Source organism: Bos grunniens, chromosome 9, assembly GCF_055505025.1.
Source record: "Bos grunniens cultivar Pamir isolate PY7600 chromosome 9, Bosgru_T2T1.0, whole genome shotgun sequence".
In the NCBI taxonomy this organism is placed as follows: Eukaryota; Metazoa; Chordata; class Mammalia; order Artiodactyla; family Bovidae; genus Bos; species Bos grunniens.
In genome coordinates, this window is record NC_141173.1 from 23,349,898 (window position 1) to 23,480,336 (window position 130,439).

Genomic DNA, 130,439 nt, shown 5'->3' on the forward strand with positions numbered 1-130,439 from the left:
AACTCAGTAAAGGTATGCATGTACATACAAACATATAATTTGATTATTTCTAAAGGTCCGTCTAGTCAAAGCTATGGTTTTTCCAGTAGTCATGTATGGATGTGAGAGTTGGACTATAAAAAAAGCTGAGCACCGAAGAATTGATGCTTTTGAACTATGGTGTTGGAGAAGACTCTTGAGGGTCTTGGACAACAAGGAGATCCAAACAGTCCACTCCAAAGGAAATCAGTCCTGAATATTCATTGGAAGGACTGATGCTGAAGCTGAAACTCCAGTACTTTGGCCATCTGAAGCGAAGAACTGACACATTGGAAAAGACCCTGATGCTGGGAAAGAATGAAGGTGGCAGGAGAAGGGGACGACAGAGGATGAGATGGCAGGATGGCATCACTGACTCAATGGACATGAGTTTGAGGAAGCTCTGGAAGTTGGTGATGGACAGGGAGGCCTGGTGTGCTGCAGTCCATGGGGTCACAAAGAGTCAGACACGACTGAGCAACTGAACTGAACTGATGCAGTCTTTGCATTCTTGGTTTGAGAAAACTGGAAAAAAAATATTCCATTTAAAAATTAACTCAATCAATTCCTCAAGTATATTCCTATGGTGACATCAGATTGAGACCATTTGATACCTGGACTTGGTGTCCTGGATGAGCTTTAGGTAATAATATGAGTTTGTTAAGGGCTTCTTAAATCATCAAAGAACTACTGTACTGTTAAGTATATTTTACTACATTTCTACTCAATGTAAGTATTGCTTTCTTTATAGTACAAAAGGCAATTTTTTTAACTAAAAAAAGACTCCATTAACCAGAATATTCTGTTAAAAAAAGACTCCCTTAACCAGAATATTATGTTTTTCAGGAATTTTGGATAAAGAAAAAATATAGCTTAATAGAATGTTAAAAATATAAACACTATTATTAATGACAGCTTACTGAGGCTGCAAAATGAAACCAGTATCTATCTTTACTAAGGGCTTCAGCTGGAAACTTTGTGCCTTGAACTGTGATCCTCGCAGCTCTCTCTTGCTGAGCAAGCTTTCTGCATGAGAGCCTGCCTCCAAGTAAGCCATCAGAGTGGTTCAGGAACTGGTGGTGATGAATCACCCACCACTGACCATCTTCCAAAAGATCCCCACTCTAGTGGCTTTGCCTTCTCTGTCTCTCAGCTGCCCTTCCCTTCAAGTGACATCCCCCCCAATTCAGGTCCCTGCTCATATTTAATGGGCCACAGGTGAGTTCATGACTGTCTTTGAAATTAAGGGAAAGTATCACTTGGTGATACAATTCCATTATTTCTTCTGCGTTTGCAGATAGCACTGCCCAGAACAGCTGTGGGTTCATCAAGAACTGCCATGTATGTGACCAGTCTCCTTTTCATCCTGCTGCCTGTATAAGCATCTGAGGCTTCACAGGCCCAAAGCAAAGTATGTGTGCATAGGGTCAGCCACCTGGGAGACAGACTTGATGCCTCGCCCTTCTTGGGAACCCTTTCTTCCTGATTCCGAGGCAGCCAGTAACTTCAGGAAGAGTCTCTTGTGGATTTCCAAATGTCTTAGTGCAGTGTGCCACCGCGTCTGCCCTCTTTTAAACCATCCCTTGAAATAATCTCTCTTCTTCCTGTCACATACTGATTTCAATCAAGGTCCTAGGTCCTGAGCATAATTAACTATGTAAATCCTTGTAATGTAGAATGATTGTTAGGCTCAGACTTCACAGAACTACTTATGAAAACTGAACCCTAGTTAGTAGGAAAGTGTCAAGAGTAAGGTACATATTCCTTAGCACAAGCCACTTGTTCTATGCCTATTTTGGAGCTCATCTAATGAGTTGCCCCAGTTTTGACCCCATTCTGTTGACTCACCAAGAGAGTAAGGTTCAGTGATAAAAGCCCATTTAGAAACTTGCCAATAAATATTACAAGGGATTCAGAGTTGGTGTTTGGGTGGAAAATGGGTGGTTTAAGGACATTTTAATTTGTTTGCATGATACTGTTGTTGAGTTCTAGATAAGTAGGGACACTGTTTGCATTGGTTCAGCCTTCTACCTTTTAAAATATCAAAAACTTCGTATTTATAAAGTCATTTTCCCAAGGTCCTTCAAGGACTTCCTATTTTCCCCAGAACCTGTCCCAGCCCCCTTCCCAAACTCCCAGCAATTGAAAGGTTAATGCCCAGGCTGTCACAGTAGGGAGATTCAGAGGCCTCGCTCCAGCACTAGGATGGGTGTCTATTCTAACTGGTCCGTGCCTACAGGGTACCAGTTTATCATAATGTCAGCTGATATGATCTTATATGCATATCCTTTTTTTCCTATGCCGCAAATATAGAATCAGCTCTGAGTTAGCTATATCAATGGCCAACTAATAATTTAAAATACAGGAAATCACATAAAATGCTTTCCCAGTTTACTTTGGAACACATCTTGTGATTTCCAGCAAGTTCAAAGTCTTAATTATACTTTTATGCTCATAACAAAAGTAATAATATAAACTAAGTTATTATTTCCCAAATATTCAAGATAACCAGCATCCAAAGAAAGGGGAGAGAAAAGAAAAGTATTGGGCAGTTTTCTAGGCCTGGCTTTCTTATCTCATTACATTCTCATGAAATCCCTCCAAGTATCACTCTTCCCATTGTACAGATGCAACTGAATGCTCAAAGTCATATGATGACACAGATCTCAGCACTAGTACAAAGATGATCTACTTCACGGTCTCCAAAAAAAAAAAAAGTGAGAAATAATGAGTGTGTCCATTTATTTTAGGAAACTTTGATTGAGAAAGGTTAAGTAGCTTGCTTAGGACTACACACTAATAGGGAACAGATATTAAGGGATAACTGAGGTTTTCAAATTCCGTATCTTGGGAATATGATCTTTGCAGTATCAAAATTGTACTACTTGAAAAATATATTCTTCTCAGACTGTCTGCCCTACTTTAAGACACCTCTTGGCTGCAGCAGGGCTCCTGTGTGCTTCCTCCTACTCTCCATCACCCTGGCATCAGTCACCACACCAGAGCTCATCAGAGCCTTACTTTATGTGTCCATTTCAGAGACTGGCCACCCAGCAGGGTGGTGGGTCAACACACACACACACACACACACACACACACACACACACACACACACACACACACACACACCTTTCCTTCACTTCAGCAGGATTTTGATTAGCTGGGATGTTAGAAGATCTCAGAATCTTGCCTTTCATCTTAAAATGAGGTATCATCTTTTGTTGCTCACAGCCTCCCCTGGGCAGAGTGGAGAGTTTAATGTTTGCAGCTCTGAACGAGGAAGCCTGTTTTCACCAGTATGCAAACTCTCATTCTTCCCCTTTTCCGGGTAAACAAATTAACCTAATCACGAAAGGACACGCTGAGAAGAGAAGGTGGGGGTAGAGAAAGAGTTGAGGAGGGATAGAGGCAAAGAGAAAGACTCCAAACAGAAGAAAGAATGGATACTTCTTTCAGAAGCAAACTACTTCTGGCTGCATAATAAACCACCCACTGTTAGACTATTTAACTCTGTCCAGTCTCCAGGGCTCCCATCCAAATTAATTTCTTTCTCTCCTTCTATCGTCAGAGTCTTCCCCTCTCTAGCTACCCATCTCCATCCGTCCTCTTTCAAAGACTGCTAGGCGCTGCAGCATCAATATCTTTCTTCCCGGCTGCCTTGGGTTCTTAAGACCAATCTCTCTCTCATAGAAGCAGCTCATCCAGGGACTCCGGGAGTGAGAACTAATTGGCAAGGGCCATCCTCATTACCACCGAGAAAGCTCCAAACAAATGAAAATGCCAAGCTTGTTTTAAAATAAAAAGCTGTTCCTGTAACTGTTTGTTCCACAATTACCATGTTATGCAGCTTTGGCAATGAATCTCCCTACTTCTATTTTTCTCTAGAAAAATCTGCTTTTTAGGAAGCAGTTACACATGTCATGATTTAGTAAATACAATTTGTCTGAGATGCAAACCAGTTATGCAGCTAGCATCCCCAAAAGAGAAGCATCTAGAATATTAACTCCAAAGGGGACATAATTGAGATTATCCTGTCAACCTTTGCCTTTTTAGGAGAGAGACTGAGGCACCAAAGGACTGAAGTACTCTCCCTGCTGCATGACACCGTTCAGTTGCTCAGGGATGTCCAGCTCTTTGTGACCCCATGGACTGCAGCATGCCAGGCTTCCCTGTCCATCACCAATTCCTGGAGCTTGCTCAAACTCACATCCATCGAGTCGGTGATGCCATCCAACCATCTCATCCTCTGTGTCCCCTTCTCCTCCTGCCTTCAATCTTTCCCAGCATCAGGGTCTTTTCCAATGAGTCAGTTCTTCGCATCAGGTGGCCAAAGTTAATTACTGGTGATGCAAAGAGTAGAAATCTGATGTGCATTCTGGTCCAACGATCTGATCTCTCTCATTGTAAAATTTGAAGATAGATAAAGTCAGAAAAGGTTTAATATTTAGAACAATGTGAAGCAGTCTTATATTTAAAATAAGCTCACAAGTATAAATATGTGACCACTTTTCAAATTCTGCTTTTCTTTCCCTTCTACCACACAGGCTTTGTATTAAGAAATAAAAGCTATTTTTCATGTAAATTTAGCAAACATTGAAAAGGAAATGTGCTGCCTCAGAAATCACATACAAAGTGTTGTAGTCAAGTCTGCGTGTCCGGAGTTATCCATTCTTCTAACTTATCTTGCCATTTTTTCTCTTTCATTACTATGGATAATTGTGTGTTGGCTAAATTAAAAAAAAAAAAACTTATGACAATGTTTAAAAGATGTTTTTACAGTTTCCCCAAAATATCCATCAGCACTTAACCATGGCCCCAAACATATGCTACTTAATTTTCTTCATTCTAGACTTGAACTTGGCTGTAACCAGATACTATCTTACTTCTACCTCGTTCACATTTCACCCCCTTAGATTTTACTGACTTTTTTCTGCCACATACTTCCTAAACGTGAGTGCTCCCCACGGCTGTGCTCTTAACCCCTCTGGACAACAGAAATTTCATCTTGTTTCTTAGCTTTGCCTCTTTGAAAATAAATCATCAGCTTCATGTATTCCTCTTCCCCAAATTCAGTTCTTCATAATTACCCGTGATTCCTTCTCCTTTTTCACATATATGGTTAGTCATATAATCTGAACACTCTGCCTTCCATTTAATTTCAATTTAAGTCACCTTAAACATTTACTGCCCCATAGTTTGTGTAAAAAACTGTGCTAAGCTCTAAGTGGCATAAAAAATGAGCAAGTTATACTCTTTCCACAAGTAGTTGGTTGTCAAGCAGGCATGCCCTCTCCAAAAAGGTAAACTGGAGTTGATAAAGTGTCTCCAGACATATGAGGAATAAGTGAATGAGTGTATATAGGCCTTAGTGTATAATTCCTGATAGTACACAACATTTAATATTATTGACAAATCATTTCTTTGATCCTCTCCAGTCCTAAAACACTATGACAAAAATATAGAGAATACAAGGCTAAATGTGTTAAGAGCAATAGGAAACCTAGCAGACACCATTTTAAACTCGTGAGTAAACATCACTAGTGAGACTTCATTTACCTCTTGATATGATGCATTGAGAAGGGCACATCACTTTTGTGATATTCTTGCCATAAATACATAACCTGAATCAAATCAGGAGAAAATATCAGAAAAAAGCAGAAAAAAATTCTATAAAATAACTACTCAAAGTCTTCAAAGGCATCAAGGTCATGAAAAACAAAGACTGGCAAGCTATGCCTGGCTGGAGAAGATTAAAGAAGCATTCCAGATGAAGACCAGATAAAGGACATTGGTGGGACAATTGTTGGAATCTCAGTAAAGTCTGTAGATTAGTTAATGGTATTGGATCAGTGCTAATATCAGTGCTAGCATCATTATGCTCTGGCTATTTAAGTTATGATGTGGGGAAGTTGGATGAAGAGCGAATAAAATTCTTTGCACTATTTTTGCAACTTTGTTCCAAGTCTGAAATGATTTCAAAATGAAAGGCTTTTCCCTAAAAAAAACAGGAGCAATAGAAAATACAGATGTAAGATAAAGGGTAGAATTCTTCCTCAATTTATGGGTCAACAGGAGGGGAAGCAGATAGCAGAAGGATTCTGGAAGACAGAAACATCTCAGCTGAGATTTGAGACCACGGATACAGGGGAATGATATTCTAGGCAATGAAGGGTAGGAAAAACAACCACCAAAAAAAAAGCAAAAAGCAAGGCATATATCGGATATAAATAATCATGCTCCTTCAGAATTCAGCAAGAAGGGAACAGTGCAACAACTGCTGCCAAACTAGAATGTTCTTGTGTCTCTGTGGTCAGCTGAATAATGTGACTCCCCGCAAAAATGTTCATATGTCAATCCCCAGACCTGTGACTATGTTACATGGTATAAAAGACTTGGCACATGTGATCAAGGTAAAGATCTTGAGATGGGGAGGTGAACCTGGATTAGCCAGGTGGGCTCAATATAATCACAAGGGGCCTTACAAGGAGGAGACAAGAAGACTAAGGCAGGAGGAGGAGTTGGGACAAAGGAAGCAGGGGTTGGAGTGAGACGCTTTGAAGATGGAGGAAGAGGCCGTGAGCCCCTGAGGGCAGATGGCCTCTTGAAACTGGAAAAGACAAGTAACAGATTTCCCCTGATTCTTCCAGAAGGAATGTAGCCCTCCAGCATCTTTATTTTAGATTCCTGACCTCTAGAACTGCACGAAAATAATCTCTGCTGGTTTAGCCACTAAGTTTGTGCTCCTTTGTCAAAGTGGCAGTAGGAAACCAAGACCATCTCTATTGCCTTACTTTGGGCCACTCCAGTTTCCTTTCCATCTCAACTCCCATTATGGTCTCCTACTTGTTTCCATGCTTCTGTCCTCCATTCTTCCCTTCTATAAAATGTCAGATTTATTTTTTTTTTCAAGCCCTGGATTGATTACATCATTCCTCAGAGGACGCACTCAAGGATCCCCACTACCTTCTAAAAAAACACCCATACTTACTATCCTGACATTTATGAATTTGGCCCCAACATACATTTTCAACCTTGTATTTCTCTGCGACATAAAGTTTTCACACCAGCAAGCAGATTTAGTCACAGTCTCTAGAGCTCTCCTCCTATGGAGAATGCCAGTTTTGAAGGTCCAAGTGATATTTCCATTCTCCATATCCTAGCCCACATTGACTTCTCACCCACTGAACTTCTACAATCTTTATTGACTGTACCCTGAGACCCTCATGCCATCAGTTCTTAGTGTCCAGACCTGATGCAAAAGGCCCCCAGCACTCACAAACGGCCTCAATGCCTAAGAACTGAAGCATGGAAAAATCCCAGTGAATGGGATTGCTTGCCATTTGAAGACATGATTTAGGATTTTATAAATATGTGCAAATCTAGGAGGCAGATTTAGTAAAGAGTCAAGTCAATGAAGGTGTATAAAAGAGAATTCTGGAAGCAAGACTCAAGCTGACAAAAAATAATGTTCCAGACAATGTGCTCTATATGTTGACGTAGGCCTGTGGTCATGTTTTCCAGGTTCAAATCCTGGATCTATTGCTGGGCAGTTTTATTCTCACTGCTGAGACCGCTATTGGTTAAAATGACTGACTGTCCTTGCTCAGGATGTTATCATAAGCAAACCTTCTAATTATAGAATTCGGTTTCACACATAGGTCTTCCTACCAAGACAAACTTTACTAGCATGAACAATGGTTCCCATTGTAAATTTCTAAATCAGAATTCAGGTTCATCATACATCATCTCTTATGAATCTATTAATAGTTATTAAGTCAGTCACTTAGCCTAAGTCCAAAAAAATACATAAATCAGGTGGAGGAGCTAAAGCAATTTGCTGTACTACTCTGACCAATGATAATAACTTTATTCGATTTGCATCCAAGTTGTTTAGGCTGGTTGTCTGTAATGATCAAAGGCACCAGATTATTGCTCAACTTTTAACTAGTATTTGCATAGATAGCCTCCTGGTGCACCTGGCATTGTCCCTGGAAGTGCTGGGCAGCTGCTCCAGGGAAAACAATGACAGCTGCGAAGCTTAAATCATTTTATGTTTTAGTAAGATGACAACAACACGATGTGCAAGTAGCAGACGGGAAATTCCTTTTGCACAGTGCTTATTGAAAAGGCAGAATAGCAAAGAACCATGCAATACAGTTGCGTGCTTTAAACAGCGGAGATAGAAGCTAGAGACACCCTCAGAAGAACTTGGTGATTCCCAGTTTCACAGCATTGCCAAGAGTATGCTACCTTAGCACATACCTTGAATCCCCTAAATCTTGTGCCTAAATGGAACAGAAGAGAATTAAGAAGCACTTTAGTCTGACGATGGCTCCCTTCCCATTAACAGTCATGTTAATTAATGTGCCTATGAACACATCTTGATGGAGCTCCTCTATTCCTTTCATTGAAATTCTCTCTTTGATAAATGATGATAGAATCACAGAAAATCCCCAAACAAAACACATGTACCTAGCAAAAAAAAAAAAAAATCTCAGGAAGAGGGAACCATGCCATGGTTACATAATTTTCCTTACACTATAAGTAGTATGCCTCTGCAAATTAATCTAACCAATCCTGAAATCAAACTCATAAAAAGTCTTTAGAGGGGAGGCTACTCAATTCAGAAACCTCTCAGATTTCTAGAAATTCAGACACAGTGGAGGTTAACAAATGTTACAAGCTCTGAATCTGACCTTTAAATGATTTTGATGAAGAAAAGGGCACTTGGCTTGAGTAGGAGAAAGAAGTGTTCACTTTCATCAAGATATTTGGCAAGCTCTGGGCAAGCTCCTGTCAGAGGGCCTCCACTCCTGGATTTAAAAGCAAAGGTCTCTGTTTAAATCCAAAAACCCCAGGCCACAGTGATACCTCTCCACAAATCAGCTAGATCGTTCCAAAAACCCCATCTAAAACTCTCTGATCAAACAGACTGTTATTTACTTGCTTAAAAAACACCAACAGATTCCCATGATCAGGATTCTAACATGGAATCCTAACACTTTCTTAGAGAGGTCTTTCATCTTTTGACCTTTTGACTCTCCCCTCTTCTTTTTTAAAAAGCTTTCCTTAATAACATTTTTCCAATTATAAGGACTTTCCTGGTGGCTCAGATAGTAAAGAATCTGCCTGCAATGTGGGAGACCTGGGATCAATCCCTGGGTCGGAAGAGAAGGGAATGGCTACCCACTCCAGTATTCTTGCCTGGAGAATCCCATGGACAGAGGAGGGTGGGCTACAGGCCATGAGGTCACAGACAGTGATTACCACTTTCACTTTCCAATTATAAAAATAATATATGGTAATTATGTGTGCATGCTCAGTCTCTCAGTTATGTCTAACTCTGCAACCACAAAGACTGTAGGCCACCAGGCTCCTCTGTCTTTGGGGTTTTGTTGGCAAGAATATAGGAGTGGGTTGCCATTTCCCTCTCCAGAGGATCTTCCTGACCCAGGGATCAAAGCTCATGTCTCTTGCATTGACAGGCGGATTCTTTACCACTGAGTCACCATGGAAGCATGTGGCTATTATAGACACTATGAGATACAAAGAAGTATAAATATTAAAATAAAAATCAATAACCAAAAATAACCATTATTTTTCATGTTTCATTTTATTTCCTCACAGTTGCTTTTTACTTTGTGATTACATATTCTTCCCAGGCCCTTCTCTTTCTCCTTTTGTTCTTTTCTATATTAGACCTTTATTCTAAGTATATTTTCATGAACATTTTCACCCCCACTACTTAGGAATTCATTAGAAAGAGATCATAATAAAACCGTTTTAGGCTATAATTTATTAAAGCTGAAAGAGAATAATATTTTTTTTATGTTAGCCAACATTCCCTACTGTTTTCTTATCTTTCTTCTTCTCCCATTTATGCAAGAACATCTATTTCCTGGCAATATAGTTATTAGATCAAAATCCAGGGAGGGGGGAAGTCAACTTCTTGACTTTTGAGCTTCAAACACCCTGATCTTTGAGGACCTCATTACATAAGCTTATACCATAAAGTCTGAATCTAGAAAATTAGTAGGACAACCAACCTGTCTTGGTTTGCCCAAGACTATTCTGGTTTAAAAAATGAAAGTCTCATGTCCTAAGAATACCTTCCAGTCCCAGGCAAATCAGACAGCTGGTCACCCTAGCAAGAGCCAGCTTTATTGCCTCTTATTTAGCTACATATTTCATAGCACTGGAGTGAAAGAGTCTCAAGAGTCCCTGAAGCAGGACCCTGTGACTTTCCAAGAGTCAAGCCCTAGAAGTGATAGGATGGCAGGGGGGTTAGGGAATTTGAGCGGAGAATCTGTCTTCTCTTTGTTCATTCATCATGACCAGAAAGCAGCCTGTGGGCCAAGAAATAGAAAGTGAAAACATTCTCATTGTTTGTACTTTTTTCCCTTGAGAAGTAGGAAATGAGAAAGTTAGGAAATATAAAGATAACTACAGAGAAAGTGACAGCTGAGGGAAATGGGAGAGGGCGCTGAGCAGGAACAGTAACCACAGCACAGCTAGTATCCCTGATGAAGGCAGGCAACCAGGCCAGTCAACCAACAATACCTTTGCCTCCAATTATATCCAGCAGCCTCCACCAGCAGCTAATGAGAGGGCCCTTGAAACGACTGATCATGGGTACCCCAGAGCACACTTGAAAAACCACTCATCTAGTTGCACCCCTGCATTTTACAGATAACGAGACAGAGTCCCAGAGGAATACAAACATACTCAAGATCATTCAGTAGTAGATTCAGAACTAAATCAGCAGTAGATTCAGAACTAAAAACCAACATTCTAAATTCGTCATGGTCATTAATTATCTGAAATAATATAACCCTTCTAGGACCTATTTATGAGTATAAAGAGAAATATTTCCAAAGTGTCAGGAACTATGTAGGGTCTTGAGACTTTCAGTTCAGGTCAGTTCAGTTCAGTCACTCACTCTAGTCCAACTCTTTGTGACCCCATGGACTGCAGCACGCCAGGCCTCCCTGTCCATCACCAATTCCCAGAGTTTACTCAAACTCATGTCCATTGAGTCGGTGATGCCATCCAACCATCTCATCCTCCGTCGTCCCCCTCTGCTCCTGCCTTCAATCCTTCCCAGCATTAGAGTCTTTTCAAAGGAGTCAGTTCTTCACATCAGGTGGCCAAAGTATTGGAGTGTCAGCTTCAGCATCAGTCCTTCCAATGAATATTCAGGACTGATTTCCTTTAGGATGGACTGGTTGGATCTCCTTGCAGTCCAAGGGACTCTCAAGAGTCTTCTCCAACACCACAGTTCAAAAGCATCAATTCTTCTGTGGTCAGCTTTCTTTATAGCCCAACACTCACATCCATACATGACTACTGGAGAAACCATAGCCTTGACTAGACAGACCTTTGTTGGCAAAGTGATGTCTCTGCTTTTTAATAAGCTGTCTAGGTTGGTCATAACTTTTCTTCCAAGGAGCAAGTGTCTTTTAATTTCATGGCTGCAGTCACCATCTGCAGTGATTTTGGAGCCCAAAAAATAAAGTCTGCCACTGTTTCTATTGTTTCCCCATCTATTTGCCATGAAGTGATAGACCAGATGCCATGATCTTAGTTTTCTGAAAGTTGAGTTTTACACCAATGTTTCACTCTCCTCTTTCACTTTCATCAAGAGGCTCTTTAGGTCTTCTTCTCTTTCTGCCATAAGGGTGGTGTTATCTGCATATCTGAGGTTATTGATATTTCTCCCAGAAATCTTGAGTCCAGCTTGTGCTCCATCCAGTATGGCATTTTGCATGGTGTACTCTGCATATAAGTTAAATAAGCAGGGTGACAATATACAGCCTTGCTGTACTCCTTTCTCGATTATGAACCAGTCTGTTGTTCCATGTCCAGTGCTAACTGTTGCTTCTTGACCTGCATACAGATTTCTCAGAAGGCAGATCAGGTGGTCTGGTATTCCCATCTCTTGAAGAATTTTCCACAGTTTTTTGTGATCCACACAGTCAAATGCTTTAGCATAATCAATAAAGCAGAAGTAGATGTTTTTCTGGAACTCTCTTACTTTTCCCAAGATAATCCAGTGATCCAATGGATGTTGGCAATTTGATCTCTGCTTCCTCTGCCTTTTCTAAATTCAGCCTGAACATCTGGGAGTTCACCATTCATGTACTGCTGAAGCCTGGCTTGGAGAATTTTTAAGCATTACTTTGCTAGCATGTGAGATGAGTGCAATTGTGTGGTAGTTTGAGCATTCTTTGGCATTGCCTTTCTTTGGGATTGGAATGAAAACTGACCTTTTCCAGTCCTGTGGCCACTGCTGAGTTTTCCAAATTTGCTGGTATATTTAGTGCTGCACTTTCACAGCATCATCTTTTAGGATTTGAAAGAGCTCAATTTGAATTTCATCACCTCCACTAGCTTTGTTCATAGTGATGCTTCCTAAGTCCCACTTGACTTCACATTTCAAGATGTCTGGCTCTAGGTGGGTGATCACACCCTTGTGGTTATCTGGGTCGTGAAGATCTTTTTTGTATAGTTTGTCTATGTATTTTTCCCACCTCTTAATATCTTCTGCTTCTGTTAGGTCCATACCATTTCTGTCCTTTTTTGTGCCTGTGTTTGCATGAAATGTTCCTTTGGTATCTCTAATTTGGTATCTCACGATGGATGCCTGCAAACAAAATGGGCTGCATTTAGAGGACAGAAGCGCTGAGCTTGGGGACTCACTGACTTTGTAGTAAGCAGAAGCAAATCTAGCCTTGCTTCTAGGGAAGACAGTACCGGATAGTTCAAGACTGCTTGTAGCAACCACAAGTCTGATAAATGGTCTAGTAAAGAGTAGAAAGGGCCTTGCATTCTTGGTGTACCCAGCAAGAATGTGCAGGGACACTCGGGGCTCATGACAGACTGGCCCTCCCAGCAGCTATCCTTTAAACCAGAAGGAAGAACTTCCCTGGTGGTCCGGTGGCTAGGACACCATGCTCCCAATGCAGGGGGCCCAGGTCCCTGGTCAGGGAACTAGATTCCATGTGCCACAACTAAAGATTCTGTGTGCCTCAATGAAGACGGAAGATTCTCTGTGCCATAACTAAGACTGGCACAGCCAAATAAATAGATATTTAAAAAAAATAAACCAGATGGAGAAACAAACTGAATTGGTTATATGATATCATACTGCCCATCAGTTTTCCCAGTCCTTCAATGCCTGAGATGTGACTCCCCACATTATAGGAAATAAAATGCTTTCCAAACACTGCAATAGTTTCTAAACACTTTATGTACTTCTATAACCACTTATTCTATGTATCAGCATTAAAGTATGGTTGTTACATGAGTGATATTCCAAATATGTGACATGGGCACCAATCAGAACAAAAGCAGGCTATGTACAAGTACCACGCCATCTCACCAGCTGCTAAAGTCTACTGAGAACCCACACTCATGCTTGACTTAGAGTACAGGAAGATGAACACCAAGAATTTGCCAGAGTACATAAAAAAATGGACAGCATATGCCAAGGGATGAGGCAGACATGTGAATATATGTTAGTGATCACAGTCCTGGTCTGTTTGATGTAATTCAATTGGAACTCAGCCCAGAAAATAGTTTCATGACTCTCCCCAAATCCAGCTATTATTCTCCCCATTTTCAAATGAATGTGAGGAAACCTGTTTGCATAGAAATGAGCTCGTTTGGGAGGCCAAGGTGAAGTATAGCTTTCAACTGAAAGGAATTTTCTAGGGAGCAGCTGTTTGAGAAAGGTCAAAGAATTCTTTCAATTAAAAGAAAAAGGAAAAATAATTTTAGAGGATGTTTTTATAGTCTTGAGGAAGTATTATGAGAGACTAAAGCTCTGGAGACAACACGGTGGCACTTAAGATGCTTCTTTTACATATTGTCAATGGAGTCTGTCTCTCCAGGAGGTAAGATATAATTGACAGTGTGAAAAATTTCCCAAAGAAATTATGTAATTTTCACTCTCATTTGGGAGAGACACTAAGGCTCATGCATGGTTCACAGCCACTCAATCAGCTGCTTGCAATCCCAGAAAATCTCAAGGAGAAAGTTCTTGCTTACTTTTCTCTCATTCCATAAAGGAAAATTATTTTATAATTTGTTTCTTGGGAGTTATGTTCAACAGCGTTTTCCTTGTGCCTTTAGAACATCCCAATGAGAAAGGCACAAATGACTTGGCCTGGTGAATAGAAAAAACAAGGTACAAAAATGAAGTGCTGTGAGAATTCACCAAGTTGTGTGGGAGAATGATATCTGAACCCTGATCTGCCAAGCTATGTTAATTTCAATTATCTGGACAATCATCTCCTGTCTACTTCACAGACCTGGAACCACTTAGTCAGTAGAGAGAGAGCCAAGAAATAAAGTATGTCTCAAATCTTCATTATACCCTTGCCACCAACCCATCATCAGCCCTAAAATTAAAAAAAAAAAAAAAAAAGCAGTGACATTGGGGTGCATGTATCCTTTTGAATTTTGAATGGATAAAGAAGATGTGGTGCATATATACAATAAAATGTTACTCAGCCATTAAAAAGAATGAAATAATGCCATCTGAGGCAACATGTGTGCACCTGGAGGTTATCATACTAAGTGAAGTAAGTAGGACAGGGAAACATAAATATCATATGATAATGTTTATATGCAGAATCTTAAGAAAATAATGTTGTTTAGCCACTAAGCTGTGTCCAGCGTTTTTGTGACGCTATGGATGATGGTAGCCTGCCAGTCTCCTCTGTCAATGAGATTTCCCAGGCAAGAATACTGGAGTGAGTTGCCATTTATTTCGCCAGGGGATCTTCCCAACTGAAGGACTGAACTTGTGTCTCTGGCAGGTGAATTCATTATCAGTGAGCCAGTTGGGAAGCCCCTCAAAATAATACAAATGAATTTATTTAAGAAACAGACTCACAGACTTAGAGAATAAACTTTTGGTTACTAGGGGGAAGGGTATGGGGGATAGATTGGGGTTTGAGATTGACGTGTACACACTGCTATACTTAAGACAGATAATCAACAAAGACCTACTGCATAGCACAGGGAACTCTACACAATACTGTCTAATAACCTAAATGGGAAAATAATTTGAAAAAGTATAGATATATGTATGAAAGTGAAAGTGTACACCCATGGCTGATTCATGTCAATGTATGGCAAAAACCACTACAATAGTGTAAAGTAATTAGCCTCAAATTAAAATAAATAAATAAAGAAAGAAAGTGAAAGTGTTAAGTCACTTGGTCATGTCCACTCTTTGCGACCCCATGGACTGTAGCCCACCAGACCCCTCTGACCATGGAATTCTCTAGGCAAGAACACTGGAGTGGGAAGCCATTTCCTTCTCCAGGGAATCTTCCCAACCCAGGGATTGAACATGGGTCTCCCGCATCACAGGTAGATTCTTTTTTTTTAATTGAAGGATAATTGCTTTACAGAATTCTGTTGTTTTCTGTCAAACCTCAACATGAATCAGCCATAGGTATCCATGAATTCTCCTTCCTCCTGAACCCATCTCCCTTCCCATCCCACCCCTCCAGGTTGACATAGAGCCCCTGTTTGAGTTTCCTGAGCCAAACAGCAAATTCCTATCAGCCATTTATTTTACACATGGTAGTGTAAGTTTCAATGCTACTCTTTCCATACATCTCACCCTCTCCTCCCCTCTCTCCATGTCCAAAAGTTTATCTTCTATGTCTGTTTCTCCACTGCTGCCCTGTGAATAAATTCTTCAGTACCATTTTTCTAGATTCTGTATATATACATTAGAATATGATGTTTATCTTTCTCTTTCTGACACACTTCACTGTGTATAATAGGTGCTAGGATCATCCACCTCATTAGAACGGACTCAAAGGTGTTCCTTTTTGTGGCTGAGTAATATTCCATTGTGTATATGTACCAAAACTTCCTTATTGATTCATCTGTTGATGTACATCTAGGTTGCTTCCATGTTCTAGCTGTTGTAAACAGTGCTGCAATGAACAATGGGATACATGTGTCTTTTTCAAGTTTGGTTTCCTCAGGGTATATGCCTAGGAGTGGGATTGCTGGGTCATATGGTGGTTTTAATCCTGGTTTTTTAAGGAATCTCCATACTGTCTTCCATAGTGGCTGTGTCAATTTACATTCCCACCAACAGTGCAAAAGCATTCCCTTTTATCCTCACCCTCTTCAGCATTTATTGTTTGTAGACTTTTTGATGATGGCCATTCTGACCAGTGTGAGGTGATATCTCATTGTATGTGCATTTCTCTAATAATGAGCGATGTTGAGCATCTTTTTATGTATTTGTTAGCCATCATATGTCTTTGGAGAAATGTCTGTTTAGGTCTTTTTCCCACTTTTTGATTGGGTTGTTTGTTTTTCTGGTATTGAGTTGTATAAGCTGCTTGTATATTTTACTTTGACTTATGTGATCGAGTCTTCTGCCTATGTTTTCCTTTAAGAGTTTTATAGTTTCTGGTCATACATTTAGGTCTTTAACCCATTTTGAGTTTATCTTTGTGTATGGTGTTAGGAAGTGTTCTAATTTTGTTCATTCTTTTACATGTAGCTGTCCAGTTTTCCCAGCACCATTACTGAAGAGGCTGTCTTTGCCCCATTGTATATTCTTGCCTCCTTTGTCAAAAATAAGGTACCCATAGGTGCATGGTTTATTTCTGGGCTTTCTATCTTGTTCTATTGGTCTATATTTCTTTTTTTGTGCCAGTACCATACTGTCTTGATGACAATAGCTTTGTAGTATAATCTGAAGTCAGGACGGTTGATTCCTCCAGCTCCATTCTTCCTTCTCAAGACTGCTTTGGCCATTAAGGGTATTTTGTGTTTCCATATGAATTGTGAAAATTTTTGTTCTAATTCTGTGAAAAATGCCATTGATAATTTGGTAGGGTTACCATTGAATCTATAAATTGCATTTGGTAATATGGTCATTTTCACAATATTGATTCTTCCTACCCAGGAACATGGAATATCTCTCCATCTGTTTATGGCGTCTTTGATTTTTTTCATTAGTGTCTTATAATTTTCTGTGTACAGTTCTTTTGTCTCCTTAGGTAAGTTTATTCCTAGATATTTAATTCTTTTTGTTGTAATGGTTAATGGGATTGATTCCTTAATTTCTCTTTCTGGATTTTCATTGTTAGTATATAGAAATGCAAGTGATTTCTGTGTATTGATTTTGTATCTTGCACCTCTGGTAAATTCACTGGTTAGCTCTAGTAATTTTCTGATACTATCTTTAAGGTTTTCTATATACAGTATTATGTTATCTGCAAACAGAGGTTTACTTCTTCTTTTCTGGTCTGGATTCCTTTTTTCTTTTTCCTCTTTGATTGCCATAGCTAGGACTTCCAGAACTATGTTGAATAATAGTGGGGAAAGTGGACACACTTGTATTGTTCCTGATCTTAGGGGGAATGTTTTCAGTTTTTCACCATTGAGAATAATGTTTGCTGTAGGCTTATCATATGTGGTCTTTACTATGTTGAGGTAGGTTCCTTCCATGCCCCTTTTCTGAAGAGTTTTAATTATAAATGGGTGTTGAATTTTGGCAAAAGCTTTTTCTACATCTATTGAGATGATCCTATGGTTTTTATCTTTCGTTAATATGGTATATCACATTGATTGACTTGCATATATTGAAGAATCCCTGCATCCCTAGAATAAACCCAACTTGATCATAGTGTATGAGCTTTTTGATTTGTTGCTGAACTCTGTTTGCTAAAATTTTGTTGAGGATTTTTCATCTATGTTTATCAGTGATATTGGCCTATAGTTTTCTTTTTGTGTGTTGTCTTTGTCTGGTTTTGGTATCAGGGTGATGGTGGCCCTGTAGAATGAGTTTGAAAGTGTTCCTTCCTCTGCAATTTTTTGAAAGAGTTTTAGAAGGATAGGCATTAGCTCTTTTCTAAATGTTTGATAGAATTCTCCTGTGAAGCCATCTGGTCCTGGGCTTTTGTTTTTGGGGAGATTTTTGATCACAGCTTCAATTTCAGTGCTTGTAACTGGGTTATTCATAATTTCTGTTTCTCCCCGGTTCAGTCTTGGAAGATCAAACTTTTTTAAGAATCTGTCCATTTCTTCCAGGTTATCTATTTTATTGCCATATAGTTGTTCATAATAGTCTCTTATAATCCTTTATATTTCTGCATTGTCTGTTGTAACCTTTTCTTCATTTCTAATTTTGTTGATTTGATTCTTCTTTTTTTATTGATGAGTCTGGCCAAAGGTTTGTCAATTTATCATCTCAAAGAACCAGCTTTTAGTTTTATTAATCTTTGCTTTTCTTTCTTTCATTTCTTTTTAATTTATTTCTGCTTGTATCTTTATTATATCTTTCCTTCTACTAATGTTGGGTTTTTTTTTTTTGTTCTTCTTTTTCCAGTTGTTTTAGGTGTAAAGTTATGTTGTCTATTCATTGTTTTCCTCATTTCCTGAGGCAGGATTATATTGCTAAAAACTTCCCTCTTAGAACCGCTTTTGCTGCATCCCATAGGTTTTGAGTTGTCGTGTTTTCATTGTCATTTTTTTCTAGAAACTTTTTGATTTCCCTTTTGATTTCTCTAGTAACCAGTGGGTTATTTAGAAATGTATTGTTTAATCTCTATGTGTTTGTGTTTCTTACAGCTTTTTCCTTGTAATGGTTATCTAGTCTCATAGCATTGTGGTCAGAGAAGATGCTTGATACTATTTCAATATTCTTAAATTTACTGAGATTTGACTTGTGACCCAAGATGTGGTATCCTGGAGAATGTTTCTTGTGCACTTAAGAAGAAGATATTCTGCATTTGGATGGACTGTCCTGAAGACATCAATGAAATCCATCTCATCTAGTGCATCATTTAAGATGTGTTTCCTTATTAATTTTTTGTTTTGATGATCTGTCCATTGGTGTGAGTGGGGTGTTAAAGTCTCCTACTATTATTGTGTTACTGTCAATTTCTCCTTTTATGTCTGTTAGTGTTTGTCGTATGCATTGAGGTGCTCCTATGTTGGGTGCATAGATATTTACAATTGTTATGTCTTCCTTTGGATTGATCATTATGTAGTGTCCCTCCTTATCTCTTGTAATCTTCTTTAAGGTTTATTTTGTCTGATATGAGGATTGCTACTCCAGCTTTCATTTGCTTCCCATTTTCATGAAATATATTTTTCCATCCTCTCAATCTATATGTGTCTTTAGGTCTGAAGTGCGTTTCTTGTAGACAGCATACATGTGGGTCTTCCTTTTGTATCCATTCAGCCAGTCTGTGTCTTTTGGTTGGAGCATTTAATCCATTTACATTTAAAGTAATTGTTGCTATATATGTTCCTATTGCCATTTCTTAATTGTTTGGGGTTGATTTTGTAGATCTTTTTTCTTCTCTTGTATTTCTTGACTATATAAGTCCCTTTAACATTTGTTGTAAAGCTGGCTTGGTGGTACTGAATTCTCTTAACTTTTGCTTGTCTGAAAAGCTTTTTATTTCTCCATCAATTCTGAATGAGATCCTTGCTGGGCACAGTAATCTTGGTTGTAGATTTTTCTCTTTCAGTATTTTAAATATATCCTGCCATTCCCTTCTGGCCTGTAGAGTTTCTGCTGAAAGATCAGCTGTTAAACATATGGGGTTTCCCTTGTATGCTACTTGTTGCTTTTCCCTTGCTGCTTTTAGTATTCTTTCTTTGTGTTTAGTCTTTGTTAGTTTGATTAGTATGTGTCTTGGCATGTTTCTCCTTGGGTTTATCCTGTATGGGACTCTTTGAGCCTCTTGGATTTGACTATTTCCTTTTCCATGTTGGGGAAATTTTCAACTATAATCTCTTCAAAATTTTTCTTATACCCTTACTTTTTCTCTTCTGCTGCTGTTGATGCTGCTAAGTCACTCCAGTCATGTCCAACTCTGTGCGACCCCATAGACGGCAGCCCACCAGGGTCCTGTGTCCCTGGAATTCTCCAGGAAGAATACTGGAGAGGGTTGCCATTTCCTTCTCCACTTCTTCTTCTGGGACCCCTATAATTTGAATGTTGGTGCATTTGATATTATCCCAGAGGTCTCTGAGACTATCCTCAGTTCTTTTCATTCTTTTTACTTTATTCTGCTCTTCATAAGTTATTTCCACCACTTTATCTTCCAGCACACTGGTTCATTTTTCTGTTTCAGATATTGTTATTGATTCCTTACAGAGTATTTTTAATTTCAGCAATTGTATTCTTTGTCTCTCCCTGTTTTTATTTTAATTCTTCTAGGTCTTTGTTAATTGATTCTTGCATTTTCTCCATTTTGTTTTCAAGGTTTTTGATCATCTTTACTATCATTATTCTGAATTCTTTTTCAGGTAGTTTGCCTATTTCCTCTTCATTTATTTGGGCATCTGTGTTTCTCATTTGTTCCTTCATTTGTGTAGTATTTCTCTGCCTTTTCTTCTTTTTTTTTTTTTTTACCTTATTGTGTTTGAGGTCTCCTTTTCCCAAGTTTCAAGGTTGAATTCTTTCTTCCTTTTGGTTTCTGCCCTCCTAAGATTGGTCCAGTGGTTTGTGTAAGCTTCGTACAGGGTGAGATTTGTGCTGGGTTTTTTGTTTGTCTGTTTTTCCTCTGATAGGCAAGGCTGAGTGAAGTGGTAATCCTGTCTGCTGATGATTGGGTTTGTATTTTTGTTTTGTTTGTTGTTTAGATGAGCCTTCCTGCATAGGGTGCTACTGGTGGTTGGGTGATGCTGGGTCTTATATTCAAGTGGTTTCCTTTGTGGAAGTTATCAGTATCTGATACTCCCTAGGGTTAGTTCTCTGGTAGTCTAGGGTCTTGGAGTCAATGCTTTCACTCCAAAAGCTCAGGGCTTGATCTCTGGTCAGGAACAAAGATTCCACAAGTGGTTTGTTATGGCATTAAGTGAGATAAAAACAAATACGCGAATGTGAGAAACCAAAGATGAACCCCAGGCAAATGGCAGTTATAAAATCAGGCAAATAATAATTAAAATAATAGAATATACATGTATACATATACACCCATAAGCAAAGTCAAAACAGTCCAACTAAAATAGAGTAGATTGACCTGGCAAACAAAGGAAATTAAAAATTATATTTACCAGTCAAGAACAAAACTAACTAAAGCACAAATTGGAAAACAAAATTAAAGCAAGGTGCCAACTGGGGAATAAAGCAATGAAAAAGAAAAAAAAAAAAAACAAACATATGTTGAGATGAAAGGAAAGAAAGAAAAGAAGGAAAGAACAGATGTGCAAAGTTAGATGTAGATAAAGAAGATTTATATACATTAAATATTAACTGCAAGGGGAAAATAACAGTAGGAAAAGCAAACAAAGGAATAAATGTAGGAAAATAATAATAGGTTTAAAAAATTAAAGTTAAAAAAAGATAGAAAAAAAAAAAAAAAGGAAAACCACAGAACTGCAAAAGCCTAATGTTGAGGCAGAGGTTTATAAAAACAATTTAAAAAAATGTGACTGAGAAAAAAAAAAAACAAAACTCAAAAGCTTAATTAGATTTCATAGTGCCAATAAAATTGACAACTACAACAGAGGTGGTGGGGGGCGGTGGTGTGGGGAGGGAAAAAAAGAAAAAAATTCAAAAGAATCCATAGAACAAGTCAAAACATACGAATAATAATAAATATTTTTCTTGAGTCACTGCTGTCAGAGTCCTTTCCCTCACTGGGAGTCACAGTCCACCTCATTTCTCTAGGATGCCCTCCAACACTGTGCTGATCTCTAGACCTGGTAGGCAGGCAGCTCAGATTCTAATCTGGTCCTACTCCTGTGTGTTCTTGCTTCCAATGTCCATAGCTATCAGAAATAGTGTGTTTTCTTTTGTGGGAGCTCTCAATGTCCTTTTATATATTCCATAGACACAGAATCTACCTACTTGATCATTTGGATTTAATCTGCAGCTTGTACAGCTGGTGGGAAGGTTTTGGGTCTTCTTCCTTAGCCACACTGCCCCTGGGTTTCAATTATGGTTTTATTTCCACCTTTAAATGTGGGTCATTCACTGGGGTTTAGCTTCTGAAGTTGCCCTGGAGGATTTTGGTTTGCCCCTATGAGGGCCAGGTGTGAAGGTGGTGCAACTGCTTGGGTCTCAGGGGTTCCGGCAGCACCAGGTACTCAGGGGGTGTTGGCGACTAGGGCAGCAGGAAATACAGTGCTCTAGAAGGGTATGGCAACCAGTAATGGCCAATATGCTTCAATATTCTTGCCTGGAGAACCCCCCTGACAGAGAAGCCTGGCAGGCCACAGTCTACAGGGTTGCAAAGAGCTGCACACGACTGAAGCGACCCTGTGTGCATAGACGCAAGACTTTTTTTTGCCTGTGGCAGTTCTGCCCCAGTGACAGTTGAGAATGAAGGTGATGCAGCTGCTTGACTTGCAGGGACCCAAGTGTGCAGGTACATGGACTGCCTCCACCGCAGGAGTTATGGCCCTCTCAGAATCTTTTTCTGCACCTCTTGTAGCTGGCGATCAGAAGGCCTCTTTGACCAGTCTTTCTCTGTAGCTCCACCTTTTCAGGCACTTGGAGGGCTCCCTCACCTGGAGTCCTTCTCTGTTGTTTGGCAGGTCAGGCACATAGATGGGCCCCCCCTAGCTGGGATCCTACTCTGTAGATTGGCACATCAGGCACTTAAAAGGGCACCCTGGGTGGGGTCCTACTCTGTAGTTCAGTGCATCAGGCATTTGATGGGTCATCCTCTCTATTGTTCAGGTGTGGAGAGAGAGAGGCTGTGGTGATGGCTCCAGCCCCCAAGCATGACTCAGCAGTATCACCTTGCTTCGTGGCTGCCTGGGTTTCCTCCACAGGCATTTCCCACCATAATCTCCTCCCTCACATCCCCTTGATCCGTCTCTCTGCAGTCCACAGCAGCCCTCACCCTGGGATTACTCCAGAATCCCTAAACTCCAGTTCCCAGCTTCTGTACCTTCCAGGGGACCTGTGTCCCTGTCCAGAGTATGTATAGCTGCAACAAGGACTGTCTGATTCTCATTCCGTTTAGGCTGCCACAGATCAGCTGTTTCACTCTCAGCCTTAAATGTTTCTCCTCTGACTCAGACAATTGCCCTGATGTGGGGATCGGACCCCTGCTTCAGTTCCCCCACTGGTCAAGGGTAGGTCCAGTCTTACTAACACTCCTGTTTTTCCCCCTAGTTCCCTCGTCCTACCGAGTTTTGCATGGTTCTGTATGTTCTTTTCCACTGGCCAGGTACTCCTGTCTGCTCTCAGCTGGTGTTCTGCAAGCACTTCTGTGTCTGAAGGTATATTCCTGATGTATCCATGGAGAGAGATATACTCTACATCCACCTACTCCCTTGCCATCTTTAAATCAGCAGGCAGATTATTTATCATCTGAGCCATCAGGGAAGCCCAAATACATGTATATGTATAACTGAATCACTTTGCTGTACACCTGAAACTAACAGCATTTTAATCAATTATACTCCAATATAAAATAAAAAATTTTAAAAAGGGATAGGCACCATGTGAGGCATTTTCACACACTGTATCATTTTATTCCTATAATAGCCCTATGGGATGGCATTTAATTTCTGTCCTACAGTTGAAAAACCAAAAGAACCTACCATACTTTATGAACTCATCTGAATTGTTCAGTCAGAAAAGCTGAAAGGAAACTACTAATTTCAGAATGCATATTTGCACTTTTCAGTTTAGAACTGGTTTTTATATTAAATTACATATAGCACCAGAAGTGAGACTATAATCTTATTAGTATGGATGAGTTCTAAAGCTCTTAACTAGCCCTGGTCAATTGCAGAGTATGGTGATATTTCAGTGTCTGTGGCCGCCATAACAAATTATCACCAATTTGAGGAGCCTAAAACCACAGACACTTATTCCAAAGCAGTTCTGGAGGCCAGAAGTCTGAAATCATTGTGTCAGAAGGGCTGACTCTTCTGAAGGTCCAGGAGAGAGCCCTTCCCTGCCTCTTCCAGGAAGTGCTAGTGGCTCCAGGTGTTCCTTGGCTTGTGGTTGCATTGCTCTCATCTCTGTGGTTGCATTGCATCTCATCTCATCTTCACACAGGCTTCTGCTCTTTGTCTGCATCTTCTTTTCCATCTCTTATAAGGACACTTTTCACTGACCCAGGTAGTCCAGAATGATCTCATCGCGAGATCCTTAATAAGGTTACTGTCAGCTTCTACGGGCTAGGACGTGGACGCATCTTTTGGAGATCTATCATTCATCCCACTACACAGAGGGTTAGACAAGATAATTTAAAAGTCTCCTGTTTTTGGATTAATAGCATTTACAAATAACTAACAAAAACAATCTAAAAATGCAATAAGTCAGGTAAACAAAAACTCCTTGAGGACAAAGATTTGTGTTTCTTGTTTTGATTTTCACTGCCTTGCACATACTATGTGCTCAACAAACAAAGCTGAATGGAGTTTCTCACAGATCATATATCAATGTGTGGTGGGGTAGGGGTCATTACAGAAAAGGAAGCATTTGAGCTAGCCTTCATTGATTAATTGTTTATTGCTTCTGAACAAAGCAATGAAGCAAGCAAGATAGGATTCTCAATTCTCAGTGCCCAGACTAAGAGACTAATTAGAAAGGACCAGGATAAGTGGAGAAATTGGCTTGGTTGTAAAGTTTGTTCCCAAAAGATGATGCCAGAAGTCAAGATCTTAAAGTCCAGAGAGGCATGGCGGAAATCAGCCTTGTTTTCACTCCTGTGCGTCAACTGTAGTATGATTCTTTCAAGTGAAAGTACCAAGATAAGTTAGGAGTGATACTGTACACAGGTTAATTTTTGCAGATTTAGACTTCAACCAGAGGTTGTGAGAGCCCTTTAGAGAAGAACCTCTCAAGAATTAGGAAGCATCAAGATCCCAGTCAAGAGGACTGGAACCCAGGGCTAGGATACATTCATAACCTGGTAATAACTACAGTGCTATAAAGAAACGCATGTGGAGTCCCAGTTTTGCATACTGGAGAAATTCAGTATGATTAAGAAAAGTCTGTGCTTTAGTGGGCATGCATACCTACAAGTTACCACAATATACCACTCAGGTGGGGTTATATTATTTTACAGCCCGTCCTGCCCAAGATCTTAACTTAGGCTGTGAATGGGCTGAGCTCTCAGAAGATGGCCCTCCATGTCTTCTGAAAGTACATGCCAGTCAGAGAGAACACAGAATAAAATGCACAGAACCAGGGAAAAACAAAACTTGTTTGAAAAGTGGTAGATACCGCATGGACAGTAGTTTGGAAAACGAAATCATAAAGTTCGACAGGGGTCCAGTTGTGGACAGGGAAATGAGAACATTTACTTGCATACTTCAAGTCATTTAATTTCATTGCAACCTTTGAGACTCCCCTCAGAGAATAAGAAACTAAAGATTAGTTAGGTTGGGTAACTTGTTAGGATTAATCAATGGAGCAGATGTGATTCCAGTTGACTTCAAAGAACAAACACTTTCCATGGGATGTGAGACTAGACCTGTGTTTTCCCTTCAGAAAGTGAAAAAAAAAACTCCCTAGATAAATACAATGAGCAGTACAATACTGCACTTGTATATGCTTTGATATACAAAAGTCAAATGATATACAGATATCAGTATGTTTTGATAATTGCAAAGATCCCAGTACAAGAAGATAAGTCCTGCACATGGATGATAACCACAGGAGTAACATACAAAGTTATACTGGCTGAAGTCAATACTGTACTTCCAGAGGTCCAAGTGATATATTTAAGCACATAGACTTAAAAAAAAAAATTACTGTAATGGACTTAGGAGATAACATGGAAGAGGAGACACTTAAAAGGACTCAAGACATTTAAGCCTCATTCTTGTCTTGGAAAAAATCACAGTTTGATTTTATTCCATCTTAACAAACAGAGAAAGACTTTAACATATCAGAGAATTCAACATTTTAAATTTCAAACTGCATAAGCATCATTTATTAATTCTCCTGCTTATCAAAATGGTTTTATGATCTATGAATGACCTAGAGATAGTAGAATTTTCAAGTAAAAGCTGCCATATCAATTGAAAATACTCAAAATGCCTTCATCTATTGAAATAAAGCATAGCAGTGAGGTATTCTATAGTACAGAAATGTGGATTTTAATTTAAAAATTGAAACCTATTTTTATAGCTTTATTTTTCTAATGTCAGCTGTAGAGAGAGAAAGATGGCAGCTAGTAAGCAGCTTGCAGTTCAGTTGATTCATATATTTTAATCATTAACATACAGAATTATCACAGAGCCTGAAATATATCAAACACCATTTTCCAGATTCCAAGAAATCTCACCGAGTAAAGCACAAGCATGGACCTGATCTAGAAGAGGAAAGTCCAATAAGAAGCAAGAAAATGCTGGTTGGAAGGATAAGTAGTACTGGAGTCAGACTTTCCTGAGTATGAATTTCAGCTCTGCTACTTATTAGTGTCTTTAATTTCCCTAAGTCTTATATTCCCTAATCTGTAAATTGAGGACAGTTACTCCTATCCCAGAGAGTTGCTTTAATATATCAGGACTACTGGTGGTCCACTGGTTAAGACTTCACATTCCAGTGCAGGGGGAGTGGGTTCAATCCCTGGTCGGGGAGCTAGGATCCCACGTGCCTCATGGCCAAAAAACCAGAACATAAAAAACAAAAACAATATTACAACAAATTCAATAAGGACTTTAAAGATGGTCCACCTCAAAAAAGACCTTTAAAATAATAATAAGATATCATTATACACAAAATCTTAGTAAAGTGCTGGGTTATTTAAAGAGACTAATAATGGGCACTGTTATGGTTACATGAGGTTTTTTCTCTCTCTTTCATTGTGTTTCTGACTTTGGAGATGCAGGGTATTTGCAGAAGCTGCCAATCACACTCTTACTGGGATACCTGTAAGCAGGTTTTCTTTGTTCTAAAGCAATCAATACAACATCCTCTATCCCATGCATCAGTAACTTTCTCTTTTTTCATTTGTTTTATGGACTAAAACTTCAAGTGACTCATTGCAGCTGGGAGTAAAAATTAGCAGGTACATAGGTGGCACCTGGGATGTATTGACCGCAGGAAGGAGGAGCAAACAAGATGGCAAGAGCCATGGGAATGGTACATTCTGGAGGTTTTCCATGCATCCGATTTGACAGGAGCAAAGCCAGGGATGGAGTCAAATTAACAGGAGCAATTTCTCTCCACATATCACAGAGTAAGGCAGAAGCAGCAGGAACCAGTTCTTCACCAGCCCAGCAGATCCACAGTAGGTAAATGATGAGCAGATGTGCAGGTCACAAGCCCTCTCACAGCCAAGGAGATTCCTCCGAGTCACAGCTGAATGGCGAGGGGAGCCAAGGGAAGCCTCCACTGGTGTTGGAATGAAACTACCAGGCCTGTTTGTAATCTCCTCACTCAAAGAATGCAGAGAAAGAACAAGCTGAGGTCCATAAAGGAATCTTCAAGATATATATATATATATATATGCACTGCCCAATCGAAAAATGAGCCGAAGATTCGGACATTTCACCAAAGAAGATATACAGACTGCAAATAAGCACTGGAAAAGATGCTCAACATCACATGTCATTAGGGAAATGAAAATGAAAACAAATGAAATACACTACAGAGCTCTGAGAATGGCTAAAAATTTTTTTAAAATAAATAAACCAACAATACTAATAGCTGGTGAGGATTGGAGCAAGGAACATTCATTCATTGCTGGTGGGAATTCAAAAATGTTACAGGCACTTTGGAGGAGAGTTTAGCGGTTTCTTACAAGGCTAAATATCATCTTACCATACAGTATGGCAATCACACTTCTAGGTATCCTAGGTAATCATATTCCCAACTGATGTGAGAACTTATGTCTACATGTAAACCTGTATGTGAATGATAGCAGCTTTATTCAAATTGCCAAAAACTAGATGCAACCAAGATATACTTCCATAGGTAAATGGACAAATTGTGGTACAATTATTCAGTGGAATATTATTCAGTGATACAAAAAATGAGCTATCAAGCCATTCAAAGACATAGAATGTCTTAAGTGCATATTGCTAAGTCAAAGAAACCATTCTGAAGAGGCTCTATACTAAATGATTGCATTTATATGACAATAATCATAGAAATTATAAACAGATTAGCAGTTGTCAAGAATTCAAGGGCTTGAGGAAATGTTGAATAGATGAAGCACAGGGGATTTTTAATGTGGTAGAAGTAATCTGTATAATATTGTAATGGTGGATATGTGGCCTCATGCATTTGTCAAAACTCATAGAATTTTACAGTGCAAAGAGTGGACCTTAGAATACACAATTTAAAAAATCTTTTAGAAGGTTGTGGGATCCCTGGATGAAACTTAGACTGTGCAAAAGAATCTAACTGCATTACAAATTTATGAAAAACCTCATTGAAGGGAGTAGGGGAAAATATGCTGGCTAAGTAACTTTGAAAATGAATGGTTTCTGTAAGACTAAAGGCAAAAGCTGATAAAACCGCTTCCCATGAGAGTTCTGGTGAACAATTCTGAAACCACTAGAATGTCAACCAAAATTGAACAATCAAGTAAATAAATTAAGTAAAAGCAGATGGTGGGACTCAGGTATTTCACTGTTGGAATAAGAGATTATAGATAAACAAGGGGAGAAGTCTAGAATGATTCAAGACATAAGAGATTAAAATTAAAGTCATCAGTACAAACTCATGTCTAGATTAATATAGATATGCATGAATATATAGTTATATATATATAGTTTTAGATACAGGTATGAATGGGTTAGTATGCACCCATGCATTTCTCTCAGTTGAGAGGGCCTAGAAGCAATAACCTTCTTGGAGAAGGCAATGGCACCCCACTCCAGTACTCTTGCCTGGAAAATCCCATGGACGGAGGAGCCTGGTGGGCTTCAGTCCATGGGGTTGCGAAGAGTCGGACACAACTGAGTGACTTCCCTTTCACTTTTCACTTTCATGCATCGGAGAAGGAAATGGCAACCCACTCCAGTGTTCTTGCCTGGAGAATCCCAGGGACGGTGGAGCTTGGTGGGCTGCCATCTATAGGATCACACAGAGTCGGACACAACTGAAGTGACTTAGCAGCAGCAGTAGCAGAAGCAATAACACCTCAATAACAACAACCTAGTGCTAAATCTTGTTTTCTCTCACCATTTTTGAGAAATGACGGATTACAGGACTGAGACAAGAAATAAACAAAATGAGTTTGCAGTATTTTGCAGTGCCAGAAAGCAAAGAACTGCTCATCCATTCCCCTACCCACCACCCCCTCACACACACAATAATAGAGGAATGTCAAAAAGACACAGGAGCCAAGTGGAAGAACTCCCAATGGTGGAAAATCTGAGCAACAAAATAAGTAAAGTAGTACTGAATTATAACCCAAAGTATAAAACAGTCATGAGTCCTATTGATGCAAATAAGTGATGGACTGATTGAGTGAATGAATAATGAATGGAGGAGAACAAATTTCCCGCACAGAGGAATTCCATATAATCTACATAAATGCTCCTCCCTCCAAGAGGGACAGTGTAACTCCCCACTCCTTAAGTGTGGGCTGTGCATAGTGATGTCCTTCTGAAGAAGACATTTTGGAAAGGGGAAGGAGAATAATTTCAGTGGAAAAATTTGACAGATGTTACCTCAGCCAAGTTATCAAGGTTAATATCAATAGGAACAAGCCATGATGATAGTGTGTGTCCTTGATACATTATAATCAGAATGGCACTTCCTCTGTAAAACCCCTAAACCCAGTCTAATCATGTGAAATGTATCAGACAAATCTCAACGGAGGGACATTCTACAAAATATCTGACCAGAACTCTTCAAATCTGCCAAAACCATCAAAAACCTTAAAAAAGTCTGAGAAGCTGGTACGGCCAACTAAAGAGTCTAAGGAGACACAATGATCTGTGGTACCCTGGACAGGGTCCTGACTTGAGCTAGGCATGTAACCCCTCCTACATTTCTAATCATTGGAGTCTGGTTTCAGGGAACCTTCCATAGTCCACAAAACACTCAACCCTTATGCCTCAGGCTCTGTGGGCTGCAACTCTGGAGAACTCTACACTTTGCACTCTCTGCCTGGGATCTGGAGAAACAAAGTTCATCTGGTGGCATCACCCTGACTCCCCTGCACACACCAAACACTCTGGTCCAGTGTTTACTACATTCAGCCCCTTGTATTTGTCAAATCAAAGCTTGGAGTACTCCCTAATTTCCAAGACAAGTCTGCTATTTCCTCTGCTATTTGCTTGTTTGTTTGTTTTTTAAGTTGGTTTTTACATAGAAATGAGGCGAGATCTTTATTCTAACGTCTTTAACCAGCAAGTTCAGTATTACTGTAATTTCAGAGAAGAGGAAGCATTAAAGAAAAGTTAACTGCAGTGCTCAGCACTCTTTCCCCTCCTTTCCATGATCTTGTATTACTTTCACATTTTAAGGCCAAGTAAACTGCAATGGTATTTTGTGGCATCTTTTTGAACTTTAAGGCAGTCATAAAAGTAACAGACATTTTAGTATAACAGCAACTGCTGAAACATAAGAAAAAAATCAATCCATGTTCCCTGTAATATTCTGTCAAACTTCTGTGAACAGCAAGAAACTTTAACAGACTGATATGTGATTTCATCAAGATTTTACCTAGACTTTGAAGATTTTGTACTAATATTTCTCATATTTAAGTGTTTGTATTGCTTCAAATAGTACTTTTCCATTTATTTGTTTATACCTACTGTGTGTGAGAGGTATTAAGCTTCAGAAATCAGTGAAATCTAACTTTCAAAATTTTGTTGAAAAGAGCACACAAGCTTGATATCACCATCAAATTCCGCCCCCCCCAAGTTGTTTTTATTTTACATTTATAGGAATTATCTACTAAAGATGCTTTGGAAAATAAAAACAGGAATCAAGGTAATTAAAAAAAAAAAAAAGGTGTACAGGCTTAAGGTTCAAATATCTCAATCCTCTGTAAAAAAGATTCAGCTGGAAAGAGAAGATGTGAGATTTTCCTATCTTTTTCTACCTATCCCCAAATCTTCTATCACCTTAAATAAGTTAGACAGTCCTGTGTTAGCCTCCCTCACAGTATTTGGACAGCTCACACTGTCGCTAGAGCGCTGGGTACAGAAACCTCCGGAGGTGAAGGGAGAGCACGTCCTGTGTAGACAGCGCAAGGCCTCACGCTCTCCTTCAGGGAGGACAGAACATCCGGCAGAGCAGCTTTTACTAGCGCCCTTGTCTTGGTCTCTGTGCTCCTTCTCCTTCTCACTGGAATCTTATTTTAAATACAACTTCAGAGGGAGTTTTATTTTAGCAGTATTTTTCTTTAAGATTTCCATTCGATCTATACTAGATCACAGTATGTATGGCCAAACGGTCAGGAAAATGCCAGGGTCTGGAGGCAGGTGATCTGAGTTCAAGCCCCAGAGCCATCCCTTCCCAACAGGTACCTGCAGGGGAACTTCTCACCTGTGTGCCTTGCTTTCCCCTTGCTTCTGGGGAACAGGAGGGTAACAGCATGGACCTCACAGTGTGAGAGGATCCACGTGAATTAATATCAAGTCCTTGGCATCCAATAAACTTCCAATAAAAGTTGGATACCACAATTCTAACTATTACATGTGTTTCTCCTCAATTGTCTTATACTTTCAATTTTTAAGCATCCCGGATTTTACCATTTTATCTTCTTCTAAATAGTTTTAATGTTTCCTTATTTATTGTTTTGTGGTACTGTACTCCTTTATACTATCCTTTCAAAGTTTTAGGGTTTTTTCCTGAGTTGTTTTGAGTTTTCTTAGTTTTCTTTTTGTTCATTTAAAAAGCTTCATCAATATCATTTATCTTATTTCTTTTCATGGTTGCATTTATTCCTGAGTCTTTATCATTTTTTTCCTTTTATATTTTTGCCTCTCTCCTTTTTGAACTCTTTTAATTTCTAAGCTTCTGGGGGTCCTAACTTGTTTTTGTTTTGTTTAGTCATTTATAGTGCACTTTTTAAAATATTCTTTTATCTTTTGTTTTGTAAAATTTTTATTGGAGTATAGTTGCTTTACAATGTTGTATTAGTTTCTGCTGTACTGCAAAGTGAATCAGCTATAACTCTACATATAAACCCTCTTTTTTAGATTTCCCTCTCCTTTAGGTCACCACAGAGCACTAAGTATAATTCCCTGTGCTATCCAGTAGGTTCTCCTTGGTTATCTATTTTATACGTGGTATCAAGAGTTTAGGGCCTTCCCTGGTGGCTCAGTGGTAAAGAATCTGCCTGCCAATGCATGAGACATGGGTTTAGTCCCTAAATCGAGGAGCAGCTAAGCCATGCACCACAACTATTGAGTTTGTGCTCTAGAGCCTGGGAGCTGCGCCTATTGAGCCCACAAGCCACAACTACTGAACCCGTGTGCCCTGGAACCCGTGCTCCGCAAGACGGCCACTGCAGTGAGAAGCCCACACCCACAAGTAGAGAGCAGCCCCTACTCTCTGCAACTAGAGAAAAGCCCATGCAGCAACAAAGACCCAGCAAAGCCAAAAATAAATAAAATTATAAAAAATAACCTTGGGGAAAGAAAAGAGTGTACATATGTTAACCCCAACCTCCCAATTCATCCCACCCCCACTTTCCTCCTTGATATCCATACATCCGTTCTCTACTTCTGTGTCCCTATTTCTGCTTTGTAAATAAGATCATTTATACCATTTTTTTTCAGACTCCGTATATATGCATTAGTATGTGATATTTGATATTTGTTTTTCTCTTTCTGACTTACTTCATTCTGTATGACAGCCTCTAGATCAATCCTTTATTTTTATTTTATTCTTTCTATTCTTATCCCTTTAGTCTCAATTTCTGCCCTTCTCAACCTTCTGCCTCTGTGAGCCCATCAGTCCCTAATGCTTTCAGTGTATGATGTGGGTTCTATAACTTCCTTCAACTGTTAGTTTCACACAGGCCCAGGAACATAGGGTAGGGAGGGTCATGGGGCAGACACCCAATAGTGGGAATGATTAGTACTTATTTCCTTTCAGCCATCCCCCAGCTGTCCCCGGGGCGCTCATTAATGGAGCTCAAGTTCCCTTCAATGTTGTTAAAAAAAATTGTACAGTGGGTACTTTGGGAGACCCACAGGCTTAAAATCCTCCCTAGGACCATAATAAATTTTATAGAAATGGTCCATTTAGATTGCTGGAGACAGATAATTCTGTTTCCTCTATTTTAAAAAATTACTTTTATTATAAAGGGAATAGATACTCAAGAGATTTTTGGAAGATTCAGAGTGTATTAAAAAACAATGACAGCAAATTATCCACAATCCCACTGACCAGAGATTATCACCTTTATACATCAATGCATTTCCTTCCTCAAGACTTTCCTGGGGGGCGGGGGTGTGTGTGTGTGTACACATATTTATATTTTTCCTTTAGAATTATAGATACATTTGGTAGCTCAGCTGGTAAAAAATCTGCCCGTAATGCAGGAGACCCTGGTTCAATTTCTGGGACAGGAAGATCCCTGGGAGAAGGAATAGGTTACTCACTCCAGTATTCTTGGGCTTCCCTGGTGGCTCAGACGGTAAAGAATCTGCCTGCAATGTGGGAGACCTGGGTTCGATCCCTAGGTTGGGAAGATCCCCTGGAGGAGGGCATGGCAACCCATTCCAAGATTCTGGCCTGGAGAATCCCCATGGACAAAGGAGCCTGGCAGGCTACAGTCCACGAGATCACAGTTGGACACAACTAAGCGCTAAGCACACATATATGTAATAATGTAGTCTTAATTTTTCCACTATCAAGATATGATTGTTTTGCAAAAAATCATTTTAATGGCTCCTACATGTCACCAAATAGACACCATATTTAAGCATGCCTCCAAGTTTGTGTTTCTTCATACACGATCAAGTCTCTCTATGAGAAGCTAAGTACTCTTGGCCCATAGTCTGTCACATGTACAATATAGGGGAAGTAGCCTACATGCATTTTTTAGAGCCATATCACATACCATTTGACTCGAGAAAATTAGAAACTAGATTCTCTTGGATCTCTGGACTTGGGATCATAAACTTGAGTGGTCACAAGGAACCAGCAGGTGCTATAAATACATCGCCTGGTCTGGGCATAGTGGCAACAACTGGGAGTTAAAAGGACTGTGCCCTAAAATCTGGCTCTGGTCTTCTCGTTTTTTTTTTTTTTCAAGAGAAGCTAGAAATCCAAAATTTTAAACATATATTATCTGATTGTGAAGAAGTGACAGCTCATGGAAAGTTTACACCAGTGTAGGTCAATGCTGTACAGCAAAACCAAACTGAGAGTTCAGCTCAGTCTCTGGGCCACAAGTCTGGGGCCTCCACACAAGCTGGGTTCTCACATCTATGTCTGCATGTGCTCAGTTCTGTCTCACTCTTTGCAACCCCATAGACTGTAGCCCACTAGGCTTCTCCTGTCCATGGAATTTTCCACAGGCAAGAAAATTGGAGTGGGTTGCCGTTTCCTTAACCAGGGAATCTTCCCGACTCAGGGATCAAACCTGAGTCTCTTGAGTCTTCTGCATTGGCATGTGGGTTCTTTACCACTAGCGCTACCTGGGAAGGTCCCCTACTCCAGGGGATCTTCCCAAGTCAGGGATCGAACCCACATCTCTTATGCCTCTCCTGCACTGCAGGCAGATTCTTTACCCTCTGAGCCACCAGGGAAGCCTTGGATTCTTTGGAAGGAGCCAAATTAAGGACTGGAAAGTTGGATAGTTTCTAAATCACAAAATCTGACTGAGATTCAGTGCACACTGATAATTTTAGTCTCATCCAAACATCTGTTTCAATGAGACATGTACAAAGGATGGTTTCCACCCTTACTGAACAGAGCCAGGAACACATCTATGCATACACACACACACACACACACACACATATATATATCTCCACGTGGTGAGCCCAAGAGCATTTGTGAGTATGTGACCCACACGTGCCTTGGAAAAAAAATTATATTAAGGGCATTGGGGGTAGGAGGAGAGAGTCTCCTTTCTTTTGTTCTAATATCAGTGAAAACTGCTACTTCTGACACAGGTGAGAAGTGAGGAAATGGTGGCTTTCAGAGAGGTCTGAGTTTGCCTAAAGATATGACTGCATAGCTCCTTAGAAGAAGAGTTGGAGGGGAAGAGTTTCAAAGGAATCACGGGATACAGGAGAGATGCTATGAACTAAGGTTCACATTCCCATATACCTCCTCCAGCCCTGGTCAGCACAGCTTTGGGACTATGTCAAAATTCTACTATTTCCAACTGGCAAGAGGGCCTCGCTATGATTCAGGGCCTAGATAAGACAGGGTCATGGAGAAGTAAAAATGGTTTACAGAGTGGTTTCTTCAAGGCAGCTGAAGCATGTACAACTCAGACTTGGTACAACAAGTTTTTAATTAAGTGCTTATAAAATGTCAGACCCTTCACTAAGCACAGGAATTCAGCTGAGTGTTACAGATGTGCATGTGTGTTCAGGCACTCAGCCCTGTCTCACTGTGATCCCATGGACTGTAGCCTACAAGGCTCTTCTGTCCATGGGATTACCCTGGCAAGAATATTGGAGTGCATTGCAACTTTTCCTACTCCAGAGTATCTTCCTGACCCAGGGATCAAACCCGAGTCTCCTGCACTGGCAGGCAGATTCTTTACTACTGAACCACCTGGAATATTATAGATACAATTGCTCATAATCTGGAGATGGAGGAAACAGAGAAGCAAGCAGGCAATTATAATTGAGTGTAATAATGCTACAATAGGGAAAGCACAAAGTGTGATCAAAATACATGGAAAAACACCTAACCCAAACTGGATCGTCTCGGAAGGATCACCTGAAGGACATGTAGAGTTAGTTTGGATTGTGTGCATTTGGTTGGAGGGAGTAGAAAACTGCTCCATACAGACGAAAATGCGCATGAAAATACTCAGACACCAAAGAGAGCATGATGCCCGAAAAAAAGCTGAAAAAAATGGCTGGCTGGATAATTGAGTTCCAGGGGTCAAGCAATGAGAGATGAGCTATCTAAGGAAATTCAACATGGTTGGGCACATGGCGAGGGATCTTGGTAATAGTTAAGGATTTAAGTGATTGTTCAAACACAGCTATTCTCTGACTAGTGGAAGTGCAGGGAGATGGGCTCTACCTTCAGAAAAGGGAAAAGGCTAGAGCTTGGCAGAATACCAAGAGCCACCCAGGTGGGCTTGGGTTGGGGATGGTGAGGAGGGGTTGAGGCAAGAGTTGTGTTGTGTGAATTGGTCAGAACAGCTATTGAGGGCTCGCTACAAGTACAGGATACGACAGGGACAAGAGTGATATGACTAACTCCCATCCCACTAGTCCACGTGACTGCATAATTAGGATTAGTTCATGGCTGAGCTTTCAGGGAGGATAGGGCCTGATTGGAAAACATTAATTAGTGGTGCTCCTGTGGGGAAGAAACAAGAATTAACAACTCAGTTGCTAATCTATAAATGTCCTCCCCTCTGAGGCCTTAGTTGAACTTGCTTTTAAAATACTTTTAATAAATTTAAAAAGAGTCTCAGGTTCTAGAAGAGGACCTCTTTGAAATTAGTTACACTTTAACAAGGCCCATATACACTGAGTAAGTGATACTTCAGAAATTCTATTATGGAAAAAATATTAGTTCAGCTAGGGCATTATGGGAAATAAAATCTCCATGTGGCAAAAGACCTTAAATAAACAGACAAAAAGGCACACACAATTTCAGGCCTCACTTCTTCATGATGAAAGGGGAGGTTTTTCAGTGCTTCCATTACACATTCATTAATTAGAAGCACATCAGTAGCTGAGAATTGAAGTGAGCTTATACTAGACAGATGATGTAAGCCCAATAGCGTGAACTCATGCTACAGAAATAAAAATGTATCTTTGTAAACACATTAAGCATTAATCCCAAACTGCACAAACCAGCAATACAACGTGGAACTTTTTTATGTAAACCAAGTAAAACAGTGAAATCAGGATTCACCTCTTCTCTAAACAAAAATGAAAAAGTGAATTGTGTGCCAGAGGCTGTTCTTTTTTGTATACACATGCTCAGAGAGTATTTTTAGAAGCTATCTGTGAACGAATATGTGATGTCATCATACTCTCACCCATAATGAAGATTTAAATGGAAATATTTAATAGTATCTGTAAAACATCATTATCTCACTGTATTCCTTAAATGATTCCATTAGGTAAGTATTATTTAAAGCTTAGAGAAGATACGTAAACTGTCCAAGATGATGGAGCGACAACTCATGTCCAGATCTTATAACTCTAAATACAATATTATTTTCAGACTACATACTGATATGTTCTTTTTTAATTATTATTTATGTTTGGCTGTGCACAGGCTTTCTCTATTCGCAGGGAGCAGGGGCTACTGTTTACTTGTGGTGCACGGGCTTCTCATTGCCACGGCTTCCCTTATTGTGGAGCACAGGCTCTAGGCACATGGGCTTCAGCAGTTGCAGCTCCTGGGCTTTAGAGTGTGAGCTCAGTAATTCTGACGCACAGATTTAGCTGCCCTGAGACATGTGGCATCTCCCTGGACCAGGGATTGAACCCATGTCCCCTGCACTGGCAAGCAGATTCTTAACCACTGGACCACCAGGGAAGCCCTGACGTATTCTCTTTTTTAGAGTGAGTAGGAATTTTGATTCCAAAGAACTGTTTCCTTTCTTTTTTCTTTTTAAAAATTTTCGCCTTTGGTCTTTATTTTTTCAAACTCAAACATTAGACCACAAGATCTCTTCCTCCAGCTATACACTAATGTGCTCATTTGACTCTTGGACAAACATGCAATACAAGTCAACCGTGCTACTGGCACTGGGTAGGGACCAATAAACAGGACACCTGCCCCTTTTGATAATGTTAGAAGAACATATTAAGGGAATTCCCCGGTGGTCCAGTGGTTAGGACTAGTTCTTCCACTGCAGGGGGCACGAGCTTCACCCCTGGTCAGGGAATTAAGATCCTGCATGCTGCGTGGTGTGGCCAAAACAAAAAAAAAAGAAGAATGGACTGAGATGAATATGCACTGTCACACAATATGCCTACAAAAGCTTGCCATACAGTGATGCTGCTGCTACTGCTGCTAAGTTGCTTCAGTCATGTCTGACTCTGTGCGACCCCATAGACGGCAGCCCACCAGGCTCCCCCATCCCTGGGATTCTCCAGGCAAGAACACTGGAGTGGGTTGCCATTTTCTTCTCCAATGCAGGAAAGTGAAAAGTGAAAGTGAAGTCGCTCAGTCGTGTCCGACGCTTAGCGACCCCATGGACTGCAGCCCACCAGGCTCCTCCATCCATGGGATTTTCCAGGCAAGAGTACTGGAGTGGGGTGCCATTGCCTTCTCCGCATGCAGTGATGAGGATGAATTAATTCAAGTAACACAACCAATTATCCCTTCCCAACAGGTAGGATCTGGGAACATCAAGGTGAGTCAGCACATCAGGTCTGAACTTGTCTTGGTCACGTGTGTCAACAGGATAGCAGAATATTATGTGAAACTGTGAAACAGATGAGCAGAATATTTGACTGAGTCATGCTGTTAAAAGGATGTTGAGAAGCAAATTAGGCATACTTTAACAAAACAGATGAGCAGAAATAAGGCAAAAACTGATAGAATTGCAAGGAGAAATAACTGAAATATTACCACTATTGTAGTTGGAGATGTCAATACCCTTCTATCAGTAACGGACAAATACAGCAGGCAGGAAATAAGTAAGGACATAGTTTAAATCAATAGCATGTAACTGACTAGATATAATTGACAACTATAGAATATACCATCCAATACCACCAGGATATATACTCTTCTCAAGCTCACATGGAACACTAAGATAGACCACATTCTGACCCATAAGACACATCTTAACAAATTAAAAGAATAAAAATCAAACAGTGTATGTATGCTCTTAGACTGCAATGGAATTAAACTAGAAATCAATAACAAAAAGACAGCTGAAAAATCCTCAAATAGTTAGAGATCATACAACACATTTTAAAATCTCAAAATAAATTTAAGAAAAATGTTTAACAGTAAATAAAAATGCTGCTGCTGTTTAGTTGCTTTAGTCATGTATTACTCTTTGAGACCCCATGGTCTATAGCCCTCCAGGCTCCTCTGTACATAGAATTTTCCAGGCAAGAAAACTGGAGTGGGTTGCCATTTCCTTCTCCAGGGATACTTATGCATAAATGTAACAAAATTTGTATGAGATCAATATAAGGAAAACTACAAAATTCTGAAGAAAGAAGGAAGAAATAAATAAATGGAAAAATATTCCATGTTCACGAACACAAAGACTCAATATTGTGAAGATGTCAATTCCTCCCAACTTTATCTACAGATTCAATATAATCCTAATCAAAATCCCAGAGAGTTATTTTGTGGATGTTAACAAACTGATTCTAAAGTTTATAAGAAACAAAAGAGTTAGAATAGCCAACACAATACTGAAGATGAACAGAATCAGAGGACTGTCATTACCTAAAATCAAAACTTACTGTAAACCTATAGTAATCATCATAGTACAGTATTGGTAAATAGAAAAATCAGTAGAACAGAGTAGAGAGCCCAGGGGGAAAAAAAACCTACAAAACATACTCAATTGATCTTTGACAAAGGATCAAAAGCAATTCAATGGAGAAAGAAGTCTTTTCAACAAATGATGTTGAACCAACTGGACTTCCATGTGCAAAAAGAAAAATTAATCTATAGACACAAACTTTACACCCTTAAGAAAAATTAATTCAAAATGTATTGCAGACCTAAATGTAAAATGTAAAACTATAAAACTTCTAGCAGATAACATAGGAGAAAATCCTTATGACCTTCAGTTTGTAACTTTTTAGATATAATACCAAAGGCATGGGCTTCCCTAGTGGCTCAGCAGTAAAGAATCCACCTGCAATGCAGAAGATGCGGGAGGCCCCAGGTTCAGTCACTGGGTTGGGAAGATCCTCTGGGGGAGGGCATGGTAGCCCACTCCAGTATTCTTGCCTGGAGAATCCCATGGACAGAGAAGCCTGGCAGGCTATGGTCCATAGGGTCACAAAGAGTCGGACCTGACTGGAGCAACTGAGCATGCACGCACCAAAGGCATGATCCATGAAAGATAGTAAAACTTAGCTGGACTTCTGTAAAACTGTTCTGTGAAAGGAGACAAGGGATAGACTGGGCAAATACCACTGCAAAGACATTTCTGATAAAGGACTGTTATTCAATGTGTACAAAAAACTTTAAAAATTCAACAATAAGAAAATTAGCAACCTTATTTTTTAATAGGCAGAACATATGAACATACCAACAGATAACAAATATGCACATGAAAAGATGCTCAAAATCATGTATCATTAGGTAATTTTAAATTAAAGCAACAATGAGATACGTCTATTAGAATGGTTAAAATTCAAAACACATACCAAATGCAGACAAGAAAATGGAGCAACGGGTACTCTCTCACTCACTGCTGATGGGAATGCAAAATGGAAGAGCCACTTTGGAGAACAATTTGAAGTTTCTTACAAAACTCAACATACTCTTCCAATATGATCCAAAAATTGCACTCCTTGGTATTCACTCAAATGAGTTGAAAACATATACCCACACACAAAAACCTGCACATGGATGTTTATAACACCTTTATATATAATTTTCAAAATGTGGAAGCAACCAAGACATCCTTTAGTAGGTAAATGGATCAACGGCGGTACCCCCATACAGTGGTATATAGTTCAGCCATGAAAAAGAAAACAAAAACAAAAACATAAAATGAGGTATCAAGTCATGATGAAACGTGGAGGAACCCTAAATGCTTAATACTAAGATCCCCTGGAGAAGGAAATGGCAACACACTCCAGTATTCTTGCCTGGGAAATTCCATCAAAAGAGGAGCTTGGCAGGCTGTATACTCCACAGGGTCACCAAAGAGTCTGACGGGGACTAAACAACAAGTGAAAGAAGTCAATCTGAGAGGGCGACATACTTGTAGGACTCTTAACTATATGAGATTCTAGAAGAGGCAAAAACTATGCGGACAGTAAAAAGATCAGGAGTTGCCAGGGATAATCAGGGAAGTGAAAATAAATACATTGAGCACAAAGGACCTTTAGGACAGTGCACTATCCTGTTTGATACTACAGTGGTATATCCAGGTCACTATACATTTGTCGAGACCTACAGAATGTACAACACCAAGAATGAACCCTAATGTTCAATGGACTTCAGGTAATTAGGATGTTTCAATGTTGGTTCATGGACTGTAGCTATGGTACCACTTTGGTGGAGGATGTTGATGGTTAGGGAGTCTAAATGTATATGAAGGGAAAATTCTGTGTACCCTCTACTTAATTTTACTGTGAATCTAAAACTCTCTTAAAAATAAAACTATTAAATGAGAGAGAGAAAGATGAATAAAGTGACAGGTCCTGGAGGATTCCTTGACACCCAACACACAGTTACAACTTTAGTACACAGTTCATCTCCTGCCTGCAGAGGCAGAGAGTTGGGGAGGAGATGTCAAGGAACACTGACCAGACCCTAAGCGAAATGATATGAAAAGACACTATTAAAAAGAGCAGTAGATTTGAAGCCAAGAGACCTAGTCTACCACTACTTATCTGTGACCTTGATGAGTCACTGAGTTTTGGTTTTCCTTGTCCCTTATAAGGATCATTATGAGGATCAAGTGGATTAGCAGGTGTGAAAGTCCTCAAAAATACAAATTATCATTCTTATGGAAGACTGAAACCATAAACAGATACAGTGGAAACCTGGGTGAAGCAACCCAAGTGCGCCAGGAAAAGAGGCTGAAATGCTCAGATTGCAGGATAGGATATTGGGAGTAAGTCAGTAACAACTAGCTCTGATGAGTGATTGCTTATGGAGAAGTTGGAAACAGGAAGAAGTCAATAGTGACCTGAGGATTTCTTACTGGCAATACAAGAATAACAACAACACAGGGTATCCCTCAGACACAGGACATGTTAGGAGGGGAAGAGTTTTTCATGGAAGGCGGCTAAGTCTTCAAATGGGAACATCCACTCAGTAATGAAAACTGTGCAACAGAGACTCAGAAGAGAGACTGAGGCCAGAGACACAGAGGCGGGAGCCACCTGCTTCCAGCTGATGGGTGAAGACACAATCCTCGGGGAAAACTGGAGGCAGGAGACAGGGAGGACAGCAGAGGGCTGGGAATGAATGCCTTGATGGCCGACTCTGCCTAAAGGGCTCCGTCTCCAAGAGAGCTCATGGGCTATAAAATGAAGTCACCGGATATCCATGCCTCCAAGCGCTGCCCTTGGGAATCCTCCTCCAATTCAAACCTGAGCTAATTAATCAAAGGAGACAGAAACTTCCACAGATTTATTCTTTTATGTACTAACCATCTCTCTTCTCCACGCTGTTCTCCAAAGTCTTCACAGAATTGTTCAATAAGCCTGTTTGGGACTTTTACTAGCTGTCACCTCCATATGCATCTGCCAAGGAAAGTCTTCCAGTGTGTGGTATCTAACAAGCCTGACGCTGTAGCAGGTATTGAAATAGGGCTCATGGACATGACAGTTGGTGATAACTGCTCTGGAACTCTTACAGGCTAACATCCCAAGGCTTTTTAAATTTTTGTTAGCTATTTTTCTTTTGAAGTCCTGGACCACTGGCCTCATTAACTCCAAGGCTCTCACCATCGTGTGAGCGCCATTCCTTTTCCTTCATTGTCACAGCCAACAATAGCCTTGTCTCCTCTGTGGTCCAATTGTGTCTTAGGTTTCCTGTCATGGCTACATTCACAATCACAATCCTTTACATTTCAAGGACAAGGCAGATTCCAAAATCTGACCATTCAGAGAGAAGTTTGGATTTTCTTTTATTACTGATTCTTGTTCCTTATAACTCTAATGATTTATAGTCTTTCTTTGAGCTATCACGGCTATGGGGTTTGGTTTGGTGTTTTGGACCCTTGGCCTGAGCAAACGCAATGCATCTCATGCATGTGCTTCTCCTCATGTGGCCAGGCTCGCATCTCAATGTCAGCTGCCCTGTGCCTTTTGAGAGAAGATCGCCACAGGACCAGGATGCTGAGAAATTGGAATCAAGCACCCCTGAAACCCTAGAAGGCCATCAACATGGGGCCGTAGTTCAATGTAGGTCCAAGTGTATCAAGTTGGGAAACATGCTCCCAACCACAGAAATAAACACCAGTTCTCCAGTGACACCCCTAATTTTGTGTATTGTATGCTCAGTTGCTCAATCATGTCTGACTCTTCAAGACCCGTTGGACTGTAGCTCACCAGGCTCTTCTATCCATGGGATTTTTCAGGCAAGAACAATGGAATGGGTTGCCATTTCTTGCTCCAGAGGATATTCCTGACTCAGGGATTGAACCCACATCTCCTGCATTGCAGGTGGATTCTTTACCTGCTGAGCCATTCGTTGTGGAATCCACTTCCTGTCAACTCAAAAGAGATCCTGCTGCTGCTGCTGCTAAGTCGCTTCAGTCGTGTCCGACTCTGTGCGACCCCATAGACAGAAGCCCACCAGGCTTCCCTGTCCTTGGGATTCTCCAGGCAAGAACACTGGAGTGGGTTGCCATTTCCTTCTCCAATGCAGGAAAGTGAAAAGTGAAAGTGAAGTCCCTCAGTCATGTCCGACTCTTAGCAACCCCATGGACTGCAGCCTACTGGCTCCTCCATCCATGGGATTTTCCAGGCAAGAGTACTGGAGTGGGGTGCCATTCATTGCCTTCTCCAAAAAAGAGATCCTAAAAGGCGCCAAAAAGCATCATGTAAAATATGACCTTTAAGTGACTCAGAGATCTTTTCCACTTTTCAAGCATCAGCTCATTATCTTAGCACATTTAATAATTTCCTGCATAAATAGCTGTAGGAGGCATTTCACAAAGCTAATCAAACATACGTGGTACCTAAGTTCTAGGCCTTTATAATTTAAAGATGCTGATGCCAGTGAAGTTGAAGGAACTAATTCAGGACTGAATGAATTTACAACCACACAACGGGGGCTTCCCAGTTGGTACCATGGCAAAGAATCTGCCACAATGCAGGAGCTGCAGGAGACTCAGGTTTGAACCCTGGGTCGGGAAGACACCCTAGAGAAGGGAATGGCTACCCATTCCAGTAGTCTTGCCTGGAAAATTCCATGGATAGAGGAGCCTTGTGAACTCCAGTCCATGGGGTCACCAAGAGTCAGCCACGACTGGGGATGCACAACCACACACACGGTAGATGAACTGCAAAAGTCAATATGACATCCCTTATATGCAGAATCTAAAAAGAATTATACAAATAGAATTACTTACGAAATAGAGACTCAAGACTTAGAGCACAAATTTATGGTTGCGGAGAGAAGGATGGGGGCAGGGATAGTTAGGGAGTTAGGAATAGGCATGTACACACTGCTTTATTTAAAATGGATAACCAATAAGGACTTACTGTATAGCACAGGGAACCCTTCTCAATGCTAGATGGCAGCCTGGATGGGAGAGAATTTTGGGGAGAAAGGATACATGTATATGTATGACTGAGTCACTTCACTGTTCACCTGAAACTATCACAATATTGTTAATCACTTATACCCCAATAGAAAATAAGTTTAATTTAAAAAAAGTTCCTTAAGACTATTATTTCTCTTTTCAATCCTGTATATTCACTAGCTAAGCCAACAAAAGTGGGTAACAGACAATGTATTCCTGTCTGGCTCTGTAACGCAAGCTCCCTGGAACTCAGGCCCACCCCTTCCTTAACTCAAGCCTGTGTCTTTGCTGACTCAGTGCTGCTCTGTTCTGATGATTTCAACCAGGGGTCCTTCCTGTCTTCTCCAGACCCTCTTTCCAAAATCATCTGCTCACAGAGGACAAGGCCCAGCTTTTCCCACCTTATTCCCAATCAGGCTATTTCAGACAGGTAATTAATGACTGGGCATAGTCAGTAAAATTAATGAAAGGACTGGATTCACTTTTTCACAAGCCCCCAGGGACCCAAGAATTGTATTTTGACAGAGCAAGTTTGAATAACTTTGCCAAGGAAGTTAAGAAATGCATTAGACCCAGGGTCTGACCAAGAGTTTAAGAGCCCAGGGTAAAACTTTTCTTACAGCTTGTAGGAAAGCAGAGTTCCGTTTTCCATAACAGTCATCAGCTCTGTTGTGAGGATGTCAGTCCCATCAAAGTGGCAAACAGAGTAGTGTCTGAAGCCACTAGGAGTAAGCAATGGAGTCAGGCAAAGGGATCTACATGGGACCAAAGCGTCGGGAGGCCCCTGTTGTCACCAGTTCGCAGTTAGCCCTGATCGGCAGGAACACACGCACAGTAAAGTCTGCGGCTGGTCTGGGACCCTCAGCAGAGTTCAGCCCTAGTCCTGCCCTTGGAGCAATACCAACACCTCAGGCGCTGCAACTGAGCAAAATGCAAGTCCCTGCTCTTTCTGGGACCTCTGTGCAGAACCCACCAGCTCTCTTCTACCCTCCTTTTTCGCAACTTCTCAAAGACCCAATCCTCTCTAAGCTGTAGACCTCCCACACACCTTGCGAATCAGTGGGTTTTGGCTTTCCAAAAATCCACAAGTTGTGTATCTTGCAGGAAACTTTGGCTTTTGGTCCAGAAGTAGAAACCATCCTGAAGATAAGAAGGCAAAAGAGTTCTGGCTACTTGCTTAAAATGGAGAGAGGGAAAAATACAGAAAGAAGAATTGTCTTACCAAAGAGGTGACCGTGGGCATCACAGATACAAAGAGCAAGGCCTTTGCGGAAGGCCTAGAGATGGGGCAGAGAAGTGATTTTAAGATAAGCCTTCAGGTATATAAATTTACACATGCTCTTCAAGAATATATAGTTTGCAAGTTAGGGAAAACCTGCACAAATTATTTTTAACTGACATAAATTTCACTGAAGATGGTCCAGGAATGCAGCTAAAACCACATTTCTTACTACATGGTAGATTTCCTAGTGATGACAATAACCATGACAATTACAATGAAAACACAGGATGGCATGAACTCCTAAAATTTTTCTGACATCCAAATACATATATTTTTTAAGTTTGCCTGGAGGGATTTGGAGATCAAGTTAGTCCTCCTTAATTTCCCCTCACCTTACTCCTCATGCCTAATTGGAACGTGCATGGAGACTGACATTAGTTTGCCTGATTGAGTGAAATCAGACACGTTGAACTTTCAGGTCCAGTAATTAATACCTTGTCAGATAGGAAGACAGTGGTGCACTCAAGGGGAAAAGCCCAGGAGTAATTACACAGTGGCCAGGTTAGGGCTCAGTAAGTGACACTGACTTATTGGCCCTGAGCTTCTGACATTACCTGTCAAGACTGATTTATAGCAGAGATGACTCATCTACCCTTCTCATTCTCAGATCAAGTGTATGTCCTCCACTCAGGGAAGTCTAACTTTCTTCGGCAGATGGATGGAGTCAAAAGTCTAATTAACATGATGATAAATCACATGGACGCCATTGCCTATTACCTGATTCTCAGATAAGCCATTCCACATTTAAGACTGTCATTTGCCCAGTCCCCATGCCTTTATAGAGGATCAGTACAAAGACTGCCCTGAACTAAATTAGAATATTTCTGGAAGGTGGGGGGAAACAGTGTTACTTGTAAACAGAACATTGGAAAAAAAGGGAAAAATGGAGGAAGGAAGGAAACATATATTGAGCATCTTTAAGATACAACTAGGCTCTTTCTTTTATCAGCTATGTGTGTTTTTCACAAGTCTGCATAAGTCAGGCCACCAAATATAATCTGCCTTTGACAGAATTATCCAGAATGAGAGTATCCAAGGCCTAGCCAAAAGGGGGTGATTTCAAACATCTGGGAGTCTGTGGGGATCCCCTGCCACAGGAAAACAAGAAACTGAAATCCAGTAAATACTGCAAAGTTGGAAAAAAACAAGGTTTGTGTAGCCAATCTACGCATCCTTGCTTTACTATGTCCCAGCTGGCAGACCTAAGATCAAGTCTTAACCTCTCTAAGCTTCCATTTCCTCACCTCAAAAACAGAATTACATGGAATAATGTGAAGATCAAAAAGACAAAAACCCAATTAAAAATGGGCAAAGGTTTTGAATACACATTTCTACAAAGAAGATATACAAATGGCCAACAAGCACATGCAAAGATGCTCAACATTAAACACTGAGGAAATGAAAATCAAAATCAGAGCAAGATATTACTTGATACCCACTAAGATGACTATAATATAGAAGTCAGACAGCAACAAGTGTTTATAAGAACATGTAGAAATGGGAAGCTCCATCCAATGCTAGTGAGAATGTAAAATAGTATAAACACTGTGGAAAAGTCTGCAGTTCTTCAAAGGGGTAAAAATAGTTACCATATAACCCAGCAATCCCCCTCCTTGATATACAACAAAAAGAAATGAAAATGTGTGTGTGTGTGTATATGTGCTCAGTCGCTCAGTCATGTCTGACTCTTTGTGACCCCATGAAAATATATGCCCACTCAAAAATAAGTACATAAATATTCATAGCAGCACTCTTCATACTTGTTAAGAAGTAGAAATAACCCAGATGTCCACCAATTAATGAATCAGTTCAGTTCAGTTACTCAGTCACGTCCGACTCTTTGCAACCCCATGAACCGCAGCATGCCAGGCCTCCCTGTCCATCACCAACTCCCGGAGTTTACTCAGACTCATGTCTATTGAGTTGGTGATACCATCCAACCATCTCATCCTCTGTTGTCCCCTTCTCCTCCTGCCCTCAATCTTTCCCAGCATCAGGGTTTTTTCAAATGAGTCAGCTCTTCGCATCAGGTGGCCAAAGTATTGGAGTTTCAGCTTCAACATCAGTCCTTCCAATGAACACCCAGGACTGATTTCCTTTAGGATGGACTGGTTGGGTCTCCTTGCAGTCCAAGGCACTCTCAAGAGTCTTCTCCAACACCACAGTTCAAAAGCATCAATTCTTTGGTGCTCAGCCTTCTTCACAGTCCAACTCTCGCATACATACATGACTACTGGAAAAACTATAGCCTTGACTAGACGGACCTTTGTTGGCAAAGTAATGTCTCTGCTTTTGAATATGCTGTCTAGGTTGATCATAACTTTCCTTCCAAGGAGTAAGCGTCTTTTAATTTCATGGCTGCAATCACCATATGCGGTGATTTTGGAGCCCCCCAAAATAAAATCTGCTACTGTTTCCACTGTTTCCCCATCTATTTGCCATGAAGTGATGGGACTGGATGCCATGATCTTACTTTTCTAAATGCTGAGCTTTAAGCCAACTTTTTTATTCTCCTCTTTCACTTTTCATCAAGAGGCTCTTTAGTTCTTCTTCGCTTTCTGGTATAAGGGTGGTGTCATCTGCATATCTGAGGTGATTGATATTTCTCCCAGAAATCTTGATTCCAGCTTGTGCTTCTTCCAGCCCAGCATTAATTAATTAATAGATAAAACAAAAAATGTGTATATTCTTATAGTAAGATAGTATTAAGCAAAAAAAATTTTTTTAATCAATAAATAAATGGCATAATGTGTGTAAAGTCTCAACTACAGTGCTAGATAGATAATGGTTGCTTAGAAGCCAAGAAGTCACCCAACTACGAAGTTAAGTGGTTTAAAAACTAAAACACATTTTTCATTATATTTTCTAGGGCCAAAGAGATTTATACCTTATATAACATTAAGATTAATTTCATTTTTCAAAAATTTAATTACACATCCTCAAACTGTATAAATTTCATGAAACCAGTGGTTATGAAATATACTGGGTAAATAATACTTTATTTCCTGGTATTTTAAACAGGATTCGTGACTTTTTACTATGCTTTCTGCATGGTGTTTCATTTTTATTATTTTTTTAAGAGATAAAGAAGTCAGAACTTTATATATCAAAGTTGAGCTTATAAAAAATAGCTTAGTCTTCAAACACAGGATGAGACTTAATCCAATTTTCTCCAGGTAGCATCCCATCAGTAAATCACTTCCCAGAACAAAATGCAGAAACAGTGGAATAGAGCGCTATCACTGACATGAATTTCTGAAATACTCTCTTGAGCCAGTCAAGATCTCAGAAGCATCCCTCGGTGAAAACAGTAATTTCCCTGATCATGGAGTTACTGAGTTTCAGAATATTTGTACAGTCTAAAGGATGAAAAGTAATTATCGAAACCAAAGAATTACCCAGGTTAGGGTACCGATGATAACTGCCCAACAGTGGAGGCAATAAATCTCTCAATTCTTTTATCTGGTCTCAAAAGCCTAAAATAGAGGGAGGGAAACATTTGGGTCTGCTAGGATTACCTTTCTATTTGCATGAAAACATAATTTAAAGAAATCTCTACCCTGTCCATACCTTCTTGGGTGTTTTCACATCTCCAACAGCCAGGACATTTAGGGTAGGGTGATGAGAGGATGAAGAACCGGAAGAATACAGGAGGGTTACTCTGAGGTCCTAGACTCCTTAGAAGCAGAGAATTTGGAATGACTCTTCAAAAGAGGATGTGTTTAGAGTTGTGTTAGCCCACTGTTTCTGAATAGAATCTGAAACACCAGGGATTTAGTGTTGGTGCAGGATTTTCTAGATAAGCTAGAAAGGAATAACCCAGATAGACCATTGGGCTTACACTCAGCCAGGTGACTGTCACCACAGCCACTGTCCTTGGGGCTGTTACCATGAGACCAGAAAGTACGGTTTCCAGGTGCTCAGCGTGCACACCAGGAGGCCACGCTCTCCAAATCTCCTAGCTGCAGCGTGATGAGGACCCTGGCCTCCAAGGCCAGGAAGGCAATTACATTTCCCCAAGGTAAGAACTGGAGAAGGGAATGGCAACCCACTCCAGTATTCTTGCCTGGAGAATCCCATGGACAGAGGAGCCTGGCGGGCTATAGTCCGTGGGGTTGCAAAGAGTCGGATATGACTGAGTGACTAACACATCTAAGGTAAGAACAGAGGCAAACATCTGCCTGAAGTACAGAATTCAGTTCCCCCCGTCCTACGAGTGAGGAGAAAGGTTTTAGGCGTGACTTAATTTAGTGTCTCACTTAATTCTCTCTCACAAACGTCCTTCTTTGCTCACTCTGTGGGATCCCCACATGAAATACACATTTACAGTCAGCAGCTCTGGAGTCTCCCCTTGGTTCTTTCTCTACACTTTTTCCTATACATTTTAAAAAGTCATTTAACTAATAAGCTATAGCTCAGTTTCCACATCTGCCATCAGGGTACATCAGTTCATTGACATTTATGAGAAAAAGATGTCTAATCTAGAAATAAGTTACTAAAATTAGTTCTCAAATTATACTTTGCATCTGTAATCAACCAGTTGATCTAAAATGATCTCATTAATTTAAAAATTCAACATAATATTATTCTATAATTTAAAGCACTTTAAAATACACATATGATGTGACTATCACATGTATATGATACATGTACATGTATACACATGTACCCAGTATAAGCTCAGCCTAGGTTTCAAAAAAAGAATGCAAAGACCAGGGTGATCTGCCGGTGTTTTAGTCAGAAAGTCTGCTGCTGAAAGCTGCAACTTAAGCCATCCACATCTCAGTCAATAACCAACACTGCTAATTAGCTTAGTCAGTATCAGCAATTGGTTTTCATTGATAAAAACAGTGGCCTCACAGGTTTCGCTGGTGGTCCAGTGGTTAAGATTCTGCCCTGCAGTGCGGCAGACACCAGTTTGATCCCTGTTCCAGGAAGATCCCACACGTGGCCCGTGTGCCACAAATGCTGAGTCCAAGCTCGAGAGCCGTAGTGCTGCAACTACTGAACCCATGAGCTGCAGCTACCAAAGCCTTAGCGTCCAGAGCCTGTGCTCCACAACAAAAGAAGCCACCTCGATGAGAAACCTGCACACTGCAACGAAGAGAAGCCCCTGCTTGCTGCAACTAGAGAAAGCCCACGTGCAGCAACAAAGACCCACTACAGCCAAAACATAGATAAATCTTAAAAAACAACAACAGTGGCCTCGTGAATAGCATGATAACATTTTAGAAAGGACTCTTGTTGATTAAATTAAAGGTATTCTAGGTATGGACTGGTTTAAGATATTTTAGAGACACTCAACTCCTTTGCATGAATAGGGTATAAAATCCAGTGAGGCCTAAGCGTTCATCTTTAAGGACAGCACCCAACTAAGTGTTGAATAGCTTTGTGTTGGTTGGCCATTGGTTTAGGATGAAGTTTAGTTGCCTGATAATATGGCTGTATGTGCTATTTTGTGCTGGCTTTCTAACTAACGTTTAATAAATGTTAGCATTTAATAAATCTTTATTATGGCAGAATTTGATCCAAAATCAGTTCTTTTGGGTATATACCCACCAGCTGAACTGCTGAATCATATGGTAATTCTAGTTTTAATTTTTTAAGGAGCCACCTTACTGCTTTCCATAGTTTGCTGTGTCTCTTGCCTCAGGCCCTTCCTCTGCAGCCCCAAATCACCATCCTCTTTCTACCTCACTGTCTCTCCCTGCATAACAGCAAAAGTCTCCAAACGCATCTCCTGCTCCCATTCATTAGGACTGCCAGCTTTGTGTGCTTGTTTGTGTGCTAAGTTACTTCAGTGGCATCCAACTCTTTGCAACCCTATGCCCTGTAGTCCTCCAGGCCCTTCTGTCCATGGGATTCTCCAGGCAAGAATGCTGGAGTGGGTTGCCATGCCCTCCTCCAGGAGATCTTCGCAACCTAGGGATCGACCCCACGGTTCTTAGGTCTCCTGCATTGGGAAGTACATTCTTTACCACTAGCACCACCTGGGAAGCCCCACTGCCAGCTTTATTTTCTTCTGCAGTTCCAATGTCATTTCTCTGCTAAAAACAGCAACAAACTTCAGTGGCCCTGTTATTTGCCAAATGAAGCACTAACTGATCAGATCTTCAAGGGTGGTCAAAATACACGTTCCATCCATGATCCTAGGACGTCGTGCTCAAGTATGACCTTTCCTCTTTCACTGCCTATGTGCTCTGCCTTCCTAGCCATATTTGCTCCACCTGCTGAAACACCCTCACCCCTTAGGAGTGATTTTACTCGGCACTTGAACTAAACGGTTAAAACTTCTCCTAAATCTAAAAGTTAATCAGCCTAGGATGCATCTTTGTATGAGAAACTCACTACACTCATCATTTCATATGCAGCGTCTTTTCCACCACACTGAAAACCTTAAGGTTAAGGAAGGGATCAATTTTATTTGTTGCAAAAACCCCAGTGTTTTACACTGTGGGGCATTTGATAAACAGAGAAGAATAGATTGTTGTTTCCTAAGTATGAATTCTCTCTCTCTTGAAATTTCAAAACTTTTTAGAATTGAATCAGGTTTATAAATGAGCCCTCTGGAGATCCTCTGAGGGCTCTTTATCTAGGGCCTAAATTACCAAGTTTTGACTGACTGTATTGATCAGACCAAAGAGATAATAGCTAAATGTCTGCTTCCCTTGAGCAATACAGAATCAGTCATCACTGGATTTCATATTGGACTTTCCGCAATTAGTTCTTTTTCCCTTAATGATGATCATTGTCTTCCAAATGCTCTATGCTCAGAAGTAAATTATGATTACCTAATATTCCAAGAGTCTCATGGAAATAGATTTGAGGAATATTATTCAGTAGGCACAGTATTATTATCTCGGTGAGAAGTTTATAACTTATCTCCTTTTTAATTGGTTTGTTATATTATTCTTTTCCTGCTCTATTGGACAGAGTATAATAAAAAGAACCACGACTTTTGCCAGGGAAAGACAACATAAAAATAAGTTAAAGTAGGAGACAACACAACATGCATGGTGCAGTTTTAAACTAAAATGATAATACATAATAAAACTCAAAATGAGTTGCAGCTGGGGTTTAAAAACTTCATTATATCATTGAAGAGAAAATTGAGTAATAAACAATCCTCCCCCTGCCCCCGCTAACAAATCAATGCACATATGCAAATAAAATTAACCCACGCTATAAAAGGCTAAAAAGAAATCCATAAAATGTGCAGTAAGCTGCCATTTTCCAGAACAATTGGAGGAGAGATTCAGAGGAGGGCAACTCCTGTTGCCCTCAACTCCTGTTGAGCTTGGGGAGGGAGGGCTAGGAGAGAAGGATGAGGTGAGCAAGCCAGGGAAAGGAAGGCAGAGGCAAAGACAGGAAGCAAGACCAAATGAGCAACTGGGAGAAACCTGCAAGAGACTGGATGGAAGATGAGAACAAAGGTAGTTCAGAGAACACAGTGAGGAGAGAGGCTCGGGCTACAGTGTCAGAGCATGTAGCTCTTTGGTCTGGGAATTCTGGGTTTCTCTGATGGCGCCTCACACATCGTAACAGGCCAGAAGAAGCATCTTAAAGGAGCCAAACCAGGCTGTACAGACATGTCTATTCATATTTGACTGTAAACTCCTTGAAGCCAGAATATGTCCATGACCGGTGTTTGTATACACCACAAATCTGCAAGCATCTGCACACTATAAGGCACTTATTGCATGGTTAAGACATTAATTTGTGAAGCACTACAATATTCCTGAGCTCAATGGAGTCACTGAATTATTAATTCAGATTACTCTGTGATCTATAACCTAGGTCTTCATATATTCCAACTTGCTTGGGATACTGCCAGCTAACACCTGCTATCCCCACAGAGTACTCCCTTTCATTCTCAAAAATGTCCAGGTTTGGAAGGTAAATTTGATGGTAATTCTAGTTATGACATAGTCTTGCAAGTTGATTTCCAGAATTCCCTGCCAACTTGTTTACTGGCATTATGTCTTTCTGATCAACACAAAAAATGGACCATGAAATTTAACATTGCAAACACTGTGACTCTGGACTACAGGTAAATAAGTTTAGTTACTGTTATTCTGACATTAGCAATGTTTTCTAGAGAAATAATTTTCTAAACTCAATTAATAGGTATAGATACCTAGTGATTTCTATAATCAATTTTCTCCAGTTTGAATACATAATGGAAATGTTACTACCATCACCTTCTGGGATATAAGTAAAATAAATCATTAAGTATGGAGCCACAGGGACTTCCCTTGTGGCTCAGCTGGTAAAGAATCCACCCGCAATGTGGGAGACCTGGGTTCGATCCCTGGGTTGGGAAGATCCCCTGCAGAAGGGAAAGGCTACCTACTCCAGTATTCTGGCCTGGAGAATTACATGGACTGTATAGTCCATGGAGTCACAAAGTGTCAGACAGGACTGAGTGACTTTCACTTTCATGGAGCCACCAACATATTCCCTTTGTTTCTGTGTGTACACATATGTATATTCTTGGAAGTAGAAACACATTTTGATGATCCTGGAAACTTAAGAGACTTTGTAGCATGGTTGTTTTATTTGGCAATGATGGTATAAATAACAATCGTGTGTGAATCACTCACTGTACTGTACACTTGAAAGTAACATGACACTGTAAATAACTATACTTCAATAAAAAATAAAAAAGATAAATAAGGGGTAATTTTTATGGTTTTAAAAACTTTGTAAAATTGCCTTTAAAAGCCTCTTTTTCAGGGCTGATGCTAGCACATGCCATGTGATTTGTAAGAACTAGGAAAAAATTATCTCTCTGGATGGATCAAGTGGGAAAAGGACCTGCTTCCCCCAGTGGCATGGGGGGCTGGATCACAGGCTAGATTTCACCAGTAGCTCACTCCTACACAGAGAGTGGTGGCCCTGACTGTAAAGCTAATTTTCCCCATTTTGGCAAAACAGATACAGTCACATAAAGGCTGCCTGTGAAGTAAATCTCCATATTGTACATCCAACTTCTTTTCACCAAAACATTTTAAAGGTGTCCATGTGAGAGAGAAAAAAAAAAGAGCTAGCATCATAAGGTGTGTATGTATGCAGAAATCGCTGGGGGGATTCCACTTTACAATGCAGGAAAGTGAAATCTCCAAGTTTAAAGAAATGTAACAAACATTCGATAAGATCTTAAATCTACAATTCAAATGAGCAAAAAACTATGAATTAAAAATAGCTAGCATGCTTTGATTTTCAGGATTCTCTGCCAAAGACCGAAAGAGAATAGACCAAACCGAGCTTATAAGTCTCTGGTTTTTAATTAAACCTCTAAAATACTAGAAAGTGCAAACATGCTGTTCTCTTCTATGAATCTCAGATCTAGCTTCTCAGCAGTTGTTAAAGGAAGGCGCTTAAAACCACCACCATCATCATCATGATAAAGGCTAGTTGATTGCAAGACTAAAGAGAGAAAACAAATACATGAGACACTGTGATTTAGAATGCAGCAGAAAGGAGTGAAGGAAAGAGACACAGCACATTGCCTATGGGCCACACCACGGTCCCAGATGTAACGGAGCTGAATGATTACCAAAAATCCATGGCTGAGGAGACCGTAAAACTCTAAGAGCAAGTCTTGGTAAACTACAGCAAATCGCTTGCCTGATTTACAACCTATGTAGGAGTCCATTTCTGTGCATCCAATGTCTGGGTAAGGAGACATCCTGGTAACTTTCCATTTTCCCTCACGCTGTAATTGCAACATAAAAATAAAACTGCCAGACGGGCTTCAGCATAGATGTTGTAGCTGGGATGGTGCTGTGTCAACGGTATTTTTATATGTTCTGAATGAATCTGTCTGCTCTTTATTTTCACTGTCACAATGTCCTCCAAATCTAAATAAATGTCTAAAAATGGTGTTATTTTATCAGAAGACTTGCAGTTTCCTAGAATAAGAGAAAACCATTCCAGATCTTGATGCACCATTTTTACTGACTGGAAAACCAAATAATATCGCTACACTTTTTTTTTGAGCAACTGATTCCAGAGAATGCAACCCTTCAAGAGACGTTACTGGATGAATTAGAAAGATATCACAACACTAATTGTTCTTATTATGGGGTTTTCTTTTGCTATCAGACTTTTCTATGTATATTCAACCTGAGAATTATTTATTCAACAGTATTTTTAATAGATTTGTGAAAGTTGCTCAGTTGTGTCTGACTCTTTGCAACCCCATAGACTATACAGTTCATGGAACTCTGAATACTGGAGTGGGTAGCCTTTCCCTTCTCCAGGGGATCTTCCCAACCCAGGGATTGAAACCAGGTCTCCAGCATTGCAGCCCCTTTAATGGATTTAAGAAAAAAATAAATAGGCATATTGTTTATACTAGTAAGCCCCAATCATTGTTCATTAAAGATTCTTTTAACTTAGGTAGAGGGGGGTTATTCTTTTAAAAAATTGAAGCATAGTTGTTACAATGTTGTGTTAATTTCAGCTGTACAGCAAAGTGATTCAGTTACCCAAGATTCTTTTAACATGTTAATATATCTTACAGTTGATATTTACACTTTGTAGATTCCATTTTCTTTGGTGTCTCTTCAATGTGGTACTTTGAGACCTTACAACACATTGAAATGTCACGTTCCTTCCCCAACCCCACATCTCCCATTCTTTGAACAGCCACTAAAATACCAGACCACCTGATCTGCCTCTTGAGAAATTTGTATGCAGGTCAGGAAGCAACAGTTAAAACTGGACATGGAACGACAGACTGGTTCCAAATAGGAAAAGGAGTACGTCAAGGCTGTATATTGTCACCCTGTTTATTTAACTTACATGCAGAGTACATCATGACAAATGCTAGGCTGGAAGAAACACAAGCTGGAATCAAGATTGCCGGGAGAAATATCAATAACCTCAGATATGCAGATGACACCACCCTTATGGCAGAAAGTGAAGAGGAACTCAAAAGCCTCTTGATGAAAGTGAAAGAGGAGAGTGAAAAAGTTCGCTTAAAGCTCAACATTCAGAAAACGAAGATCATGGCATCCGGCCCTATCACTTCATGGGAAATAGATGGGGAAACAGTGGAAACAGTGTCAGACTTTATTTTTCTGGGCTCCAAAATCACTGCAGATGGTGACTGCAGCCATGAAATTAAAAGACGCTTACTCCTTGGAAGCAAAGTTATGACCAACCTAGAGAGCATATTCAAAAGCAGAGACATTACTTTGCCAACAAAGGTTTGTCTAGTCAAGGCTATGGTTTTTCCTGTGGTCATGTATGGATGTGAGAGTTGGACTGTGAAGAAGGCTGAGCGCTGAAGAATTGATGCTTTTGAACTGTGGTGTTGGAGAACTCTTGAGAGTCTGTTGGACTGCAAGGAGATCCAACCAGTCCATTCTGAAGGAGATCAGCCCTGGGATTTCTTTGAAAGGAATGATGCTAAAGCTGAAACTCCAATACTTCGGCCACCTCATGCGAAGAGTTGACTCATTGGAAAAGACTCTGATGCTGGGAGGGATTGGGGGCAAGAGGAGAAGGGGATGACAGAGGATGAGATGGCTGGATGGCATCACTGACTCGATGGACGTGAGTCTCAGTGAACTCCGGGAGTTGGTGATGGACAGGGAGGTCTGGTGTGCTGTGATTCATGGAGTCGCAAAGAGTTGGACATGACTGAGTGACTGATCTGATGTGATCTGATTGATTCATGTGCCTTTTCCCCCCAAACCATTTCAGTTCAAATCATAAAGTTTCAAGTCAAAACTAAGCTCCCAGTTCTTCAGGCCACACAATGGCTCAGCACCCAGGCCCGGTGCTGGCTCTGTTCCTTGTGATGTTCTAGACACACTCTCAGTGGCTTGGACCTGTTCCCATAGTGACTGAAAAGTGCATGTCCTCAGAAACACTGGTACCAACAACTAGAGGCAATCAAGAGTGCCTTTCAGAGAATGAGAAAGGGAAGTTTTAACACAAAAAATAAAATACTAAAATAAATTTCACTGGGAAACCTATCATCTCTGTGAGAAGGCTTGGGCACAGAGTGGGGCCAACGAGTAGAAAGGGAACAGGAGTCATGCAAACACTGTTCTGTGCTCAGAACCTGTGAGTGAAGCCCTTTACTGCTCACACAGACTGGGTCTAGAGCAGCACAACCCACTGAAGGGAAACACCTTCCTAACAAAGGAGACTGTTAACACAAAAATCAAACAAAGATAACATTATTTATGAAACATAATCTTGGCTTTCATCTTTGGGCCCAGGCTGTACACCTTGTCAGGATGAATGTGCAAAACCAAAATGTCACTCACTGAGTTCACAATCGATGTTTGAAGCTGAATTCTCAATAACGATAATAAAGTGGATGTGTTCAGTTGCTCATTAAACCAAAAACTCTTTAAGGAGGGTAACTAGGTGTTCATGATTACAACCGGGTATGCTGGTCAAATGAACGAAGGCATGAAAGACCTTTTCCAAAACCTAGGGTGATTGACACACGACGGCCAAAAGGAAAAACTGGTAATAAAACACCACCACTCACAGAGTGCATACTCTGAAATAATGCTGTGCTAAATGTTCAATGGGCTTCTCAGGTGGCAAAGGGGTAAAGAATCCACCTGACAATGCAGGAGATACAGGTTCAATCCCTGGGTCAGGAGGATTCCCTGGACCGGAAATGGTAACCCATTCCAATATTCTTGCCTGGGAAATCCCATGGACAGAGGAGCCTGGTGGGCTACAGTCCATGGAGTCGCAAAGAGTTGGACATGACTGAGCATGCACACATGCAAAGGTTCAACACAAGAGTTCATGGAATCCCCACAACAACCCTGTGTGGTAGCACTGTGGCCAGCCCTGTTTTTTCAGGTAAGATCATTAAGGCTCAAAGAAGTTAATTATCTGCCCATTTTATATCGTCAGTAAGGGCAGAGCCATGACAACTGAGGTCTGTCAGATGTCAGAGCCTGAGTCATGCGCCTCACAAAACTAGAAATGAACCTCCTCCCTCAAAGAGTAATCATACAAGGATGCTTAGAAAACTCTGGACATTTGCATGTCATCATTTAATTGTTATTTAATTGGAGGCAAATCCCTGAGTACAGATACACAGATACATGTAGGTTTACTTGTAATCACAGCTGTCAGTTTCAACAGTGAATGGATGAGAAACAAAGCTGAGGAGGACAGAGGTCTTGCTAGAGAGTGGTCCCGGACAAGAAGTGATGGCAAATGACACAGACTCCTTAGTGTTGACCCAATCGTCCTTGTCGCCCACAACGCAGTGAAGTATGACATAGCACGAAAACACCAAGCTGGGGGCCAATTCAATTGGGTCCAAATCTGTGTAGTTTAAGGCCAGTTTTTTAGCTCTCCCAGTCTTAATTTCTTCATGTTTCAAACAATGAAAATAATCATAGTACTTTCCTCAAAGAGTTGTAAATGAAAGAATCCTATAAATAGATTTCCTGGCACAGTCCTAGTACATAGGCACTCAAAGGAAGGAGTACTGATAGCAAGAAAGGCTATGAATATAATCACCGAGTAAAACCAAGAAGATGTGTTTTCCTATACCTACTCCCTCAAAAGCAAATGCTCAAATCATAAAAGCTCAATCCAAGGAATGCTTCTTGACGTGCTGAAATCTTGCCTTAGGGCTCTCGGAGAATCTACTACAACCACCAGAAGCAGAAGGGCAAGGAAACAGTGAAAGGTTCCTGCAATAATAATGTCATTGATGCTGATGGAGAGTTAAGGCACTTATTAGGTGTTCCTTTGGAAGATGTTAGGAAAGATTATTAAGAATAACAACAGCAATGAAGGATGACCAGAGTCACTGTCTTCTCTGAGCAATAGCTCCAGGCACTTCCTGAGCCTATTAGAAAGGCTGAGACAGTCAGGTCAACAGAGGGTCAATTTGTATCCAGAAGCCAATAAGTAGATAATGAAATAACTATATGGTTTATGTTTGCTATCATGTTCTGGGGTTTCTTGGTAAATGTGGTTTATTAGTACAAGGATAAACAATATTTAAGGAAACTGAGGTTTACTGACAAACTGTGTACAACTTGCAAAAGGATCCCAGGAGAAAATGTTCATCTCCTCTCCTGATCCATGGGTTTGTGTGATGGTTTTGTTTGTTTGCTTTTTTACTAGGAATGCTCTTTTAGTGAATAACATGTCATTTGTTATCTCAGAGTCACATGCTTTACAAGCAGTCTGTTCCCTTTCCTTTCAGTTCAGTTCATTTCAGTCGCTCAGTCATATCCGACTCTTTGCAACCCCATGAATCGCAGCACGCCAGGCCTCCCTCTCCATCAACAACTCCCGGAATTCACTGAGACTCACGTCCATCGAGTCAGTGATGCCATCCAGCCATCTCATTCTCTGTCGTCCCCTTCTCCTCCTGCCCCGAACCCCTCCCTTTCCAATGAGTCAACTATTCACATGAGGTGGAAAGTACTCCAAAGTACTGGAGTTTCAGCTTTAGCATCATTCCTTCCAAAGAAATTCCAGGGCTGATCTCCTTCAGAATGGACTGGTTGGATCTCCTTGCAGTCCAAGGGACTCTCAAGAGTCTTCTCCAACACCACAGTTCAAAAGCATCAATTCTTTGGCGTTCAGCTTTCTTCACAGTCCAACTCTCACATCCATACATGACCACAGGAAAAGCCATAGCCTTGACTAGACAGACCTTTGTTGGCAAATTAATGTCTCTGCTTTTCAATTAGTCTCTTAATAATATTCTCTTATTGTGGCGACTTTGGCATTGAACTGTATCGGAAAACTGTTCTCTGTCCGAGCATCATGGGTTCGGCTCAGTTCAGTCCAATGGCTCAGTTGTGTCTGACTCCTTGTGACCCCATTGACTGCAGCACGCCAGGCTTCCCTGTCCATCACCAACTCCCAGAGGTTACTCACTCATATCCATTGAGTCGGTGATGCCATCTAACCATCTCATCCTCTGTCATCCCCTTCTCCTCCTGCCTTCAATCTTTCCCAGCATCAGGGTCTTTTCAAATGAGTCAACTCTTCACATGAGGTGGCCAAAGTACTGGAGTTTCAGCTTCAGCATCAGTCCTTCCAATGAATATTCAGGACTAATTTCCTTTAGGATGGACTGGTTGGATCTCCTTGCAGTCCAAAGGACTCTCAAGAATCTTCTCCAACACCACAGACTTAAATTGAAGAAAGTAGGGAAAACCACTAGACCATTCAGGTATGACTTAAATCAGATCCTCTATGATTATACAGTGGAAGTGACAAATAGATTCACGGCATTAGATCTGATAAACAGAGTGCCCGAAGAACTATGAATGGAGGTTCATGACACTGTCCAGGAGGCAGAGATCAAGACCATCCCCAAGAAAAAGAAATGCAAAAAAGGCAAAATGGCTGTCTGAGGAGGTCTGACAAATAGCTATGAAAAAAAGAGAAGCGAAAAGCAAAGGGGAAAAGGAAACATATACCTATCTGAATGCAGAGTTCCAAAGAATAGTAAGGAGAGATAAGAAAGCCTTCTTCAGCGATCAATGCAAAGAAATAGATGAAAACAAAAGAGTGGGAAAAACTAGAGATCTCCAGAAGAAAATTAGAGATACCAAGGGAACATTTCATGCAAAAATGGCACAATAAAGGAGAGAATTGGTATGGACTTAACAGAAGAAGAAGATATTAAGAAGAGGTGGCAAGAACACAACCAAAGAACTATACAAAAAAGATCTTCATGACCCAGATAATCACGATGGTGTGATCACTCACCTAGAACCAGACATCCTGGAATGCGAAGTCAAGTGGGCCTTAGGAAGCCTCACTACAAACAAAGCTAGTGGAGGTGATGGAATTCCAGTTGAGCTATTTCAAATCCTAAAAGAACATCACAGGAGGTGAGCTTAACTCCACTTCAAAATGATTGCTCTGGACAGCCCAAGACATGAAACACAACTAGAAGCATATTTGATGTCACTAACCTTTGAGAAATGCAAGAACTTTATAGATGCAGTGTTAGAAAGCACTTGCATTGAAGTTAAAACTGTACAAACAGGGAGACAAAATCTTTTGTAAGGGGAAGAGAAATACCTAACATTTACTATGTGCCAGGTGTCATTCTGTTTAATCCAACTAGGTTTGTAATGAAATTCTGATAGAATTCCTATTTTCTAACATATAAGTGAACAGGTAGAATTAGCTTTTGACATGTTACATAAAAGGGCTTACCCGATGGCTCAAGAGGTAAAGAATTTGCCTGCAAAGCAAAAGACGTACGTTTGATCCCTGTGTCAGGAGGATCCCCTGGAGGAGGAAGTGACAACCCACACTAGTATTCTTGCTTGGAAAATCCCATTGATAGAGGAGGGCTACAGTCCATGGGGTCATGAAGAGTCAGACACAACTGAGGACACACACACACAACCTTAGAGACAGGGTATCTAATATAATTCATTCAGCATAATTGAAATAGAAATTCTACAATGAGAATGTAATGGGAAACATTGTGTAAACTGACTTTTTGAAGTGTATCTTTCCCCCAGTTCACATATTTGATTCCCATTCATTTTTATGAACATAACTTGCTCATTTATCAGCTGAACAATTTCACCCACATCTGTGTAAAACTGGCTGCCTAAGGAAAAAGTGCCCACAAAGAAAAAAGTGAGGCAGCTGCTAACGACTGCCTGGATAATAAACTCCAAAGGCATTACAGTTAACCAAATATAAGATTTTTTTTTTAAAGAAAGTACCTAGGAAAATAAAGCTGAGGTCAAGGCATATGTATCATTGACTGCCTTCCCCCTCAAAATCTAGTGCTCCCACCCACACAAAGTGTGAGCTAAAGGTAAAGAATGTGTCTTATTCCCCAGCGCTGTTCACAGCATGAATCAACCACACAAAATGTACTTGGCAGGTACTCATCCAATTGAAATGAATTTTCCATTGCTTCCTAAATACTGTCCAGACTTCCACACATCTGGGCCTCAGCTCACATGGATCTCTCTGCCTGGAATATTTCCTCACACAATCAGCCCAATTCTTTAATTGCTAAAATCCCAGCCAGTTCTTAAAGACCCTATGAAATGCTAGGAAGTTCCTGTGAATGCTCAGTGATCCATCGGTTTAATCTCTGAATTCCATTTTAGTCTTAAAACCTATTGAAGACCTCAAAGGGGTTTTGTTTAAATGAATTATATCTATCGATATTAACCACATTAGAAATTAGAACTGAAATAACTTCTAAAAAATTTGCTAATTCATTAAAGATAATAAACTCATCACATATTGGCATAAGTAATACACTAATGAAAAATAAAACTGTTTTCCCCTCAGATTGTGAATAAACTAGCCTTGTTTTACATTTTGCAAATCTCTTTAATGTCTGGTTTAATAGGAGATGGACAGCTGGATTCTTACATCTGCTTACAATAATATATTATCTTGATGGAAACATTTGAAGAAAAAAAAAGCCTCACGTAACATGTAGTTGGGAAAGGGAGCAGTACTTTGGCAGCCTTTGCAGATATTATGGATATCATTTTTTGATACCACACCAAAACTCTACAAGTCATCTTTCTTAAATGTTAGTTGTGATGTGGAATCTGAAGCTACACTAACAAACTCTTCATACTCTTACATTATTGTTCTATTTTGCACTTTGAACGAATCTTCTTACTCATGGATGATTTTTTTTTTTTAACATCATGCATTGGTTATTTGGAAAATACTGATTCATTGAGTTATACAGATCTTCCAAATGTTGTATTTCATTACACGGTATTTTTAAAAATCACAGTAATATCCCTTTCAATTCCATCATGAAAGCTTTAAACTATTGATAAGCTGTCAAGCTCATGGTAGAAAATAAACTTCTCCAAAATTCCAATTTTCACTTGAAAGCTTAAGTTTTATCATTGGCAACAAATACTGTCAGTTGTTTTCTTTGAATCGATAAGCTTGCTTAATTCATTTTGAAAAAGTGGCTGCCAAGTACCCATGTCTGAATAATCAGTTTAGCTGTCAATCATCCCTTCTAGTAAAACTGCTGTGCCACAGGAAAAGTAACTGACTCAGCTCACAGCAAAAACAACTGCTTTTCCTCAAGATGACCCCTGCAGTTCAGTATTCCATAGAAACTCCCATTTCATCATGTTGGATATGAAAAGCGCATGTATCCAAGGATCAAGACTTCATACAATTAATCATTTTTACTGCTTATTCAAGGATGGTCTGAAAACTAGCATTTTGTTTTACTGTGAGTGTGTGGCAGTCCAGTTGAGGAATACAGTGACCTGTGGCATGGTTGGGAGCTCTGTCTTGAGTTCTACTAAGGTGCAGTGGTTTTATCCACTACTGCTTTTGTTCCATCAACTGGTTGAAATGGAAATACAGTGAAAGAGGCAAAGAACACTTGATATTATTTTGAAAGAGTTTTAACCACACAAATCTCCTGAAAGTCTTGGGGAACCCTGGGAGCCTGTGGCCACATTTTAAGAAACACTGTGATAGAGCGAAACGGACTTCAGTAACTGGCCTTACGCAAATTACTTAACCTTCCCTGTAAATTGAGGATAATAAATCCTGGCACAATGAGTTATTGTGAGAATGATATACTGTAATGTATGTAAAGCACCCTATGGTGCCTGTCACACAGTCATCACTGTATTAAGTTTATTCTCCCTTCAGGTCCCTGGTATGTACTTTGTCCTCCCTAATACTTACTATGACTACATTTAGATAATGGCTTAACAAAACGCCATCTTTTACTTACCTACTAGATTGTGAACTCCTTACTGGTCCCTATTCACATTTTCTGTCTATATAGTGGGTAATTGGCCCTTTTGAGAATCTGATGTACTGGTAAGGCCTCTCTATCCCTAACCCCCGCCCCCCGCAAATGTACATAGACACAAATATGCAAACCGCATACAACTGCAAACTTGAAGACCCTTTGAAGTGGGTCTATGGTTCCCCTAAAAAATAGTTTTCTAAAGCTGATCCTTATCTGCTTCAAAATCAACCTATAACATTATTAAAATAATGATCCTATGCCCCTCCCAGAGCTACAAAATCTGCCTCTCTGGTAGTCAAGCTAAGAATTTGTATTTTAATCTTTAGGTGTTTCCTAAAGATTAAATCGATAAGCTTTAAATTGATAATCCAAGCCTTTCTGGTTGGATCTCTAAGGGAATCCATGAGATTCCCTGGAACAGGAAACCCTACTCCACAGTATCTAACTACATACTCAGTAAATACAAATTAATCTAAGTATACTCTGGATAAGTCAATGAAATGGCTAGAAGATCACTAAAATTTTAAAAAATGTACTTAATCCTCATTGATCACCACAATTACTTGGGCATTGTTTTGTTTTAAAAGAAAAAAACAAGCTTTTGCTCAGGCATGAAGCAGGGTCAGAGCATTTATAGTTGTTTAAAGAGTTTCCTCCAGTGATTCTAATCATCATACCAGGTTTAAGAATCACTTTAACCCTCGGAATGAGAGAAAATATTTGCAAACAAAGCAACTGACAAAGGATTAATCACCAAAATATACAAGCAGCTCTTGCAGCTCAATATCAGAAAAACAAACAACCCAATCAAAAATGAGTGGAAACCTAAACACACGTCTGTCCAAAGAAGATATTCAGATGGTCAACAAGCACATGAAAAGATGCTCAACATCACTCATTATTAAAGAAATGCAAATCAAACCCACAATGAGGTATCACCTTGTATCAGTCAGGTGGCCACCATCAAAAAAAAAAAAAAATCTACAAATAGTAAATGCTGGAGAGGAAGTAGAGAAAAGGAACCCTCTTGTAGTGTTGGCAGACTGTAAATTGATAGAGCCACTAAAAAAACAGTAGGAAATTTCCTTTAAAAAAAAAAAAAAAAACTAGAAATAAAACTATTATTATGACCCAGCAAGGGGCTTCCCTGGTGGCTCAGACAATAAAGAATCTGCCTGCAATGTGGGAGACCTGGGTTCCATCTCTGGGTAGGGAAGAGCCTCTGAAGGAGGAAATGGCAACCTACTCCAGTATTCTTGCCTGGGAAATCCCATGTACAGAGAAGCCTGTGAACTATAGTCCATGGGTCACAAACAGTTGGATGTGACTGAGCAACTAACTAACACAGACAGACAGACAGACACACACACACCCATACCAACAATTCCACAAATGGGCATAGATGCTGAGAAAATCATAACTGAAACAAACATATTACCTCAATATTCACTGCAGCACTATTTACAATAACCAGGACATGGAAGCAACCTAGATGTCAATCAACAGATGAATGGATAAAGATGCTGTGGTACATATATACAATGGAACATTACTCAGCCATAAAAAAGAATGAATTTGAGTCAGCTGAACTCAGGTGCAGGAACCTAGAGCCTACTGTACACAGTGAAGTTCAGTAAGAGAAAAAAAATATTGTATATTAACGCATATATACGGGATCTAGAAAAATTGTACTGATGAACCTATTTGCACAGCAAGAATAGAAACATACATGTAGAGAACGGATTTGTGGACACAGTGGGGTAAGAAGAGGTTGGAATGAATTGAGAGAGCAGCATTGAAATATATACATAACCAATGTAAAATAGACAGCCAGTGAGAAGTTGCTATATCACACAGGGAGTCCAGCCCAGGGCTCTGTGATGACCTAGAGGAGAGGGATAGGGGACGGTGGGAGGAAGGTTCAGGAGGGACAGGATATATGTATACTTATGGCTGATTCACGCTGTTGTATGGCAGAAACCCACACAACATTGTAAAGCAATTATCTTCCAATTAAAAGTAAATCTTAAAAATATATTTTTAAAAACAATCGCTTCATCCTCCTCTGAATATACAAAGTTTGCTTTGCTAAAAAACACAAGAGATATCTACATTCACAGGTTTATTTGATCTATGAGTTAAATGTTTAATAAATCCAAGTCTGAATTTCCTTGTCAAAATTCTTTCTTTGCATTTATGAATCATAAGGTCATTCTAGAGTAGTAGCACTCAAACTTTTCTGCACATTGCAACAACCTGGTGAGCTTTTAAATCCCCAGACCAGACCCCAATCCATTAAACCACAATCTCTAGGGATGGATGCAGGCATCAGTATTTATTTAAAACTCCTTGAATGAGCCTGTGCAGCCAAGTTTGAAAACTATTGCTCTAGAATTTACAATCACAGCCAGAAGGAATCAAAATGTGTTTCTGTCACCTCCTCCCACCAACCCTGGCCATAAGTCCTTCTTCCTGTTATTTTGGATATAAAACAGAAAAAAGGGAGTTCAAGATTAGGAAAAGCGAGGGGAGGTAAAGCTAGGCAAAATAAGATGAACCACTACTAATATTTACTACTTTGTGAATGCATGTACACAGATTTTTTTTCTGATGTAAGATTATATTGCAATGCCTCTTTATGTGCAAATACATTAAGTATGTTTCTTTAAAGCAAGGGCTACACACCTATCACAATGTCCAAAGTCCAAAACATTGACAATACCAAATAAGGATGTAGAGGAACAAAAACTTCTCTTATTTCTGGTGGGAATGCAAAATGGTCACTTTTGAAGACAGTCTCTTACAAAACAAGTATAGTCTCACACAAATCTATACAGCATGATTCCAACTATATGACATTCTGGAAAAGGAAAAACTATGGGTAAAATAAAAATAACACACCACCAAGAACAGATCCTAATGTACATCATCAACTTTGGGGGGAAATAAAGTTTAAATGTAGATTCATTAATTGTAACAAACGGACCATGGTGGTGTGGATTGTCTATAGAAGAGAAAGTTACACATGTGTGGGGACAGGAAGTATAAGGGAACTCTGTTTCCTTGTGCTTTCTGTTCAGTTTTTCTGTGAATCTGAAATCATTCTTAAAAAAGACATCAATTTTTTAAAAAAGATTAAGAGCATTATTTATTTAAACATAGGTCAGTTATCAAAAGCAAGGTCTTGGGATTCTCCTGATGGTCCAATGGTGAAGAATCTGCCTTCCATTGCAGGGGATGTGGGTTCGATCCCTGATTGAAGAACTAAGATCCGCATGCTGCAGGGCAACTAAACCCATACACTGCAACTACTAAAGTCTGTGCACCACAACCTAAGAGCCCACCCCCTGCAACACAACAAAAGAGATCCTGCATGGCCGCAACTAAGACCTCACTCAACCAAAAACAAATATTTTAAAAAAAAATTTTTTTAAAAAACAAGATCTTATTCACACAAATCTATTATTAATCTACAGAATTTAGTCAAATTTCACTAATTATTCTACTAATGTCCTTGATAGCAAAAGAAAAAAAAAAATTTTTTTTCCCATCCAGGATCATATATTACATTAAGCTGTCATGTATCTTTATCTACTTAGAGTTGTTCAGTCTTTCTTTACCCTCCCGGACCTTGGCATTCAAGAAGTATACTGGTCCTGAATGTAGTTTGCCTGGTGTTTCCTCGTGATTAGATTTAAGTTATGCAATTTTTTGAGAAGGGTTATGTTCGTCTCAGTACATGGTGATGAGAAGCACATGACATAAATATGCCTCATTATTAGTGATATTCACTTTGGTCACCTAGTTGAAGGGGTTCCTGTCAGTGTAAATATATTTTTCTCTTTGTAATTAATAAAGATCTTCTAGGGACTACTTTGAAACAACATAAATATCCTGTTTCTCATCAAATTTACACTCACTAGTTTTGGGTTTCTTTCTTGATTCTTGCCTGAAAATATTATTACTGTGGTAGTTGACAAATGATGATGTGCCTACTTTTTAACGCCTTTTAAGTTTTCTCTTTTCTTTCAGCAACATCAAATATTTCTGTTATTCTGGGAGTGACATAATATTAACAAAGCAGTGGCATTGCTTAATTGCATTCTCAGAGCTGATCAGATTCTAATCAGTCTAACTGGGTTGGTGTCATTCAGTACATTCTAGGCCTTCTCTAATAGAGCTGCCATCAAACAGATACCTGGGAAATTCCTGGTTGGCATGTCTCTTCTGAGTTCACTAAAGATTTTCAACTGCTGTTTGACAGAATTAGGAACTTTGGGAACTTCTTGAATTTTCCTGAGTTTCAAAGTCCTTATCTCGGAAAAATAGTGAATTCCTAAGGTCCTTGAAGTGGTAATTGACCCCCAGAAAGTCTACTCACAGCTGTCATTTCTGAGGTTCAATTTATTGCACTTCATTTTATTATACTTTTGCAGATACTGCTTTTAAAACAAAACAAAACAAAATGAAGGTTGGTGGCAACCCTGCATGGAGTAAATTAATTTATTGGTGCCATTTTTCCAACAGCAATTGCTCAGTTCCTGTCTCTGTGTCAATTTTGGCAATTCTTACAATATTTCAAACTTTTTCGTCATTATTACATTTGTTGTGATGTGTGATCTTTGATATTACTATTGTAATTATTTTGGGGCATCACAAACTACACCCATGTAAGACGGTGAACTTACTCAGTAAACGTGTGCATTCTGACTGTGCCACTGTTCCCTTGTCTCCCTCCCTCTCCTTGGGCCTCCCTATTCCCGGAGACACAATACTGAAAATCAGGCCAATTAATAATTCTATAATGACCGCTAAGTTTTCAAGTGAAGGGAAGATCACATGTCTCGCCCTTTAAATCAAAAGCGAGAAATGATTAAGCTTAATGAGGAAGGTGTAATGAAAGCTAAGATATGCAGAAAGCTAATTCTCCTGCGCCAAAAAGTTAGCCAAATAGTGAACTTCTTGGAGGAAATGAGAAATGCTGCTCCAGTGAACACATGAGTGATAAGAAAGTAAAACAGCCTTATTGCTGATGTGGAGGAAACTTTAGTGAATTGAACAGAGAATCAAACCAACCACAACAGTCCCTTAAGCCAAAGCCTATTCTAGGCTTCCAGCACAAGATGATGGAGTAGAAGGATGTGTGCTAATCTCCTCCTGTGAGAGCATCAAAATTGCAACTCGATGTTGAAGGACCATTGACAAGAGGACACTGAAACCTATCAAAAAAAAGATACTCCCAAAGCCAAAGATGACGCTGCAATGAGATGGCAGGAGGGGGCGCAATCATGATCAAATCAAACCCCATACCCACCAGGTGGGCAACCCACAAACTGCAGAAGTTCTCCCACTATTGTGATGGTTCTGAGCCTCATGTCAGGCTTCCCAGCCTGGGGATCTGACAAACGGACTGGGAATCCCCAGGGAATCTGATCTTGAAGGCCAGCAAGATTTGATTATAGGACTTCCACAGGACTGGGAGAAACAGAGATTCTACTGTTGGAGGGCACAAACAAAATCTTGCATGCACCAAGACCTGGGGGAAAGGCGCAGTGATCCTATAGGAGACTGAACCAGACCTAACTGCTAGTGTTGGAGGGTTTCCTGTGGAGGTAAGGGTTGGAAGGGCTTCGCCACAGGGATGGGGCCGCTGGCACCAGCAATCCTGAAAGGTACCTCTTGTTGTAAGTCTTTTTGGAGGTCACCATTAACCCTACAATAGAGCCCCCAGACCCCAAGGCTGGGTCATCTCAGGCCAAACAACTAACAGGGAGGGAGCACAACCCCACCCATCAGCAAGTAATTGGATTAAACCTTTACTGATAAAGGCCCTGCCCACCAGAGCAAGAATCAGTTTTTCCCACCTAGGCCCTCCCCTTCAGGAACCTTACACAAGACTCTCAGCCTCATCTACCAGAAGGCAGACAGAAGAAGCAAGAAGAACCACAATCCCATAGTGGCTAGCACAAAAACCACATTATAGAAATTTAATCAGGATGAAAAAGCAGAGGGTTTATTTTCCAGATGAAGGGACAACATAAAACCCCAGAAAAAAACAACTAAGTGAAGTGGAGATAGGCAACCTTCCAGAAAAATAATTCAGAATAATGATAGTGAAGATCCAGGATCTCAAAAAAAGAATGGAGAAGATGCAAGAAATGTTTCTCAAAGACCTAGATGAACTAAAGAACAAACAGATGAAACAATACACTAGAAGGAATCCATAGCAGAATAATTGATAGAAGAATGGATGTGACCTACAGGAAAGAATGGTGTAAATCACTGCTTCGGAACAGGATATAGAAAAAAAGAATGAAAAAAAAAAAAAATGAGGACAGCTTAAGAGACTTTGGAACAACATTAAATGCACTAACATTCAAATTGTAGGGGTCCCAGAAGGAGAAGAGAGAAAGGACCAGAGAAAATGTTTAAAGAGATAATTGCTGAAAACTTCCCTAACGTGGTAAAAAAAAAAAAAAGTCAACCAAGTCCAGGAAGCATGGAGAATCCCAAGTAGGATAACTCAAGGAGAAACACAGCAGGATACATAGTAATCAAACTGATAAGAATTAAAGACAAAGGTAAAATATTAAAAGCAACAAGAAAATGACAAATAACATACAAGGGAACTCTCATAAGGTTATCAGCTAATTTCTCAACAGAAACTCTATAAGCCAGATCTTTATACATTTAAAGTGATGAAAGGGAAGAACCTACAACTGAGAATACTATATTCAGCAAGACTTTCATTTAGATTTAATGGAGAAATCAAAAGCGTTCTAGAAAAGCAAAAGTTAAGAGAACTCAGCACTATCAAACCAGCTTTACAACAAATGCTAAAGAAACTTCTCTAGGCAGGAAACACAAAAGAAGAAAAAGACTTACACAAAATTAACCCAAAACAATTTAAAAAATGGCAATAGGATAATACATATTGATAACTACCTTAAATATAAATGGATTAAATGCACCAATCAAAGGACATAGACTGGCTGGGTGGATGAAAACATATGTATGCACTTCCACTTATCACATCACTCTACGTAATCCCCCAAATTGTATATAATTATTTTATATTGTTTGGTTAATCATGTTTCCATTATGGCTTGCAACTGTAATTATCTTTTATTTTTTGTCTAGGTATTGATTGTGAAAACTGATAAACATCTTCTACTACTGTCATTATATAACTACTATTTGTTTATTACCATTGTATCATGATTGGTCAACAGAAAATAACAGAATTCTACATCACCAAAACTACCATTTTATAGAAAAACCTGTAATCATTTTGTAAAATCCAGATGCATATCAGAATTATTTTGGAATTCTTTGAAAAAAACAAATGCCCAGGTATTGCTTTTTTTCTCCAGTTTCAGTTGTGTTTCTGATGAACAACCATGATTAAAAACAACTGGACTATATGGTGATCTTCTACTTTTATCTACTTTGTTTCACTTTTTCTATTTCATAATCAGTGCTCCGGTCCATATATTTGTTTTCCATTTTCTCCATCTTTTTTTTTTTAAATGTTCTTTCTCAAGTCTTTGGGCTTACCTGGTGTCTCAGTGGTAAAGAATCCACCTGCAATCTTGGAAATGAGGATTCAATCCCTTGGTTGGGAATATATCCTGGAGAAGGAAATGGCAACCGCCTCCAACATTCTTGCCTTGAAAATCCCATGGACAGAGGAGCCTGGTGGGCTACAGTCCATGGGGTCGCAGAGAGTGGGACACGACTTAGCAACTAAACCACTACCATCACTATCACTGAAGCCTCTATCAAGCATCGTAGAAAAGCCTTTGCATACATACATACATATATAGTGTGTATAATATATACATATTTTAGAATACTTATGAATTTTTGCCTAGCTAAAAATCTTATGACAGTATGACTCCATTTGTTTGACTTAGTAGGAACAGAATGCTAGATTTCTAATTAAAAAAATAGATATGCAACAAGCAACAAAGGTTTACTGTATAACACAGGGAATTATAGTCAACATCTTGTAATAACCTAAAATCTAAAATAATATGAAAAATACTATATGTGTGTGGTGGTGGTGGTTTAGTTGCTAAGTCATGTCCGACTCGTGTGACCCCATGGATTGTAACCTGCCAGGCTCCTCTGTCCATGGGATTCTCCAGGCAAGAATATTGGAGTGGGTTGCCATTTCTTTCTCCAGGGGATCTTCCTGACCCAGGAATCAAACCCAGGTCTTCTGCACTGATGGAAGATTCTTTAAGTATAACTAAATCACCTTGCTGTACACCTGAAATATTGTAAACCAACTATATGTTTATATATATATATATATATATATATATATATATAAAGAGAAAAAAAAAGCCTAATCTAGAGCAAGGTACTAACTTTCTTCAGTTCTATAAAGGCAGAGAAAGGTGACGAAGCTGTCGGAAAAATATTTAAAGCTAGCAGAGGTTGTTTCATGAGCTTAAAGAGATGCCTAACATAAGGTTTCATAACATAAAAGTGCCAGGTGAAACAGCAAGCACTCACACAAAAACTTCAGCAAGTTATCCACAAAATCTAGCTAAAATAGTTGACAAAGACGGCTACCCTAGACAGATTTTTCAATGTAGACAAGATAGCCTTACATTGGAAGAAAATGTCATCTCAGATTTTCATAGCTAGAGAGGAAAAGTCAATGCTTGGCTTCAAACCTTCAAAACACAGTCTGACTCTATTTTTAAGGGTTAATGCAGCTAACTTTAGGTTGAACCCAATGTTCATTTACCATTCAAAAAATCCCAAGGTCCTTAAGAATTATGCTAAATCTACTCCACCTGTGCTTCATAAATTGAACAAAACCTGGATGACAACACATATGTTTACAACATGGTTTACTGAATATTTCAAACCCGCTGTTGATACCTACTACTCAGAAAAAAGATTGCTTTCAAAATGACTATTTATTGCCAATGTACCTGGCCAAACAAGAGCTCTGATGGTGATGTACAGTAAGATTCATGTTGTTTTCTTGCCTGCTAAAACAATATCCATTCCATAATTCACTGACCAAAGAGTCATTTTAACTTTCAAGTATTATTTAAGAAATGCATTTTCGAAGGTGACAGCTGCCATAAATAGTGATTTCTCTGATGTATTTGGGCAAAGCAAATTCAACATTTTAGGTGCCATAAGAAGATGAGAAGTGGCCAAAATATTAATATTAACAGGAGTTTGGAAGAAATTAATTCTGACCCTCATTAATGACTTTGAGGGGTTCAAGACTGCAGTGGAGGAAGTAATTGCAGCTGTGGTAGAAAGAGCAAGAGAACTAGAATTAGAAGTAGAGGCTGAAGATGTGACTGAGTTGTCACAATCTCATGATAAAACTTCAATGGATGAAGAATTGCTTCTTATGGATGAGCAAAGAAAGTAGCTTCATGAGCTGGAATCTACTCCTGGTGAGATGTTGTGATGATTGCTGAAATGACAACAAAAGATTCAAAATATGATACAAACTTGGTTAAAGCAGCAGCAGGGTTTGAAAGGACTGATTCCAATTCTGAAAGAAATTCTATTGTGCATAAAATACTCTCAAAAGCACTGCATGCTACAGAGAAACATTTCATAATAGGAAGAGTCTGTCGCTGTGACAAACTTCATTGTTGTCTTATTTTAAGAAATTGCCACAGCCACTCTAACCATCAGCAACCACCACCCTGATGATCAGTCAGCAGTGATCAACACTGAGGAAAGACGCTACACCAGCAAAAAGATTACAACTCACACCAGCAAAAAGATTACAACTCATTTGAAAGCTCAGATAGTGGTTAGCATTTTTCTTAACCAGTGTTTTCAAATTAAGATATGAACATTGCCTTTTTTTTTAAACAGATAACGCTATTGATCACTTAAAAAAATATAGCATAGCATCAGCATAACTTTTATATGTACCAGGAACCCAAAATATTTGTGTGATTCACTTTATTGCAATATTCATTTAACTGCAGTGGTCTGGAACTGAAGCTGCCCTATTTCCAAGACTGACTCTTGTTTTTTTCTTTTTAGCCTATTAACTGAAATTTCAAAACTTCAGATAATTCATTTTTCAGTTCCAGGATTTCCATTTGCTTCTCTTTAATCATATCTATTTTCCTGCTAATATTTACTACCTTTTAATTCAATTCATGAATGTTCATTGGAAGGACAGATGCTAAAGCTGAAACTCCAATACTTTGGCTACCTGATGTGAAGAACCAACTCATTGGAAAAGACCCTGATGCTGGGAAAGATTGAAGGTGGAAGGAGAAGGGGATTACAGAGGATGAGATGGTTGGATGGCATCACCAACTCAATGGACATGAGTTTGAGTAAGCTCTGGGAGTTGGTGATGGACAGGGAAGCCTGGCGTGCTGCAGTCCATGAGGTCGCAAAGAGTTGGACATGACTGAGCGACTGAACTGAACTGAATTCACTGAATGAGCATATTCATTATATACTTTAACATCGGTTTAACTGGCTTCTTTAAAATCCTTTTCTCAGGACAGGGATCAATTTTTATTGTTTCTTCATATGTAAAGTACTTTTGGATTATATCTTGAACACTGCTAGCGATATACTATACAGATTCCGGACTCTGTTATGTTCCTTTGAAGAGTACTGATTTTGTTGTTAGTTGAAGTCAAACTGAAAACTCTCTCTTCTATGGCAAGCAGCTCAAATCTCAGTTCAATTCCTTTAACCATAATTGAACTACTTGGAATCTACCCCATATATACATGGTCTTAGACCAGCCAGGAACTTGGGCAGAGTTTATGCACAGAATTTTGGATTCCTCTTCTCTGGCTCTCTTCTACCTAAGATTTCTTATTCACTTTCCTGTGGCTGTAGTTTCTCTGAACTTGGCCCTCTACATGTTTTAATAAGTAAGATTATATGAGATACTTTTTTTGTTGTTTATAGGTCCCCCTCAAAGCTGGCTGGAACCTGTCCTCAGGCAAAATGCAAGAGATCACATGAAATTATATTTTTTCTCCCAGAGTCATCTCCTCTCTCACTGAATTCAGCAGTTATTTGAGATACTGAATTCCTTCTTATCAAAAAACTGTTACATTTAACTTTGTCTCCTTTCCATTCATTTATTCATCCCTTCATTTGATTAACACTTTGTATAAGGCACTATGTTGAGTGCTGTCATGGAATAAAAAAAGAGGCATAGCTCTCACTTTCAAAAAGTTTGAAATCTAATTGGAAAGGTGAGACATAAACTCATTAAAGCTACATTGCCTGTAAGATTGCATGTAATCTAGTATCAAATGAATGTTATAAATGAGAACTCTTTTACTCAAAATGTTGTATATGGATTAGCAGCACTAGTAACCCCTGGGAGCTTTTCAGAAATTCAGAATCTTAGGCTCCACATGCAAATCAAAATTTGCCTGTTTACAAGATTCCCACATGGATCCTAAAAGCATTTGAATTTGAGAAGCACTATTCTGGAAATTCAGAGGAGACCCTTTGCAGGAAGTTTTGGAAAGGTTTTATGTAGAATATGAGATTTCAGGCTCTGGATGATTTGAGAAGCCAGAAAACAGAATTTTAGGTGGTCCCATCACTTCATGGCAAACAGATGGGGAAACAGTGGCTGACTTTATTTTTTTGGGCTCCAAAATCACTGCAGATGGTGACTGTAGCCATGAAATTAAAAGACGCTTACTCCTTGGAAGGAAAGTTATGATCAACCTAGACAGCATATTAAAAAGCAGAGACATTACTTTGTCAACAAAGGTCCATCTATTCAAGGCTATGGTTTTTCCAGTATTCATGTATGGATGTGAGAGCTGGACTATAAAGAAAGCTGAGCACTGAAGAATTGATGCTTTTGAACTGTGGTGTTGGAGAAGACTCTTGAGAGTCCCTTAGACTGCAAGGAGATCCAACCAGTCCATCCTTAAGGAGATCAGTCCTGGGTGTCATTGGAAGGACTGATGCTGAAGCTGAAACTCCAATACTTTGGCCATCTGATGCGAAGAGCTGATTCATTTGAGAAGACCGTGACACTGGGAAAGATTAAGGGCAGGAGGAGAAGGGGATGACGGAGGATGAGATGGTTGGATGGCATCACCGACTCAATGGACATGAGTTTGGGTAGACTTCAGCAGTTGGTGATGGATAGGGAGGTCTGGTATGCTGCAGTTTATGGGGTCACAAAGAGTCAGATATGACTGAGCAACTGAACTGAACTGAATAGGAACACAGTGGGAATTACAGATGCTTCTGGGGGAAAAAAAGTTGAAACTTGTATTAACTAGACTACTTTCTTCTGCAAAGTAGAGGAAATCTGGCTCAAAGAAACTTATAAAATAGGGGCATATATCATCTCACATTATTAGAAGTCTGAATATAGGTCAGTTCTAGGATGGGTAATTCAGTAGTTCAACAACAGTTTCCAAAATTGACAATCTGAATAGGCTTTTATTTATTACATAAATTGAATCAGTAATTAAAAACAGTACTTTCACAATAGGAAGCACTAGATCTGGATGGGTTCACTAGTGAATTCTACTAAACATTTAAGAAAGATATTATACCAGCACTTGCAGTCTATTTCAGAAGATAGAAATAGGGACTTCCCTGACAATCCAGTGGTTAAGACTGTGCACTTCTGAGCAGGGGGCATGGAAGTCAGGAAATGGAGATTCCACATACTGTGCAGTGAGGTAAAAAATAAAAATGGAGGGTAGAAACAGAGGGAATACTTCCTAAGACATTCTATGAGGTCAGCATTACTCAAAGATATTACAAGAAAATAAGAAACCAGTATCTTTCATGAACACAGTAGCAAACTGAATTCAGCAATGTATGAAAAGAATTTTATACCATGACCAAGTAGGATTTATCCCAACTATGTGAGGCTGATTCAATGCTTGACAATCAATTAATGTAATCTGTTCAATGCTTGAAAATCAATTAATGTAATCTATCACATCAACCAGCTAAAGAAAAAAAAAATCATATGATTATATCAATAGAATCAAAAAACATGACAGAATCCAACAACCATTCGCCATAAAACCTCTTAGTAAAATATGACTAGAGGGTAACATCTTCATCTTGATGAAGAATACCTACAAGAAAACCTATGACCAACATCATGTTTAACAGTAAGAAACTCAAAGCATTCTCACTAAAATCAGGTACAAGGCAAGGAGGAGCCCTCTCACAACTCCTTTCAACATCATACTGGAAGTCCTACCTATGTGATAAGACAAGAAAAGGAAATACAAGGTATACGCACTAGAAAGAAATAATACCATCTGTGCAGGTGACATGATTTAGAAAATCTGAAAGAATCAGTAACAAAAAACTCTAGAATTATTAATTAGCAAGGTCACAGGATATGAGTTTAATATACAAAAGTCAATTGCTTTCCTATATACCATAAAGAAGGCTGAGCACCAAAGAATTGATGCTACTGAACTGTGGTGTTGGAGAAGACTCTTGAGAGTCCCTTGGACTGCAAGGAGATCAAACCAGTCAATCCTAAAGGAAATCAATCCTGAATATTCATTGGTGGGACTGATGCTGAGGCTGAAGCTCCAATACTTTGGCCACCTGATGCAAAGTGCTGACTCACTGGAAAAGACCCTGATGCTGGGGAAGATTGAAGGCAGAAGGAGAAGGGGATGACAGGATGAGATGGTTGGACGGCATCACTGACTCAATGGACATAAGTTTGAGCAAGCTCTGGGAGAAGGTGAAGGACAGGGAAGCCTGGTGGATACAACTGAGCATCTGAACAACAATATACCAAAAATGAACAAATGGAATTTGAAATTAAAAACATAATGCCATTTATATTAACAACTTTCAAAATGAAATATTTCACTATAAATGTAACAATATATGTATAAAATCTATTAAAAATACTACATAACTCCAATGAATGACTAAGTAAATGGAATGATATCCCATGTTCATGAATAGGAATACAATATTGTTAAAATGTAATTTCCTACCAATTCAGACTTAGATCAATGTAACCCCAATCAAAATCCCAACAAGGTATTTTGTAGATATTGATTAGCTGATTCTAAAGTTTGCATGGAAAAGCAAAAGATCTGGAAAAGCTAACACAATAGTGAAGGAGAACAAAGCAGCAGAACCAACTACCTGACTCTAACACTTACTGTAAAGCTACAGTAATCAAGATTTTATGGTACTGGGAACAGAACAGATAAGGTAGATCAATGGGTACAGTAGAGAGAACTGAGAAACAGATTCATTATAAAGTCAATTGATGTTTGACAAAGGAGTAAAGGCAATACAATGGAACAAAGACAGTCTTTTCAACAAATGGTGCTGGAACAACCAAACATCCACATGTAAAAAAATGAATCTAGACAGAGACTTTGAAAAGTGAAGTGAAAGTCGTTCAGTCATGTCAGACTCTGTGTGACCCCATGGACAATACAGTCCACGGAAATCTCTAGGCCAGAATACTGGAGTGGATAGCCTTTCCCTTCTCCTAACTAGAGATCAAACCCAGGTATCCTGCATTGCAGGTGGTTCTTTACCAGCTGAGCCACGAGAGAAGCCCAAGAATACTGGAGTAGGTGCCTATCCCTTCTCCAGCGGATCTTCCTGACCCAGGAATCATACCGGGGTCTCCTGCATTGCAGGCAGATTCTTTACCAACTGAGCTACGAGCGAAGCCCAGACAGAGACTTTACATCTCCCATAAAATTAACACAAAATGGATCACGGTTCTAAACGTAAAATGTAAAACTATAAAACTCTTAGAAGATAACATAGGAGAAAATCTGCTGCTACTGCTGCTGCTAAGTCACTAGATGACCTTAAATATGGAAATGAATTTTTGATATAATACCAAAAGCACAATCCATGAAAGAGAGAATCTGTAAGTTGGACTTCAAGAGAATGAAAAGACAAGACTCAAACTGGGAGAAAATATTTGTAAAAGGCCAATCTGATAACAGCCTCTTATCCAAAATACACAAAGAACCCTTAAAATGCAACAATAAAAACAAAACAAACAGATTTTAAAAAATAGACCAAAAACCTTAACATACACTTTGCCAAAGATATACATATGGCAAATAAGCATATTTTAAAATGCTCCCTTACATACTATTAAATGGTGATAATTTTTTAAGGCTTATAATCTTCTCTCAGATTTGGAAATTAGTATAAAGGTTCTAAAAAGGAACTAAAAAGCCTCTTGATGAAAGTGAAAGTGGAGAGTGAAAAAGTTGGCTTAAAGCTCAACATTCAGAAAACAAAGATCATGGCATCTGGTCCCATCACTTCATGGGAAATAGATGGGGAAACAGTGTAAACAGTGTCAGATTTTATTTTTGGGGGCTCCAAAATCACTGCAGATGGTGACTGCAGCCATGAAATTAAAAGACGCTTACTCCTTGGAAGGAAAGTTATGACCAACCTAGATAGCATATTGAAAAGCAGAGACATTACTTTGCCAACAAAGGTCCATCTAGTCAAGGCTATGGTTTTTCCAGTGGTCATATATGGATGTGAGAGTTGGACTGTGAAGAAGGCTGAGCACCAAAGAATTGATGCTTTTGAACTGTGGTGCTGGAGAAGACTCTTGAGAGTCCCTTGGACTGCAAGGAGATCCAACCAGTCCATTCTAAAGGAGATCAGCCCTGGGTGTTCTTTGGAAGGCATGATGCTAAAGCTGAAACTCCAGTACTTTGGCCACATTATGTGAAGAGTTGACTCATTGGAAAAGACTCTGATGCTGGGAGGGATTGGGGGCAGGAGGAGAAGGGGACGACAGAGGATGAGATGGCTGGATGGCATCACTGACTTGATGGACCTGAGTTTGAGTGAACTCCGGGGGTTGGTGATGAACAGGGAGGCCTGGCGTGCTGTGATTCATGAGGTCGCAAAGAGTCGGACATGACTAAGCAACTAAACTGAACTGAACTGAAAAAGGTTCTAGAATATATCTCTTGACCTTTAAATGTAAGTTCTTATTCTAGTGCAACTTGTGTATCAGAAAACAATGAAACATCACATATATATGCTAAATTAACATTTGTGAGGAAGACAATGTGTGTGATTTCATGTTAAAAACTCAAGCCAGATTTATTGAATATACAGGTATTCAGTAAAGACTTGAATGGATACTACAAAAGGAATGCTCCCTATCATATATCAGGAATTTGCAAATTAAGTACGATAGCATTGTGACATTACTACATGTATATTAGTGAGGGGGAAAAAAATTCCTTCTCAGAAGCCCTTGGTAGGTTTTCCTTCATTGATCAGAGCTTCGTCACATGCACACATTTAAGCCAATTACCTTGGAAAGTGAATGACACCAGTATAATTGGCTTAGAGCAATCTAGAGTTACCTCCTTGGTTGGGAAGAGCCCAGCCATTCTTGAAGGAAATGCTACTAGGAGGAGGGTGAACAAAAATCACGGTTCTATTTTCAAAGAAAAGGATTGGCTATTGATTAGTAAAGTGTCTGCCACCTTCCAACTTGCCGTCCTTGTTGAGCCCTCCTCTGTAATCAGCTTTAAAGAAAAGAGTACTTTAAGAATATACTACAGCCAATAATCATGAACATATAGAAAAATTAAGAACATGATTTATAGTACTGTTCACCTGATCCATAAGAAACCCTACATTTTAAAAAACTTTCTTGATTTTACTTTCAAATATGTCATCATTATAAAAACCCTAAAGTATGTCAAATTAATAAGTTTAAAATCCAGGTCCTTTTTTGCTGGTTTGCAATTTCTTTTCTGATGCAGAGAATAACACTTAAGATTTATTGAGTGACATCTGGTTAATTAAACGTCTATTTCCTCCTCCCTGTTAAAGGGATCATAACACAGAAAGACAACATTGGGGGAATAATTAAAGTGCAACCAAAGAGCAGGACTAACCTTGTAACTCACTGTAATTAAAAATAAAATGAGAGCAATATGCTGAGAGAATTGCCTGTTTTTATCCAGACACCTGTCTGTACATTTGAAACCTTATTCTGGAAGTCTCCATTTTGCTTTTCTCCTTTTTTGAAAAAGTGCAACTAAAAATTGCACTTTCCACAGACATCTCTTTGGCAAACCTTTGAACATTTAGCCTTCAGGAAAACTCACCCCTTAAAAGACCAGAAGGTACCTTCTACCTGCCTCTACACGGGCACAATGACTCCATGCGTCACCAGTGAAGGAGCGATGATGGGGGTCACCTGGAAAGGGTAATGACCCCACGCCTAAGAGCCCTTCAAACAGCTATGAGCAAGGCTGCAGGTAACAGCATACAAGTGACCTCTTGAGAGAATAAACTAACAGGAAAGGTTAAGGTAAATCTCCTCCATACATTAATTACCACATACTTTGTGTTCTTTTTTCTTCTTTTTTTTTTTGGCTGTGCTGGGTCTTTGTTGAGGCACAAGGCTTTCTCTAGATGCAGCACGTGGAGGCTTCTCTAGCTGAGGCACGTGGGCTCTAGAATTCACGGGCTCAGTAGCTAAGGCACGCAGCCTTAGTTGCCTGGAAGCAAGTGAGATCTTAGTTCCCCAACCAGGGATTGAACCCAAATCTCCTGCATTGGAAGGCAGATCCTCAGCCACTGAAGCACTGACTTAGAGAAGTCCTTGTTCTCTATTTCTAAGGGAAGAAATTACCCTTCTTATATTTCCAAAAAGCCTGTAGTCCAAATGTTAGAGGAAATATATCCTAAATATACGTCCCCAAAACTTTGTCTTAGAGAAAAGGGAAATGTAATTTTAAAGGGATTTTAAAGCAATTTACATTTAAATTTAATTTTAAAGCAAGCTCACGCCTTCAATCCCAATCAGAGGCTGTTAGAGCTCTGCTGCAAAATGGAGTGTAGGTCCACAGCTTAACACAGTATATTTGAGTCTTGATTCTGCCATTTTCTAAATATGTGGTACTAACCATATCATTTACCCTCTCACAGAATCTTTTCCCTCATCACGACAATGACAATTATGCTAATTGGGCATAACTATTTATTGTTGGGATTAAATGAGAAAACATATGATAAATGCTTGCCACCTAGTAATGACATCTATTATTATTTCCTTCCATTTAGTCAAGACTGTGACATAGTGTTAGGGGCTCAAATGCATCTCCCCCAAATTCATATGTTGAATTTCCAACCCCGAATACCTCAGAATGTAATCATTTTTGGAGATAAGGCCTTTAAAGAAGGAATTATGGTTAAGTAAGAAGTTCCCTGGTGGCTCAGACGGTAAAGTGTCTGCCTACAAGGTGAGAGACCCGGGTTCAATCCCTGGGTCAGGAAGATCCTCTGGAGAAGGAAATGGCAACTCATTCCAGTACTCTTCCCTGAAAAATCCCATGGACAGAGGAGCCTGGTAATCTACAATCCATGGGGTCACAAAGAATCGGACATGACTGAGCAACTAAACTTTTCACTTTCAAGGTCATGTAGTATGACCACTACCATAGGACTGGCGCTTTTATAAGAAGAAAGTAGGAATGCAAACATACAGAGAAAAACCATCTGAAGACACAGTAAGAAGATGGCCATCTGTAAGCCAAGGAAAGAGGATCTAGGACATATCAACCCTGATAACAACTTGATCTTGGACTTCTAGCCTGCAAAACTGTGAGAAAAATCAACTTCTGTTATTTAAGTCACCCATTCCATGGCATTTTTATTATGGCAGCAATAGCAAGCCAATATACAGACTAAGAAAAAAAATAAATAAAAACTCAATCCCACCTCCCATCACCCCCAAAAAAAAACCCCGAATTTTTTCTTTACATTAACATCCTAAGTAATGAAAAAACAAACAAAAACCTGAGAGTTATAGACATCTGTGTCATTGTTTTGTTTTATTAGTAAACTGAGTTTAGCAATGGCCTGGAAATAAGGAGGCAGGCTCTAGTCTGATTCCTTCAACAAGTCCCCAGGGTTTGTAGACTGCCACTTAATTTCTCTGGACCAGAGTTTCCTAAAAAAAACTGGATGAGATAATCCAGATCATAGACTGAGTGTATATGTCATTCACTGACAATATGGTGATTTATAGACATCTTTGGAAGAAAAGAAAGTTCAACTTATTAAGACAGCCTCAACTCAAAGACTTTTGTTTCTGCCCATGATTGTGTTTAAACTTCACTTCTCCAAATATTATTTCTTCTTCAAAGTTCACATCATACTCTCTACGTCCATGAAGGCTTTCTCAATCCTACCAGCTCAGGGCTCTGTCTTCTGCCTGTGAACTCCCATGGCTCACTGCTTTCATTTCTCTAGCATCATCAAGTTCAGCTTAGAATCATAGTTTCTTCTATCTGTGCCTTGCCTCCCCCTCACTCCCCAAAGAAGAGTGATATGCCACTCTTGACTGGTTTCTATTTACGTACTTATTGCTCCTTGAATGCAAGAAGTAGGTTTACTCCTGATATGGCTCACAGCACCCAGCACAGCACCCTTCACATGGTGTACACACAATCAATAATGGCTGAGTTGAGCTGGATTAAAATAAAAGCTTATTTTAATGAAAATACTTCCTATGAGGAGGATTCATTGTTTTATTAATAAGCTGCTGTGTCATTAAAATGTCATCTTACCTTAAGGCTAAAACTATAACAGAATAGCATACTTAGGACGAGGAGATGTAAATTCTATATTACATTATATATTAATGAAACATTTAAAAGAATCATTTTCTTTCAGCATTTTCAAGAAAAATTTTGCTTAACTCTTACATTTCTTCTGTTTGGTGACTCCAGTTGAAATAACATTTGTGCAAATATTTTGTAAAAGGTAAATCAATATTAAACATCATGGTTTGGAAGTACTTAGTATTAATGTAATACAGAACATCATTTTCTTGACCTGGAATCATAAAACCGAGATTTCACTACTGAGGATAAAGAGATAAATCTGTTTTTGTACTTAGCCAACCTGACAGATTTATGGCACATCAAAAAACAATATTTTATAACTTTTTTAAAAACCAAAAATGAACCACACCTTGTAAAAGATTCAGATTTTAATATCTGAAAAGGGCACATTTGGTATTTTTATTTTTGTAATGTTTCTATGCTTCCCAAGGTGATGACTACAAGATTAATAATAAACACATAATCACTCAGCCTGAGAATTGCACTAGCTTTATCTGGTCAGTCAGTGCTTGACTATCCATACCTCTGTAGCCAGTGAACCTGCTTATTCTCAAAATCCTCCATGTTAAGTAACAGGATAAGTTTCAATAGTGTGTCAAATGTTTCAAGAATATACCACAAACAAAATAACCTTTCTAAAAAATCTTTCTAAATTTCCCTACATGATCCCCTAGTTCCTGCCTTTAATCCATTCCATCTATCGTATCTGATTTTACTAACTCCATCCCAAGCAGTTTCCTTCTCAAAGCCTCTCTATAGGCATGTCTGGGATTCCAAGTACCCCTTCATTATAAAGACCATGAGATGACAAAAACTCGGCAGTAAAAGTGTCCCCAGCAGAAATTAATATTGCCTACCTAAGCAGAGGGACTGATTCATTGGAAAACACCCTGATGCTGGGAAAGATTAAAGGCAGGAGAAGAAAGGGGACAACAGAGGATGAGATGGTTGGATGGCATCACTGACTCAATGGACATGAGTTTGAGCAAGCTCCAGGAGATGGTGAAGGACAGGGAAGCCTGGCATGCTGCAGTCCATGGGGTCACAAAGAGTCGGACACGACTGAGCGACTGAACTGAACTGAAGCAGAGGGACACAGAACACACTGGAGGTATCTTTAAGACCCCTTTTGAAAGTATGGTGCCACTTGTAATTTCCTAACACATTTCACCAATCTGGGAATAGCTTGACTTTGATGAAATGGTTAATTTCAACAAAAATCAGTGAGCCACATTTTTTATAAAGTTTTGTGGAGTTATCTCATACTGTCATAGTCTCACCTCAGACTCCATACTGTATTGATACATTTATTGTGAATTTCAGAGGTCTTCTTTGGTCTTTTCTTGTGTTTATTAATATTAGTCCTCCTTCTCTCTGCAATAAAAGTAGTTTCACATTTTGCCTCTAGCAGTTACAGCACCCAGAGCAAAGTTCACACTGGAAAACATGATCAATTCTTCCAAGAGCACTGTAGGCCTTCCCAGAAGTCTTGTCATTATTTTAGCTGCTTCCATCTAACGATATGGGAAATTTTTATAATATGTTGCATTAGCATTTTTCAAAAAAAATCCCAAACTCATTTTACTCCAGAAAGACATTAAGCTGTTTCTGCATTCAAACAACTCTTAATGCAAAAGTTCAGTATACCCCAAACTTAACTCATTTTACAGTTTAATTCCCTAAATGTCACTCACCTCAGTTTTTGTTACTCCCAAAAGGTAAAATTTCTTTTGTGAAACTTTAGAAAATATTCTTTTATAAAAAAAAATTTTTTGGCAACCAAGTAATAGGTATAGCTAAAGCTTCCCAAGGAGTTTCTACTGTATATGAAAATGAGATTTGTACATCTGCAGTCTGAGTTTGGACTTCTGGCTTAACTACATTATTGTAACTCGAGACTTCTGTATTACTGTTGTTGTTATTGAACTTTTTCTGGGACATTCAGATATACAATTAAAATATATGTGATGGAAGAATCAAATATATAAGCAGTTATTGGAGAATGATGACCTAAAAACGAAAATAGGTATAGTCATTTCAGGAAGACAAGGTGGGTTGGGGCAAGTTCCTGTCTTTAAAAATTACAGTTGATCCACACCAGGTCAGGGGCACCAACCCTCTGTGAAGTCAAAAAATCCACGAATAACATACAGTCAGTGCTCCATATTGCTGGTTCAACATTCTTGGATGCAGTCAACCGTCGATTGTATAGTACTGTAGCATTTACTACTGAAAAAAACCTGAGTACTGGACTCATGAAGTTCAAATCCCTATTGTTCAAGGCTCAACTGGTAGGGTATTTTAAAAGATGTTGTGTATTAGGGGATTCTAGAATCCATTTCACTAATGATGATAAGTATAATAGGCTAGATAGTTTAGACAATCAAACCAAACTAGGGGTACAGCTACTGTACACATACTAACGTACACATCACTGGATATGGGAAAATCTGGAAGTTCAGGGACAAATGGATGGGCAATTCCCAAGTTCACAGTTAAGTTCAAGGAAAGTTCAAAAGTAATCAGCAATGCCAACTACAAAAAAATGCATCTGATAGAAATGAGCTGTGGTGGAAATTTTAAGAGACAGTGGTCATATCAGGTGGGAATTAAACTTAACTACATCATGAAGACCAATAGCCTAAATTAAGCTAATTTCCATTGGGACTGCCCTAGCTCAGGCCCTCTCCATCAGTTCCTCTGCAAAATGCTTTTCAGTTTTTACTGTCTTCTGATGACGCTCCACTCCATTGTGCTTCTCTGAGGATATTTTCAGTGATGTGCCAACACCAGGGTGGCAGGAATGGCCCATTCAGGCGCAGGCGCTAAGGTAAGCAAATCTACTGAAAGTAAAACAATAAAACTAACTAAAATTGAGTCTACTTTTTAATATCCCTATGAGTCAGTGAGTTGAAGCAATGTCAGTGACAAACTACTTCTCTCACCACAAAAAACAGAATAAAACAAAAACACCTTTTCTCACTCTAAGTTCTAAACAATTGCTGTGATTACTGCTGAGTTTCAGTGTTATCTACGTGAGCTTCAAATTAGCACATTTATATTGTTTATCCTTTAATAAACATTTGTTGAATGGAAGTTAACTCAGACAATCCCCAGTTGTACAGTCAATACACTAAATGTGTTTATCACATAAGTAAATTTGAAATGATTCAATACTGTTCAAGCTCACTTCAGGAGCAGTTTATATCCTCAGCTCCTCCGGTACTACACCTTCTCACATTTAAATACAAGCCGATCTTGCTTTGCATGGTATCGAAACCATGAACAAGCCATCATGGTCTTGTCTTTTGAACTAAAATGCTTGTTCCAGAGTTAATAATTGGGAAATGTGAAGATGTGGAAACAAAGAACAGCTATTGGGCTGGGGGACTGGCAACAATTTAGACTAGAATTCTGCCACCTAGCAGAATCACTTCCTAACTAGGAAGTTACCTGAAAGAAAAAGGCCTGACACACATTCCTAAGTTGTTTTCTACAGGAAGCAGACCCCTCTAGATGAAAACTGATGGCCACAAGAACACAGACCTTAGACTAGCTGAGACCAGAAGGCTGATGATGCCTGAAACTTCGCCTTGATGCCAACCAATCCAAGAACTGGCGTTGATCACGTTGATCAAGAACTGAGTGCATCACACAGTTTTGAAGGCATTAGCCTGCTATGGCCCCCTTTGCCTGGCAAAGAAGTAAAACCTACTCTATTCCACTTCACCCAAAACTCTGTCTTCTGTGTTTCTATTCAGCACCGGTGAACAGAAGCCAAGTTTTGGCAGCAATATTGTGGGACTGAAAAACAACCACACAAGCAGAAACCATGCAAAACAATCTTCATAATCAGTGAGGAAAAGTATGATTCTTCTGTGACTTTTAAACTTTTTGACTGGAATGTTTAAAAGATCTTATTATGGGCTATGAATGAAGAATAATAAAATTAATACTTAGTAAGCTGCAATTTAAACTAATGTAAACAGCATGAATTAAAGGTGCTTTATTTCTTTGTTTAAAAAAGTATCAAAATGGTATAGATGAACTTCTTTGTAAAGCAGAAATACAGTCATGGATTAGAGAACAAATTTATGATTACCAAAAGAGGAAAAGGAGTGGGATGGATTGGGAGATTGGGATTAACACATATACACCACTGTGTATGAAACAGATAACTAATAAGAACCTACTCTCCAGTACTCTTGGCTGGAAAATCCCATGGACAGAGGAGCCTGGTAGGCTGCAGTCCACGGGGTTGCTAAGAGTCGGACACGACTGAGCGACTTCACTTTGACTTTTCACTTTCATGCATTGGAGAAGGAAATGGCAACCCACTCCAGTATTCTTGCCTGGAGAATCCCAGGGACGAGGAGCCTGGTGGGCTGCCGTCTATGGGGTCGCACAGAGTCGGACACGACTGAAGCGACTTAGCAGCAGCAGCAGCAGCAGCAAGAACCTACTCTATAGCACAGGGGACACTACTCTGTGGTGACCTAAATAGGAAACAAATCCAAAAAAGAGGGGACATGTGTATACCTATAGCCAATTCACTTTGCTGCACAGCAGAAATTAATATAACATTGGAAAGCAAGTGTACTCCAATAAAGAAATTTTTTAAGTATCAAAAGTACTTTAAATGGCACTTGAATTCTTGTCCTAGCACTGATGATCTGAAATGAGCATTTCTGTCTATGCCTTGACAAACTGTTATACTCCTTCCTAAGTTTGGATGAACTTCCAACATTTTTTCCTTTACTTTTTCAGTGTCATGAAATATCTCCAAGAGTTCCTTTAATGTGGAGTTTTTACTGGTGCCACTTCCTCTGGGACATCTTTATATTTTTCATCACAGCCACTTGCCTCATTAATGTCAGTAAATTCACCTTCACTGAGTTTCTCTGGCTGTGTATCTAGAGTCTCAAATGATGCAGTGTCAACATTTGCGTGGTCAGCTATTTCTTCTATGATCTCTGTTCAGGTTAGATCTGGATTTCATATCCAGTATTATTTTCATTTCTCCGTAGCACTTTCATCTTTGCCAGCCGATTTCCCCTTTGATTATCCGTTTTTGTAACTGTCATGTGGATTATCACTGGACAACAAGGACACAACACAACCACACATTTCACTGTCTGTGCATGGGCTGACGTTCACAGTGATGAATTACCAAAGGGTTTTAAAAAAAGCATCACGATTGGTCACTGACCATGATCTGTACCTATTATTTATACTGTGACTTGTGGACTCAAGAGCCCACAGTGTAGGTCCATACTTCATGCAATTCATCATAGTTAATATACTAAACTGGTAACTGAAGTTTCAACCCCATCACTGAAGGGCTGGTGTAATTTAACTAAGTTGTGGTAACTGATATTTGTCTCCATGGGAACTGTGCAAAGCAAGAACTGCCTACAGTAGATTCTCAAAGATAGTATAGTGATTATAAAGAGAAACAGAACCTGTTACTTGAATTTTGTTATTCTGTGTTTTGCAACTATGACTGCTTCTAGCTCCTGAACTAGCCATGTGTGTTTGGAACATACTGTTCCAGTTTCAAGGACTGCATGCTTAGGTCCACTTGGAAAACCCTTATTCCTGTTTAAGAGTTAACTCAAAGCTCAACTGTTTTAGGTATTTTTCACAGAATGAGAATAATTTTAAAATCTGTATGGAAACAGAAAAGACCCCAATATCCATATCCAAAACAATCTTAGGGAAGAAGAACAGAGCTGGAGGAATCATGCACCCTGACTTCAGACTATACAACAAAGCCACAATCATCAAAACAGTATGGCACTGGAACAAAAACAGACACACAGATCAGGACAACAGAATAGAGAGTCCAGACATAAATCTAAAAACTTATGGTTAATTAATCTATGACAAAGGAGACAAGAATATACAATGGGGAAAAGATAGGCCTTTCAATAAGTGATACTGCATAAACTGGACAGGTACATGTAAAAGAATGAAATTAGAACATTCTCTAACACCATACCCCAAAATAAAATGGATTAAAAACTTAAATCTAAGACTGGATACTACTAAACTCTTAAGAGGAAAACACACACAGAGCACTCCTTGACATAAATTGTAGGAATATATATGTGTGTGTGTTTGTATGTATTGATCTGTCTATGGTAAAGGAAACAAAAGCAAAAATAAACACATAGGACTTAAATAAAAGCCTTTGCACAGCAAAGGAAACCATTGACAAAAAGGTAATCTAGTAAATGGGGGAAAATACTTGAAAATAATATGACCAATAAGGGATTAGTATCCAAAGTATATAAACAGTTCATACATCACAATATAAAAGAAAACTGATTTAAAAATGGTCAGAAGACACATACAGATGGCAACAGGCACATGAAAAGATGTTCAATATCACAAATCAGAGAGATGCAAATCAAAATTATAATGAAGTATCACCTCACACCTGTCAGAATGGCTATCATCAAAAAGATAACAAATAAAAAATGTTGGCAAGGATGGAGAGAAAAGGGGGCCTGTGGACACTGTTGGTGGAAATGTAAATTGGTACAGCCACTATGGAAAACAATATGGATGTTCCTCAAAAAACTAAAAATAGAGCTACCATATGATCCAGCAATTCCACTCCTGAGTATATATCTAAACAAAAACACTAATTCAAAAAGATTTTACATGTACCCCAATGTTCACAGCAGCATTATTTACAATAGCCAGGATATGCAAACAACTTAAGTGTCCAACAGATGGATAAAGAAGATGTGGTATATACACAATGGTATACTGCTGTTGCTGCTGCTGCTAAGTCCCATCAGTCATGTCCGACTGTGCGACCCCACTACTCAATCATAAAAAAGAATGAAATTCTGTCATTCGCAACAACACAGATGGACCCGAAGAGTGCTATGCTTAGTGAAATAAATCATACAAAGAAAGACAAATACTATATGTTATCATTTAAATGTGGCATCTAGGGCTTCCCTGGTGCTCAGTGGGAAAGACTCCACCTGCCAGTGCAGGAGACATAGGTCCAATCTGTGGTCCAGGAAGATTCCACGCACCACACAGCAACCAAATCCATGCACCAGAACTATTGAGCCTACGCTCTGGAGACCAAGAGCTGCAACTACTGGTGCCCAGCCACCTTAGAGCTCATGCTCTGCAACAAGAGAAGCCGCTGCAATGAAAAGTCCACGCATCACAAGTAGAGAGTAGCCCCTACCTGCCACAACTAGAGAAAAACCCTCACAGCAACGAAGACCCAGCACAGTCAAAAATAAATAAATAAAATTATAAAATAAATACATGTAGAATAAAGAACAAACAAACAAACAAAAAAAACGCCTATAACAAAATACAACCGCTCAGAGATGCAGAGAACAAACTGGTGGTTACCAGTAGGGAGAAGGAATGGGGAAAGGGCAAAAGAGCAGTAGGAGATTAAAAAGTTCAAACCACTGAGTTTAAACAAGCAAGCTACAAGGATATATTATACAGCGCAGGTAATAGAGCTAAGATTTTATAATACTTTTAAATGGGATATAATCTATAAAAATTTTGAATCATAAAAAAGAATACATAATTTATGTTCAAGATAAAGAAGGGCAAATAGTTCTGGTAACTAACCAGGGTGGAAAAGCCAAGGGTAAATACCAATAGAGAATGACACAAACAACAGAAAACTCAAATCCCACAACTTTGGATGAAAGCAAAACCAAGGACTTAATTTATGTCACTTCCTCGCTAACAGGGAACTCGAGGCTGACATCATCACAGCCTCAAGTTCAGGGGGAGAAAGCACCACAGGAACCAGGAAAGAAAGGAACAAATTCATGGTCAGGTTTGGGTCATGTGGCCCCAGCAGTCAGGAGTACTGCCATCCAAGACTCATAGGCTGAGGGAGGGAGGGTAGAGAAAATCAGTCATTGTTACCAGCAGAAGGAAAGACCGATGATTGGCAGACACAAAGAATAAATGCCACCTCAAACAGATCCCAGAACTGAGGACTGGACTTTTAGAAGTGAGAATAAAAGGTGAGGGAAGCAGATGTGTGGGTCTGGAGCCCAGGAAGGCTTCTGAAAGCCAACCTCACCCGACTGTCATTGCTTCACCACCACGCCACTTGCAAGGGGAGCTTGGCAGCGCCAGGAACATATCATCTCAGTCTGTCTTTCCTTAGATGATTAGATTTATCACCCAGCAGTAAGATGACAGGTTAAATTAATGATTCTCAAGCATTTCCATCCAACTATCCCCAATAGCCATGCCAAGTGAGCATTCTGGAATCTGCACTGGGAGGTTCATAGTATATTTCAGAGCAGTCTGCTGCAAAATTAAAATTTGTTTCAAGTTCCATGCTTCTTCTTAAAGAAGCACAATATTGTAAAGTAATTAGCCTCCAAGAAATAAATAAATTGATTAAAAAAAATAAAATAAAGGAAGGGAAAAAAAAAAGAAATGTTTGTTAACTTTGAATGTTATTCCATAGACTATCCATGTAATTATTAAAATCTTTTCAATGACTGACCTCTGAAAATTTCCTCAAAAAAAAAAAAAAAAATCAACACTCCTAAATGACATTCCATTTCATTCACTTTTGTACATGGCTACTTACCCTCCACTCTGTATGATCCTGTTCAAGAAGCATTAGATTAAGTAGGTCCCACAATCCCTTTCCAACTCTGTTATTATCAGGTAACTGTTAATGGCACTGGTACTTATCTATTAAAACTCCATTAACAATAAATTTTAATGATAATTACCATCTATTGAGAAGCTACTACATTCAGAGTAGTTTTATGTATTTTCTCATTCAGTCCTCTCAGTAATGCTGAAAAGCAAATATTAGTATCTCCAAACACACGATGGTAGTGAAAGTCACAGAAGGTCACTACACAGTCGCATACCAGGATAGCAACACAGAGCTCTCTGGCTCTAAAATGTCTTTTCCACCATGTTTCCCTTCCTCTCCTCTTATAGTGCTTCTTTATGCTTCGGGAAGGTTAACCTCAGTCATGAAACAATCCACAAATGCAAGCAGAAGACAGGATAACTAATATCACTGTCCTACACCCCTGGAGTGGAGTCCTAGGTTCTCTTATCAACTCCATCTGCAGCTAATGGTGGGGGGGAGCTTTGGAAAAGTCACCTTACCTGAACCTGTACATCTATAAAATGAGAGTGGGACTTGATTGCTATTGTAGTCCTTTCCAACTCCAACGTGCTATGATTTCCACAACAGATCCTCAAGACTCATATGATTTGGTGTCATATGGCTATTGAAAGCATCATGCCTTCCAAAAGGACAAGAAAGATCTAGTTATAAACACACCCTCAAAGGCAGTATCAGGCGACTGCAAACCCCAACCTCAGCTTCTGAGAATGCAATAATGCTGATGATGATAACTCTAGTGGTTTCCCATTTCCTTCTCCAGGAGATCTTCCAGGCCCAGGGGTCAAACTCATGTCTCCTGAATTGGCAGGCAGATTCTTCACTACTGAGCTATCTGGAAAGCTCTGATGATGACTGCTACTTATTTATTGCTAAGTATGTCTAAGTAACTGTTCTGATGTAACTATGCTCTATTTAACATTCAGAACAACCCTATAAAGTAAGTCCCATCATTATTCCCATTTTACAGGTGAAGAAATTGAGGCCCAGCAAGTTTAAGTAACTGTCCAATTTCAAATTTTATGGCAAGTCTACAAGTAAACTTAGCTATTCAGACTCTGTGATCCGACTCCAGATTATCTTGAAAGACTGTATCCTTCGACCAGGCTGCTCTGTTCATGAAATATTCACTTGAAAAGCTTCTTGGAAAAGAAAGTAAGATCTCATGACTAATGCTGTACCACAGATAGAATTGAAAATTCAGAGGGTTTTATCCCACCAGCAGATGTGAACCAGAGTTACTACAGGGTTGTTAACAGCCATCTGGTTTTGTTAGCCTTATCAGAATCTGTGGAGGTGACAATGGTCAGGTCTGTGAGGAAGACTGTTTCAGCAGGAAGGAGTTGGTTAGGACCAGGTGGCAAATACCTTACACAGGAGTCACTGCATGGCAGCCATTTAAATGCTGCTGCTGCTGCTAAGTCGCTTCAGTCGTGTCTGACTCTGTGCAACCCCATAGATGGCAGCCCACCAGGCTCCCCTGTCCCTGGGATTCTCCAGGCAAGAACACTGGAGTGGGTTGCCATTTCCTTCTCCAATGCATGAAAGTGGAAAATGAAAGTGAAGTCGCTCAGTCGTGTCCGACTCTTAGCGACCCCATGGACTGCAGCCCACCAGGCTTCCCCGTCCCTGGGATTCTCCAGGCAAGAACACTGGAGTGGGTTGCCATTTCCTTCTCCAATGCATGAAAGTGAAAAATGAAAGTGAAGTCGCTCAGTCGTGTCCGACTCTTAGCGACCCCATGGACTGCAGCCTACCAGGCTCCTCCATCCATGGGATTTTCCAGGCAAGAGTACTGGGGTGGGGTGCCATTGCCTTCTCCATTTAAAAGCTGAAGGTAAGACAAATCATTCTTATCAACCAACACCAGTTTGACGTGGACAATCACTGGCATTCAAGTTTAAGTAGAAAATATTAAGCTTACTTAATGTTCACTCTCGTTATCTTCCCAAATTAGCTGAGCAGACAGATTTTTTTTTTTTGGTGTTGTTTTTTGTTTTTGTGGGACAGTGTCCCTCCTTTGGGACTTGTGTTCCATGAACATATTTGGAAAATTCAGCTCATTGGAAGACAGCAAGTTTTGGCCAATGGTTCAAAAAGAACTAGTGCAATACAGAGCTCCTAATGCTATTTATGTGAGGACACTGCTGTCCCAGGCAATTGGAGCACAAAAGAGGAGGTAGCTTCATACTACATCACTCACACCAGGGGAGAACAGAAATGCCTTCACCAAGATGTAAAAATAATCGCTATCTTTAATTCCCCGTAAGACACTATGAATAAGTACTTTTTATTTTTTAAGTTTGAGCATCTATATCATTTATAGGCATATGAAAGATAATTTTTGGAAGGAGAACACTTGCTGGTAACCCATACAGCTTCAAGAAGACTTTTCTTAAGTAGAATTAATTAAAATTTGGAGGAAAGGAAACAGAAATTGATATCAGGTCATGTCCTTAACATGTCCTGCTTAAAAGATTTGTTTCGAACATTCAGCCCAAGAAAGGAACCTGCTATTTTAAATTATTTTTTCTTTAGTAATTCCAGATTTCAATTCAAACATGTAACTCACTTTCGCAACTGAGTTCTTGAAGAACCTCTGTCAAGAAGGAAATCTTGGTTAGATAAGTGAATCTCAGATATTTATAGTCCTTATATTTCTTTTTTTTTTTTTTTTAAAGGAAACAGGTTACAAAAAAGAGGGAAAATGAAAGATGGTTCCTTTAAGAAATGAACAAAGAAGAAAGAGAGGTTCCCAATGACAAGCAGCAAACTGAAGGAAATAGCTAGCTTCAGAATGTTAATACCATTACCGCAAATTAGTTTTAATATGAGTAATTAATCAACTTTTGTCACTTTTTGTGATATATTTTATGTGAGGTCCATCCTTTGCTGTACTCCTTCAAGTTTAAAAGCCTCAGGCTTTTAGAACTCGACTTATGACATTGGCAAGGCCCTTTTTATAGACTAATGAACATGCCAAGAATATCAAGCCAACAAAATGGTACCATTTTTTCAGTTTTCAAGAACTTTTCCATGCCCACTTCAGGCCCCTTTTACTCTCTGGCCCTTTCTCCTCAGATATTACTCAGCTCACTGGAGGGACCGGCTTGTGTTTTTTTAATTGATACATGGTTGATTTACAAGGCTGTGTTAATTTCAAGTGTATAGCAAAGTGAATCAGTTACACATATACATATGTCCACTCTTTAGATTCTTTTCCCATTACAGAGTACTGAGTTGACTTCCCTGTGCTTATTAGTTACCTATTTTATATACAGTAGTTTGTATATGTCAATCTGTCAATCCTGATTGCCCCATTTATCCCTTCCCCTCCCCCTCCTCAGTAAATATACATGTGTTTTCTATATCTGTGACTCTGTATTTTATAAATAAAATTTCACCTTCTGGGATCAGTGATGAAGGGAAATGATGTCTCATTAGGCAAGTTTCCCTTTGTGTAAACTCTCCTTCCAGAACCTTTTAGTGAATTCAAGATAATTTAATCTCAGTGAATGTGGATTCAAGTCTATAAGCAAAGGGCCACTTTGGATTGGGGCGAAATGTTAACAGATTTCAGCAGGTCTTCCTCTGGCTGCCAGTCACATGATCCACACAAGGACTGGGGGGATCTGGAATACTCAGTTCTGGCTTTAAATTACTCCTGCTACTAACCTGCTTCCTTCTCTCTTAAAGTTTAATTACCAATACAGAAGAACCTATACTCACAGGCTGCAACTTCTGTGCATCGAGATGAAAAACTTTCCTATTTCTTGAACCTAATTCAGCAGGAGAGTCTTACTAGGGGGGAGGTTTTTTAAATTTGATTTACCAGTATTTCCTTTATATATGTAACTGTGCTCATTATGGAAATTAAGAAAAAGAGAAAGGAGTAAAAATATCATCACTCATGGTACACCAGAATTAACATGAAGTTGTTTCTTCAGATCCTTTTTCTCCTGTAACTTGTGTTTCACTATCATACTTCCATGGAGAATAAGCATCATCAAATAAAGTGTGTGTTAGTTGCTCTGTCGTGTCTGACTCTTTGTGATCCCATGGACTGTAGCCCACCAGGATCCTCTGTCCATGGGATTCTCTAGGCAAGAATACTGGAGTGGGTAGCAATTCCCTTCTCCAGTGGATCTTCCCGAGCAAAGGATCGAACCTGGGTCTTCTGCATGCAAGCAGATTCTTTACCTTCTGAGACACCAGGGAAGCCCACTGAGGCCAGGGAAGCATTGTTGAGACCATAGTGAATTCTGACCAACTGTACTTTACTGTGTCAGGCTCCCCTGTCCTCTGACACTTCACACATAGTGGGAGCCACTGGGTCACCCCACTAGTGTGGAGACAGGACTTGGGGCCCCACGGTGGGGCACAGCTTTGATTTTTCTCACCATCAAGCAGGGCAGACAGAAAAGATGAGGTGTACTTATCAGAAAAGGTGAAGCTAAACTTTTAGCCCTCTCTTCTCTGCTCTCCAACTCCATGACTGCTTCTTCGCCCACACTCAGTCTTCTTCCCCTTTCCCAGGCAATGAATGTCCTCTGCCCCCATGAAGGACACTCAGGGCCACAGGCTGCTTCAAAGCCAACCATCAATTAGCCAAACCTCTGCCCTTGTGGTTGGTGTAGGCAGGTCTCCATGGCCACTTGAGTCACTTGAGAAGCTCTGTACAAATGAATCCTAAAATGCTTCCTTCCTTCACAGTAATCTCAGAGATTTATCTGTCACCAAGAGGAAAACATAAACCTTTCTGCTATTGCTTTCTACTCCCAGTGTAGCTGCCTTTACCACGCTTCTCAGAAAGTAAACTCTGAGTGAAAAATAAAATTTCAGTCTTAACGTAGACTTTCACATTGAATGGTTTTAAATTCTTATTCAAGAGACTAACTTAAAATTGAACTGTGCAAACACAAACAAGCAGAATGTGAAAGGAGAAACTAAACAATGAATAAGTGTGGGAACATGGGTCCCACCTCATTAATCTAAAGAATGCCACACAAAGCATAAATGCTTTATTTATCTAACTAGAAAAGATTTTAATTGTGTATTTCATGCCAGCCCTGGCTAGGATGGGGAAGACCTGCTGGGCATACATACATACATATATATATATATATATATTACTGGTAGGAGGAGTTTGATAAAAGCAATTTCCAAAATACAAATTTGGGAATTTGTCTTCAGAGTAGAAACTACACACACACCATCAGTTTCAGGATAGCACACAATGGTGGGCCAAGAAGATGCGACATCAACTGCCCCTTCAAATAGAGCCACTGGCGGTCTGATGCTGGCCTATAACTGTTTTGTTGTTGTTTAGTCGCTAACTGTCCCCTGGAGAAGGAAATGGCAATGCATCCCAGTGTTCTTGCTTGGAGAGTCACATGGACAGAGGAGACTGACAGGCTACAGTCCATGGGGTCGCAAGAGTCGGACATGACTGAAGTCACATAGCACAACACAAATAAAAACATGCATCATATCTGACCCCCAAAAAGTGGAAACTACACACAATCTGACCCCCTGATTTCACTTGTGAACCTAAGGATATAATTACTATTGATAGTATGTATGGAGATGTATACCCTCAACAGTTGATAACAAAAACTGGAAACATATTCAGCAATAAAGCAGTTATAAGATACTGTATCGTCACTCAGCAGAATGTTCAATAGCCATTAATAAGATGTGAAAAAAGGTTTGCCAAGATGGAAAAAAGCTAGTTCCAAAGTAATACACACAATGTAAAGCTATTTTTGTGAAAAAAAAAAAAAATACTTTTGTGGAAACACAAACATCTAGAAAAGGGTCCGGAAGAGTCACCAGCGTTTATCTCAGAGTGAGGTGGGATGGAGTCAAGGCAGGAGGGCCACATGTAATGACAGGTGAGCGGCTGGGACGTGCTTGGTGCATATTCTAATTCTACCACTGTGAGAATTATAGCCACTTGCTTACAAATTCCTTATCTGCAAAATAGGGGTCATGCTACTTATTAAGGCTTGGGAAGGGATTAAATGAGATGGTGCTCGCAAAGTACAAAGTTTAATACCTCATACAAATAGATACTGATAGAATTATAAAATTTTTATGTATAATTTTCAATTTTCTCTGATGAATATGTATTACTTCTCTAATCAAACAGGCACTGCAGAAAACTGTAAACAAATGCAAAATTCTAATTAATGATATCCATGCTTAATTACTCAGGAGGGTAGTGTACTGATATCAGTGTATTCTGAAATGCGTCAAAAATGAGGTGGATTGATGGTGGGTATACAGATATTTATTGTGAAATTCTTTCAACTTTGTTATATGTTTGAAAGTGTTTATAATAAAAATGTGGAGAAAAGGATGCTTCATCTTAAATGTATTACCTTCTTATTTACATAAGTAAAATATTCATTTTAACAAAGAATATAATAAAGACATATACAAATAATAAGTATCTCCCCAACATACTCTTCAGCAATTCCTTCCTCCTCTCAGATACTTTTGGTATCCTTCCACATCTTTATGCTCATAAATTTAAAGGAAGCTTTTTATAGGATCACACTGCTCACATTACTTGGCAATCTGTGCTCTGTACACTTAAAAAAGTAACTTTTAGTGGATTTAATAGACAGCATAAGAATTATGATCAGCAGTGCTGTAATAACTGTGTATGTGGACAGATGGTTACTAGACTTATCATTGTGATCATTTCATAATGTCTGAAAATGTCAGATCACTATGTAGTACACCTGAAACTAACATATGTCAACATAGTTTAGTTGAAAAGTAACTTCTGTTTAAAAAATGAGGTCCACCTCTTACTAATGGACTTGTAAGTCACACATTTTTTATAGATAAGATAGCAGTGAGAATATGGCTTCCTCACATATTTGATCTTTATTATTGCTTAAGATTTAAGAAGACTTCATAGCAAGATACTTGGTTTTTAAATTGCATGCTTTTATATTAAAATACAACATAACTGGGTATCTGAGTCCCACCATCCAGCTAGGACTCTCCACCCACCTTCTCCCTCAGATTGCGAGCCCACTCACCTCGTCCCATATGGGTGGGAACATCACCACCATTATAGCTGAAGCCATTTCCTGGAACCACTCACTACTCCAGCCCAAGTTAGACAGGAAAATTTAGCTGAGATTCACATGCCTCTGAATATGCATAACCATACTTCCTATTCACATTTTCACACACAATGTGAAGAAAAACAAATAAGAGCAATAAACCTGCATCAGTGTAATTTGAATAATGAATTGTTACATTCACCCCACAGAAGAAGAATGAACCCTACTCAGAATTTTCTTGTGATGTCAAGACTGATGATTACATATAAGACCAAGAGGATTTCTAGGAAACATGGAAAAGGGACTGCAACTTCCCCAAATTTAATTATTTTACAGTGTCCTTAAGTTGATAATTTGTGGAGGATGAAACCGGACAAAATTAAAGGACCCTTTGTCCAAAATAATAGCTGCAGAGCCGTTGTTATTTAATCAGATGCTCAATCTAGATTTGAGATGAACAGATATTACAAACATGTACATCAGAAATGTGTAAGGAAAAAAAAGAAAGCAAAAGATAGTGCCTTATTTTTTAAGGCATGAATACTTCACCAAAATCACCAAAAATACAGATGAACCTGCGTGAAAATACTGTAAGAGAATCAGCTTTCAATGATTCATGAGAAGAATCCATTGAGGTTTTGATTGGAATTGCACTGAATTTATACACCAACTGGAGAAGACATGGTATCTCCAATAATGAATCTCCTTACGTATGAACACAGTTAATCTCTTCATTCAGGTCTTCATTTAATGCCTCATTTATCACTTTCATTATATATTAAAGATACACTGTTTTATACTTCTCCATATAGACTTTGATGGCAGCCCACTCCAGTACTCTTGCCTGGAAAATCCCATGGATGGAGGAGCCTGGTGGGCTACAGTCCATGGGGTCGCTAAGAGTCGGACACGACTGAGTGACTTCACTTTCACTTTTCCCTTTCATGCATTGGAGAAGGAAACGGCAACCCACTCCAGTGTTCTTGCCTGGAGAATCCCAGGGACGGGGGAGCCTGGTGGGCTGCCGTCTATGGGGTCGCACAGAGTCGGACATGACTGAAGCGACTTAGCAGCAGCAGCAGCATATAAACTTTGTATATCTTTTATTAATTCCTGAGCACTTGATATTTTCTTACCCTTGCCAGATATTTTCTAGGTATTTGTTGCTGGTGTAAAAAGTTGGCTTTTTAAAGTTGGTATACAGTTGGCTTTTATACAATAATCTTATACCCATCCATCTTGTTCAATTCTATTATTTCTAATAAATTGCTTTTACATTCTTTTTGGTTTTCTACAAAAAATGAACAGGCCTCCCTGGGGGCTCAGGTGGCCCAGTGGTAAAGAACCCACCTGCCAGTGAAGAAGATGCTGGAGACTGGGGTTTTGATCCCTGGGTCAGAAAGATACCCTGAAGGAGGAAATGGCAACCCACTCCAGTATTCTTGCCTGGGAAATCCCATGGACAGAGCAGCCTGGTGAACTACAGTCCATGGGGTCACAAGAGTTGGACATAACTTAGCGACTAAACCACCATCACCACAAAAAAATGATCCCATCTGCTGCTGCTGCTAAGTCGCTTCAGTCGTGTCCGACTCCTAACGACCCCATGGACTGAAGCCCACCAGGCTCCTCCGTCCATGGGATTTTCCAGGCAACAGTACTGGAGTGGGGTGCCATTGCCTTCTCCATCCCATCTGCTAATAAGACATTTTTATTAAAAACAAAAATTTAGCCACAAAAAGGAGCATAGAGTTTCATAGGATATCCCTGAAAAAAAAATTCAAACACTTGTTGCTAATCTAGGCATTAAATAATTTTATACCTCACGTCTCTTTTGAATTTTGAACCATTTCACATATAATATTTTGTTTTGAAAACAATACAAACTTTAAGGTAGTTAAAATGTGACTAAAGAGCTAGGCAAGTCACAGGCCCTCTGGGCCTCAGTTTCCCACGTGCCAAGTGCCTTTAACTGGATTAAATCCAAAGTTACTGATCCAAGGCCCTTGAGTTAAATCTAGCTTGTAGACATGTTATGTTAGGCCCTCACAGTGGATTTTTTGGTTTATCTAGTTGCCAACATTAAAGAAACAGGTTTCAGTTACAAGTTTCGGCTTCTAACTTTCTCATAAAGTCTGGCCACCAGAGAACTGAACATGGGCACCCTTCCCACAGACCAGGTGGGGCCCCCGCGGTCTGCCAGAGCCTCATCCAGTGGGCTTTGGTCATTCCATGTCACCTGTCCTTGCAGCCATCTGACTTTTCAACCCCTCGAGGACAGGTACTTGGCCCCTCCCTGACATGGCATGATCACTATATATGGTCTGAGAAACCATCTACACAAAATGTGTGTGTCTGTGTGTTTCAGTTAGCTGATAAGCAGATACCATCTAAGGGAACAACAGCCAACTGGTAAATGTTTTTTTTTAAAGAGGAAAATTATTAATGACTCTATTAATAAAGTGTATAGTGAGCTGGAAAACTTATCTTACAATTCAGATTTGTTTTAAAAAAAAAATGGGCCTATGATTTTATCTATAATTGATCTTGCTCTTGAGAGTCATCCATCATTAAGCTGCAGGGAGGGAACAAGTTGTTTGGTCCCATTCAGTAATCTTGATCCAGCAGTTCAATACGTGTCCATAAGGAACTCAGACTTGGCTTATGTAAGTCAGTAAAATAAAGTCTTTCAGCGCCCTTTCCTCCTCTGCTCCAGAACGGTGTCTGAGCATGTGGGCAAAGGAGTATAGACAGCTCGGTAACCGTGTGGCCTCACTCAGGGAGCGAGACCTGGCCCCCTGTCCACGTATTTGACTATGAGCTGTTTGTAGAGGCTACTAAGGTGAGGTTGGTCTGGTCTTGCCTCCCCTGGCCTTCTGTTCTCTGTGGCTCATGTTAAGAATTGGCAATGTTTGGGATTGGCATTCTCACAATCTTTTCCTTCTCAGTTGGGCCAAAACTCTCGGATTTTTCCTTCAGAAACAGCCCCACTTCAACTCTCACAACCTTCACCCACAAGTCTGGCCACGATTCCCATCAGTCACCCGTCCAAGGGTCACTCCACAGCCACGAATGATTCAATTCCCCTTGAAATGCAATCTTCCTCTTGATGACTCTCCAGCCAGATTCTTGCTACTTTGAGATTCCTCCACACACAGGGGATCTGGGGACTCAATGAACCTAAACGCAAAGGTCTCCCTGGGCTGGGAGGGCAAGTCTTGCCTTGACAATGGGTGCTTAGCATGTTACTGGATGGATAGTTGTTTCTAAACCTTTTCAGTAAGAGAGATAGGAAAAATAAAATTTTAAAGATAGAATACATCATGATTCTATACTGGTCTCTCCAGTTCAATTCTGGTCTATACATTGTACTTAATCTCACCAGTCTGATAACTGCATTCTTTTTTTTCCCAGACTGAAAACTTTATTTCTGAATAACACCACAAAATCCCATGGATGGAGGAGCCTGGTAGGCAGCAGTTCATGGGGTCGCGAAGAGTCGGACACAACTGAAGCGACTTAGCAGCAGCAGCAAAATATATATACAATATACACATATAAGATTTGGGATAAAAATACCAAAGTTACCAACAATATGCTTATTTAAAGTGTTTTTTAAACTTCAGTTCTGTCCTTAGGGTATATCCTAATAGGATGTGATCAAACTACAGAGTTTTACAGTTACATGAATTAGTTTCTATTATGCCACCAACTGCATAAACAGGTTCATTTGCTTCCAATTTTTGAGAATGCTTTTGTAATATTTTTAGAATTATGTAGAATATCCATATGGTTCCAAATCCAAATATAAACCAAGTTTACAAACTAAATTTCAATAAGTCTAGTTTCTTCCCCCATCATCTCCACTCTGCTTCTTCCTACCCCTTGCTGCCTTTTAGTTTTTTGTCTTCCAACTTTTAATACAGTATATTCATAGTTTCCCAAAAGTTCTTATATAAAAGGGACATGCCATTCTGTGTACTTTAGACTGAACATTTTAAACACATTTGTACATAGAATTTTCGGTCAAAAAGTCACTCTATAGATTACACAGTCAAGCCCCGAATCCTAAAGAAGAAGAAACTAGAGGTCTGGAAATTTCAAATCACTTGCCAATGACTTTCAGCTGACTGCTAGAGCTGGGACTCAAATTTCCACCTCTTGGCTCTCTACCCTGTATACTTTACTCTCAGTAAATAGCTATAATCAGTGGTTTCTTCATAAGTTGAAATAATAATCTGAAGCAAAATTTAAAGAAGTATGAACATCTAGATACAACCCTTCAATTCATTTTATTCTCTCGGTTTTTATTTGGCTCAACTCAAATTCCACATTTAATAAATATGAGCGGATCAATCCACCCTTAGAGTTAGCATCTTCCAAAAATGTGACTGCCAAATGCTTTATGCTTTAGCAACTGCATTAGTTAGCAAAGAGCCTGCACACTTTCTTCTGCTTTTTTCTTTTTGATCAAAAAACTGTTGATAATACTGATTTTTCCCTACCTAGTCCTAATCACTCCATTCTTGCTATCCTGGGGAGGAATTGGCAGTTCTGTTCTGCATTACCTGGTAGCCTCTGTGAGAGGGGATCAGGCAGATGGAGAAGCCCTGTGATTGGTGTTATACTCCTAGAAAACCTGGCCTCTCGGTCTTTGCTAGTTTAGAGTACAGGGTGGTAAACACTGCCACCTCTTTTTATATTGTCTATGGACTATGAATGATTTTAACGTTTTAAAACACTTGTAAAACTAGAAGTACTGGGTTGGCCAAAAAGTTTGCTTGAGCTTTTCCAAGATGTTACAAAAAAAACCCATTTTTGGTCAACCCAATATTTGTTGTTGTTCAGTGACTAAGTCATGTCTGACTCTTTGCACCTCCATGGACTGCAGCACACCAGGGTTCCCAATCCTTCACTTTATCCTGGAATTTGCTCAAACTCATGCCCAATGAGTCAGTGATGCCAATGTTTGTTAGAACTCCACCATGCTCATTCACTTAGACATTGTCTAGGCTCTTTTGCCCTCTAACAGTAGAATTAAGTAGTGGCAGTGAAGACCTATGACCTGCAAAGCCCAAAATATTTACAAACACTTTGCCAATCCTTGCTTTAGAAGATTCTTCCTTTATCCCTTCTATTACTTCGTAAATTACACACCATCAATTCTCCTGGCTGAGTCACTCTCAGAAATGACTCTTAAAAGCTAAGTTTTATAATGGCCATATCCCTTGTTCTTACCCATTAAAGCATCATCCATCTTTCTATCAGTGTACTTATATTAATTCAACAAACATCAGTTGAGCACTAAATGTGTGTTCATTGTATACCTAAGGATCCCAGGTTTCCTTATTCTGCCCAGGAAATGTATTCCTCATAATCCCTTTATTACCACCTGTCAGAAGATCACAATTTCAGGTCTGGATCCCACCTGCTGTTCTTCCAAATAAATGGGGCCTGAGTGGACCACCCACAGCTATACTCCCCACTATATGTGTTTATAGATCTCATGACTAATAACTGCAAACTCATCAATGCTTTCTGAAAACTGAAAGAAAATGTTCTTTTCTGTTGTTATACCCAAATCAAACCACCCAAACTGAAACTGCCTACTTAGCTTTTGGTATTCTTCAAGTATGATAGCTTTTAGTCCTTCAATTATAACCCATTTCCTCAAAGACATGTCCAAGTATCACATTGCTTGTGTCAAATGTGCTGCCTGGATTAGTCAGCCTTCTCTCTAATGAAGATCTTTGTCTGTGGGTCTTTATTGTCCTTTCCCATAATCTGCTTTCCCTCTGTCCACCAGGTATGTTTTAATAACTTTAATCTAAAAGGCAAGGGACTAGACTGCTTTATCCTATGTGTATGTAGAGATCACTGTCAGATACCCCTTCATCCTGCTGCTGCTGCTGCTAAGTCGCTTCAGTAGTGTCCGACTCTTCGCGACCCCATGGACTGCACCCTGCTAGGCTCCTCCATCCATTGGATTTTCCAGACAAGAGTACTGGAGTGGGGTGCCATTGCCTTCTCTGACCCCTTCATCCTACCCATCTATAAAATGCAAATCTTCAGGCACTCTCTAAGACAAAGCATTCCTCCCTACACTTTAAGAACAGGCAAGGTTTTGCCCAAGAAGATGACTTATTGTAGGAGCAGAATAAAAGGCCAGTATATCCCAAAGTTATATGTTAATTTTTATCCTGAAGGCAAAACTTTTTACAGTATCTAAAAGGGTAAGTCTTCGTTTTTTGTTTTTTTTTTTCAAAGAAGAATCTTAAGTCTATTTTCTCTGGACACAGTACTTTATAGTTAGGTTTCCACTGATATTTGAACTTAGGTCTCCCACATTGCAGGTGGATCCTTTACAGACTGAGCCACCAGGGAAACTCATTGATATTTAATGTGTAGATAATTATCAGAAGACTTTTTTAATAGAAAAGCCACAAGATATATAAAGTATAAGATAGGTTTTTATGCTTAAGTAAAATATAAGTATTTACTACAATTCAACCGAGTCTGATAGCAACTTTCAGCACCTTCTCAGTGAGAACCTAGCATAGATCCCTAACTATGCAAAGGTTGTAAACTTTAACATATAAAGATTTGCCTGGGGAATTTGTTTAAAAATACAGATTTACTGAAAATCAAAACCACAATGAGGCATCAGCTTACACTAGTCAGAATGGCCATATCATAAAAAAAGTCAGTAAGTAATAAATGCTGGAGAGGATATGAAGAAAAAGGAACCTTCTACACTGCTGGTGAGAATGTAAATTGGTGCAGCCACTATGGAGAAGAATATGAGGATTCCTTAAAAAACTCAAAATTGAGTTACTGTATAATCCAACAATCCCATTCCTGGGCATATATTCAGAGAAAACACAGATTGAAAAAGATACATGCACCCCAGTCTTCATGGTGGCACTATTTATAACAGCCAAGACACTGAAGCAACCTAAGTGTCCATCAACAGAGAATGGATAAAGATGACATACACACATACAATGGAATATTACTCAGCTCGCGCACACACACACACACACACACACACACACGATGGAATATTACTTGGCCATTAAAAAGAATGAAATAATGTCATTTGCTGCAACATGGATGGCACTAGAGAATACCGTATTAAGTGAAATCAGGGAAAGACAAATATTATATGACATCACTTATATGTGGAATGTAAAAAATAATACAAATGGATTCATGTACAAAACAGAAGTAGAGTTACAAACAAAAAACAAACTAATGGTTACAGAAGGGAAAGGGGCGGGGGTAAATTAGGAGTATGAGGTTAACAGATACAAACTACTATACATGAAACATATAAGCAACAAGAATTTACTGTATAGCATGGGGAACTATATTCAGTATCTTGTAACAACCTATAATGGAAAATAATCTGAAAGATATATAACAGAATGACTTTGTTGTACATTTGAAACTAATGCAATATTGTAAATCAACTGAACTTCAATTCAAAAAAATACAGATTTCTTGTTCTGACAGAGATTCCAATTCATTAGGTTCAAAGGGGACCCAGTAATCAGTTTTATTAATAGCTCTGACCTCCCATCCCCCAAGGCACACACACACACATAAACAAATGCACACATGCCATCTACACTGGCACCAGCACTACCGCCTAACAACACCAGGATATTCTGACACTGATTAAGACTGATCTGGTCTTTCAGAAACATTGAAACAAAGGGATTGCTTCTTTAGTTTCACTGAGCCCATCTTAAACTATGCTTCCAACATTCACTAACAAGAGAAAAGATGAACTCATCCTAAAAAAGTCTCTTTTTCATTTTTCATGAAAATCAGGCTTCAGCCGGGCCACAGTATCATAAGGAAAAGCAGCCTGGTCTTTAAGCACAAGTATCAGAGAACAATTTTCTTCCTCCCCACATTAAGTATTCTGAAAACTGGAACTCCTCAGACTTTTATTTCAAACGTAACCACTTTGCAGCTTGCTTCCAATGTCATGGAGTATCAATACCAATCTCTACTCCCTTCAAAATCTCTACTCTCCTTCAAAAATGTGCAAACAAACATACAGCTAGACTTTGCCCCTCCATGATTCAGGATCCATGGGCAAATTCAGATGGTCCAAGGCAGCACTCTCCAACAGAACTATGATGACGTTCTGTATCTGCGCTAATATGATAGCCATTAGCCACATGTAGCGACTGAGTTCTTAAATGTTACTAGTGTAAATGAAGACAATTTTTAATTTTACTTAATCCTCATCAATTTAAATTTAAAGGTCACATATGGCTAAGTGGCTACTTTACTGAACAGTTTGTATCTAAGGTCATTCATTCATAAAATGAATAAAGTCATTCAGTCAACATAAATAAAGTTAAAATACAGGTTATAATGATTGATTTACAGGTAGTAATTATATCCATTCCCTCTTGGAAGCTCCTAGGGTCAAACCTGGTTTTTACTCATTTTTTTAAAAAAATTTTTTATTTTTAATTGAAGGACAACTGCTTTACAATATTGTGTTGGTTTTTAACTTTCTTAGAGCAACCACAACTTTCAAGATTCCATCAAGTGAAAACTCAAAAACCACCTTGTCAAATCAGTGTATCACCAAAGCACATGCATGGTTTATAAAATCAAACAGAGCAAAACAAAAAGCACCGTGCACTCAACTGCCCTTCTAATCTCCCTTCTCAGGAAACCTCTTTTACCTCCAGCAGTCTTCTATCACTTACCTCCTTATTTCTAAGTAATGGTGCTTATTGCTGCTGTTGTTCAGTCGCCCAGTCACGTCTGACTCTTTGTGACCCCATGGACTGCAGCACACCAGGTCTCTCCATCCCTCAGCATCTCCCAAAGTTTGCCCAAGTTCATGTCCATTGCATCAGTGTTGCCATCCAGCCATCTCATCCTCTGACACCCTTAATTCAAAACACTGACTTCCTATTGTGATTGGTAGGGTTTCTAGCTGTCTTTAAATGCCCATCTTGCTTCCTCACTTTCCTAATAGTTATATCACACTTTTAAAATTCCTATTTCATGTTTTCGTTATTATAACATAATAATCTAGAAGTATATAAATATAATCCACCGCTAAGCCATGATATACACCATGATTACATTTCTTCTCTGGTGCTTTCTGTTTTCCCCTGGAGTTACTGCCTCGTCCTCTTTCTCTTCTTCATTTTCTTGCTTTTATTTGAAACTAGGCTAAAAGTTCATATATCTTCCAACAACTCTAAATGTTTCTTGTGGATCTTTCAAACAGTCAAACCTGGCAGATGAACCAGGAACCACACCCATGGACTCTTTATTCCATACCCCCAAACCCCTGCCCCACCATTTCAATCTAGTCAGTTCGTTCTCTGGGCCGGATTTATAGCTAGAGCCCTGGGAATTTGCTTTGCTTCTCTCCTGGATCACATGTCAGGATATTTTCTCAATCTTCTTCATTGACTGGATCATGCCCTTCAGTAGCTGGTCAGGAGAAAAGTTACATGGGTAGTAAATTGTTGGTGTGTGGCTTTGTATGTCTGTGCTGTGCTTAATCACTCAGTCTGACTCTTTGTGACTCCATGGATGGTAGCCCACCAGGCTCCTCTGTCCACGGGGATTCTCCAGGCAAGAATACTAGAGTGGGTAGCCTATCCCTTCTCCAGGAGATCTTCCCAACCCAAAGGTTGAACCCAGGTCTCCTACATTGCAGGCAGCTTCTTTACTGTCTGAGCCACCAGGTAAGCCCAAGAATACTGGAGTGGGTAATCTATCCCTTCTCCAGGGGATCTTCCTGACCCAGGGGTCGAACCTGGGTCTCCTGCATTGCAGGTGAATTCTTTAGCATCTGAACCATCAGGGAAGCCCTTGTGTGTCTGAAATAACTTTATTCTATCCTCACACTGGAATGATAATATAATTGGGTCCAGAATTGGCACAGCAGCTTGGATGGGAGGGGAGTCTGGGGGAGAATGAATATATGTACATGTATTGCTGAGCCCCTTTATTGTCCACCTGAAACAATCACAACATTGTTAACGAGCTGTACTTCAATATAAAATGAAAAGTTAAAAATAAAAGGCATTGGCAAAGAAAACAGACACGAATATGCAAGTATGGAGGAAATAATTTCTCCCAGAATTTTGAAGATTTCCTTCTAGTTTGCAGTATTGTTGAGAGAGCAGGTACCACTCTGATTCAGACTCCTTTATACATGTCTGTTTTTTCCTCTCTGGAAGCTTTTAAAATTATTCCTTGGAAGCTGCTATATAACTCAGGGAGTTCAACCTGGTACTCTGTGACAACCTGGCCAGAGGCGGTGGGGGAGAGGGGTGAGGAGAGAGGTTCAAGAGGTAGGGGAACATATGTATACTTATGGCTGATTCACGTTGTTGCAGGGTAGAAACCAACACAACATTGTAAAGCAAGTATCCTCCAATTAAAAATAAATTTTTAAAAATTATCTCTATTCCTGTTATTCTGAAACTTCCAAATGATGTGCTCAATAAGACGATATTTTTCACTCATTCTGCATGGTATATGATGTACCCTTTTAATCTGAAGACCCATATCCAAGGAGAACTTCTCATATTTTTACTTTGAAAATGTCCTATCACTTTGTTTCCTTTTTATAAAACTCCTATTATTAGAATACTGGACCTTCTATACTACGCCCCTGTCTTAGCTTTTCTCCCTTATTGTCCACTTTTCATTTTTTTCCACAAGCTTGGCTTTTTAATTGTGGTAAAAGTCACATAGTATAGTATATGCATAAAGTAGATAACTAATGAAAGCCTACTGTCCATTTCTTTATTATTTTTTCCTGGGTACTTTCCTTATCTTCCAAATTATGATGAGTATTTTTAATTTCAAGTATCATTTTAAATTTCTAACTGCGCTTTGCCCTGATAGTACTTGTTTTATAGCTCTGCATTTTTATTTCATTAACAATACTGCTGCTGCTGCTAAGTCGCTTCAGTCGTGTCCGACTCTGTGTGACCCCATAGATGGCAGCCCACCAGGCTTCCCGTCCCTGGGATTCTCCAGGCAAGAATACTGGAGTGGGTTGCCATTTCCTTCTCCAATACATGAAAGTGAAAAGTGAAAGTGAAGTCGCTCAGTCGTCCGACTCTTAGCGACCCCATGGACTGCAGCCTACTAGGCTCCTCCGTCCATGGGATTTTCTAGGCAAAAGTACTGGAGTGGGGTGCCATTGCCTTCTCCATTAACAATACTAACTGGAGTTAAATTGTAGGCTTTTTTCTTCTTCAATTCCTTGCACTGCCTCTGTTAGCTCTAATTTTTTTTTTTTTTTTTTTTGACGGGGAGGGATTTTTCATATTTGAGGCTTTCCTATTAATAAATGCCTGATCACTTGTGCATATTTGAGAACAAGGCATTACAATGCTGATTGAAGCCCTGCTATATGGGCAAGCCTTGACAGCTAGTGAACCTCATTGTTAGGGCAATCAGGAGGGGATCCAGCTCTTTCATTGAGACGCCAACATCTTTACTTATGACTTTCCTAGGAGAGAATTCTTTCAGTTGTCTCCTTGGGATAGGAATCTGGTGGCTGGTACTCTCAGGTTAGGCCATCAAAGGGCAGTAGCAGCCTCCTTATTAGATGTGCAGTTACTTATATTTCCACTGTCTTTCATCCAGAACAAAATCACAGCCCTCCTCTGTGCTTGGGACCTACAACTCCTAACATCATATCTGAAATTTCTCCAAGAAATGGATCTCTCAAACTCTTATTGGGATATAGGAGTAGTAGTTATATAACTTCTCAGAATGAAGGTAGGGGTTGGAGTCCAACTGTTCCTTAAATAAACATACCTCCTGTTTACAGCCTTCTGACTCTCCCCAACCTGGCACTTCCAATGTCCAAGAATTCCTGGAATTTGGCAGGGTGGATCAACTAGCTTCTCAGTGGTAACCTCGCCCAACTCCACACCCACCCCCACCTTAGATCCGACCGCCTCTTATTTGCTAAAGGGAAAGTGGGTGTGTGCATGTTCAACCATCTACATATATTATAGTTTGGAGTTTCAGGTATTTCCTGACTGGATCAAAGGTAAAGGTAAACCCGTGTAATTTTGCTGCTGCCATTACTGTTCTTGTTTGGTAGCGACTTTTGAGAGAAGACTTTTTACTTTTAGTTCCCATCTTATAACTAAGAGCATGAGTAGTCTTGTCAATATAGGAAAGATTCTTGCTTATTGTTTAAAAAGAAGATAGAAAGTTGTTCTCTTATTAGAAAAATCCTGCCATTTTTATATTTCTTCATATTCTCAGCATGAGGTTTCATCTAAATGATTTCCTTCATTACATGTCTAATACATAAAAAGTAAAAAAAAAAAAAAAAAGCTATGGCAAGAAATCAAGAAAGGAAAGTTCTTTTTGTCTCCGCCAGTTCTTTTAACAATTTGGACTTTAAATATTATCTCCATTAGGTAAGAGAGAGGCTCCAAGATAACACATGTGTGTGCATGCTAAGTCGCTTCATTCATGACTCTGTGCAACCCTATGTGTTGCAGGAGGAAGCCAACTCTGACTCCATGTTGGAAATGGTTTCTTTGATGTGCTTTTTCATTGCTTTTGTTATTATTATCAGACTTAATGGCTTGCCTGGAGGACCCTGCTCCTCTGTTGTTTTTCAGTTGCTCAGGCATGTCCGACTCTTTGAGACCCTGCTGCAGCACACCAAGCTTCCCTTTCCTTCACCATCTCCCAGAGCTTGCTCAAACTCATGTCCATTGAGTCGGTGATGCCATCCAACCGTCTAGTCCTCTGTTGTCCCTTTCTCCTCCTGCCTTCAATCTTTCCCAGCAACAGAGTCCTTTCTAATGAGTCGGCTCTGCTCACAAGGTGGCCAAAGTATTGGAGCTTCAGCATCAGTCCTTCCAATGAATGTTCAGGATTGATTCCCTTCAGGATGGACTGGTTTGATCTCCTGCCCCTCTGCTTGGTTATAAACTAAAGTGCCTTTGTTCAGCTCCTGGAGAGATAGCTTGTCCCTGCCTCCCTGTGAATTAAAGAGAGGAATACACCCCTTCCAAAGGCTGGCCGTTCCCTCGGAGATGTTTTACAAGACTGAAGACCCTTTCTCTTGACTTGCCCAGTGCTTCTCCCCCTCTATTCTGCCTTTTGACTTTATTTCCTCATTGCTTCTTTCTCTCTGATCTATAAAAGAACCTGGTATCCAGACCCCAATAAGATGGTCATTTTGAGGCGCTAGCCTGCCATCTTCTGTGTCAGCGGCTTTCTGAATAAAGCCTCTTTCCTTGCCTCAATACCTCGTCTCTCAGATTCATTGTCCTGTTGCGCGGTGAGCAGAGTGAGCTTGGACTCAGCAACATATGGACTGTAGCCCACCAGGCTCCTCTGTCCATGAGATTCTCCAGGTGAGAATACTAGAGTGGATTGTCATGCCCTCCTCCAGGGGATCTTCCTGACCCAAGGAGCAAACCCACATTGCTGACGTCTCCTGCACTGGCAGGCATGTTCTTTACCACTAGTGTCACCTGGGAAGCTGAGATAATACATAAATCCAAAGTTTTTAAGGAGATTATGCCAAGAGAAGCTAATACCTGCATAGAAGAATGGGGGCTTTGAACCCAAAGTTTTGTTTTTGAAACACCAAGGAGAAAAAGGAAAATAACGTGGAAATAAAAACAGGATTTAGCAAGCGAGATAGGAACCAAACTTTGCCCAATTGTCTGTTTCACAGTATTTTCGATGCTATAGTCAAAGAACAGAAGCACAGCCATCTTCTCCTGATAAGCAAAAGCCTATCTGACACAAAGACTCTCACTCATACCTTGCTGCCACCATGCTTCAAACTGCATTCTGGATCACATCTCTCCTCATTTGGCTGCCATTCATCAGGACCCCCTCTCACTTCCTTCATCTGAAAAACTTCCCACCTTGTGAGTCCTGTTGAGAGGCTGTGCTCTCTCCTATTATCCAGACTCAGCCCATCAGTGTCTCACTCTCCTGAGCCAAGGGCACTGGCATTGCACCAAATCAGGTGCACCTGCTCCAGCCAGCCATGTGCCAGAGCCAGGATCATGGAGAGAGGGGAAGTCACTCCTGCAGCGGTGGTTGTGGCAGCAAGATCAGGCTCCCTAGCCGCAGAGGCGGTGTGTGGAGCTCTGGGCCAGCAGGGTCCACTCAGGAATCCAAGTGTGGCCCCTCACACTCTGCAGCTGTGCTGTCAGGGCCCCATGGCCACAGAGCCCAAGCCAGACTCGCAGCAGTTCTATGACCCACGATCCTTTTGATAAATGTCCTCTCTGCTCAAGTCAGCTGTAACTGAGACTGAGATATGCAGGTTTCATATATTGATGGTTGAAATAACTGAAGGTACAAATCTTGATCTATGAAATGACACCAAATCCTACAGGCAGGCGGGTAGTGCCATCTATATAAACACTATAGACAGGTAGATGTTTCTTTGGGTATCATGAGTTTATCAGTTAGAATCCTTTAAGCCTGTGTTTTCAGAGTTCTACTCCAAGGGGGAAAAAAAGGCTAATATTCTTCTAATCTTGCAGATTTCAGGGACCAGACTCAAGGTTCTTGTTGGGACACATGAGAATCAAACTTAGCAAGCTAGCTAGCCTTCCTCATCATCATAACCACCCAGACCTAGTCCTCAGACACCAGTGTGCTTAAGGACTTCCTGAGTCTATACACCTGCCTTCAAAATGCACATTCACGCCAGAGAGAGAGAGGGAGAGTGCACACATACTCAGGGAGGTGGTTAATAGCTGTGGGAATCATATCTGAGCTCTCTTTTAATTAAGCAAAGCTAGTGACAGCCGGTGCCTTTTTAAAGCAGTATCCAGGTGGTGGTTTCAGGTATCATTACTATAAATAAAGGAAGCATAAGTTTCAGGGAATCAGAGGTTAAATTCCTGAGAGCATTTTATTTTCTACTTGGGATTTTAAATAAGCAACCAAGAAAAGAAGAGAGAGGCAAAGGAGAAATTTTTCTCAATAATAAACAAATAGCTATTTTACAGAAATTTAAATAAAATACTGAGAATTAACTCAATGCAGCAAACACTTCTGGAGGGAGGAGGGCAATGACATTGATGATACCCCATTAGAAGCTGAAGAAATCTAGGGCTTTGGCCCCTCTTTACCTCAGACTGATCATCTGGGTGACAGTCAGTGGGTAAATCGAAGGGAGATGTGAAAATAAGAAGATATGTAAGTATGATAAAGGCAGCATGTTGTAAATCAAAAGAGGCGTGGCAGGAAAGATACTTTCGTTTGTTTTCAATTGTCTCGCTCTCATTCCCACTCAAACGTGCCACCCTGGGGATCTTCACACAGTGAAGCTGAGGTGAACATTGCTGCAGGGGATAGGGGGAATCTGTCTAGAATAAAGGCACAGCCCCGCTATGATTTTTTTTCCCCCAAGGGTTCACAATAGACACAAAAATGGCCAGCTTTCAATTACAAGAACCAGACACGAAAGAAAAAGCATTTTCCCAGAAATCTCAAAGATGGGCTTTGAAATAACCGTCGGCCCAGCACAGAGGACTAGACTGTAGGGTTTTAACTTCCAACAGAGGAGGGAGGTGGCAGGAAAGGGCAGGGATTCAAGGAAAGCCCAGCCTGAGGCCCGAGGAGGAAATTTAGGAACGGAAGAGAGTCGAGATGTTTCTGTCCTGGGCACCCGAGGACTCAAAGCCTGGGGTGGGGAGGGAGGATTCGGGAACAGGTAGGTTGAGAATTCCAGAATGCAGGAGACCTGAGCCTCGCTTCCTTCAGGAGCCCTTGGAGGAGACCTCCTCACTGCGTGAGCTGGGCTGTCCTGGGAAGCAGGGAAGAGTTGGGAACAACTTGAGTTTAAACTGAAAGAGGCTGAGAGAAACCCCCTCAAGCACAAAGTGGAAGCAATTAAAAAAGACCTTTGAAGTCCTTTCAGAGGAGCATGAAGGCCTCTGAGAAGAAACAACTCCTGGGCATGTGAGGAGTCCCTGAACCTGACGATGCTGTGTGGTATGGGAACGGGACCCCCAGCAAAGGCTGCCAGACCAGGAGACTGTGGGGTCACCGAGGAGCCTCACAGGATCAGTGGCCCTGGTGAGGGCAGAGCTGAGAGAGAAGATGGCCAAAAGAGAGCAGATGGCCAGCAACGCCAGCCACAGGCACCTCCAGAGCAGGCACAGTGAGAACGCCAGTTCACAGAACGCCAACCGGGTACACCTACCTGCCTGCCCGCACCATGAGGTCTCCCTGTCCTTCAGCCACGCGGCCACCCGAGCTCCTTCCTGGCTGCAGGGAGAGAGAAGGGAGAACGCTTATGCAGCTACACCAACCCTGAGAGGGGTCATGAACCCTGACTGAATTTCAGTCCCGATTTAATTAGTGATTGAGGAAACCTGAAGTGGTTAAATCAAGTGTTTTCTATAGGTGACTGGTGGCTAATGAGTTCGTTAGATTCATTTCTGGGAAACCACTGCTATTTCTACATAGAGGCTGTGTGTACCCAGGTACAAAGGTACGTACCAAATGCAGTGGTGAAATTGAAGGAAGAAGACAGTGTATTAAGGTGGGGGTCAGAGCAGGCTTAGACCAGTATTTTTGACAGGGTTTTTTAAAAACCGTGGCTCAGTGAATTTATGGACTTCTGACAAGTAGAAATGAGGTGGTGGCACTGCCGATGGCAGAAAGAGGTGGATCAAAGCCTAGGAAATGGGAGGAGGTGGGAAATGTTCAGGGCAAAAAAAAATGATGGTCCAATTTGGCAGGAACCTAATTTCCCTTTGAAAATTCCACACACGCTCTGCCAGAGCCCTGTGCTTTGCGCCTCAGTGACGGGAAGCATTTTATAAACATCTCCGGTAGGAAATATACTCTCAGCTGAGTGATGTCTGGAAACATACGCCCGTTCCTTAGAAGCCCTGTTGCCTCTGTCTGCTTCCTGTCCCTTCTTGCAAATGTAGTAAACAGACTTGCCACCAAATGATGCCTCTAGTGGGAAATCCTTAGGGTTAGCAGCCATCCATATTTCATCCTTTCATCAGATGCTAGGAAAGCTTTCTTTCACTTTTCTGCCTGCCCTTATTCCTTGGATGGAGGCATGGATGCTACAAGGAAGGTGATGGTTCACTGGTTGTGAGGTGGGGTCCAAGTGTTTTTATCCTGACAAATCTCCAAAGGTGATCCAGCCTTCCTTTTTATACTCTCCTTGCTTCCCACTCCTTTACAGAAATTTAGAACATCCTCTGGTACCTATTTGGTATCAATAACCACTGGTGAATGAATGAATGAGTTGACAGGCACACCCACCTATTTTTTGAACTGTAGTGTGTAATGAACTGTAATAAACAAGTCCTCAGCAAGAGGACTTGTTAAAATACAGATTATAAGGACTTTCCTGGAGGTCAAGCAGCTAAGACTCCCTGGTCCCAAAGCAGGGGTCCAGGGTTTGATCCCTATCAGGGAACTAGATCCCATATGCTGCAACTAAGAGTTGGCATGCCTCAACAAAGATGGAAGACCCTTCCGTCCATGTACCAAATAAGACCTGGCACAGCCAAATAAGCAAGTAAATAAAACCAGATTGTTGGGTCCACCTGAAGAGTTTGATTCAGGGAGCCTGGAGTAGGGGCTGAGAACAACCCACTTCCCCCTGCCCCCCGACCCCTGCCAGGTGATACTTCTGCAGTTGGTGGGAAAGGGGGTATGCTTTGAGAACCACTGGTCTAGAGCAACATGGAAATCCCCAGAATACTTCTACCACAACCCAGCACTTATTGGTACCTTTAAATGTTTTGATTGCCATCTTCCTGGAAGCTTTAGAAAAAGTTGTGTCCCTATGTTTTCTTACATAAATTATCAGAGCAACTTAACTGCATAAATTATATGCAGTTGGAAACAGTTTCTGGAAGATATAGAATTTTGCTTAAGAATTCCAGGAATTAGAGACTTCTGAATAAAATGTGAATTATCTTTTTCCACTCAAGGGTTGATGTCTTAACGATGCAATAAAATAAAAAAGCCATAGGGCTTCTATCATTTTAGCTTGGATTCAGTTCAGTTCAGTTCAGTCACTCGGCCGTGTCCGACTCTTTGCAACCCCATGAATCGCAGCACGCCAGGCCTCCCTATCCATCACCAACTCCCGGAGTTCACTCAGACTCATGTCCATCGAGTCAGTGATGCCATCCAGCCATCTCATCCTCTGTCATCCTCTTCTCCTCCTGCCCCCAATCCCTCCCAGCATCAGAGTCTTTTCCAATGAGTCAACTCTTGGCATGAGGTGGCCAAAGTACTGGAGTTTCAGCTTCAGCATCATTCCTTCCAAAGGAATCCCATGGCTGATCTCCTCTAGAATGGACTGGTTGGATGTCCTTGCAGTCCAAGGGACTCTCAAGAGTCTTCTCCAACACCACAGTTTAAAAGCATCAATTCTTCGGCACTCAGTGTTCTTCACAGTCCAACTCTCACATCCATATGTGACCACTGGAAAAACCATAGCCTTGACTAGACGGATCTTTGTTGGCAAAGTAATGTCTCTGCTTTTCAATATGCTACCTAGGTTGGTCATAACTTTTTTTCCAAGGAGTAAGCGTCTTTTAATTTCATGGCTGCAATCACCATCTGCAGTGGGCTCCAAAATTGGAGCCCAAAAAGATAAAGTCTGACACTGTTTCCACCGTTTCCCCATCTATTTCCCATGAAGTGATGGGACCGGATGCCATGATCTTTGTTTTCTGAATGTTGAGCTTTAAGCCAACTTTTTCACTCTCCTCTTTCACTTTCATCAAGAGGCTTTTTAGTTCCTCTTCACTTTCTGCCATAAGGGTGGTGTCATCTGCATATCTGAGGTTATTGATATGTCTCCCAGCAATCTTGATTCCAGCTTGTGCTTCTGATTAGCCTTCTTTAATTTCACAACAAAGCAAAAATCAAGCCACCTCTTCTGGAGTGATTGGCGACTGTATAAAGAAGAATGTTTCTGTCTGTTACCTGGAGGAGAATCCATTTTGAGAATCTGAAACTGCTCTATTATCCTTTTATCCCGACAGATAAAAACAAAACAAAACTGTTTTCACATTATGTCAAGTACCCACAAGGGGCCTAGTTTTTGACTAGTTTACCAGGCCCTGTAACATGTCTAGAATTGCTCAAGTAAGAAAATCTTCTGTTTAAAAAAAAAAAAAGGAGGTGTTCTTTTTTAAAAACTTTTAAACACTAAAGTTTAATGTTCACATTAGGCCATTGGTTTCCTTGGGAAGATTATTCTTGAACTTTCCTAATCCATATTTCCAATTCTATTAGTTATTTATAGAGTCAAAGACACCCAAATTCTGAATTACTGTAAATAAAAAGGATATATTTTATAATTGTGCATATAGTGTTTGCCATGTGGATTCTCACTGCTCAGAAATTTAAATGATCAAACACCCTTGTTCCTGTAAGCTTCATGAGAGCTATTAATTCCAATTACACCTATCTAAATATATATTACAGAATTCAGATAAACAATATTTGATCTACAAAGTCATGCCTTTTTCTCTCTTGGAGCCAGACTGCAGATGAAATTTTCAATAATATGTTTGACATAGCTCTAAACAACACAGCTCCTCAAATTTATCTGCAAGTCTGATTTTGATATAGTCCTACAGTCAACAAAAATGAGGCTTATAAGGGCAGAAAGTATCATTTATCTGCAGAAGTGTTCACTGACCTGGCCTTTTTATTAAAAGTCTTTTATTTAGGTTAACATGATTTCTTCCAGACTGAGACCTCAGCTTCAGATTTCTTTTCCTTGCTGTATTTTATAAGACACGCAAAACTGAATACTCTCGTATGTAATTATTATTATTTGTAATTGCAGGTTGTATTTTGCATGCTGATTGCTCCCTGCTGCTCCAGTGTTCCATGAGTATGTGTAATTTTACCTGATACTCTAATTATACATTAGGGAATTTTCCATTTATCTGCCAATGGGTTACTTTATCAAAATACAGGCAGGCATAGATATCAGAGGCCTTCGTAGCAATGGCAAAAACAAAGCTTGATTAAATTACTTTTAGGAAACGCAAACTCACCCTGTTTTCACCTAATTTGGTAGAAATTCACCAGGCAGAGGTGGGTAGAGGTCAGGGGAGGGAACAGACACAGAGCTCAGACTCATCAGCACAGATGAGGGTGAAGATAAGGAAGATGCTGGCAAGTGAGCAACAGGAACAAGAAGGGCACAATATGGTTGTAGGTTTGGGAGGCAAGGGTGTAGGATGCATGTGATGGCCAGGGCCAGGTGAGCATGCGAGGGCACTTGGCAGACTTTTGGGCGGAGGGGAGGAAGAGGGTGTGAAATTGGTACGTCTAAGTAGAAAGTAAGACAATCAAAGTTAGATTCAGGGCCTGGCAGCCAAGGCTACAAATTAAAACTAATGGAGATACAAGAAACTGAAGATGGAGACAGAACAGACAATCCGTTTTGACTCTCCTAATGAGCCCTAATTAACAGCTCTGGCTGAAAACCTCGCACGACAGAACACAACCACCTCAAGAGCAGCTTGAAGAAACTGTCAGGATGCACATCAGCTGTTAGCCAAGTGAGGGCTTGAGCTTCCTTTAGCCAGTTATCTTTTATTGTGTGGGTAAATGATCAAAGGTGTGCATCTGAATCACAAACAAGTAAACAAGAATGTAAAAAAAGGAAAAAAAAAGTACGAACTGTATTTATGTTACTAGCAGCAACCTTCCTTAGGAAGGGTTAAAATTAGCATTTCAGGAGATCCCGTTACTAAGTGTTTAGAACCATCTCTGCATAAAATTTTTAATTCTTCAGGCAAACAAGCAGGCTAGATGTAGAAAAGCCCACCAGCTGCCCTATAAGTCAATTTTACCTGGTCTTCAGAAATGAATGAATGTTGGATCCAAGCCTTACATTAGTGACCCTCACCCTGGTGGCATATTAGAGGAAAATTCTGATTTAAATTCTGGATTCTGATTTAAATTCTGATAAATACTGAGCATGAGCATCAGTATTTCTTAGAAACTCCTCTGGTAAATGTAAGGGTTGAGAGCCACTGCTACGTGGAAGACACCTCAGTGAGAAAAAGACAACCCTACGTGCCACAATATTAAAGTATGTTCTAGAAGGTGGCCAGGATTGCCCAGGACCTCATGCAACTTTTGCTTTTATTTCTTTGTATAAAATAAGGCGTATGTTGACTTCAGCCAATATCAAGAACATGGCTCCCCTCCTGAGGTCACTATGACTCCTTATCTCAGGAAAAAGAAATTTGGGAACTTGTTGCTTAATCATACTTTGTGAATATATCTGATCAGTTTCATTGTTTTCTAGGCTACAATTGATGTATGCTATTGTACTTCTGTTCATTATGAATTGTACAGCTTAATTTATCCTTTCAGTTTCTGAGAATGTATCCAGTGATTTGATGTAAAGAAAGGGGAGAAAGATCTATATTTCTAATGGAGATTTGTAGCAGTGGGATGTGTTAACCAAGACAATTCATTGTTAAGGAATAAAGAAATCATTTCATACCTAGAAAGAAATAGACATTACATCAGAAGAATGTTTGATAAAAAGTAGCATTGGGAGATAGAAATAACACAAACTTTTCCAGACTCAAGAAAGTCATTTTGAATCAAAAATAGAGCAACCAAATGATGTAGCAATCCCACTCCTGGGTATATATCCAGAAAAAATGAAAACTCTGATTTGAAGAGACACATGCACCCCAGTGTTTATAGCAGCACTATTTACAACAGCCAAGACATGCAAACAAGCTGCCCCTCAGCAGGTGATTGGTTTAAAAGATGTGCCTTAAATACAATGGACTATTATTCAGCCCTAAAAAGGAGAGAAATATTACAATCTTCAGCAACATGGATGGACTTAAAAGAATATCATATTAAGTAAAGTTAGGAAGAGAAAGAACAATACATGACATCATTTATACGTGGAATCTAAAAACTAATACAAGTGAATCTATATACAAAATATAAACAGACTCAGACACAGGGAGCAAACTTATGATTACAAAAGAGGAGAGGAAGGCAGGGTAGGGATCAGTTAGGATATGGAATCTACAAACTACTACACATGAAACAGACAAGCAATAAGGGTTTACTGTATAGCACAGGGAACTATATCCAATATCTTATAATAACCTAGAATGGAAAATAATCCTATATATATATATATATATATATATATGGAAAACTGAGTCACTTTGTTATATATCTGATACTAATATTGTAAATCAACTAAGTTTTAATTTTTTAAAAAAGTCATTTTGACATAGCAACAGTGTCTAACAAAAAAATTAGAAAATGTTGGTTAATAATAAAACACAAGTTTATAAATATGGCTAGAAACTAATTTTCAGATCATATATGCATATTAATTGGTTGATGAACACTAGCCATGACCTACAAACCTAAATAGAAATATTAATAAGGATCCTGTCAAGTTGTTAGATAAAAACAAATCTTGAAGTCTTATAAAACGCCATATGCATATGAGGAGAGTAGTAGTATAATGTTATAGGGATATTATTCATTTTGATTTCTGAGTTAAATTGTCTCTGGTTTCCAAGGTTACACACCAAAGGGTAACAGTATTCAAATTCTAAGGTATAAAACCTTCCATCTGGTAAAAATATTCTTCAAGGAAACACAATTGCAACTGCACTCTGAGCACAGAGCTCCACATTCAGCTTACTCTTGGCCCCGTCAAGCCCTCATTCACGGGCCTTAAACCAGATTTTCCTTCCATTTCTCCCCTCTTGTAGACTGCATTCTTTCCTATGAGGTTCTTTATTTTGATCAACTCCACCACATCCCTCTAGAATCATAAGGAGGAAATAATGTCCATTTAATCTGGGACCCCCTGCTAACCAAGATACTAAAACAAATTGTATTAATTATTAATTGGCAACAAGACTGGGATGCTACTTAAAAAGAAAAGCGCTGAATGGCAGGCAGTAGAAATGTTATTTCAAGTATCTCAGTAAGAAAGTCCACACTGCAATTTTAATGAACTCAGTGTAAAAGGACTTGTGCAGAAAACAAGGGAGGGTGAAAAAGAAGGAACAACCACGTGCCAGACAGTGCGCTAGCCGGTTATGTACACCAGCCAATTTAATCCACACCGTGAGAGTGGTTACTATTTTCTTTGCACAGATGAGGAAACTGATGCTTAGAGAAATTAAGCAATTCGCCCAAGTTCCTACACTTGGTAAGTGGCAGAGCAGAGCTGGAATTTGAATCCAGGAATATCTCACCTCCAAAGTCTATGCCCTTCTTTCTCTCACCATATTGGCAAACAAGGTGCCTCCTGGGAATCATATTTGAAATTTACTTTTGAGCTTAAAATCTAGTGACAATATGGGCAACATAACCGACATTTTATAAAGCTATAAATGAAGTATAACCTTTAAAATGTATTTTAAAGAATCAGTCTATTGTATACTGGTAACTTATGTAATACTGTACATAAAGTGAAAGTTGCTCAGTTGTGTCCAACTCTTTGCCACCCCATGGACTATAGTCCATGGAATTCTCCAGGCCAAAATACTGGAGTGGGTAGCCTTTCCCTTCTCCAGGGGATCATCCCAACCCAGGGATCAAAACTATACTTTAATAAAGACTTTTTAATTTTAAAAACCTGCTGTGCTTAGTTGCTTAGTCATGTTTGCAACCCCACGGACTATAGCCCACCAGGCTCCTCTGTCCATAGGGACTCTCCAGGCAAGAATAATGGAGTGGGTTGCCTTGCCCTCCTCCAGGGGATCTTCCCAAGACAGGGATCAAACCTGGGTCTCCTGCATTGCAGGTGGATTCTTTACTGTCTGAGGCACCTAGTGAAATTTAAATATGAACAATATGTTCTCTGTACAATTAAGAAAAATGATAAAATTATTAAAGAAACACTTCACAACAATTATCCTGCCTCCTGGCATTCATATGCTAAACATATTTCATCTGATATTAAAGTAAATAAATGAGAAAGAAAATCCAGTGGGGATCCAAACCTGGATATCTGTTGAAATTATCAAATATTTGTTACCAACTCCAGTAGTCACAATGAAGAGATTTTAATTTTGTCCACATAAAAAAAATGAAATAATGCCATTTGCAGTGACATGGATGAACCTGGGCATTGTTATATGAGTGAAATAAGTCAGACGAAAGACAAATATTTTATGATATCATTTGTATGTGGAATCTAAAGAAATGATACAAATGAACCTATTTACAAAACTGAAACTGAGTCACAGAAGTAGAAAAGAAACTTGAGGTTACCAGGGGGAAAAGGGATGAGAAGAGATAAATTTGTAGATTGAGACTGACATATACACACTGCTATAGCTAATAAAATCTACTGTATATCACAGGGAGCTCTACTCAGTACACTATAAGATCTATATGGCTCTCTCAGCATGCTCAGTCATGTACAGCTCTTTATGACCCCATGGACTGTAGCCCATCAGTCTCCTCTGTCTGGAGGACAAACAGAAAATCCATGGGATTTTTCAGGCAAGAAGAGTAGACCTTGTTGCCATTTCCTCCTCCAGGGGACCTTCCCAACCCAGGGATCAAACCCATGCCTCTTGCATCTCCTGTACTGCAGGTGGATTCTTTACCACTGAGCCATCAGAGAAGTACACAATCTAGATGGGAATAGAATCTAAAAAAGAGTGGATATATGTGGATGTATAACTCATTTTTCTGTACAGCAGAAATTAATACAACACTGTAAATCAACTATACTCCAATTTAAAAAATTAATAAAAAAATTTTTGCCCACCAAATCAGCCTGGTCTAGGTATTACTATAATATATCATCAATCATGTTACTTCAACATGAGTGCACTTTCTGAAGACTACTTATAGGATAGCCCTAGATAAGAAACCAAGGCATTTCTTCAACAGCATTTCTTGGATGAAACAAATCTGACCAATAATGATGAGAAAAAGCCCCAGTGACATTATGTCACTAAAAGTCTAAGAAATTTAGAGGGACTTAGTATAATCTAAGGACATAATCTGCATGAGACAGAAAGGCTCCCTGGAGAATATCTGAGGTTCACACAGAAATATCAATCTTTGCTCAAAAAGCAGAGTCAGGAGTCTGATGCTGGGAGGGATTGGGGGCAGGAGAAGAAGGGGACAAGAGGATGAGATGGCTGGATGGCATCACCGACTCGATGGACATGAGTCTGAGTGAACTCCAGGAGTTGGTGATGGACAGGGAGGCCTGGCATGCTGCGATTCATGGGGTTGCAAAGAGTCAGACACGACTGAGTGACTGAACTGAACTGAACTGAACTGATTAGATACCCTAGCTAAGATGTTGAAGAAATTATTTACATGGTTTCAAAGTTAGAGGGAGATGTTTGGACTGGAGACATAAATTTAGAAATCACACATAGATAATTTTTAAATCCTTGGATGAAGGCCAACCTGGGCAGAAAAAAAAATGAGGACTAGCCTTGCATGATTACAATCTTTGTGGATTGGAAAGAGGAGGAGGATCTAGGGGGAAAAAAAAAGAACAGAATAAATGGCAAGGCAGGGAAAAGCCAAAAGAAGATGTTTCCCATAACCACATGAAGAAAATGCATTAAGAAAGGTGTATGAACATATGTCAAATGCTACCACAAGTTCAACTAAGATGACTCTTTCATTTTTAATAATGTTTTTTAAAATATACTTATTTATTTATTTGGCTGCTCTGAGTCTTAGCTGTGGCACACAGGATCTCCAATCCTCGTTGTGGCATGTGGGATCTTCAGTTGTGCCATGCTGACTCTTAGTTGCAGCATGCAGGATCTAGTTCCCTGACCAGGAATCAAACCTGGGCCCCTGCATTGGGAGTGTGGAGTCTTAGCCACTGGCCCACCAGGGAACTGTCGGAGATAACTCATATTCTATCCTCACACTTGTTCCTTCCCAAGTATTTGTTGGCTCAGTAAATGGCATCGGTGAAAGTGAACATCACTCAGTCGTGTCCGATTCTTTGTGACCCCATGAACTACACAGTCCATGGAATTCTCCAGGCCAGAATACTGGAGTGGGTAGCCTTTTCCTTCTCCAGGGCATCTTCCCAACCCAGGGATCGAACCCAGGTCTCCTGCATTGCAGGCGGACTCTTTACCAGCTGAGACACAAGGGAAGCCCAAGAATACTGGAGTCAATGTTTAGTCAAACAGTCAGACTAAAACACTTGTTTTATTGGAATTATTCTTGATGTTTCTCTTTCTCTCACCCTCCCCATCAAATCCACAGCAAATATTACTGACTTTAATTTCACAATGCATGCCAAATTTGATCACCTCTATTTCTGCAATTCTAGTTCAAGCCACAATTGTCTCTCCCCTGGCCCCTATAACTAGGAATCCCTACAATAATGAGTTCTTTGCACATCCAATTACACAAAAGTGTTTTCAAATGAGACAGGTATATTGTGTCTCAGTATTCAAGGCCAAGAGCATCTGAAGACAAAGGAGCAAAAACAAAGACCTAACATATCAAAGTCATTCAAAAAATATTTTTAAAATAATAAGCATTATAAATTAAAGAAGGAATTCCCAGGGAAAGATTAGAATATCATACTCTCTATAAAAACCTTGAAACACTTCTCAAAATTACTCAGCCATAAAAAGGAAAGAAATTGTGCCATCTGCAGAGATGTGAATGACCTAGAGACTGTCATACAAAGGGAACTAAGTCAGAAAGAGAAAGACACATATGATAATCACTTATATGTAGGATCTAGAAAAATGGTACAGATGAACCTGTTTGCAAAGCAGCAAGAGAGACACAGACATAGAGAGCAAAAGTATGGACACCAAAAGGGGGGAGGGGGATGGGATGAATTAAGAGACTGGGATTGACATATATAAACTACCCCTCATCCAAGGTAAGGAGCAGCGGCTGCGCTTTGCTGGAGCAGCTGTGAAGAGATACCCCACGCCCAAGGTAAGAGAAACCCAAGTAAGATGGTGGGTGTCGTAAGAGGACATCAGAGGGCACTGAAACTATACTCATAGAAAACTAGTCAATCTAATCACACTAGGACCACAGCCTTGTCTAACTCAATGAAACTAAGCCATGCCCGTGGGGCAACCCAAGACAGGTGGGACTTGGTGGAGAGATCTGACAGAATGTGGTCCACTGGAGAAGGGAATGGCAAACCACTTCAGTATTCTTGCCTTGAGAACCCCATGAACAGTATGAAAAGGCAAAATGAAAGGATACTGAAAGAGGAACTGCCCAGTTCAGTAGGGGCCCAATTTGCTACTGGAGATCAGTGGAGAAATAACTCCAGAAAGAATGAAGGGATGGAGCCAAAGCAAAAACAATACCCAGCTGTGGATGTGACTGGTGATAGAAGCAAGGTGTGATGCTGTAAAGAGCAATATTGTATAGGAACCTGGAATGTCAGGTCCATGAATCAAGGCAAATTGGAAGTGGTCAAACAAGAGATGGCAAGAGTGAATGTCAACATTCTAGGAATCAGCAAACTGAAATGGACTGGAATGGGTGAATTTAACTCAGATGACCATTATATCTACTACTGCGGGCAGGAATCGCTCAGAGGAAATGGAGTAGCCATCGTGGTCAACAAAAGAGTCCGAAATGCAGTACTTGGATGCAATGTCAAAAATGACAGAATGATCTCTGTTTGTTTCCAAGGCAAACCATTCAATATCACAGTAATCCAAGTCTATGCCCCAACTAGTAATGCTGAAGAAGCTGAAGTTGAACAGTTCTATGAAGACCTACAAGACCTTTTAGAACTAACACCCAAAAAAGATGTCCTTTACATTATAAGGGACTGGAATGCAAAAGTAGGAAATCAAGAAACACCTGGAGTAACAGGCAAATTTGGCCTTGGAATACGGAATGAAGCAGGGCAAAGGCTAATAGAGTTTTGCCAAGAAAATGCACTGGTCATAGCAAACACCCATTTCCAACAACACAAGAGAAGACTCTACACATGGACATCACCAGATGGTCAACACTGAAATCAGATTGATTATATTCTTTGCAGCCAAAGATGGAGAAGCTCTATACAGTCAGCAAAAACAAAACCGGGAGCTGACTGTGGCTCAGATCATGAACTCCTTATTACCAAATTCAGACTTAAATTGAAGAAAGTAGGGAAAACCACTAGACCATTCAGGTATGACCTAAATCAAATCCCTTATGATTATACAGTGGAAGTGAGAAATAGATTTAAGGGACTAGATCTGATAGATAGAGTGCCTGATGAGCTATGGAATGAAGTTCGTGACATTGTACAGGAGACAGGGATCAAGACCATCCCCATGGAAAAGAAATGCAAAAAAGCAAAATGGCTGTCTGGGGAGGCCTTACAAATAGCTGTGAAAAGAAGAGAAGTGAAAAGCAAAGGAGAAAAGGAAAGATATAAGCATCTGAATGCAGAGTTCCAAAGAATAGCAAGGAGAGATAAGAAAGCCCTCCTCAGTGATCAATGCAAAGAAATAGAGGAAAACAACAGAATGGGGAAGACTAGAGATCTCTCCATTCACCATTGCAATGGAAAGAATAAAATACTTAGGAATATATCTACCTAAAGAAACTAAAGACCTATATATAGAAAACTATAAAACACTGGTGAAAGAAATCAAAGAGGACACTAATAGATGGAGAAATATACCATGTTCATGGATTGGAAGAATCAATATAGTGAAAATGAGTATACTACCCAAAGCAATCTATAGATTCAATGCAATCCCTATCAAGCTACCAACAGTATTCTTCACAGAGCTAGAACAAATAATTTCACAATTTGTATGGAAATACAAAAAACCTCGAATAGCCAAAGCGATCTTGAGAAAGAAGAATGGAACTGGAGGAATCAACCTACCTGACTTCAGGCTCTACTACAAAGCCACAGTTATCAAGACAGTATGGTACTGGCACAAAGACAGAAATATAGATCAATGGAACAAAATAGAAAGCCCAGAGATAAATCCACGCACATATGGACACCTTATCTTTGACAAAGGAGGCAAGAATATACAATGGATTAAAGACAATCTCTTTAACAAGTGGTGCTGGGAAATCTGGTCAACCACTTGTAAAAGAATGAGATTAGAACACTTTCTAACACCATACACAAAAATAAACTCAAAATGGATTAAAGATCTCAACGTAAGACCAGAAACTATAAAACTCCTAGAGGAGAACATAGGCAAAACACTCTCTGACATACATCACAGCAGGATCCTCTATGACCCACCTCCCAGAATATTGGAAATGGGACCTAATTAACCTTAAAAGCTTCTGCACATCAAAGGAAACTATTAGCAAGGTGAAAAGACAGCCTTCAGAATGGGAGAAAATAATAGCAAATGAAGCAACTGACAAACAACTAATCTCAAAAATATACAAGCAACTCCTACAGCTCAACTCCACAAAAACAAATGACCCAATCAAAAAATGGGCCAAAGAACTAAATAGACATTTCTCCAAAGAAGACATACAGATGGCTAACAAACACATGAAAAGATGCTCAACATCACTCATTGTCAGAGAAATGCAAATCAAAACCACTATGAGGTACCATTTCACACCAGTCAGAATGGCTGCGATCCAAAAGTCTACAAATAATAAATGCTGGAGAGGGTGTGGAGAAAAGGGAACCCTCTTACACTGTTGGTGGGAATGCAAACTAGTACAGCCACTATGGAGAACAGTGTGGAGATTCCTTAAAAAACTGGAAATAGAACTGCCTTATGACCCAGCAATCCCACTGCTGGGCATACACACTGAGGAAACCAGAAGGGAAAGAGACACGTGTACCCCAATGTTCATCGCAGCACTGTTTATAATAGCCAGGACATGGAAGCAACCTAGATGTCCATCAGCAGATGAATGGATAAGAAAGCTGTGGTACATATACACAATGGAGTATTACTCAGCCATTAAAAAGAATACATTTGAATCAGTTCTAATGAGGTGGATGAAACTGGAGCCTATTATACAGAGTGAAGTAAGCCAGAAGGAAAAATACCAATACAGTATACTAACGCATATATATGGAATTTAGAAAGATGGTAACAATAACCCGGTGTACAAGACAGCAAAAGAGACACTGATGTATAGAACAGTCTTATGGACTCTGTGGGAGAGGGAGAGGGTGGCAAGATTTGGGAGAATGACATTGAAAGATGTAAAATATCATGTAAGAAACGAGATGCCAGTCCAGGTTCAATGCACGATACTGGACACTTGGGGCTAGTGCACTGGGACGACCCAGAGGGATGGTATGGGGAGGGAGGAGGGAGGAGGGTTCAGGATGGGGAACACATGTATACCTGTGGTGGATTCATTTTGATATTTGGCAAAACTAATACAATTATGTAAAGTTTAAAAATAAAATTAAAAAAAAAAAAAGAAAATCAGAGATACCAAGGGAATATTTCATGCAAAGATGGGCTCGATAAAGGACAGAAATGGTATGGACCTAACAGAAGCAGAAGATATTA

The 130,439-nt window shown here is 39.8% G+C and overlaps 1 long non-coding RNA gene across 1 annotated transcript; it reads right to left on the minus strand.

Annotated features, from left to right (window-relative positions):
• Nucleotides 1-25,811: 25,811 nt before the first annotated feature.
• On the minus strand, nucleotides 25,812-116,372 carry LOC147365674 (uncharacterized). Its single transcript, XR_015132651.1, has 2 exons — nucleotides 116,141-116,372; nucleotides 25,812-27,375 (listed from the first exon to the last, which is right to left on the minus strand). It is a non-coding gene; the product is annotated as an uncharacterized LOC147365674 (long non-coding RNA).
• Between the last annotated feature and the right edge of the window lie 14,067 nt (nucleotides 116,373-130,439).